General features: G+C 33.8%; 1 protein-coding gene, 1 non-coding gene and 1 pseudogene across 2 annotated transcripts; all 3 read right to left on the minus strand.

The window, feature by feature from the left end:
- Positions 1–236: 236 nt before the first annotated feature.
- Positions 237–5,670, minus strand: LOC149559144 (wall-associated receptor kinase-like 6). The gene is made up of 3 exons (XM_089831264.1): positions 4,836–5,670; positions 1,611–1,772; positions 237–1,477 (listed from the first exon to the last, which is right to left on the minus strand). Exons 1-3 carry the CDS (start codon positions 5,668–5,670, stop codon positions 237–239), a joined length of 2,238 nt encoding a protein of 745 aa, XP_089687390.1.
- Positions 5,671–29,265: 23,595 nt separating this feature from the next.
- LOC149559145 (small nucleolar RNA SNORD36) lies at positions 29,266–29,340 on the minus strand. Its single transcript, XR_016352487.1, has one exon. It is a non-coding gene; the product is annotated as a small nucleolar RNA SNORD36 (small nucleolar RNA).
- Positions 29,341–52,346: 23,006 nt separating this feature from the next.
- Positions 52,347–79,153, minus strand: LOC149559146 (wall-associated receptor kinase 3-like; annotated as a pseudogene).
- Positions 79,154–144,179: the final 65,026 nt, after the last annotated feature.

Here is a 144,179-nt window from a genome sequence, read left to right on the forward strand (position 1 = left end):
GAGAGCGACGAGGAGCCAATGGCATTGTATACTTGAATATTTGTCCTATTTTCCTTTAAAATATATCTTAATTGATCAAATGTAATGCCTTAATATATCATCTAAAAGATTGTTGACTTAGAAAGGGTATTGGATTTATGAATATCCAAATGTAATGTTTAAGCGGTCGTACAAATGATCTGTATAATAATTACTCTGTTACAATTATTTTATTGCCCTTCAGAAATCAGAGTTTCCTATCTTCCATCAACCATAGATGAATTCGTGCTATCTGATACATCGGAGATGATTGACATGTTGATTTCAGGAGATGAATGGAAGACCTTGCCTTTTACATTAAATCTCAATGGTTGTTTTCTCTTGTAACTTGTCCTCTCCTCTTCATTCACAACCTTAAAGTCTTGTATGTTTACCCCAGAATGTGCTCTTCTTACTCCTGTCGTATTCAAGCTTCTAATCAATACAAGCTCTTGAAGAATCTCCTTCATGGAGGGCCGCTTGCTCACATCCTCGTTCAGGCAAGCTTCTGCTAGATTGGCCACATTTGTCATGGACTCCATCTGATCCTTCTCCAGCTGAGCGTCAAACAATTCAGCAATAAGACCCTGGGCTTTCCTGGAAAGGAATAAGTCTGCCAAGATACGTTCCTCTTTTGCTCTTTCTACAGACATGGCCTTCATCCCGGTTAAGATCTCCACCATGACAACACCAAAGCTGTAGACGTCCGTTTTGTTTGTGAGCTGAACAGTCTTGTAGTAGTGCGGATCCACATAACCCAATGTCCCCTTTACACCGGTTGTCAGATGGGTATTTACTGTTGGCATTAGACGGGACAATCCAAAGTCTGATAGTTTCACAGAACATGTCGAGTCTAGTAAAATGTTTGCAGACTTAATGTCTCTATGCACAATTGGAACAGAAACAGAAGAATGTAGATAAGTCACTGCTTCTGCACTCTCTATTGCTATCTCTAATCTCTTATCCCATTTCAACAATTTGGTCCCATCCTTTCCATGGAGATGATCAAACAGTGTTCCATTGGAGACATATTCGTAGACCAGTAATGGAATCCGAGTTTCCAAACAGCAGCCCAAGAGTTTTATAATGTTTCTGTGATTGATCTGACTCAGAATTATGACTTCATTGATAAATTGATCGATTTGTTCCTCGTCAACTTCTTTGCATTTTTTAATGGCCACTAACCTTCCTTCTGCCAGTTTACCCTGGTAAACGTTCCCAAAACCTCCAACTCCCACCTTGAGATGTTCAGAGAAATTGTCGGTTGCCTTTACAAGCTCCGCTTCTGAGAAAATAGTGGCTTTCCTTCGCCCTCTATCTGAGGAGATGTATTCCTGCAGAAGAGGCCCTTTGTTTTGCAGAAAGTACTTTCTTCTCAAGAGCACCTCTTTCCTTTTCTTCACTACCCAAAACGTGGCTCCTGCGACCAGTGGTCCTCCTACCAAGGATGTAAATATTCCTGCTTTACACAATATCAGTATTCATGAGCCAATTTGGTAGAAGATTGCTTTTGAAAAAAAACTATTCATGAGCCAAGTTTTAGAGATTAATAATGATAGCTACATGAAAATTTCTAGCTTTTGCGAAAATACCTATAAGCAGGGGGGCGAGTATGCTGCCGTCAGTGCAACTGGTCTTACCATCTCCTTTTCCCTTTAAGCAAACACAAGTGTAAGAACCATTCATGTTTACACAGCCTCCCACCGGCGGTGGAATGCATTCACTCTTTTGCGAAATGTCACATTCATTTATGTCTGCGAGATTCCATTTCAAACATGAGACTATAATTTGTAAATAAAAACTAAGAAAGAAATAACCCACACCCATTGATTGTAATAGATTTGAAATAAAATCAAAAGCATAAACCCGGCGATTCATAAAATCCCCTTATTTTTAGTGAAAACTGAGAAAGAATAAAGCCACGCCCCTTGATTTTAATAAATTTGTAATCAAATCAGAAATCTGAACATGGTGATTCAATCTTTTATTTGATTTGATAAAGTCTTCCCATTTCTAATCAGTTTCTGTTCTGGTACCCAAATAAACTTTTAGAAGCATTCGTCTATTGGCTCTATTCCAGAAGCAGAAGTATTGTCTGCTAGAATTAAGCTGCACCAAGCATATTGAATTCAATATTTTATCCATTAGGAAGCACAATTTCTCTTACAATTTTAGGTCTCAATTTAAGACATGAATGAATTATTTGTTAATAAAAATTAAGAAAGAACGCATCCATCACCATTGAGTTTAAAAGCTTCGAAATAATATCAAAAGCCCTAACCTTGTGATTCAGCTTTTATTTGATTGGCTAGTCACATTCTATTTAGATGCCCTGATAAGCATTTACGAAGTCCTATTTATTGGCAGTACAGCAGAAGTCTTCTCGGTTGGACATAAGCTGAACCAAGCATATTGGATTCAATATTTTCTCATTCAAAATCATAATTCCTCATACCGTTTTAGGTCTCGTTTCCAAAGATTGATTGATTTTTTTAATAAAAACTACGGAAAAATAAGCATTTACGAAGTCCTATTTATTGGCAGTACAGCAGAAGTCTTCTCGGTTGGACATAAGCTGAACCAAGCATATTGGATTCAATATTTTCTCATTCAAAATCATAATTCCTCATACCGTTTTAGGTCTCGTTTCCAAAGATTGATTGATTTTTTTAATAAAAACTACGGAAAAACCATTGCATAAGCATTGATTTTGATAGCTCTGAAAAAAAATTAAAAGTCTAAACCTGGCTATTCGTCTTTGCAAGAAATAATAAATATTTCAATCACAAAAACAACCTTAGATATTGCTTGCACAACCCTAAAATCAAATTTTACCACTCTGAAATATTGCTTGGTAAACACTATTACCGAGTGACAATTTTGCTTGCTCGGTAACCAAAGGAACCAATTGACAGAAGACCTTACCGAGAGAACTCAGTAACCAAAGAAACCGAATGAGAGAAGACCTTACCAAGAGAACTCGGTAACCAAAAAACAACAACTCGGTAGCCAAAGGATACCGAGTGAGCTCGGTAACCACTGCAGGGTGGAGCTCAGTAGAAGGAAGCACCGAATGAACTCGGTAGAAGGAGGCACTGAGTGAACTCGGTGACCACTGCAGAAATAAAGACTTTAACAAGACTTCACCGAGTGATGATTTATAACGTGAACAACTTCCACCATTAAAACTAGAAATCCAGAACTTGAAGCTTCCAAATAAAACTTTTCAAATGCAATGAATAGAAGAAGACAAATGGATTCAAGCATGTCTGCTTGCTTTCTATTCAACTTGAATTTAGAACATTACAAAATCTGAGAGCATTCAGCTTCAACCAGAAAATCCTAAAATAACTCTAAAATTTTAAACTAGAAAAACTTCAATACTTAAAAACTTTAATCTTGTAGCTTTAATGGCTGCATACAATAATGTCTAAAGCAATCACTGCTTCAACAGGATGAATGAAACAATAAACTATGAACTTACAGAATGACTAGAGACAAAACACGTGCAACTGCAGGCATGAAATGAACTTCCTTTTCTCTACACTCTGACGTCTGAATTTGTTAATCACTTCTCTCTTCTTCCTTCTCTGCAACTTCTAATCTGCTCTTCTTCTCACTATCTACTGGTCGAATGAAATAGATCATTCCTTTTGTCTTATTTTTTTCCCTCATTTCTGAATTTGAAAATTCGCCCACCGCATTTATGTTTCTATCTGTTCTGCTGGTCGTCAGGTGGTAGGTGGGCATTTGGCTCCAAGGAGAAATGACCATTTGCAATTAATATTCCAACAGTCTTTTATTCGATTTGATAGAATCCCCCATTTTCAGTCACATTTTTTCTAGGTCCTCCAACAAGAATTTAGGAGCTCTACAGGGGAAGGCTTGTCGGTTGGAATTAAGCATATTGTATGCTGGATTCAATATTTTAACCGTTAAGAAGTACAATTTCTCGTACCATTTTAGGTTGTTTCAGTTTCAGAGATGAATTAATTAGACTTTAAATGAAAACCAGGAAATAATTAACCCATTGATTTTAATAGCTTCGGAAGAAAATCAAAAGACTTCACCTGGCGATTCACTTTTTATTCGATGTGATAAAATACCCACATTTATTCACATACTATTCAGATACCCAACTAAGAATTTAGGAGCTTCTATTAGGTCGCTCTATTCTACAAGTCTTGTCCGTTGGAATTAAGCTGCACCAACTACAGTAAATTCAATAGTTTACCCATTTCAAAGCGCAATTTCTCTTACCATTTAGAGAGCTCTCAGTTTTGAGAAATGAATAAATTAGTTCTGCTTGTGAGCTGCAACAAATGAAATTATTTAGAATTTCAAATCCATTAAAGCAGCAAGAAGAGTAAACAGAGGGGTTGTTCATAGATATGCATATTAATTAGATTTCAAACTATAATCCATATTGCTAATAATACGAATACTCCAGTTCTAATTTTGCCCGCGTTCATTAACTCTTCAAAATAGTATACACAATTTTCAAGAGGCAGGATATCCCAACTGAGAAGGGATACTCCTAATTATACTAAACCAATAGGAGCTACTTCAGAATGGGCATCAATGTTCTTAGGATACACCTCCTGAAATTTGTGTCTCAGTAAAACTACTTTCAAGTCTCAGTTTTCCCTAGTGCCACAAACTAGGTTAGCTTCTTTGGGTGGATGGAAACAAACTAGTTCCAATTTTCCCCTAGTGGCAAAGTAAAGTAATATATAACAGGTCATAATTATAATCAAATGAATGAAGAAAACAACCCTCAAAAAAAAACATAAAACTCACAGTGTTTAGAACCATACCAGTGCAGTGGACTCCTTCCTGGTAACCGTCACCCTTATACCCCTCATCGCATTTGCAGACCTTGTAACCGGGCATGCCGGTAACCTCAAGGCAATGAGCATTTCTTGAGCATGTGAGATTACCCATTTCTTTCGCAGAGGTATACCCACAAGTGTCAGCTTTAATACCCCAATCGAGCTTGAGAGCATAAGTACCAGCCCCAAGTCTTCCATTTTGAGGAGCCAGTGTCGTGAAGGTCGTGGGGTCGAGTATGGTTGAGAACACACATTCTCCAGATGTCGCCTGCACAGAAATATCAACACTCCTCCAGTTCTCTATCAAGGTGATTTGGCAGCAACCAAACCCATTGCAGTACTCTGGGTGGTATATTTTCAAACAGGAAGCCCCACACATTCCTCCAACTCTTGACTGAAGTGCACTAGGAGAGAAGGATCCGTTGGCATTACACCCAACGGAGGCAAACACATTGGACCCTGAAATTGTGAAGGGGCCATCCTTTGGAACTGAAAAGGTTTGGTGGGCACTCTGTGAGGAGTTGCAACTGATGGCTTTCATATGAGTAACATTGATTAGGAGAGAATCGTATAACAGACTTAAGACCTGATATTCGCCTGTAGGCGTGGAGATAAATGGGATGCTCCCCTCTCCGAAAGTGGTGTTGTTTTTGCATAAGAGAGTGAAGTTGGAGTGGCCACAATTGGAGCCCTGGATGTTGAAGGGGTAATTTATGCTGAGGTACCCGCATTTCTGTGGATAATTTATGCTGCAGAAACTACCTTCCCTGGCCAAAATGAACATACTGAGGGCGGTAGTAATTACCAGAAACCGAATCATTCCTTTCATATTAGAATTTTGTTGGCTTTGAGTAGCTAACAGTTTTGGCCAGGCGCATCATAAATAACTGGCATGTTTTGAATTTTTGATGTAAAACACAAAGTAGCCGAGGCTTTTTTTTAATCTTTCTTTCTTAATTTTCAAATGCAAAGGTACTGTTGGTCGGCGTTGATGAGCGAATAGATACTTTGAACACAAACATATATGTCTAGAAAAATGTAATGTTGACATTTTGTTAAATATAAAGTTGACATTGTGTTAAGTGCCTTGCGACATTGTGTTAAGCGCCTCGCGTGCATGGAACTTACGTCATTCCCAAGGTTTTGGACAGGACACAATGCATGCGTTTAACAACTTGTTTATATTAATATTCAGGTTTAAGGATAAATTAATACTTAGAATATAAAACTAGAAAATAAGAAACTGGATTATTTACATTAAAAAAGTAAGTTTAAATATCTTATATTAATATAATGGGAAAATGGTTCTCAAGTTATTTCTATACTTTCTTTTACATTTTCAAGAGATAAGCTTTTCAAACAATAGACAACATTTACCAATACTATATACGCATTATGTAAACAATCTCTTCAAAGTTCTAATTGCAAAAAAAGGATTGTCCCCATTGGACAGAAGTAAGATCTCATCGAAATTCTATTAATTTTAACCCTCATAGGAAAAAAATTCAATATCATGAGAAAAAAATAGGGGAGAATTCCTCAGCTTCAGGTTAAGGGCTCTAAAGGCAGCCATAACAATTCTAATTGCAAATATAGAAGCACACTTCCTCAATCTAGAACTGGTATGTTATTGATCAGCAAGATTGAGACTCATCCTACAAAGTTTTGTATCAATAGTAGTATTTGTTGACAATTAGCTAATGAAGATATGTAAATGTTGTCATTAATGGAAACAAATGATGTACATGCTTGTACAAAACCTCAGAAATAAAGATACTTAGCTTTTGGTACTTAGAAAATTGTCTAAGTATGAGAATGGTTTATAACAATGTATTATTTTGTGTGTAACTTGTTACTGACATCATATTATGACTAATGATGTTACTTGGAGGAAGAGTCAAGAGAGTTGAACATGTGGTTAACGTTGTGTGCAGGAATACTAAATCTAACATTTGTTATTCAAGTTTTAGACTTTAGTGATTGTAGTTATATGTTTATCAGATAAGAACAGAGAGTGGTATTTTAAGTATAACTTGTTTATACGATTTTATTTCTGAAAGATAGGTTAGATGAAGACATTATACATATTGGTGATGATATGTATAACCTTGGACATCGGTGCGAACTATACAAATAAAAGATATTCAAGATGTACCCAACATCGGAGTGGAAAGTAAAAGAATTATTTTGTTTACAAAATAATTATTTGACCAATTAGAGCTGACATCCTAGATATTTACTCTAAGTTGGAAAAGTGTATTTTGGTCTTAGCCGACCTAGCAACAATTTGTTAAAAGGCATGGTATATATGCAAAGACAACTTGAGAAGTTATTGGGAAGATGTGATGTGAATATGATGTTATATGAATGTGAAATTTTGTATCTTATGAAGTGAAGTTCTTGAGAACCTAATTTTGTGATCCAAGATTGAGTTGAGGTCAAAAACCAGGCTGAAAGGAAGTTATTGCATCTATTCTTCTATGTCCAAAGAACTGAAAGACTAATTACTTGTTTGAGCAATGAGCTCATCTTGTAATTGGAATTGCATGTTTGAGCAATGATCTCTCCTTATATGCTTTGTTCTACAACTCCTAATAGTCTTCAAATAGGGAATTCTATGTACTAGATGTAGTTTATAGACTCCTAATAGGGTCCATCCTCTAATAGGGAACATATATATCAGTATATCTTTGTGGGCATCATTCTCACTAGGGTTCTCCCTTGGCTAGGGTTTCCCTAGTTAACAAAATATGGTGTTATGAGTTCTCTTTGTGCATGGTTACTATTACTGTTCAACGTTACTTGTTTACTTTCTTATACATGGTTTAAAGTACTTAATAATATCTTGTTGGTAGCAAAATTTTGTAGATTACTAATTCACCCCCCCTCTTAGTAATCCATATTTCTAACAATTGGTATCAAAGCACAATTACTCAGAAGAGGCTTAATAGCTTGATTAAGATCCCTATGTATATGGAATAGTTGATGAAGAACCTTGAAGAGACACTTGAACAAATTGATCTCCTTAGTGAAGAAAGAGATAAGTTGAGAGATAGATATGAAAGACTCCAAAGTATACATTGGATAGTTGAAGGACAAGATTGAACATCTCAATACCAAGCCTAAATCTACTAAATCTAAAATTGATGATGATGAATATTCAAAGTTAAAAATAGAGTACAAGATCTTGAAGCATGAATTGAAGATTACCAATCCAAAGTTGAGTTTGAAGAGTGATCCTAGCAAAGTTGGAGATGATTTGAAGATTGAAAATTCAGATCTTAGAGCCAATCTAGAAAAGATGACATCTAAGCTTGAAGCATTAAAAGTAGATCATGAAGAACTTAAAAGTACAACACTATTGTGAAACGTGAATTAACTCAAAGCAAGGTATAGCTTGAAAAGCTTTATTCTAGAAAAGAAAAGCTTGATGATTCAATCTCAATACAAAGACCTACCTATGATAAGACTGGTCTTGGTTAATTATTTAATAAATATGCAAGAAACCTGTAAGTGGATCAGATCTAAAAGAAAAAGATAAATCTTATGATAAGATTGAATCCAGACAATCTTCTAATAAATCTAAAGAAGTCAGACAAGAAAAGGAAGCTAAGATATTGAATGAATCTAATCAAGCTGAATCTCCTAAGGAAACCAAGTATGAATTTAGAGGTAAGTGTTTTTCATGAATGAAATAGGTCACATGAAAATAAACTATACAAATAAGTCAATTAATCATGTTATAGATTTTTATTGTCATAATTGTCATGGTATGGGTCATGAAGAAATTGATTGTAGAAAACATAAATATGATAATGATAGAAGGAATAGTAGAACATTTGGTAATACTAATCCTATAGATAGAAGAAGATCTAATGAGAGGACATCAAGAGAAGGAAGATCTTATGAAGAAAGAAGGAAGATCATGTGTTATAAGTGTAACAACTTTGGACACATAGCCTAGTATTGTCAAGCACCTATTGATCAACAAAATTCTAGAAGCAGAACCCTAATATGTCAGTTATGCAACAACTTTGGATATACAACAAAGTATTGTAGAATGGAGAAAAACTTTGGAGATAGAAGGAACAATGGAAGAAACTTTAGAAATAGAAGGAAAGATGGAAGAAACTTTAGAAATGATAGAAGGAACCATGAAAGGAACTTAGGAACTAGAAAAGTTAATGAAGATCAAAGAAATGTAGTCAGTGAACTTCAAGAAGAACTTAATGAGGCATTTGTAAAAGGATTGAATGTTTTTGAAGAAATGTTAGATGATGTAGATATAGGAAGATTGAAGTTAAAAATTGAATTTGATTCAACCAAGTTGCATAAAGCTTATTCTTAGATCCAGAATTTGAAGCTTCATTTAGATATCAAACTATGAGTAGTGAGGTTGGAAAATGGTGTATCGAGATGAGTTTAGATTGTAGCTAAGCTCACTTGCAATTTGGAGCTTATCTGAATAAGTTACAAAGGAATTAAGAGTTATTGGTATAACAAGGAAAGTTAACTCTATGACAGAAGATGAAATCTATGCTTTCACAAAAAATTCTATGGAGTAAAGTTTTGTGGAGCATTATCATGATAAAAGGAAGCTATGGTAAGCATTTGAAGATTGGACAAACATTTTGAGTAGATATTTGATTTCAGAATGAAATTGATAGCTTTTTTTGTGTTTGCAAAGTATGCAATTAATAAAAGTTTGAATTGGATGAATAAAATGAAGTATAGACTTGATTACCACCACATTACAATCATTTCAGAAGCATATGGCACTCAGAAGCAATTTGTCAAGGCAATTTTGATCAGAACCCTATTTCAAAAGAAGGTATTTTATCATTTCTCCATGTAGAATTTCTTCGATAAGTTTATATTGGAAAAAATCATGGATATGTTAGTAGTTCATAATGTTGAAATTGAGGATAGACCCAAATTGAAGTTTATTTCCTTGAAACCCATAGAAGGAAACCCTAATTCAAACTTAGCTATTACTCGAGATAACATAGTGTATTTGGAAGATGTAGGAAGTTATTTAAATAGTAAGTTTGAAACTATTGTGAGTGAGTTTATGAACAAGGGTATAGAATTGTTTTCAACCATGATATGCCTGTGAAGCCCAGATTTGAACATTTGAGAGAATTAGACCTATTCAAATATCACTTCTATCGAGAATTGAACAACGAAGAATGGACTCAGATCATACTAAGTGGAATTCATGATAGAAATTTTTGGATGGGAGAAAATGTAGTTGATATCTCTTCCAACCTTATTCATGAGGTAATTGGTCTTAGAAAATAAGGTAGTGTACCTATAGATGAGAAACTAGTTAAGAAGAAGGTTGAGAGCTACATTAAGGTAGTTTATAATGGCAAGGCCATGGTGATCAACACCATTAAACAAGATGATGTGAGATTCCTAAGAAGAATCATTGCATATTCTATTTGTGCAAGTTCTAAGATTGATGAATTTTCAGCAAGCTTCATCTATGCAACCTATAAGATTTTCTTTGAGAAGGAACGAGTGAATTTCAGTGAGATTTTGAGATTGAAACTCCTTGAAAACCTAGGAAAGTCAAGAGAACTAAGAATGGTGTATTTAGATTCCAATCATTAATCACTCATATATTCTTTCATGTACTTAAGAGATTTCCATTTTTATCAATTACAGAGATTATGATTAGTGAAAGGTGTACTATGAAAAAGATTATAGATGTATGTCAATGACATCCTATAGATAAACTCTTGGACATGTCACTTGGTTTACAATACTGTATTATTTTATATGTAACTTGATACTGACATCATGTTATGACTAATAAGGTTACAAGGAGGAAGATTCAAGATATTTGAACATGTGGTTAATGTCATGTGTAGGAATACAAACTCTAACACTTGGTATTTATGTTTTAGTGACTGCAGTTATATATTTATTAGATAGGAACAAACAGAAGTATTTGAAGTATAACTTGTTTATATGATGTTATTTCTGAAAGTGAGGTTAGATGAAGATATTATACCTATTGGTTATGATATGTATAACCTTAGACATCAATATAGACTGTACAGATAAAAGATATTCAAGAGTTAATGAATACTGGAATGGAAAATAAAGGAATTTTTTTTTTACAAAATAATTACTTGACCAATTAGAGCCAACATCATAGATGTTTACTCTAAGTTGGAAAAGCATATTTTGGTCTTAGTTGACCTAGCAAAAAGTTTTTAAAATTCATGGTATATATGCAAAGACAACTTGAGAAGTTATTATGAAGATATGATGCAAAATGATGTTATATGAATGCGAACTTTTTTATCTTATGAAGCAAAGTTCTTGAGAACCTAATGTTGTGATCCAAGATTGAAATAAAGTAAGATATCAACCTAAAATGAAGTTACTAAATCTATTCTTTTGTATTCAAAGAACTAAAAGGCTAATTGCTTGTTTGAGCAGAGAAATCATCTTGTAATTGGAATTGCATGTTTGGGTTGTGAGCTCTTCTTGCATACTTTGTTCTATAACTCCTAACAGGGTTAGAATCTCCTAGCAAGGATTGAAAGTCTCATAATAGTGACTTCTATATATGAAATTTTGTTTATAAACTCATAAAAGGGTCCATCTTCTAACAAGGAACATATATATCAGTATATCTTTTTGGGCATCATTCCCACTAGGGTTTTTCCTTGGCTAGGGTTTCCCTAGTTAATAAAATATGGTGTTATGATTTCTCTTTGTGCATGGTTACTATTATTGTTTAGCATTACGTGTTTACTTTTTTATACATGTTTTTAAGTAATTAATAATATCTTGTTGGTAGCAAAAGTTTGTACATTACTGATTCACCCGCCCCACACCCCCCCACCCACCCCATCTTAGTAATCCCTATTTGTAATAGTATTAAAATGAACGATCCTAAAGATTCTCCTTATGAAGTCATTCCTAAATATATTAGGGTCTAAGGAGAATTTGGCAAAAGGGACACACCCAAACCCTAAATTAGAACTTACAAAACTCTAATTACTCTCAAATTTTTTTATAATGGTCTATGGGACTACAACAATCATGGTATCTATGAATTTTGAGGGCATGAGTGACATATGTGATTTCAATTTCTATGAATGATTCCTAATTTATTCTAATAAACTAGTAAGTATTTGGAACCTAAATAATCACTTTATTTTTGTGGATTCCAAAAACCCTTCATTGAAAGCCTTTTTTAGAAAAAGAGACATCCTTTCTCTATAAGGGTTTCTCTTTTTTTAAAAATTAAATGGAGTTCAAATTTTGACACTTCTATTTTTTAATTTCTTTAACCTTGAGCTGGATTAATGTTCCAATTTTTCCAATAAAGTTGCTTCATAAGCATATTCTTACAAGATTAGGTAACATGTTAGGAAAGCTTGAAGGTTTGGAGGCAAAAATTTCAGCATCTAATAATGTATAAATATTGGTAGATTACTACTCTACTAAGGTTTTAAAGTTGATTAAACTAGTCTCTAACAACTCCTTTTACACACTCAAACTAGAATTTTATTTTGGAGTTATCAAATCAAAAGTTGTATGTTGAAATTATAGGGTCTCAAAAGAATTCTATGAATCTCAAATCCTTAAATAGAAAGATAAAAAAACTACAACAAATGACAAGTTATCTACCAAACTAAACAAAAAAAGAGGGGGTTTCATAAATTTAGAACCTTGGCAAATGGAAATTAAGGAAGGGGAACTAGTGGAAGATAAGAAAAGGCTCAACAAATCTTTTTTACATAGTGTGAACCAATGATCTTCTAAAAAAAATTGTTAGGTAAAAGACCTCAAGGCCTAGATATTAATATCAATAATGTAACATATTATATTTTTATGAGGATGACTTTGAAGATTTATGAATTGATTATCTTCAAACTTTTATCCTTATTCCTTTAAGTCTTCACTTACAAATCTTGCAATAAATTGTGACTAATATTAAGTTGCTAGGTTAGTGATGTATACAACATAGGAGAAATAAAAAACATTCCATAACTAAGTAATTCAGAATTAATTATTTTCTTTACATTAATGCTCAAAATTTATTAATTTTACTCTCTTAATATTTAGAATTGAATTGATTTTTATTATTATTAAATTTCTCTTACATAACTGAACAAAAGAAGTAGAGATACTAGTGAGAAAAGGATTTTTAATCTATTAGCTCATCAAATGGGTGAGTCATCTTGATATTTTTGAGGTTGATATTCTTGATTTCTTCCCACAAGCCTACCTGGTCCTCTTCCATGAACTTGTCTATCCAATCAAAGCTAAGGGGAATTTGATATGAAGAAAGTGCACTAAAAAATCCACATTCCTTTTGATAATTTGTTTCTATTTATTTAACCTCTCTTGATCTTTAGTAAAAACTATAGGAAAGAGTGACATTATTTCTTCCTAAAGTATTTGTATCATAATTACATGGTCTGGGAATTGATCGATCTTTGTTAATACTGATCAATACTTTTTCTAGATCTCCTAAATATATGCTCTTAAAGAGTATTGTACATTAGATCTATCTATACCAAAAAATTTAGCCACTATTGTATGTACCATAGCTACAAAAATAGAGGTAATTTTATAAGGAACCCTATAGCTATTGATACTGAAAAATAAACTCTTCATATAGGATACAATAGACCACACTTGTGACAAAGAAATGGAAAGATAAAAGTATGTCCTTGGTAATAGAACATGTAATTGGTCCATCAAAAGTGCTTTGGTTTACTAGACCTTGTAGTTTGATGATGGTATCCATGGTTTCTTTAGTGAATATAGGCTAGCTAAAATCAACAAAATACAACCTCTATATAGGTTATGAAATAGAGAGATGGAATAGTAAATGAACCAAAATACCATGAGGATGGGCATGAAATAATACAAAGAGACAACAACAACAAGAGCTAGATAAATGAAAATTATATTAAAAAAATTAAGGGAATAAAGAAATTGGGCAGAAAAAGAATTCCGCTAAAACTAGTTTAACCTAAACAATAATCCTACAAAGGCAAAGAGAAGAAATGCCAAGAAGGCCCTTCTTTGAAGAAACAAAAAGGCTAACAAAGGAAAATATAGCTAGTGATATTGCTATGTTTCGATAATTTTGAACATACAATGTCCCCTTATATAATTTACTCTAGATGAGGAAGAATGCACTAGGAAAAGAAAAAGGGGACCTGATCAATCCTTAATGACAAAAGAATGACTCAAGAAGGGCAGAAAGAAAAGAAAGACCTAAGGAGAGAAAATAACTAATAACTAAAACTAACAAAAACCTACTAGAGGCAAAGAGAAACTAGAAAAGGGAAGGAGAGAGCTGAAGGACGCAAATGCCTAACAAGGAACAATTATAGGTTAGGATATTAATTACAAGCTAAAGGAAGAAAGACCTATGAAAAACACTAAAAAAACCTAAGAAACAAACCACTAATTCCCAAATAACAAATTAAAAAGAAAACTAACCATTCAAATTTAGAAAGAAGAAAGGATACTAAAAAATATTAGGGGAAACAAAAAGAAAAACCAAAAGAGACGATCGTATTAGATTAACTAAAAAAATATTGAGATGATAAAATGAAATTAGCATTATAATTAATTAATCAAAAAAAATTTGAAACAAGACCATAACTATTTTTTTAAATATAGAACTTAAATTTATTACTATAAACAGGGATGAAAAATTAGAGACCCCTATCACCCTTAGAAGCTTTCATAAGTGGATTTGTCTTAATAGATTAAAATAGTAAGATTTGCCTAATTTTTGGGAACTCACTACTAAGTAACTATTACTAGAGAATAATTTATTTTAAATAATTATGCTATGTGACTAAAATTTAACTAACAAACATAGAAGCAAAACATGATTATAGATTTAAATACTACTATGTTAGAAGGATAGTTATGTTTTAACAAAAATCATAGAAATTAATAACTGTATTGTACCACTTCAGTGACTAAAAGCTAAAACTAGGTAATTTCCTCTTAAACATGATAATAACTTGTTAGCTAATGTGAATGAAACATCAATCAATATTACCAAAAAATTATTTCATACATTAAATTAGAAGAACATTCAAGTTTTCTAGCAATTATAAATGTAAGATTTAGGCAAAATAAGATGTTAATAAGTATTTAAAATAATATATTTATATTATTATAGCTTGAGAATTCAATGTGTGTCTTTAGTTGTAACCTTAAGAAAATAAAAGATTGTGCATATTATATTTCTACAAAAAAGGGTATCAAGTTTTAATAATACTAGAAAATGCCTGAAGCTATAAGAGAAAACCAAAAAGGGAAGACAAACTATGCTTCTAAACAAAAATCCCTTAACTAAAATGGCGAGATGACACATGGCCAATCTCTCATCTATATCTTCATCATCCATCTCTAGTCCCAGGGCCAATAGAGCTTCATTATTGCCCATCTTAGGGTAACTGGACTTTCTTAGTTTTCGTAGGCAAAAAATTAAAAACATTATGGTCATCTTCCAATGACACTAGTAGAGGATCTAATTACACCTTCTTAAATAGAATAAGAAGCCAAAAGTTGTTTCTCTCGTATATGATATTACACCAACATATAAGAAAGTGAATGTTGGTTCTCAAATCTTTCCATATTTTATCAAATAAGCTCTAGCCTCTTATTGTTAAAACAGGTCATTTTGGTACCTTGGCCCACTTAAGACTACCAATGATCTCTTCTATGTATAATTTTGGAAATGGAATTTCCATTTTATGATTTATATTTAAAATTTCTTGATGTAGACCTTTCAACCAGGCTGGGTTGAAAAAAACATCACAAAAATTTATTGTATATGATTGAGTAATGCCTGATTTCAATGTAACAATGATAAAGTATCCTATCATATCCATCTCAGTTCTCTAAGAGAATTTGTAATTCAAATTATTTTCCCCTAGCCCTCTTCCAATAGTGAACTAAACCATGCCATCCTAGCTTTGAAATGTATTATTTCATCTCTTTGGTTTCATGAAACCTTTGAATGCCATTGTTTTTTCTCTCTTGGGTATGGAAAAGAACAATACATGTATCCATGAGAGGGTATAATTATACTTAGGAAAAGAACACCAAAAGCACTGAAAAAAGCCTTGAAATTTTATTCCAAAATACCAGAGAGGCTTTTAAGGAAACTGTACAAACAAGCTTACTGAGAATGAGGAGAAATTAAAGATTTTACTATCAAGAAATGAAAATATTTAGGCTTCATAATTAACCAATATTTGTAATGATGACCTATGTACTTCTTAGATTATCAAAGAAAATAATCCAATTACCAATGCATCTCTCAATTAACTTTTTAATGATAATGGTCTCCAATATTAATGTGAAATAATTTACTTTTAGGAACTTGGATGAATTGAGTATGTGCTATAATGGATTACCTATTCATGATTATGATAACCCACCTCATTATTATGTCTTTATACTCAGAATTTAATGCCAACGGAATGAAGATATACTAGATAATCTAGTAGTATAGAAAGGTGAGAGTATTCAATACATTGACTTAAAAGCATCATTAATTAAAACTTGAAGGTTAAAGGAGGTTTTATACCATATGAAATTTATATTTGGTGACTTATTTTTAAACATTAGGATTTTATAACAATATAGTTTAAGGATATACTTTACTTAGAGTGAAGATAAATAATGAGATAATTCCTTTAGTAGGATTGAATGATGACTATTGGGGAAATTGGAAAAAATATTATTTTTTAAAAAGTATTAATGAGGTGATATCCTATTATTAGTATTATAGGATAATTTGATTGTGTTAACTTCCTAATTTATCTTTATTATGTCTTAATTAGGATTTAGTGTTATTGCTTGTAGAGGCGATTTGTATCATGTGAATTTTATACACCATATTCTTATGATTTAAAATTTAATTGAATAATGAATTAAATTCTTTAGGCCTCTAGAATATTATTAAAATTCCCACACCGACTTAATATATTTTACAAACTAAACATGAAGGATTAGGAGAAGGGTTAGGAGAGTGGAACTCTACTAGCTTAGCCTTCAAGGAAAGGATTCTTAAGAGTTTTAAGAAAATAAATCTTTAATGTCTGAGCCATTTGCCTCTTTATTTTCTAGCTCCTTATCTACTTTATTTCCTTCTCAATATATATGTTTAACAATAGTATCATCAAAATGATCCATTAAGGGCACAAAATATTCTCATTTTGAGTTAAGAGACCAATTTGAGTTCGACCTCTTTCTTAATGCATGGATGATAATAAGAGACCCCCCTTCAATAATCATATTACTAATTCCTAGTTCTAGACTTAGTCTAAGACCCTTAGTTATATCTTCCAAGTAAGCTAAATTATTTGACATAACACCTGAAGGTTTTCCCTTTCTAGGTAAACAAGCTCCTTTACCAGAATATATGATACAACCTAGACCTATTATACCTAGGTTACCTCTTGAGGTCCCATCAAAATTTAACTTAGCCCACCCAATTGGTGGAGGTTCCCATTTATAGTTTAATTTGTTAATTGTTTTTAGAGTGTAACAATGGAGGGTTTATAAAGTTTTTAAAAATTTTGCACATCATTGCATCCCAATTTAAAAATGACCCTTCCTCTTCATATTTATTCCTTAGATTATTATTTTCTACTTCAATTGTTAATGTAATACAAGGTAGGAGAATCCCCAAAGGAGATGTCATTACCCCTAGAAAATAACCATACATAAAAATATATACAATAACACGATGATTTAGATCCATACAATTTGAATTTTCATAATATGACTTTCATCCAACATGCCCAGCTATAAGGCCTTCCAGGTTATGATAAAAATTCTACAAGATCTTGCAAGATCCAAACCCCTAGCTTTCCCAGATCCACAACCTAGTATAAACCTCCAAGGAAGATATAAACTTGTACTCGCAAGCCATCAAGCAACCTTCTTGTTTCCTAGGCTGACACTTAGCTACTAGCTCTTCTCAAAAATTTCTTCTCTTATCTAATCACCTTCTCCATGTTGAATGGAAATGACTCTAAACTCCACAAGACTCTCTACTTATACTAAACCAAGCCATAGGTTGGCCTAGTTAAATTACATAAATTAAATACACCCTTCAAGCCACAAGTCATCTTAGGAACAAACATTAAATACATGACATAAAATTAAATACTTAGGATAGGTCCCCAAGTTTACAATGCACAATTGGCTCATAAGACTACATAAGAATACACAAACTTGGACACAACAATCCAAATCCAAGAGTGCAGACAAGAACTCCCTCAAATTGAAGCTCATAAATACAATCTCAAATGCTCTGCCAATAAATAGAAACACATTACCAAGAACCACTAAAATGGTCCTAACTCCAAGATGATGACTCCAAACATCACACATACTTAAGGAAAGGTTCCCCAATATGCCTTGATTAGATCTCTAATCACATAAATAATAACTCCATAACCTCAAGAATGAATCCCTGTATACAGGATTTTTGACATTTTTGGGATTCTCCTACATTAGACACCCTAGGTGAGAAGAAAAGATATTCAAGATTAATAACTAGAAGAACATATTTCAGGGTTCAATACATAAACCCCAAAGTATTTCTTCACATACATGTCCTGCACCATATCAAATTGTACATTATTGCCTTTGTTCTTCTTTCACGTTTTTTTTTTTGCAACTATCATCTTCACATATGTCTTTGTTGGATAACAAGCTTCCTTTTCACACTAATCTCCAACCATTTCAGAATACCTACATTAAACTTAGCTACAAAAATTAGGTTCCTCCTACCAAGTTTTGCATTCTATAAAGGAATCGGGGAATGCTTCTTTCCACCCTTCTCGATAGTAGACATATTCTAAACACAATCATGTTCAACCCTACAATCATAGTGCTAAAGTCTACCAAGAAATATGTGACAACTACTCATGTCCACAATATCACACAATACTTGATCCTTATAGTGCCTAATCTAGAAATCCATAAGAAATTTCTCCCTCACTTCCAAAGCATGTCCATCATGTAGCTAGCTAATCCTATAAGGACAAGCATGTCTTAACCTCTTCAAACTACGTTCCTAAACCATCTCTTCAGTAACTAGGTTATCAATAATACCACCATCCACAATCAAATTGTAGACCTTACCTCTAGACTAACAACAATTCCTAAGAAAGTTCCTTGTTCGGTAGGGTTCTAGTGTCCTCTTTCCAAGAAACACTCTTCAAATTAAAATACTATCTCCATTAATCTCAAGTTCATTTACCATGTTTTTAGCCTCTTACACCACTGAACTATTAGAAACAATAGTCCACCAAGATAATTGAGAGATGGTGTGGGGGGGAGGGGGGTGAATCATTTATCCAACAATTAATATATTTATCTCCTTTAAACAAACTTAACCATTCAACAAAACTAAATAGAAACCATAATAAGATGCACATAGACAATTACACTAGATATGTTTCTAGGGAAACCCTTGATCATAGGGGAAACTCCAGTGGGGATGATGCTCACAAGATGATGTACTAATATAAATATTCCTGGTTAGAGAATGGACCCCATTAGGAGTCTGTTACAACATTTAGGACATGGAGTCCCTATAAGGAGACTTTGATTCCCTTTGTTAGGAGTTATGCCAACCCTATTAGGAGTTGTAGTATAATGCATGCAAGATGAGCCCACTACTAAAACATGCAATTTCAACTACAAGAAGAGCTCACTACTAAAACATGCAATTTATTATTATGGACTTCTTTCCTTTGTTTTATCAACCAAACCAATCACTGTCAAACCTTCTAGACTAGGTTGTGAACCTTGGATCCAAATATCAAACCTTAGATCACTCAACCTTAGCAATGAAGTTTCTTTCACTTCCACTCTGCTCTACTCAACTTTGCATTCTACACTTGTACTACTTACACTATTACTTTTCATGTCATTTTTCATATATACATGATAAAGGAAAATTTCCTTCCTTTTGATCTGGTGGATAATTTCAGTGAAAATTGAAATGTCTTCAAATCTCCAAATTTTTGCACCATGAAAAAGATCTCAGCATTCTAGATTCAACGCAATTTGAACGAATGAAAAATGAGTTCATATCCAAAAGTTATAGCAAGTCAAAGTTTGGTCAAACTAGGTATAAAGGTCACCTAAAAGGAAAAAAAATAATTATCTTGAAAGTGGTCAACAATGGGTTTCAAATTGAAGATTTCATTGAGAGTTTTCTAGCGGTGTTTGTTTCGTCAAAATTGAAGCCCGTATGTGAAAGATATAATAGTTTGAAATTTAGATAAAAATTTTAATTATGATGATGTTAGCATGACATCACTATTCCAACAAGTCAGCTGGGCAGCAGGCAACAAAAGATTTTAGTGGGATTTGAACCCACAACTTTCTTTTTGCAAGTAACAATCATTGCCACTCCACCATATGTTGGCTTGTGAGATTAATATTTGCCAAGTTTTATTTGAAGTTATCTTCTCGCCTAAATAGCTACAAAAAGCCACCAACAAAGTTCCTTATTTTTGGCTAAAAGCCACCAATAGGGTTGGAACCCCCAACCTATTTGCTGTCAAAACCTTTGTTGCCATCACACCACATGGGTGCCTTTATTTATTTTTGGCGTAGGTTATTTTTAAACATTATCAATCCGCCAACTACCTATGTTAAAATAGGTTTATTTGTTAGGATTTTGACCCCTAAATTTGGTCAAAGCCAAAATTATAAAAGGGAAAAAGGGGTAATACAAAATCCAATTAATTAATAGGCCCTATAATTAAATATTTTTGTTTTGGCCTAATTTAAGTAAATTTGTTGTATAAAAAGAGGGAGAGAGTGAGTGTTTTTCACTCATAATTTTCAAGAGTCTTTTTGGAGGAGAATTTTGGCCAATTATTCTTGGAGGCAAATTTTATTCTCTTCAAGTGATGATTTATTGAAACAGGCATTGTGACAGAGAGGTCTTGTAAGGAGATTTTTGTACCATTCTTGTATCTTAGAGTTTTTTTGCTACCGAAGTGCTCGAAGGAATGAACTTGGTGCATTCGTAATTAATTTCTAGAGATTAATCAGATTGGTCCTACTCTATTGGAGTTGACCTAGAGACATAGTCATGTTTGTGGAAAAATCCAAAATCAAAATTTGTTTGCACTTTCTATCTTCTTATCTCTCTCAATTCTGTTTATTTCACCTCAAGCTTTTGAGTTTGTGATGCTTAATTTCATTTGTGTTAAATGTATTAAGACTTCCACTGAGTTGTGTTTTTAATTAAACATTCAATACTGCAATTAGTCTAGATTCATCCATCAAATCACCTTTATACCTCATCCTCAAAATAATTCCCTAAGTTTGTTGTTAGACTTTATCAATTAATCATTATAGGACCACATTAAGAACATGTTACACTTAGTGATAACATTAATCTTCCACCTTGCAATTTGAACACCTTTTTGTACATGAAATATCATGATGAGATAAATTAGCCACATCATCACCAACATATTCTCTTCATATCCTCAACCTTGATTCTCAAAATAACAACTCTACTAAGAGATATAAGAAGTTTACTGAAACATGCCTCTGTAAACTCTATCTCAAAATAGACATCACCAAAACCTACATAACTTCTTCCAGACTTATCATTTCTTCTTTCTACATTAACTACATATATTAGATACTCAAAAGTATCTCCCATAACCTTGTATAGGTAGAATACTCAACTAGCCATCTATACCAACTTGATCATTCCATTGTTCTTCTATCAGATACCACAGAAAACTGCTATGTTGACATCAATGACAAGCTTAGTCATGAATGTAAGATATCATCATAGTAACATGTCTATGATACTCCCCCATAGGAATATCATCAACATTCATGCTTCTAAGAATCTTGCAACAATTTCCTCCTTTGGCATTCATGGCAACATAGATGAGAAATATCTAGTTCCAAGAATGGAAACAAAAAGATTGTTCATCTTTCTTTTCAAAACCTCTCCATCAATCATTTTTCCTCATTGATATACCTCAATGTGCTTTCTATCAAAGTATCATTCCATGTTGTACTTCTTTTGATCATACTATACTTATGCCAAACTTCTCCAACTATCATGTTGTACATGTTGTTTCTCATTCTTTTTTTATGGAAAACTTCTTGCCCATTAACATCAATGTGAAAATTTTCACCAACTAATTTTACTACATCAAACTCTAAAACAACTAATTCTTACTTTTCTCAAGTATCGAAAGACACTGTTCAAAACAATATCCAACAAGAGTCCTAGATGACTAGATGTCCATTATAGATACCCCCCATACATGAAGCATCAGTAACCAGTCTAGACAATAATGGTGCTCTATTACATTGGATTGATGAATTCTTGCATCTTCTACTCTAATGTAGGAAGAGGCATAACCCCAAGCATACCTCACAAATACTCAAAAGTCTCTTTGGGAAGAGGCTTAGTGAATATATCTACAATTTTCTTTATAGTGCTGACATACTCCAATCTAATTTCCTTTTCTGCAACTTTCTCTCTCAATATGTGACACTTAATATCAATGTGCTTAGTCCTTGAATGCAACACTAGATTCTTAAACATATTAATTGCTCTTGTATTATCACAATGTATGATACTGGGTTTATTGATTTCTATTCTTATATGCTTCAACATCTATTTCATCTAGACAATTTGATTATAATTGTTTGCTACTGCAAGATATTCTACTTCCATTGTACTTTGTGATGTACAATCCTACTTTTTGCTTAACCAAGAAACCAATCTTTTTCCAAGAAAGAAGGCTCCACCACTCATTCTCTTTTTATCATCCATGTTGATTTCCTAATCATCATTAGTATAAGTACTTTGCATAAAATCATTAGATCTATCATACCACAATCTAAACTTAGATTTTCCCTTTAGATATCTAAATATCCTTTGAACTGTTGCATAATGTGCTTCTCTGGGATCATCTTAGAATATTGCAACAATTCTAATTCTAATTTCTATATTTAGCCTTGTGTGAGTCAGATATTGCAATCTTCCAATCATAGATCTATACTTTCTGTACTCAACAGTAGGTGTCTCATCCTTTTTAGATAACTTGTGTCTAGTTAGCATAGGTGTTCCAATGGGTTTGCTTGTTTCCAAACCAAACCTTTTTAGTAAATCCTTTAAGTACTTAGGCTGAGAAATAAAGATTCCTTCTTTATTATGTGTAATCTATAATCCTAGAGAGTATTTCATCTCTCCTATCATACTCATTTCAAATTATTTTTTCATCTCTTCTACAAAATTCTCACTTTCTTCATCATTTTTTTCCAAATACGATATCATTAAAAAATATTACCAAAATCACCAAACCATCATCAATTTCTTTCCAATAGAGATTATTCTCTACCTTTCCTTTGCTATATCCAAGCTTTGTTAAATTCTTCTCCAACCTTGCATACTAGGTTTTGGTTGCTTGCTTCAATCCATACAATGCTTTCCTCAATCTGCATACTATGTCCTTGTCATCTATCAAAGGATAACCTTTAGGTTGCTCAATGTACACTTCTTCTTCAAGTTCTTCATTTGCAAATGCTAACTTGACATCCATCTAATACACTTTGAATTTATTTTGTATTGCATAGGCTAATAATAATCTTACTACTTCTATTCTAGTCAATGGAGCATAGGTCTCGTTATAATCTATTCCTTCTTGTTGTGAGTAACCTTTACATACCAATCTTGCTTTGTTCCTTACAACTTCACCTTGTTCATTCATCTTGTTCCTGAATACCCATCTAGTTCCTATCACATTATTTTGTGTTGGTCTATGAAGCAATTCCCATGTCTCATTCTTTACTATGTGATCCAATTCCTCTTTCATGGATTATTTCCAATAATCATCTTTACATGCTTCATCTATATTTTAAGGTTCAACTTCAAATATCAAACATATTTATTCATTGAATTTGCTTCTTTTCCTCACACATTTATGTTTGCTTCCATTCATCTACTCAGATGGGTGATTCTTTATCATGTTCTTTACTAAAGTTGGAGTTATTATCTCAACTCTTGGCTCTACTGAAGGTTCCAGGCTTTGTTTTTGCGTAGACTCTCTTTCATTTTGTAAATCATTGTTAGTCTTAAGAAATACATCATCATTCCTTGGCTTAGTAGCAACATCATCATCTAAATTGTAATCAACTATTCTCTTGTGTATCTTGAATTTCTCATCAATTCTCTCATTTTCACTTTCCACAATAGTCTTAATTCTTTGATTATAACATCTATAAGCCTTGATTTTCAATGATTAACTAAGAAACATACCTTCATCACTTCTAGCATCAAATTTACTAGTATCATCATCTCTTTTGATATAACACTTACTCCCAATTTTTTTGAAGTAATTCATTATAGGTGAGTGGCCAAACCACAATTCATAAGGGGTCTTGTTTGTGTCTTTCCTGACTTGCACTCTATTGATAGTGTAGACTGTTGTATTCAAAGCTTCTCTCCAAAATATTTTGGGGTACATCATTCTTAGCTTACATAGCTCTTGTTGCTTCTATAACTAACTTATTCATTCTTTGTGCAATGTCATTCTATTCAGGGGTTCTTGGAGCTGATAACTATCTTTTGATTCCATTTTCTTCAAAAAAATGTTAAACTCATTTGAAGTAAATTCTCCTCATCTATATGATATTAAACATTTAATCTTTGCACCAGATTCATTCTCAACTCAATTCTTGAATATCTTAAACTTATCAAATGCCTCAGATTTCTCTTTAGGAAATGCAACCCACATCATTCTAGAAAAGTCATCAACTAGTATCATAAAATACCTTTCTCCATAGAATCTTTTAGATCTATCTGTACAATCTCCAATTTTGTTCTAGTATAAACTTCTTGTACGGAAAAGAAGTTTTTTTATTCTTTACCAATACACATTCCTTGCAAATTATGTTAGTAGGCTTTACAATCTTAGGCAAATCTCTAACTATAAACATGCTACTAGTCTTCACAATACTATCAAATTTTATATGACAAAATATCTTATGCCATAACAACATATCATCTACCTTTGCAACCAAACATGTCATTTCAGTAGGATTCAATTGAAATACATTACCTCTAGATCTAGCTCCTATTCCAATTACCTTTCCATCTTTGTCTCTAATCATGCATGTCTTCTCTATGAATTAAAACTAATAATCTTTATCCACCAATTTTCGAACACTCAAAATATTGTTCTTTAAACCATTAAAAAAATATACATCCTTAGTGTTAGTTTTACCATCAAGAGTTATAGATCCAATACCTTTTACTTGATACGCTGCTTTGTTTCCAACTCTAACTATGCCTCCATCTTGGCTTTTGAAGTCAACAAACTTGTTCATATCACTAGTCATATGATGTGAACAACCACTATCAATTATCGAATTAGATTTCTTCTCATCTTATGATAGCAAAACCACTCCCTAGACTTTCTTCTTTAATTGCCACAAATCCAATTTCACCATTACTAGCACTTAATGCTTTTTCATTAGAATCATTTTCTTCATTTGCATAAAAACACTCTATAATATTTCTCTCTTTTAGGATACTTATATGCATAATGACCATATTTATCAGAGCTCCAAAAAATAAAGACTTTTTTACCTTCTTTTTCTCTTCTTACAAGAAGGGATACTCCTCCTTCAATCTTTCTGTGTTCCTCAGATTTGTTGTTGCTAGAAAAATCTCCTCTAGCACTTGTGCTCCTAGATAAATTAGGTCAAATATTCAGGGCACTAAAAGCTCTCTCTATTCTGGTCAATTCTCCAGACTATCTAAGCTCATTCTTAACTTCTTCAAGTATTCCAAGCAATAACTCTTTTGTAAAATATTTGGTACAAGATTGTTGGAAATCTGATTTAAAAGCTCATTGTTGAAGATCAAAGAGGGAGATTGTTGTTGAAAGAATGTTTTCAACCATTTTTTTGTCATTGATGTCAAGCCTACTATTTATGGGAATGAAATTTTTTTATAAGATCCAAGTACTATCACTTAGAGGATTTGATCAACAAGATGTAACAAGAGCACCTAAGGGAAAGGTTGAGTTATGATGTTGTAATGAAGAGCAAGGATCAGTTAAGGCAATGGTTAAATTATGTATTGATAACATACTTAATGATACAGAGAATGGTCACACTTAGAAACATTGGAGGAAGAAGTTGTAACAAGGTTGATTGCAAAGATTAAACTAAGATCATTAGTGGGTGCCGAGCAAGTTAGTTGAAGCTGAGTAATAGGAAGTTTTTGTGTGTGCTGAGTGATCTTCAGGTGTCAAGCATCAGGAAAAATATAGTTGATGATGAGTAACATACTATGTGTCGAGCACCTATATTTCAATAATACTGAGCTGCTACATTATTTCAAATAACAAAGATCTGCCAAAGTTGACCTGACAAAGTGGTTACCTTGAATTTTGTGAACTAGTTGGAAGATAAGGATGATGAGCTGGTGACATAGAACTATATGTATTTTTAGGAAAATTCAAGAGGATTATTCAAGAAGTTTCTAGAGGAACCAAAATATGGGTTAGATGCAATGAATCCTACCTAATCCATACAAATTGAAATCAAGAGGAAGGAAGAATTGAGCAAGAAAAGAACTCCAAGACTTCTATTAAAGGAGTCATAGACCAAGAAGAAAATGCAATTGATATTACTGCTACCAAAGAGCCAAATTGCAAAGTAGTTAGAAGGGTGTCAAGGAGAAGACATCTAGGTGAAGGAAGAGCACAGAGGCTCTACTTCTACAAGTGATCAAAAGAGATGATTGCACTAGTACGTTGAGCATAGAGACTTAAGGAGACTAAGCTTGAAAGGAGGGCAAGCTATCAGAGTTGTAGAGACTGAAGGCTAGGCAATGGTATGAGTTGAGAAGTGATATGAGATCTGCAAGTTGAGTTGTATATTGTCGTCAGGTGAAAGATTTTCTAATACTCTCTAGAAATTGTATTAGATATGAAGATCCTATGGACTTAGAAGCCATTTGTAAATCCTTTAATAGGGTGGCATTCCAAGTGAATGTTCTAAAGTCTTCTAACTAGGCCCACTTCTGACAGGGTGGTTAAATCCTCTAACAAGGTCACATTTAACAATGTGTTGTAAGTCTTTAATAGGGCAGGCCTTTCATAGTGCATCACTTCAGAAGAGTGAGAATTGAGTAGCATGTTACTGGTGGATTTTCTCAAATTGGGTTTCCACGTAAATCACTATGTTATGTGTTGATTTCTTATGTGTTATGCTTGCATGCTCATTTATAGTAACTTGTTGATTAGAAAAGTTAAAGCTTGGATGAATGAATGAATGAATGGGCTCACTATACTTAGTGAAAGGTTTGAATAGGACATTTGGACCTTGAATAACTAATTCAGCTGATAAGAATGTGATTGGTACAAAATGGGTGTTTAGAAAAAAAACTTGATGAGAATGGTGAGATAACAAAGAAAAAAGCCAGAGTAGTTTGCAAAGGCTATGCACAAGAAGAAGGATTGGACTATGGGGAAACATTTCCCCCTATTGCAAGAATGGAAGGACTAGTAACAGTGCTTGCATATGCTACTTACAAAATTTTCAAAGTCTACCAATGGATGTCAAGTCTACTTCTCTAAATGGTATATTGGAAGAGGAAGTCTATATAAAACAACTAGAGGTATTTTTTGATGATAAGAACAAGGATATGGTCTGCAAACTACATAAGGTACTTTATGGATTGAAGCAAGCACCTAGAGCATGGTATGAGAGACTGGACAAATATCTTATGTAGATAGGATTTGAGAGAAAAAATGACAACAACAACTTGTATATCAAAGCTAAAAAAGGTAAAGACATTTTGATATCAAAAATCTTTGTTGATGATATAATATTTGGAGGAAAAGATGATCTATGCAAAGATTTTGTTGATCAAATGAAGCATGAATTTGAGATGTCAATGTTTGGAGAAATCAAATTCTTTGTTGGATTGAAAGTACATCAATTGAAGCATGGAATATTTGTGACCCAATCCAAATACATCAAGGAGATACTCAAAACATTTGGATTAGAAGAGTCAAAACTAGTTAGCACACCAATGGCAATAGGACATAAGTTATCTAAGAATGATGAGTCCACTGAAGTGAATTAGAGATTGTATAGATCAATGATTGGAAAGTTGGAATATGTTGTATGTAGTAGACAAAACATTACATTAGCTCTTGGAATAGTGGTAAGATCTTCTGCAAATCTAAGAGAAAATCACTTAATGGTAATAAAGAGAATACTAAGGTACCTAAAAGAAACTGATAACTTCAGTTTGTACTACAAGAGGAGTGAAATTTCTAAACTAAAAGCCTATACTAATGTATTTTGGGGAGGTAACATTGATGATAGAAAAAGTACCAGTAGAGGAGCACTTTTCTTGGGAAAAAGGTTGATTACATGGACCAGCAAAAAGAAAAGTTGTACCTCACAGTCCACTGCTAAAGTTGAATATGTTGCAGCTGCTATAAATTGCACCAATATTGTATGGATCAAAAATTTATTGCAAGGTATGAAGGAAGAGGTAAATGAGATTGTGATACTTTATTGTAATAATACACGTGCTATCAACATATCAAACAACCCTGTAATGCATGCTAAAACAAAGCATATTGCAATCAAGTATCACTATGTAAGAGAGTTGGTGGAAGACAAACAAATAAAGATGGAATATGTTAGCTCAAAGGAATAGATTGCTGAAATATTCACAAAAGCACTACCTAAAGATGCTTTTGAATATCTTAGAGGTAAGTTAGGGGTGATACCCCTAGCCAAGGCTACTTGAAGCAAACACAAGAATGCCATGCATCAAATGAGTTGATTGTTGAACGACTTTACACACTAATGCATAGGATGTTTACTTTAGGATCATGCATAAAATAGTAGAAGTGTTGAAGTTCCAAATCAGTCACAAGCAAGGTGATAGAGGGATAAATAAAATGAACTTGCAAAAACTATACTTTCATATTAAGATGCTAATATGTCTTTGGCATTGTTGTCAAAGAGGGAGAAGTTATGAGAAACTGATCAACAACATGTGATCAAAAGTATGAGGGAGATACTAATCAAATAAAGATAGACAGAGAGGTTGATGAAAACAGTAGAAGATGAGCAATACAAAAAAAAAAAAAACAAAGAACAAGGATAGAGTAGCAAAGTGGGAGAAGCAAAAATGAAACAATCAAGATAATAGAAGGAGATATGAAAACTGATAGTAATACAACAATTACTTTTTGGCATCTGACTTATTGTTCTAACCTAGTTAGCATTTGGTAAAATAGTTTAGCCTGATGGTTGATAAGTTTGATTTTCCATCAATATCAAAGAGGGAGAGTGTTGGAAATCTAATTGAAAAGCTCATTTTTGAAGATCAAAGAGGGAGATTCTTGTTGAAAGAATTTTTTCATCATTGATGTCAAACCTTCTATTTTTGGGAATGACATTTTTTTATAAGATCCAAGTACTATCACTTAGTTGATTGATGAAGAGGATTTGATCAACAAGATTTAACAAGAGCACCTAAGGGAAAGGTTGAGTTATGATGTTCTAATGAAGTGCAAGGATTAGTTAAGAAAATGGTTAAATGATGTATTGATAACATACTTAAAGATATAGAGAATGGTCACACTTAGAAACATTGGAGGAAGAAGTTGTAACAAGGTTGACTGCAAAGCTTAAACTAAGATCATTAGTGGGTGCCAAGAAAGTTAGTTGAAGCCGAGAAAATTCTCAGTTAGAGTTGAGTAACATGAAGTTCTAGTGTGTGTCGAGTGATCTTTAGGTGTCAAGCATCAAGAAAAATATAGTAGATGCTAAGTAACATAGTATGTGCTAAGCACCAATATTTCAATAATACTGACCTGCTGCATTATTTCAAATAACGAAGATTCACCAAAATTGAGCCGACAAAGTGGTTACATTGAACTTTTAGAAATATTTGGAAGATAAGGATGATGAGCTAATGGCACATACCTCTATGTATTTTTAGGTGAATTCAAGAGGATTATTCAAGAAGTTTCTAGAGGAAACAAAATATGGGTTAGATGCAATAAATCCTACCTAATCCATACAAATTAAAATCAAGAGGATGGAAGAATCAAGAAAGAAAAGAACTCCAAGACTTCTATTTAAGGAATCATAGACCAAGAAGAAAGTGCTACTAATACTATTTCTACCAAAGAGCCAAATTTTGAAGTAGTTAGAAGGGTGTCAAGGAGAAGACATCTAGGAGAAGGAAGAGCATAGAGGCTCTGCTTCTATAAGTGGTCAAAATAGATGATTGCAATGGTACATTGAGCATATAGACTCAAGGAGATGAAGCTTTAAAGGAGGGTAAGCTATCAAAGTTGCAAGGACTAAAGGCAAGGCAATGGTATGAGCTGAGAAGTGATCTAAGATCTGCTAGTTGAGTTGTATGTTGTAGTCAAGTGAAAGATTTTCTAATACTCTCTAGAAATTGTATTAGATATGAAAATCCTATGGACTTAGGTTTGTTTAATAGCCATTTGTAAATCCTTTAACATAGTGGCATTCCAAGTGAATGTTCTATAGTTCTCTAACTAGGCCCACTTCTAACAGGGTGGTTAAATCCTCTAACAAGGTCACATTTGATAGTATGTTGTAAGCCTTTAATAGGGAAAGCCTTTCATAGGGCATCACTTCAAAAGAATGAGAATTGAGTAGCATGTTACTGTTGGTTTTTTTGAAATTGGGTTTTCATATAAATCACTGTGTTATGTGTTGATTTCTTCTGTGTTATACTTGCATGCTAATTTACATTAACTTGCTAATTAGAAAATTTAAAACTTGGATGAATGAATGAATGAATGGGCTCACTATACTTAGTGAAAAGTTTGAATAGGATATTTTGACCTTGAATAACTGATTCACCCTCCCCCCCTCTCAATTATTTTAAAGCATTTCTAACACAAGATATTAACAACTATATCATTTGAACTACTAACTTAAATGGTGTTGTTAGAGTGTTCAATATCTTTCATATAACCTAATCATCTTCTTTAATTCCTCCTTGAGATTTAATTCCTATAGTAATTTTTGATATCCTATGTAAATATATTCTTACAAATTCATCTTCCATCATTTTACCATCTTAAGTTGTACAAATCCATCTTTGTAGCTCAACTTCTTAGAATGTACAACACCTTCAAAACTAGGTTCTAAAGCTTTCCAAATCAAATGTGAAGTAGCAAGTGATTTTACCTAATTCTATTCAATTTTAGGAAGTGTAGAAAATATTTCTTCTCTAGCTCTCATGTCACAAATAAAAAGATCTCTTTCATCCTTAGTATACTTTTCCAAATCCTTTTCAACAATGATTGTCTTTTTTGATTTTCTTAAAATCCAATATCTTAGACCAATACACAACAAATGTGTCTTCATCTTTTCCTTTCAGCTATCATAATTTGTTCCATCAAACTTTGGACTATCTTTCCTAAACATGCTCACCATGGATCTCCCAAAGTTGTTAAACTTTATCTTCAAGGACCTGATGCTTTGATACCAATTGTTAGAAATAATAGTCCACCAAGATAACTAAGAGGTGAGATGGTGAATTAGTTATCCAAAAATTAATACAATTATCTTCTTTAAAAAAACCTAACCATTCAACCAAAGTAAACATCAACCATAATAAGATGCACATAGACAATTACACCCAATGTGTTAACTAGGGAAACCCTAGATCAAAGGGAAAACCCCAGTTGCGATGATGCCCATAAGATGATGTACAAATATAAATATTCCTTGTTAGAGGATGGAACCTATTAGGAGTCTATTACAACATTTCATGCATAGAGTTTCTATTAGGAGACTTTGAATTCCTATTAGGAGATTCCAATCCTAATGGGAATTGTGCTAACCTAGTTAGGATTTGTAGTTCAATGTATGTAAGATAAGCCCACTGCTCAAACATGCAATTTCAACTACAAGAAGAGCTCACTACTCAAACATGTAATTTATTGTTATGTTCTTCATTCCTCTGTTCTATAAACTAAACCAATCACTATCAGACCTTATAGACTAGGTCACAAATGATGGATCCAAATATCAAACCTCGGGTCACTTAGCAAAACCTTGGAAATGAAGTTTCCTTCACTTTCTCTTTGCTCTGCTCAACTTCACATTCCACACTTGTATTGGTTACACAATTAATTTTAATGTCATTTTTCATATATCTATGATAAAGGAAAATCTCTTTCCTTTATACCATGTCCTCAAAAAAATTCCCTAAGTTAGTTGTTAGACCTTCTAAATTAATCATTATAGGGCCAAATTAAGAAAATGTTACACTTAGCAATAACATTAATCTTTTTCCTTGCAACTTGAACATCTTTTCATGCATGCAATATTATAAAGAGAAAACTTAGCCACATCATCATCAACATGTTCTCTTGATATCCTTAACCTTGATTCTGAGTATAACAATTTTGCTAAGAGACATAACAAGTTTATCAGAACATGCCTCTATAAACTCTATCTCAAAATAGACATCACCAAAACTTACATTCATGCTTTGAATAATCTTGCAACATGCATTTCCTCTACCACTAGCCTTAGGAAATTCATAAGCTCTATGTCCTTCTTCATGACATCTATATAAAGTACCTTATAATGCACCTTTGTCTAGTCTCTTCCTTTGTTCAAAAAGTTTCAGTTCATTTTTAGCAATCTATTTGTTCTTCATCAAGTGATCCTTCTTTTCACTCCCTCAAGGATTACCTTGATGCCTCCTCTTTAGCTTATCTTCTGCTCTTCAAACACATAGATTTACGCATCCTCAACCAAAGCAATATTTAGCATATTAAACTCATCTTGAATATTGAATCTCAAGCCATTAATATATCCAACCATATTTTCTTGATGTATTTCTCTATGTCTAGAGCGAATAATAAACTTATAATAATTCTCTATATAATCTTTCATTGTCATATCTTTTTGGTCCATATTTTATAACTTCTTAAACAACTCAAGTTCATAATCTGCAACTTTAAAAAAATCAACTTTTGATACCACCTAATGCAGTTCAAGGAAGGAGAATCCCCAAAGGAGATGTCTTTGTTGGAAATATTAGATAGATAGGCTCTACTAAGAGGGGAGGGGTGAATGAGTATATAATAAAACTTCATTGTATTTCACCAATTAATCCTTCATTTAATATTCTGATCTAGTTGCATGCATGAGAGAATGAAAGCAATAAAACATTCATAACACTTTGACACAATATATGGTGACCCAAAAACCTTCCAAATAGAAAGTAAAGCTGGGGTGGGGATAATAGCCACAAGCTTTAGTACTATAGTATAAATTTGGTCAATTAAGGCTTACACTTGATCACTTTTGATGATCTGCCCTATTAGGAATAGTAAGGACTACTAGGTCCACCTTGCAAAAGGATTTACAAAACACATAATGAAGTATGTACTTGGTTAAGAGATTTGAAAGATACTATTAAGTCTACCTTGTTAAAGGGTTTAACCAATACACCTGTTAGGATGAACCAGTGGCTGATCTCCAATCTGTAACTTGATTTTTTGGTTGAGATTCCTCTGAATAGTAATGATCACCTTACTGTGATAGATAAATCTTTGCTGCTCCATACACTACTTGTAGCCTTTTCAATTTGCACTTCTGCTCTTCATCTATTCATTCTATACATACATACTTGGATATGGTTTACCTCATTATATGTATACTAATCCAAAACAAAACTCATCAAAATCAGCTATAAGACCCTTTTCATCAAAATTCACAAAGTTGGCCCAATTATTGTAACTCAGGTTCTGAAGATGTTTTGATACTCAACAACCATTGTCAATACTCAACATTGTCATATGCTTGGTAGACATAGAAGCTTAGTTCATATTGATCATTTCCAAGTAGCTTGAACTTGGTCAACATTGTGTGACTCGGTGAACTCTATGGCACTTGATATATAAATTAAATTACTTGGTTGACACTCTGTTGGTGTTTTATAACTACTAAGCAACAAAATGTTCAATACCAAAATGATATCACTCACACAATCTAAGGATTAGCCAATTCCTATTAACAAATATGTGTGCAAACTATTTGGACCCAACTTCAACAAAAGAAAAGGTGGTTTTCTACTCTTTAGGCTTTACAAAACCAGGGTGGGTATACCCAGGGATGATTCAAAATTGGGAAACACTGTATGAGAATTATTTTAGTTTCATTCTGATTCTCATCTCAACTCCTCAAATACATGCATAATTCTTGACAATTTGATAAACACATCCCATGTAACAGATCTGGCCAAAATTATTCTATAGATCTGCACGTGTTCTTAACAATAGTGGCTAACTAAAGCTAAAACATTCCATGTAAACAAGTACTAGCCAACTTTGAAGATTTATAGGAAATAAAAGTAAAATTGATTATAATTCTACATTTGAAAACCATTTATGACATATTTCTCTTCTAGCTGAATCAGTTTGACCAGTGCCTAATCCATTCGGGCTCAAAGTCTACTACAAATCTTTAGATCTAATTTTTTGTCTTACAACAAATATTATAAGCAATTCTTATTAAAATTCATCATTCAAAAATCCTTCTTACTACTGTAGCAACTTTATCAAATTCATCAAAGCTTTTACTTAATCCATTGAACTAATAGCAGTGATGAATAGATATACAACCTAATTGGATTGCATTCAATTGCACAAGCCTTTACTCATACAACATCAAGATAACCAAGTAATCAAAAGGAGACAAAATTTAGAAAGAAATGATATGGGGATAGCTCATAATTTGTATTTATTTTCTTTGAAAATTGTATACATTTATAGTAAACTCAAAATGACCTTAGGAAGAAACACGTAGATCATTCTATATTCATGTATTCTTAGGAACTAACAGAGAAAATACATCATAAACTTGCTCAAAACATTGGACCAAAAATAGACTAAGTATCACTTAAGATTTTTTTTTTTAAAAATTGAGGCTTTCTCTAGCCCTGCAATCTCACTTATATAGTGTGAGATGCAACAAGCTTCAAGCTAAGAAAAAATGACAGGTGTTCTTTACAAGAAATATTTACATACACCTATCACAAAATAAAAAATGGTGAATAACAGAAACATTGGTATACTAAAAATCCTTTTTTGGGTCCATTTCTATTATTCCCTTTGGGGAGACAAAAACACTATGATTGAATTCCTTTAGTGTTCTAGTTCCTCTAGATAGGTGGCCATCAAATGTGACAATGATGGGTCACCTCCTGCCACCTAAGGATCCTCTTTGTCTTTATCATTAGTGGTAGAGATGGCTTCTACTTTTGTGCCCTCTTCTTTATCATCATTCTCCACCTCATCATCTCCTTCTATCCATTCTCTAGACATAAACTCTTCCTTCCACTTATTATAGGTAGTGTCCTTTAGCTAGTCAAAATTTAGAACTTCTCTTTGTACAGTTACTATAGAATTTGCATTTGCCTTTATATCAACAAAATATTTTTTGATGGAGTTATAGAATATCTGTACTTCTACCAACTCCTCATTTGTCATTGCCCATAACAAATGGCCCATTTCATTTATAAGCTTATTCATTATTTCATAGAAGACTTCATCTAGCTCCCTCTTCCATTCTTCCTTTTCCTTTATTTTATCAATTGTTTTTAGAGCACAAGGGAATAAATCAAATTTTTTTGCAAAATACTTGGAAAAAAAAATAGTTAATCTTCTGTAGAAAGAATCTTTCTTATCATCAAAACCCTGTAACTTATTTAGTAAATCAAAAATTCCTTCTATCTAATGATATGTTAGCTGAATAACAAATATACACATAGTAGTGATATCTAAATTTCTCTCTGTCCACTTCTGTACAATGGGTCTGAATATAGCTTCATTTTTCTTCAATTCATCCCTGATAGCTGAAATCCTTGCTAATTGATCAAAAAATGTAGGCCATTCTATCCTGTCTATTAAATACATGATACCTTGCCTCAATTTTTCTTCATATTGATTATTAAGTTCTACATGCATTGCATATAACTTATTTTTCTCCTCTTCAAAATCCTCTGTAGTATAGAACTGAGGCCTTTCTAGAGTATCAGGTATCTCAATAATTGGTGTTGATTTAAAAGGCTCAATAGGTGGCCATGGGGGGTATGCAATCCTGGGTTTACTAGTCTCTCCTATTTTTCTTTCTCCAAGAATCTTCTCCATTTGAGTTACTTTATTTTCTAATGATTGTATTTGCATACCCCTCTCCTCATATGCTTTCAAAACTTCTTTGAACCTAGCATTGAGATGGGAAAATTTATCTTCCTCTTGGCCAGACACCATGCTACCAAATTTTAGCATCTTTAATGCCATCCCAATTATTTGTTTACTAGCTATCTCACCAGCCCTGAACACTATCAATGCACTAGTATACACTGTAGTGGGAATCTCATGGATTCTTTTATTGTCCCTTTTTTCCATAGACCATATAATAAGGACTTGGTGGTCATCACTAAATTTTACTCCTCTATGAGCCTATAGTATTTCTTTAGTAGTCCTCAGTTGAACATCCCTCTGTTTCCTTACTGAATAAAAAACAATGGCATTTTCTATATCCCACTCTGGTAGAAGTAGGACTCTTGACTGTCTAACTATTTTCCTCCTAGCTTCAAGAGTAAATTGAGCAAAATCATTCAAAAAATTAGATTTCACCTCTTCCTTAATATCTAAATTAGGTTTATCTGGCTATTCTGCTTTTATCCTCTCATAGGTTTTCTTAAAATTTCTCATGTTTAATGTCCACAAAAATTGAGCAAAAGCCCTAGACTTTACAAAATTCTCATCATTAATAAACCTTTCAGAAGCTTGGGCAACTATCGGATCAATTTTCTTACCTTGGTAATCAACAATGGTTAAGTCCAAGGAAGGTGTAGGAGGTTCTTGTGGCTCTCCAATCTCCAAGTATGTAGAAGTAACAATTACATCCCCTTCTCCAACCATTTCTCTAAGATGATCCCTTAAATATTCTTCATCATTGATCTGGATTGGGGACTAGGTTGGGGAGTATTGTTCTGCCTAAGAAGAAGAAGACCTCTATTCTAATTTCTACCTTTTTGGAGAGCTGGTTGCAAATGGACTTCCTAGTCTTGGCCTCTGATGAACAGGTGCCTGTTGCACACTTTGAACCATTACATAACTTTCCCTTCTCTACAAAGTATACTAGCCAGGAGCTACCACATTTTTACCATCATCCTTCTTTGTACCTCTACAACCTTTTTTGGATATGTCTCAACATATATGGCTTTCTTCTCATTCATGGTTTGGATTATTATAGAAAAATTATTCATTAATACTTGCAAATAAGCTCCCTAGTATTTCTTATCTTTCAATGGGTCATATTGGGGGTCAAAAGCATCAATGAATTCTAAAGTCTTACTAAATACTATCCATTTTTCTTTCCTCAATTCCTATTCTTGCAAAGTGAAAACATTTCTAATTATATCCTCTAGATAATAAACTTTTTGTACCATGCGAGAAGCTTTCACCATCTCTCTTAAGAGGTCATATAATCCTTCAGGATTAATAAATCTGGCATGAGATTCTACCATGTGTTATATCTATCTAAAAACAAATTAAGGCACTTCTACCCTTTCTTGACAAAAAAAAATTCATGCACTATAGTAACAATTGGAAAGAAGGTACCCTTCTTAGAAAATTCCCTCTCATCTATAGTGCCTATCTACCATAGGAGCTCAACTATCCCTATCTTCAAGGGCACATGGAAAGGTAGAACATGAGGCTTTCCCAAAAAGCCATATACTCTTATTACTATTGAGACATTGTAAGGGATTATATCCCCCCAGTTATGACTAACCAATAGTCCTTGTACATGGTCCTTGGGTTTGACCAATTCTGACAATGCTTGTGGAATTCTAAGGTTGTCCCATTTCAAAAGTAGCTTAAGCTTTGATGCAAAGTATCTATAAAATCTAACATAACTGGCATTTGTAGCTTCTGCAGTCATATCTACACTTCACAGCTGCACTGGATTCCTCTCTCCATCCCTAGTCATTTCTAGCTCCATACCCTTGGAGAAGAAGGTAAATCCCTTGTACAAACATACATGCATGAGCAATGAATACCAATAGAATGGTTTGTCCACTTTTCCCCATGCTATCCCCACTAGGCCATTGTGAATTTCTCGTAAGGAAAGTAACAAAATCTAGGATAGTGCTCATCCCAAATTGAAGAGTTTGAGCCATGATAAGGACAATGGAGCCTGGGATTTGATCAACTTCACCCATCCCAAAAATCTTGCAAAGAGAAAAATATAATGCTTGAGCTCTAAGGTTGAAATGGCTTCTCAGCAATGGCTCTTGGGTACTGGCTATAATCACAGGCAAGGTGCCAATTTTAACACCATGCTCCTATAATGGCCTTGTTCTCAGGTAAATCCTTTGTGCATCATGCCTTGCTTGAAGGTCATCCATATCAATAGTTTCATGCATAGTGTGGTTAGAATTGAGGTTGAAAACCTCACTAATTAATTTAGGGAAAACCCTAAAGAGATTCACTCCAGCATGGTTCTTTACCCACCTTGTAATCAGATCATATTTCTTTGCCAAATCCATCAATAAATCACTATCAAAGAAAAATGTGGGGACTGTTAATTTACCAATGTCAAACTCACATACATTGCTCATAGGAGTGTCTAGTTTTCGCTCAAAAAACCATTTCTTAAACAACTCTAGACCCCCCATGGAAACTTGGACATCTCTTACCCAATTTTCTCTATCATAAAAACCTTTTGCTATAGCTACTCTCGAGTGTTTTGGAATGAGTTCCCTCCCCTTAGTTATTTCATGTACCGATAAGAGGAATTGTTCAAGAAAATTATCATGCACAGAATGTTTCAAATAATCCATTTGTCCGGTGAATTCTTTTTGGGGAGGCATTTTGAATAAAACCCTAGAAATTTTGTAACAGCAGATAGTTGAATTTCTTAAAGAGTCATAGAGTACTTACCCACTAGAATTTGCACTTCTACACTGTGTGATTTCTTCTGCAATTTTAATGGATCGCTAGCCAAAAAAATTTGTGCCCTAGCTTTGAGAATTTTGTATGCCTTGATGTTCTTTTTTCACTCTGGTGATTCATTAATGGTGAGATCATGAATTCTTTTCATACATTGAAATCGCACGAATGAAATTTGAATCATATTTAGTCTCAATAACCGTTACCTCCAAATTGCAACCAAATTTGAATCCTATCAGTAGATTTTCACTAGATTGGATGGCTTTGATTTAAAAGCCAACAAGCTTCATGAATTTAAAAACAAGGTCATGTGTCGCAATACCACTTGCTCACATTTCTTAAATTTCTTGCACCTTAGAATTGCATGGAAGCGTCACTTGTTGATCAAGACAAGATCAACGATCAGATCAATTCACATTTGAACAAAATCTAGTCGTCTATTCTGACCAATAGGAAACCTTTATATGAGTTTGTTCCTTCTAACAACTTCCATGCCAATGGGTCCCATATCTTCTTTTGAGCGAGCAAGTTCTTGATGTTACTCTTTCCACGTGTCAAGTTGGCACATTCCCTCTTTTCTTATCTGATGAGCATCTTCAAATTGTGGGCTTGCATTGGCCTTTGATCTTTTTCAGATCAACGGTTATAGAATCAGGAATTTTAGATACCATGTTGGCTGCAATGATGAATAAAATATATCCATCCATTCTGACTCATCTGACATTTTCCATGGAAGACATCTCATCATCATCTTTGAGAACGATGGGCCCATCTTGTCAGACTATGCCACTTGTCCCATTTTCGCTTCCCCACATTATTTAATTCATGAGCATCTCCTTCTTGTGGGAAAGCACTAGCCCTTGATTCAAATGAAATCAATGGTTGATGCTTCTTGGTGATAAAGACATATCTCTATTAGTAACTCAACCAATGATATCTCAAGAAATCTAGAATATGCATGAAAAGTACTGAAGAACTTGCAAAAGTTCTGATTAGCTCTGATAACCATGAACCTTTTTCAACGCACTGAGGCTGAAATTTCAATAGGGGCTATGTGTCAAAAAAGCTCTTGCCCACAATATTTAAAGACCTCGCAGCTCCATATTGCAAGCAAGCCTCAACCCTTGATCTTAAAAGGATCTAAGATGCTTGAAAGATATCGCAACTTGGACCTTTTTTTTAAATAAAATAATGAAATTTAGGAAAACTTTATAAATTTTATCAAAAGATTAATAAAGACATCTTTGCATAGATAAATCTTTAGGATAAAAAAGTCCCACCAAAATTTATTTGAAACAATACTTTCTAAAGTTCTCAAAGGCTAGGGCCAAACAAGGCAAGGCACAAGGTTATTTGGTGAATATTTTACCTAGGGTTTTTTGAACAAATTTCAAATTACTTGGAGTGCACATTTAGGGCTTTTCACTACTAAATACAAAAAAATAAGGGTGGTGAAAAACTAGGCCAACACACTCCATGGCTTGGTCAACATTAATAATATGAGCTTGTTATAAACTGAATCACTTGGTTGACACTCCTTGGCTTAGTCAATAGTAGATTTACATTACTAATACTTGAAGCTCAATAGACACTAGAGACCATGGTTGATAATTAAAACTATGAAGCTCAATTTGCACTATTACTAATCAATTTGGTTGATACTAGTTGATCTAAACTATATTTTGATTCTGAAACTGGGTAGCAACTATAGAATTCGGTAGTAACTAAATTATTTGGCAATAACTAAATTACTTGGCTGACACTGCCAAGTATAAGATAAGCTTGGTAGCAACTTGGATAATTGACTAAGTACTAATAAAAAAACTTTTACCTTAATGTCAACAATCTCCCCCTTTGGCATTAGTGAAAAAAGTACTTATCAATTCAAAACAATCTAAAATTGAATGCTCAGGATTTTAAAAAAAAAAACATTCTTATCTTTCTTGTGTTTGCAACTCGATAACCATACTTTGTTTTTGAGATTTTTTAAAATTTCTCTTTTAAGAGATGTTTTTTTGATAATCTATACATGTATTATGATACTCTCCCATTCATATACTTCTCTTATACATATTGTTCCAAAACTCTTTAAACCTACAACTTCTCCTTTCTATACTATCTTCTCCCCTTTTATATAATATACATACATATATCTTCTTCTTCTCCCCATTTTTGACATAAATGCCAAAGGTGTGTTCTACATGTTAATACCAAAACATGACAAGAATTTAGAGTGTATGTTTAAAATCAATGCTAATGTCTTGTCCCAATTCTCCTATATTACCTTGCTTGCATGCAGTGCAATTTGAACTTCTTTTGATAATTCCATCATATGGTCAGGTACAGAGAAGTTATTGTCATGGATTGATGCCTTTGCATGTGAAATGTGTTTTTGCAATGAATTCATGTTCAATAGAATAATGGCTTTGATATCTATCAGTGTGGACCTAAATCCTAGCTTCTTTCTTTAGTAGTTCTTCTTGCAAATTTGTCAGATATTTGATCTTTGTGTACTGAGCATAATTGTAGCTCGGGTCAAATGACAACTGGTGTACACTTGCCTCCAAATCTTCATCTATCTTTGACAAATTTTCTTTAATTTCTTGTGTGAAGATAGATGTATCACATAACTTATTGAATAAAGAAATGAAATAAGAATAGTAGATAAATCTACTTGTTGTATAGCAAATTTTTTGAGGTACTTGTTCCAATACTCTATTTTCAAATTTCTTTTCATCTCTTTGTAGAAACTTTTCTTGTCCATTTAGTTCTTCATTCAATTTTTGGACAACTTTTTCTAATTGATTCAAAATAGGTTGTGTGATATCAACCTCAATGCTTAGTGCATCTAGAAGTATACTCTTTGTATCTTCAAGCACTTATGTCTCCTTCTTCTTCTGATCTCTAAGCCTTTTTTGTTTAGCTCTCTTTTGCAACAATTCACCAAGGGTGTTCATTTGATCAAGAATAAGAGTAGAGATATCCCAATTTGGAATAACTATATCCTTATCTAGATCAATTTCATTTTCTTTACCCTTTCCCTTTACTGATACTTTAGTACTTGGTTGAGACTTGATCTCAACTATCACTGTACTACTTGAATGTGGAACTAAAATAGTAGTAGAAATAGAAGGACTAGCAACAAAAGTAGATATATCACTCATAGTAGAAATACCTTGTTGCATTATCAAATCTAATGAAGATGGATGCAACTTAGTAGATGAAGTTTTGGTCACTTTGGTCAATGCAGTAGATAGCTTAACATGTGCAAATATTGGTTAGATGTTTGGAATTTTAGTGGTTACCACAACCAACTTAGAAGAATATTTCTTTGAGCTTCATGGTACTGAAGCTTTTCTCAAAGAGTGAGGAAATAAGGTCATTACTATTACTACAATCTTTTCAAAGTTAGTTTCCTCAATACTCTAAATCTCTAGAAGATTCTTTGCATTAGCTTCATGTTCTCCATAATCTTCATCATCATCATCATTCTTGTCATCCACATTGACATGAAATTTAGTCAAATGATGTAACTTGTAGATGTTATTCCATGTGGTAGTAGTAGATTTTAGTATAGATTTTATGTCTTTCATTAGTGTAAGACATGTGTTGAACTTGAATTAGGATTCAAGTTCAATACATGTCTTGTGCTAATGAAAGACATAGAATCTGTGGTAAAATCTGCCACTACCGCATGGAAGAAAATTTACAAACTACATTAATCGAGTGACTTTGTTGTTCATGTTAGTGACAAAGATGATGAAGATGACAAGGAAGATGATGAAAATGATGATGAAGAAGATGTCAAAATAGAAGATGTAAATTTGGATGACAGAGAAGAAGAATAGGAAGCTACTGAGGAAGATCTCCCTAAGATTTAGAATATTGAGGAAACTGACCCAAAAAAGATTGCAGCAGTAGTGATGGCCTCATTTCCTCACTCTACAAGAAAAGCTTTAATGACATAAAGCTCTGAGAAAGCTTCATCCAAGCTGGTTGTGGCAACCATTGCAACACCATGCAACCATCCAATATTTACACCTATTTAGCTTAGTACTACATTGACTGAAATGACCAACTCTTCACCATGTAGCATGTGCCTCCATCATCATCATCTTTGACAATACAAAAATAAGGTATTTCTATTGTCAATTCCATATATACTTTTTTTGCTAGCCCCTCAATTTCTTCTATTGTTTCTATTCTACATTTAGCTAGTACAAGGATAGTTGAGAACAAGTCTCAACCAAGTACTAAAGTTTCAAATAAGGATAAGGATAAAGAAGAAAATTTTGATCTAGATGAGGATATAGTTATCCTGAATTGGGATATCTCTACTCTAAATCTTGATCAAATGAAAATCATGGATGAATTATTACAAAAGAGAGCTAAGAAACATATGCTTAGAGATCAAAAAAAGAAGGAAACCCAAGTGCTTGAAGATGTAAAGAACATACTTGTAGATGCACTAAGTATTGAGGTTGATAGTACAAAACCTATTTTGAATCACTTAATAGAAGTCATCCATAAATCCAATGAAGATATAAATAAACAAGATAAGTTAATACAAAGAGCAAAAAAGAAATTTGAAAACAAGGTATTGGAACAACTAGCACAGAAAATTACTATACACCAAGTAGAATTGTCTACTATTCTCAGTTCATTGGAAACATCTACAAATAATGTAACTTCATTATTTAGTAAGGTGTGTGATGCATATATCTTCACCCAAGGAATCTGGGAAAATTTGTCAAAGATAGATGAAGACTTGAAGGCAAGTGTACACCAGTTGTCACTTGACCCAAGCTATAGTTCTACTTAGTATTCAAATATCAGATTTCTAACAAATTTGCAAGTAGAATTATTAAGGGAAGAAACCAGAATCAAGGCCACACTTGTAGACATCCAAGGCATGATTCTACCAAACATGGATGCATTGTAGAAACACATTGCACATGCCAAGACACTCATCCATGATAATAACTTCCCCATAGCCAATCACATGATAGAGTTATCAATAGAAGTGTAGATTACATTACATGTAAGAAAGGTATTACAAGAAAATTGGGACAAGACAATGCCATTTATTTTGAAGGTGCATTCTGAATTATTGTCACATTTTGGTATTAACATGTAGTAAACACCTTTGGCATTTATGTCAAAAAGGGGGAGAAGTAATATAGAAAGGAGAAGATGTATATATGAAGAGTATTGGGGACAAGTATGATATAACATGAATGTATACAAGAGAAGTATATGTAGGGGGAGAAGCATAGTATTATACAAATACATGTACATATAATATGAAAACATCTTTTATAAAAGAAACTTTGAAAAATCTCAAAAATAGAGTATGTTACCAAGTTGCATTCATAGGAAGGAAATAAGAGAATGTTTTTTCTAAGCATTCAATTTTGGATTGATAAGTTTTTTTTTCACTAATGCCAAAGGAGGATATTGTTGACATTAATGTCAAAGTTTTTTAGTTAGTGACTCATACTTATTCAATTAGTTAAGCTGCTACCAAGCTTATCTCTTAGTTTGCAGTGTTAACCAAGCACTACTGAATAATATAGTTACTGCCAAGTAATATAGTTACTACCAAGTTCTATAGTTGCTACCAAGTTATAAAATTATTATACAGTTCACAGTAAGCAATATATACTGAGTTGATTAGTGATAGTGATAACCGAGCTGCATAGTATTAATTGAGTTGCATAGTGTCAACCATGATCTCGAGTATGTGTCGAGCTTGTAGTATTAGTGATGAGAATCTAGTTTACACTGAGCCAAGGAGTGTCAACCAAGTGATTTAGTTTATATCAAGCTCGTAGTGTTAGTGTTGAATGAGCCACGGAGTATCAACCAAGTGATTTAGTTTATATGATGAGTTTCATAGTGTTCACTATGTCACATAGTGCTGACAGAGTTCAAGCTACTTGCAAGTGATAAATATGAGCCTAGATTCTACATCTTCCAAGTGCATGATGATGTCAAGTATTGACAATGGTTTCCAAGTATCAGAATATCACTGAGTTTGCCTTCTAAACTTGAGTTATGGCAGTTGGGAAAACTTTGTGAATTATGGTGAAATTGGTATTGTAGCCAACTTTGATGAATTATGTTTTGGATTGGTATATATGTAATAAATTGTGTCATATCAAAAGAAGAATGAAAAGGAAGCATGAAGTAAGTATGACAAGAAGAAGTGAAAATTAAGAAGGGTACAAGTAGTATAAGGGACAACAAAGGTTTATCTATCACATCAAGGTGATCATTACATTTCAAAGGAATCTCAACTAGCAAATCAGAGTTGTAGAGCAGAGATCAGCCACTGGTTCATCCTCATAGATGTATCAGTCAAATCCTTTAACAAGGTAGACTTAATAGTCTTTGGCAGATCTCTTAACTGAGTGCATACTTCATTGTGTGTTTTGTAAATTCTTCCACAAGGTGGACCTAGCAGTCCTTACTGCTCCTAACGAGGCAGATCATTAGAAGTAATCAATTGTAAGTCTTAACTGACCAACCTTATATTGCAGTACTAAAGCTTGTGGGTATCATCCTCACCCCAGTTTTACTTTCTTTTTGGAAGGTTTCTGGGTCACCATATCTTCTATCAAAATGTTATGAATGTTTTACTACTTTCATTCTTTCATGCATGTAATTGGATCATAGCATTATATGAAAGATTAATTGGTGAAATAAGTTAAAGTTTTATTGGTTACTGATTCACCCCTCCCCTCTCAATAACCTTATCTATCTAATATTTCCAACAATATTAAAAGTAACATTAAAATACAAAAATAGAAAATAATAAATATTTAATCTATATATTATCAATAAAAAAATATTTAATATAATATTCTAAATAATTAATAAATAATAAAATTTAAATGAGTAAATAAAGAAATAAAACTAAATACAAGAGACAACATTGTAGAAAGTATGTTAACTTTCTAAATACAATTTAATAACAAATAATAATAAACACACATAAGTAAGTAGATAAATAATATAACATAGAATAATATAAATTAACTAAATCTAATGAGAAATTTAGAGATGCTTAACAAATAGAAATGACTCCTTAAAATTAAGATATAAAAGGGAGGAGAGTTTATTTTAGAGAGAAGAGAAGATAGTAGTTCAAAAAAGAAAGATGGAAGAGGAAAGTAATATAAAGAAAACAAGGAAGTAACTTTTTGAAAAAAGGTATTAATGGTATTGAAAGGATGTGAACCTTCAAAAGGGTCATAATTATGAATAGTTATGACTCTTCAAAAATATTGTGATTATAAATTATTTGGACTTTTTCAAAGGATTTTTGTTATGAAGTATGATGACTTTTCGAAAGGATTATAACTATGAATTATTATGACATTTCAAAGGTTTGTATTATGAAAGGTTGTGAATCTTGGTAAAGAAGGAAAAAAAAACTATACTTTATCCTTTCCTTATAATTAGAAAATGAAGAATTTAAAAAAGAAAATATAGATTTGAGATAATCTAGAAGGAAAAATTCATTGAAGGGTTGACTAAGGATAGAGCCACGTGGACCAAGAAAAGAAGAAGATAAAAAGGTATTTTTGTGGATTATATTTATTTAATTATGTTTATGATTTTATTTATATTAATGAATCATACTTGTGGATAATATTGTGTTAGCTCATGGGGTTAACACCATGGAGATTTATGAGACTCAAAGCATGGGGTATACAAGATATAAAGATCTTCATCTAACCACCATGGCCAGGAATCAATGGATAATCTCCAAGTGCTGAAATATTTTGATGATGTCAATATATGCATATGTGATTGGCCTTTGTTAAATGATGTCTCATCCAAGAAGAATCTTAAGGGGTGCACTCTCAGGAAGATGGTAAGGTAGCTATGAGCTACAAAGCCTAATCTAGAGATGTCCTTCAGATTGGGCTTAAATTAGAGGGTAGAATAATATAGTTAGCTTTCTTTATTTTTATGATTATGGCTATTATTTTGAAGGTATTACTTGTCCTAAACTATCCCTAGTAGTGGGACATTATTGTGGTATCAGAGCATGATCTTGTCATCTTGTAGGGTTAAAGTGGATCTTTAAAAAAATAAAAATAAAAAACTAATGTAGAAAGTTAATGAAAATTAGAAAGGATTAAAATATATCCATGATAGCAACCTAAGAAATTGGATTAAAAGAAATATATATTTCAACTCAACAGAAGAAATTATCTAATTACTTGAGGATAAGCAATTTGAGGAAGGATGGACTATCATATTTACATTTTAAGATAGAATTTTAATAATAATAACTAGATAATACAATTTTATTAAATAAATAATGATACTAAAGTTATATTAAACTTAATACTAAAATAGAAAAATAGAAAATAATAATTATTTAATCTATATTATCAATGAAATAATATTTAGTATATGCAAGAGCCTACAACACAACGGACAACGGTAACTTGTGATCCTCTCATGTGGGAGCTCTTGGGTTCGAATTCACTTAACACATAGAAATATTTAATTATAATAAATATTAATAATTAATTGAGAATTCAGCAGTTTACCAATCAATAAAAAAATAGTATGTTATTTTAAATAATTAATAAATAATAAAGTTTCAATGAGTAAATAAAGAAATAAAATAAAATACAATTGACAATATTTCAGAAAGTATGTTAACTTTCTAAATAGAATTTAAAAAATAATAATAATAAATACAAATAAGTAAGCAAATAAATAAAATAACATAGAATAATATAAATTAATTAAATCTAATGAAAAGTGAAGAGATTCTTAAAACAAATAGACATGACTTGTTAAAATTAAGATTAAAAAAGGAGGAGAGTTTATTTTAGAGAGAGGAAAAAAGAAGAGGAGAATGTAGGAGTTCAAATTTAGAAAAAATGGAAGAGGAAAGTAATGTGAAGAAAATAAGGAAGTGACTTTTTGAAAAGCTATCAATGATATTGAAAGGATGTGAACTTTCGAAAGGGTCATAATCATGAATAATCGTGACTCTTCAAAAATATTATGATTATAAAGTATTGGGAATTTTCTAAAGGATTTTATTGATGTTTAACTTTTTGAAAGGATTATAATAATGAAGTGTTGTAACTTTTCAAAAGATTTGTATTACAAAAGGTTGTGACTCTTGAAAAAGGAAGAAATAAAAGAGTATATTTTATCCTTTCCTTATAATTATAAAAGGAATACTTTTAGAAAGTAAATATAGAGTTGAGATAATCTAGAAGGAATATTTCATTAAAGGACCAACTAAGGATAGAGCCACATGGACCAAGGAAAGAAGAAGGTAAAAAAATATGTTTATGAATTATATTTATTTAATTATCATTATAAATTTATTTATATTAATGAATCATAGTTGTGGATAATATTGTGTTAGCTCATGGGATTAACACCATGGAGATGAATGAGACTCTAAGCATGGGGTATGCAAGATGTTAAGATCTCCATCTAACCACCATAGTCGATAATCAATGGATAATCTCCATGTGCCAAAATATTCTGATCATGTCAACATATGCATATGTGATTGGCCTAATTAGCATTAAATAGATGATGAATTTTTGAAGAAGAATCTTAAGGGGTGTACTTCTAGGAAGACAACAAGGTTGTTATGAGCTAGGAAGCTCAATCTAGAGACGTCCTTAAGATTGAGGTTAAATTAAAGGGTAGAATAATATAGTTATTTTATTATTGTTGTGATTCTAACCATTATTTTTTAGGTATTACTTATCCCAAACTAACCCTAATAGTGGGGACATTACACTCGAAGGACTTGTTATGCTAAAATTGATGAATATTTGCAAACTCAAGGTTTCCATTAAAGTCCTCATAATCCAAATTTGTATGTGAAGGAATTTGATGATGGTGGTACCATAATTGTTATGCTTTTATGTTGATGATCTTAGTATTATAGGATATAGAATGGATGAAATTAGTAATATAAAGTTAAACTTGCAAGATACATTTGAGATGACAGATCTTTTTTTTCTACACTATTTTCTTGGCATACAAGTATGGAGAAAGGATGGTGGTGTTTATCTCTCTCAAACAAAGTATGCTCTAGACTTGTTGAGAAAGTTCACAATGGAAGATTGTAATAGTGTGTCTACTCTAGTTTCTCTAGGATTAAAATCAAGCAAGGAGATGGAAGGTGAAGATGTTGATCCTACCTTATATAGGCAATTGGTTGGTAGTCTTGTGTATTTGACACACACTTACCCATATATTTCTTTTGTAGTTAGTGTGGTTTACATATTTTTGAGTTCCCCTAAGGTCCTACATTGGATAACAGCTAAAATAATACTAATATATGTGAAAGGGGCCTAGGATATCAGTGGTCAAGTTTGTAAGTGTTATGCTATGAATTACATTTTCTCTATTTTTTCATTATGGACTTATCATTTTAGCACTTTTCTTTTGTTCAAATATACCCAATATTAGTAGTCAAAATTAGGTTATCAACCAAATTATTTATTTTTTAAATTTAATATAAATTTTCCTATGAATATATGTATATTTTTAAATAAAAAGTAGCAATATTGATTCAATTTTCTAGAGAGGACAGCTTGAGGTAAAATATTTGGTAGGAAATTTTCAAAATTAGATGGAAAATAAAAGGACAAGCAAAAATAAGACTATATGGAAGTATTCATCTACAAATGAACAAAGATTACATGAAGAAAGAATGGAAAGATGTTATAGACGAAAAGTAGGTATACATCTTTACTTTTCTATCTAATATAACTTCTATAGTGTCCTTAGCATGCTACATTTATATATGTCAATCTTTTTTCCTCTCCCAATGTTTTACCTCTCACAATCTTCATCCCTCCTTTCCCATATGAGTTGATTATAGTATAATTGGATATATTCTTTTTAGTCTCCCTCATTAACGTCACTGCCCCACTACCCTCCCCAGAACCTCTAACCCTCCCCGCTGCCTCATTTAGAAGTTTTGACTTTGGGATGTAATTAGGACGTATTTCAAGGGGGTTATTCTCTCTCTCTCTCTCTCTCTCTCTCTCTCTCTCTCTCTCTCTCTCTCTCTCTCTCGCTCGCTCTCTCTCTCTCTCTCTCTCACTCTCTCTCTCTCTCTCTCTCTCTCTCTCTCTCTCTCTCTCTCTCTCTCTCTCTCTCTCTCTCTCTCTCTCTGCATTTATTTTCTACATATAATTTTACTTGAATAGGGAAATATATATTTTTTACTCTCTTTCTCTCTCCCCCTCACTCCCCCTTACCATTTCTTTTTTCTTTTATAATTTTTTTTAAGTAGTTTAATTATTATGAATCCACCCCATACACAACAAGAAAAATCCCAACAAAATTTAGATATTGGAGCAACCAAGGCCTAGGTTAAAACCATGGAAATTTGATAGAGGTCAAATCAAGCTTAGACTACAAATCCAATTAATATTAATCAGTGAAGCCCTCAAGCATTTTTTAATCATTAGAATGAGTACATAACTGACAAGCAAGATTCATCCCTATTCCCTACATTTAACTCTACATGGAAAAATTGAAAAAAATTGACCACAAAAGAAGCATAGATAGAGATTGTGTGTTTCAAATTCCATGGTATATTAAATTTTGAGCTCACATCAAGTAATGTAACTTAGATTCCTTTAAGAAGATGTGGACAAGCCTATGGAAGATAATGTAACCCAAATTCCTTTAAGAATTAACAAAAAAACACAATAGAAAAAATATGGAAGTTAAATTTTTCCCATTATTATTCCAATGACTATGGCATTACAAAGAAAGAAACCCTCATTTTAACTACATGAACCAAAAATTACCTTTTTTGACATTTTTCAGAAAACAATTTTTTGCCTTTTTGGAAATATTCAAAACCAATGCTATGAAGCCATATTTTCTCCTAAAATTCTTTAAAATCAGAATCATGATTTCAATGTCATATGAAATATAAATTTTCAAAAAAGAAAGTTTAAAAAAATTACTAAAAACTTATTTTGGAGTTTCAAATGAACTTTTTGGCTCTCCAAAACATGTCAAAATAGCCACTTGGGGAACTAAGCTTGATCTACAATCCAAATAATTTACCATAATGAAGTCATTTATCAAAAATAAACAAAAATGGACATTTGAATAAAAAGTAGTGGCCATCAAAAGTTACTGCACAAAGTTTTATGTATTCTTCAATCATAAAACTAAATATCCATAACCCATACAAGTTGTTTTCAAATTTAACTATCACAATTAACTATATTGATATTATTCCATAATAAATACTTTATAAATATCACCTTATAAATGGTATTTATTAATATGATACTTGTTAAATTAGGGTTGACATTTTATATTTATTTTAAAATAGAAATACTTAAATAGCAATCAATGATTTGAAACGAACTATGCCTTAAAATATTTGTTTTTTTACAAATTGAATAATAATAAATTTTTTAGTAATTGGCATAACTTGTATACAGTACAAAGAAATAAACAATGTGTGAACTAGTTTAGTGAGCTATGGGTATAATATTCATTGCTAGAAATATGACATGAGAGTGAAAATAATTTAGACTTCATAGATGTGACAAATTGCATACTTTTTTAATGAATAGTCACTTTTCTATTAATTAAATTACACATGAGTGTAGGGTCAAAGAAACTATAAAATATTCATAAAAATAAGAAAATAAAAGCAAAATTAGCAACCTCTCGCTGCAATAGAAATGCCAGCAGGGAGGATGCAAAGGGGGATACAATATCCTAGCAATCATCATAACATCAGGTTAACGGGCTCGTTAGGTAAAGACCAGCCGTCAACATTATCTTCTTGATCTTTATATTTTTCCTCACCATTCTTAAGAGATGAAATAGCTAGAGTTGGGCGAGGAAACCACCATTTGGAAGAAGTGGCCTGGGGCCACGCAAAAGCACCACCAGCACAAGGAAGAGGACTCGGGACCAGACAGAGCCACATCGTGGCAGAGAAGCCAAGTGGCAACACCAGCCGTCATTCCCACCACAGGAGAGCGACAAGGAGCCAATGGCATTGTATACTTGAATATTTGTCCTATTTTCCTTTAAAATATATTTTAATTGATCAAATGTGATGCCTTAATATATCATCTAAAAGATTGTTGAATTAGAAAGGGTATTGGATTTATGAATATCCAAATGTATGTGATGTTTAAGCGGTCGTACAAATGATCTGTCTAATAATGACTCTGTTACAATTATTTTATTGCCCTTAAGAAATCAGAGCTTCCTATCTTCCATCAACCATAGATGAATTCGTGCTATCTGAGACATCGGAGATGATTGACATGTTGATTTCAGGAGATGAATGGAAGACCTTGCCTTTTACATTAAATCTCAATGGTTGTTTTCTCTTGTAACTTGTCCTCTCCTCTTAATTCACAACCTTAAAGTCTTGTATGTTTACCCCAGAATGTGCTCTTCTTACTCCTGTCGTATTCAAGCTTCTAATCAACGCAAGCTCTTGAAGAATCTCCTTCATGGAGGGCCGCTTGCTCACATCCTCGTTCAGGCAAGCTTCTGCTAGATTGGCCACATTTGTCATGGACTCCATCTGATCCTTCTCCAGCTGAGCGTCAAATAATTCAGCAATAAGACCCTGGGCTTTCCTGGAAAGGAATAAGTCTGCCAAGATACTTTCCTCTTTTGCTCTTTCTACAGACATGGCCCTCATCCCGGTTAAGATCTCCACCATGACAACACCAAAGCTGTAGACGTCCGTTTTGTTTGTGAGCTGAACAGTCTTGTAGTAGTGTGGATCCACATAACCCAATGTCCCCTTCACACCGGTTGTCAGATGGGTATTTCCTGTTGGCACTAGACGGGACAATCCAAAGTCTGATAGTTTCACAGAACATGTAGAGTCTAGTAAAATGTTTGCAGACTTAATGTCTCTATGCACAATTGGAACAGAAACAGAAGAATGTAGATAAGCCACTGCTTCTGCACTCTCTATTGCTATCTCTAATCTCTTATCCCATGTCAACAATTTGGTCCCATCCTTTCCATGGAGATGATCAAAAAGTGTTCCATTGGAGACATATTCGTAGACCAGTAATGGAATCCGAGTTTCCAAACAGCAGCCCAAGAGTTTTATAATGTGTCTGTGATTGATCTGACTCAGAATAATGACTTCATTGATAAATTGATCGATTTGTTCCTCGTCAACTTCTTTGCATTTTTTAATGGCCACTAACCCTGGTAAACGTTCCCAAAACCTCCAACTCCCACCTTGAGATGTTCAGAGAAATTGTCGGTTGCCTTTACAAGCTCCGCTTCTGAGAAAATAGTTGCTTTCCTTCGCCCTCTATCTGAGGAGATGTATTCCTGCAGAAGAGGCCCTTTGTTTTGCAGAAAGTACTTTATTCTCAAGAGCACATCTTTCCTTTTCTTCACTACCCAAAACGTGGCTCCTGCGACCAGTGGTCCTCCTACCAAGGATGTAAATATTCCTGCTTTACACAATATTCATGAGCCAAGTTTTAGAGATTAATAATGATAGCTACATGAAAATTTCTAGCTTTTGCGAAAATACCTATAAGCAGGGGAGCGAGTATGCTGCCGTCAGTGCAACTGGTCTTACCATCTCCTTTTCCCTTTAAGCAAGCACAACTGTAAGAATCATTCATGTTTACACAGCCTCCCACCGGCGGTGGAATGCATTCACTCTTTTGCGAAATGTCACATTCATTTATGTCTGCGAGATTCCATTTCAAACATGAGACTATAATTTGTAAATAAAAACTAAGAAAGAAATAACCCACACCCATTGATTGTAATAACTTTGAAATAAAATCAAAAGCATAAACCCGGCGACTCATAAAATCCCCTTATTTTTAGTGAAAACTGAGAAAGAATAAAGCCACGGCCATTGATTTTAATAAATTTGTAATCAAATCAGAAATCTGAACATGGTGATTCAATCTTTTATTTGATTTGATAAAATCTTCCCATTTCTAATCAGTTTCTGTTCTGGTACCCAATTAAAATTTTAGAAGCATTCGTCTATTGGCTCTATTCCAGAAGCAGAAGTATTGTCTGCTAGAATGAAGCTGCACCAAGCATATTGAATTCAATATTTTATCCATTAGGAAGCACAATTTCTCTTACAATTTTCGGTTTCAATTTAAGACATGAATGAATCATTTGTTAATAAAAATTAAGAAAGAACACATCCATCACCATTGAGTTTAAAAGCTTCGAAATAATATCAAAAGCCCTAACCTTGTGATTCAGCTTTTATTTGATTGGCTAGTCACATTCTATTCAGATGCCCTGATAAGCATTTGTCTTCTAACCAAAGATTTTGATAGCTCTGAAATAAGCACTACCCAGAAGTCTTCTCGGTTGGACATAAGCTGAACCAAACATATTGGATTCAATATTTTCTCATTCAGAATCATAATTCCTCATACCATTTTAGGTCTCATTTCCAAAGATTGATTGATTTTTTTGAATAAAAACTACCGGAAATGTTGGCGGTAGTTGGCGGTATTAATTTCTGCCATTAATAGCAGATAGCCAGCCCATCGTCCAGCCCACAACTCAGCCGTCCATCCACCGTCAAGAGTAAATATCAACAATGAAGCTGTCCACATTTACAACCGTCCCAGCTACAGTATAGAAGCTGCCCATGTTTTTAATACATGAAATATTATAATATAATATAACATGTGTAAAATGTTCTATGTGTATTCTAGAGTATTCTCAGATCTCTATAAATAGAGGTATTATGTAAAGATTTGAGTATCAGATGTTTATCTGATCATGGTGGATCAGTAGATCCCATTTTGGGTTTCTGATGGTGGATCATGAGTGGATGGAATGCTGTAGCATTCTATGGATGTGTAATAGATTTCAGATATGTTAATGAGTATGAAGTGATGTAGCACAACTTGATGTCTTTGTGTTTTGCTTATTGATTTGAATGTTTATCATTGCATTCATGTTTGTCTTTGATCCACTCTATCCACCTCCTTCAAGTGGTATCAGAGCTAATGGAATATGATCCTAGAGATCGTGGAGAGCTTGAGAAGTTTAAAATCGATGAAGAGTGTTGTGGCAATGTAGCCCAACAGGCAATGGCATTTGAAGTTATCTTCTGTAAGAATAAACAGAAGAACAAATCAAGAGACTGCTATGACAAACAGCAAAGCCATGGAAAGAAGGAAGTCAAAATTGAAGTTTGATTGAGTTCGTGTTGTGTGACACTATCATTCATAGATTCAAAGCATGTGGAGCATCTTTATGCAAGCAGGAGTGCCAAAGAATGCATACACGTGGCATGGAAGATATTGATCATAGAAATGTTTATTATGTCTTTGTGTTTTAAGTATGTCTGTTTGATGTTATAGATTAGTTGTTAAAGTTAAGTTGGTTATCTTAGGTGTAACATGTTGAATATAAGGTGAGATGGTGTGCTAAAGCTCGTTGTCATAGTGCAAAGGTCTCTGTGTGTGCTGATTTGGAGTTTAAGTGTTGGAATCTGGATGAGAAAATGTTTAAGGCTTTGTCATATCAAATATGATCATGTAATAGTAGATTGCTGAATTGATATCCCCCAATCAAGTGATGAAGATTGAATGAGAATTGCTTGTTAATAATCTATTGTAAGGGGTGCATTATCAGTTGTACCCAACATCTTAGAGTTTGACTGAATGTATTGATGAACCATGTATCTGAAAAGGATTCCAATAGAACTGGCAAGTACAACGGTTGGGCACCCATGTATCTCAGTAGATGGATTTCTCTTTAGATGGACTCAATAATCAGTTTGATGTAGGTCAAGAAGGAGAAAAGCCAAAGTGATGATAATTTCTCCGTAGTGATGATTCATGGTCAGTAGAACCAATGAATGCTTGGTTTGTAAACCATTGGAGTGCAAATTTTATGGTGATCTTGAAACCATTTGTGTAATGTTTGAGAAGTTCGTGGTGAGCTTGAAACCACTTCAAAATTGCATTGGTTAGGGGTAAGCCATAAAACTCGAAGTAATTATAATGAGGAAAAACAATATAAATGCAGTAGCATTAATGACAAAAATTAAGGGGGAGTGTTGGCGGTAGTTGGCGGTATTAATTTCTGCCATTAATAGCAGATAGCCAGCCCACCATCCAGCCCACAACTCAGTCGTCCATCCACCGTCAAGAGTAAATATCAACAATGAAGCCGTCCACATTAAACAGCTGTCCCAGCTATAGTATAGAAGCCGCCCATGTTTTTAATACATGAAATATTATAATATAATATAACATGTGTGAAATGTTCTATGTGTATTCTAGAGTATTCTCAGATCTCTATAAATAGAGGTATTATGTAAAAATTTGAGTATCAGATGTTTATCTGATCATGGTGGATCAGTAGAGCCCATTTTGGGTTTCTGATGGTGGGTCATGAGTGGATGGAATGCTGTAGCATTCTATGGATGTGTAATAGATTTCAGATATGTTAATGAGTATGAAGTGATGTAGCACAACTTGATGTCTTTGTGTTATGCTTATTGATTTGAATCTTTATCATTGCATTCATGTTTGTCTTTGATCCACTCTATCCACCTCCTTCAGAAAAACTATTCCATAACCATTGATTTTGATAGCTCTGAAATAAAATTAAAAGTCTAAACTTGGCTATTCGTCTTTTATTCGATTTGATAGAATCCCCCATTTTCAGTCACATTTTTTTTGGGTCCTCCAACAAGAATTTAGGAGCTCTACACGGGAAGGCTTGTCGGTTTGAATTAAGCATATTGTATGCTGGATTCAATATTTTAACCATTCAGAAGCACAATTTCTCTTACCATTTTAGGTGGTTTCAGTTTCAGATATGAATTAGTTAGAGTTTAAATGAAAACTAGGAAATAATTAACCCATTGATTTTAATAGCTTTGGAAGAAAATCAAAAGACTGCACCTGGCGATTCACCTTTTATTCGATTTGATAAAATACCCACATTTATGTCACATACTATTTAGATATCTAAATAAGAATTTAGGAGCTTCTATTAGGTCACTCTATTCTACAAGTTTTGTTGGTTCGAATTAAGTTGCACAAAGTATAGTAAATTCAATAGTTTACCCATTTCAAAGCGCAATTTCTCTTACCATTTAAAGAGTTCTTAGTTTTCAGAAATGAATAAATTAGTTCTGCTTGTGAGCTGCAACAAATGAAATTATTTAGAATTTCAAATCCATTAAAGCAGCAAGAAAAGTAAACAGAGGGGTTGCGTATTAATTAGGTTTTAAACCCATGTTGCTTATAATACGAATATCCCAATTTTAATTTTGCCTCCTTCAAAATAGTATACACGATTTCTCAGGAGGCAGGGTATCCCAACTGACCGGGGCCGTACTTCGACTCATTCTAAACCAATAGGAGCTACTTCAGAATGGGCATCAATTTTCTTCGGATATCCCTCCTGAAATTTGTCTCTCAGTAAAACTACTTTCAAGTCTCAGTTTTCCCTAGTGCCACAATCTAGGTTAGCTTCTCTGGGTGGACGGAAACAAACTAGTTTCAAGTTTCCCCTAGTGGCAAACCAAAGTAATATATAACAGGTCCTAATTATAATCAAATGAATGAAGAAAAAAACCCTCAAAACAAAACAAAAAAGCTAGTGTTTAGAACCATACTAGTGCAGTGGACTCCTTCCTGGTAACCATCATCATTATACCCCTCATCGCATTTGCAAACCTTGTAACCGGGCATGCCGGAAACCTCAAGGCAATGAGCATTTCTGGAGCATGTGAGATTACCCATTTCTTTTGCAGAGGTATACCCATGTTGATATGTGTTTTATGACTCACCAAATAGTAGAACAAAATATCAAAATATCTTATCCTCTCTTGACTAAAGTCTTGTGTATGCTAAGATTGCTCGAAGATCATACAATGACTTCAAGGTTCCTTTAATGCTAGGTCTTGACTGTGGATAAGATCAGTGGTTGATGTGTTTTGTTGATGATCACGAGCGGCCTTATGTGTTTATTTAGATTCATTTCAAGCCATACTAGATGTGGGAGCTATCTTAAGGTTTTGCAATGAAGTGCTTTTTGGAATTTTCACAAAATATGCAGAAATTAAATAAGATGGGGTTCAGGAATTCTATTCTAATTCTAAGGGTAGTGATAACAACAAATAGTATTCTAGTGGACAAATTTCTCAATTTACCGAATTCTGCTTCACCAAGTTATACTACAACTAAGCATGAACTGGTGCAATCTTCAAAGGTTATGCCAAAGCTTTTCATATCACCGCATACACCATCATAAAGAACAATGTATACGAATGATAGAAGTTAAGCATATGCATGAAAAGGGTTCAGGCTAATTTTGCACAATGAGTTAGAATCACTAAAACGTCAAAAGTTTGAACCAAAGGAATTCATCAATACACCATCATATTCTTCATTGCAATCACCACACATTAACTGGCTAAACTTAATCTAATTGAAGAAATTTAAGAGAACAAGCAAGCACTAAAATACATCAAGTATTCACCAAACTTCAATGAAAACTTTATTATCTCAATAACTCATAGCAACAATCTCATTAAAATCTTCCTTTACAAATGAGAAATGAGGCCTTTATATAGGTCCTCGATTACAACGGGTGGCCCGGATGATCACAATAACCAATGGCAAAGATTGTGCCACATCAGCCCTAATTAGGGTTAGGGCAAAGGAAAGGAATCTACATTAATGCCACAAGGAATCCACTACTATAGTGGGTAATAAATGCCCACTATGCATGCTTGTTTAGGAAGGAATGGGGTGTAATAAATAATCCCTAAGCACAACCACTATGCATTTAATGCATCTATCCTTGATTTTTTTGCCTGAAGGATTGAAATCAATCTAACATTGTTTCCAACTCCTCTCTACTAATGCTTGGTGCAGATTCTTGCTTGAATTCTAGAACTGCAATTGCTCTTTCTGCTTTTCCCAAGCTTTCATCCCAATCTAGTAGTAAGTCCTTGGTAGTGTGCATTGTATTTGAGAAGATGGAGAAGTTCTCAAAATCATCTCTTCCATATACATATAGTTGAAAGAATTCCTCTAACTTGAAATTTAGATTATTAGTTGTCATTTCTTCTTCCGCCAATCTCTGTGATAACAAGGATGCAACTGCATTTGATATTCCTTGCTTGATGTTATTAGCAATCTTCATCGACTGGATTCCCTGCTAAAGCTCTCAAACATTTCCATAGCTATGATCACTGCACTGCACCATGGAACAAAATCATAGACATCCCCCTTGCTGATAACTCAACCATCAATCAATTCTTGCTTTGGGGTATCCATCAAATTTTGAATGTCGGCAATTACCTCCTCTTGGTAAATATGCTCATCCACCCATGATTCCTCTATGCACCAGATCCTAGAGATTGCAGCCGATGCCCTATTGTGCACTTGCACTAATTCTTCTGCATGTTTGAAGGCTACCTCCTGAATTCCTTCGATCCAAATCTTTGGACCTTGAGCAATCCACTTGATTCTGTCAATGTCACCTACCACTTCACTTGAAACACCTATTGGAGGAACAAATGATGGACCTTCTTCTTGTACTAGATGAGGCAAGTTATTGATGTACTGACATAAGGCCCGAATTTCTCTTTTCTGCTTTTCATACCCTTATTCTAATTTCTTTATCCTATCCTTCAAAGCCTATGTGGAGTCATCAAATTATTCCAATATTTTCTCTCGAGAGGCTAGACCAAGATTTACTTCCGTAACATGATATTCCTCTGGAGCAATCTGATTTTCTTCTTTGTCAATTGTGGGAGTCACAATCTGCAAGAATTTGGATCTTGATTCTCCTTTGATGAATTTAATATATCTTTTTTCTTTCCCTTGTTCTTCTGATCGGTTTGATTGGTCCAAAATTTCCTGTAATTCAATTGCTCGATCAACCTCCCTTTGTTGACGCAATTGAATTTGTTGCCTCAACCATTCTGGAATGGGTATACTTTGGTCCCCTAGAATTACCAATTGTTCTTTCCTTTGGACTGCTCAAACATCAATCTCCTCTTCACCTACTGGACTATCCATTGTAACCTCAAGAGCTATGGCCTCAATACTTGGAAGATATATTGCTACTCTTGGAGTTTCTTCCTCTAGTGGACCATCTCCATTATTAATCATTTCTTGCTCTAAGATTGTAGCAAGAATTTCTTCTGTATTAATATCTTGATCTCTCCCTCTTTCTTGCATGGACTTTTCATAGGCATTTATACTCAACCTATCATGAGTTGGCCTATCCAAATTCTCTTCTTGCTCAAATCTCCTTATACTTGTCCCTACATCCTGCCTTTCAAAAGTTTCTATCTTTTGAACACTTGAATTTTGACTAGGAGAAGAGGGAGCATCTCCATGTTTTTGCTTCTTATTTTCAGGTTCCTGGATGACTTTCGCAATCCTAGGATGCTTTTCTAGAGGTAACTCTTTTCCTTTCTTGGTTCCTACATCTATAGATGGAGTTCCTCTTTCCTCAACAGTCCCTTCAGATATTTGTCTTGATCTTTCATCCCTAAGTGGTCTATGGCCAAGCAACCTATATGTGAATCCAGTACCTACTACAACTAATTTTTCAAGCTTACACTCGATCCACCAGTTTGTAAAATCTAAGACTAGATTTGAAAGAGCTTCGAGATCCATAATTTCTTTCTTCTTCCAATCATATGGTTGAGCTATCATTTCTGGATTGAATCCCTTTAGCATCACATTTGGGTCCTCCTCCATTTGATCAGGAACCTTGAATATGTTGCATGTTCTAATAATGTTCAATGGTAGTCTTGAATGCAACCTTTTTCTAATCTTGTTCTCGTCTATTGCATTTGCCCAAAAGTCTTCAAGGTGAACCTTGTGTTGATACTTTGATCCTCCTACTGATGATATCTTGTTGTAAGGATCAAAATCATTCCTCTGTAGATAAAGAAGAAGGCAGAAGAAGTGGAGCTCATCTGATTATTTCTCTGTAGCTTTTAGACATGGGCATATCTTAGTTTTCCCTTCTCCTATGGAAATTGGAAACTGCAATCCCAACTTCTTCTTCCCTTCCTGAATCTTTTCATAGGCTGTAAGTTGTCAAATAAGCTCTAGAAAGACCATCTTATTTGTTGGATACCTGGGAAGTTTGTATGGCTTCGTGGAAAACCCTTGAACTCGGATGTATGAAAACGTAGGAAAGTGAATGAACAAGGCACCATATTCCTCGACCAACTTCATTGCACCCATTGACATTCTTGTATGTGGCCTCTTTTGTAGTGTTCTTACTATGTGCATGGAAAATATATCATTAACCCTCATGTAATCATCCTTTGAATACAAATGCAACTGTGGGTAACATTCATGGACTTTGAGGTGTTGGGCTCTGCTTCTAATTGGTCCTTTGCATCATAGTCCATCATAATTTGTATTTCGTGCTAGCATGTAGATGACATAGGAGCTCATGTAAAGTTTTCTTGTATGCTCTAGATTCATCAATTGTTCATTTAGATTATCACTTATGATCCCAACCCAATCTATTCTGTCGCCTTCCTCCATTACCTGCTCAACAAAATACCACATCTAAGATTCAAACCTATATGGATAAGGCATGCCAAATATGTAACTCAACATCATGACCATGTCACTATATTCCCTCTGCAAGTCAAGCCATACTATTTCCTTAAGAATCTTGGAATGATGTGATCTATTCTTTTTCAACCATCTTTTTTTGATTAATTCTACACAAAAATTGATTCTAGATGTGTAGATTCTCAGTGCTTGCTCCTATGTCTTTGTGGGTGAGAAGGAATTCCAAACACTTCAGAAATGTATGCCGAAGAAAAATTTGCCAAAACATTTCGTTCAGAATCCTTGATGGTTCTATCTCTAGGACCATAGTGTTTGGTACATTCCACTATCAACTTTGGATGTTGAAAAGGAGGGAAACTAGCTGCAACAAAAATTCCATTTATCACAATTCTAGTGGCTAGGTGCGTTGGGTGATAGTCACTATATCTGAGCATTCTCTGGTTAAAATCTTTCAAATCAAGGTCGCCAAGACTGGTATCTCCGATTTTTGCCCACTTTGATACAATTTTGGATTCAGGATAGAATCCTCTCCTTTCATTCTTCATTAGTTGTCCTCGTGTTTCTCCTATTCCCTTGGGTTCTGCCATTCTCCTTTCCTACAAAATAGAAAATATACACACATAAGACTATGCAAGGAAAGTATAAAAAAAAATAGATACAACTTGTCCATAAGACAAAGATTTTGGATTTTTGCCAAAATTTCCATACTCCTTCAAGATTTACTTTTCAATACTTTCGCAAGAAATATGCAATTTTCACAACTCACTGCAAAAAGAATTCCTTTCTGATAGGATTCAAAATCCTCTGTCGTGAATTCCCAAAAAGTTCCTCAACAATTTTAGAAAATTTCCCAAAAATCTGCTTCCTTGAACTCCTTGAATCTCACTCCTATTCTCGACTTGCTCTTCAAATTTCTATGTGAGCCTGAATGAACGAGAGGGTTTATTATATAAATCATCCTTCAAAAAAGATGCCTTTAAAGCTGTAGACTAAAATTAGGCAGTTGCTTTACTTAGCCATCAAGGTTTCCATCTTTTGTGCCACTTGTGGCTTTTTTGTTGTTTGATTCAAAAAGTTGCTATTTTGATGCTCTTAGCTTCAAGATGAAGCTAAGTATTTATTATCCCATTTTGATTTTTTTTTACTTTTATTAATTAAATATCAATTAAAAAATCCATATTTAATTAATTTCCATATTTAGATGAAAAAATCAAATTTATTTACAACTTTTTCTCCACTTTTATTTTTTGTATTATTATTCAAAAAAATCAAATTAAATATTAGTTTTACCAATATTTAATTTTTAATGTAAATCCAAAAAAAAACTTTTTTTTGAAGGAAAATTGTTTTTTTGCTTTTCTCTAAACTTGGCTTTTTACTTCATAAGGAATTTCATTCTTTTGCCTTAAGTGTCGGATTTTTCTCTAAATTTTCCAATATTTTGGCTTTTCACGATTTTTTAACAAATTCTTGTGCTTCAATCAATTTACGGGAGTGGGCCTTTTCCAGAATGGAGGATTTTTCCTTTGCATAATATTTCTTTCACTATACAAAAATTGTGCTCCATGCTTTACAAGGTTGAGGTTTTCTCAGAACGAAGGATTTTTCCTTTTCATTATCCAAAAATTGTGCTCCAGTCTTTACAAGGTCAAGGTTTTCTCAGAACGAAAGATTTTCCTTTGCATAATATTTCCTTCATTATCTAAAATTTGCGCTCTATGCTTTACAAGGTTGGGGTTTTCTTGGAACAAAGGATTTTTCCTTTGCATAATATTTCCTTCATTATCCAAAAACTGCGCTCCACAATTTCCCGAGCTCTGCCTTCTTAGGATTTTCTTTTCATATCACTGAGATGGGGCTCCACCACAACTATAGCTTTAATTGCGTCTAGTTGTCCATTCACATGCATATTTACACGAGGAATCTTGCCACTCATTTGTTTCCTCTACATTCTTCTTCCCAATTGGACTAGACAGACCACAACCCTCCTACTCTGATTCATTTCTCTCCAATATTCACACAAAAGAAGATTTCTATTCAATCTATATTTCATTTCTCTCCTTGAGATTCACTTGGGTGTTTGGGATTCTCCATTTGTTCATTGTGAAATTCATCATGATTTATACGCAATGGATGCTGCTGCTCAAGCTTTTCTTCTTCATATTTGTTCCCATATAAACTGAACGCCTCACTTTTTTTCTTCTCTATTTTTATAATTTGCACCATTACTCTCCACAAGTGAAGAAACCAATCACACACAGAGAAGAATGTTGTTGAACTAGCACCATGAAAGCACCATCACGAAGGCAAGCAGATGCATGCCTCCGAGAGGTCTTTTCCAAGGCCATATTTTTTCAAAAAACTTTCCTCAGCCGGTGATTTATGGAAAGTGGGCTTTTTGCTAAATGGAAGATTTAGTCCTTTTCAAAATATTTCGTGACTCCTTCAGACTTGTGCTTAACACTTCATGGAATGTGGGATTTTGATGGAATGAAGGATTCTGTCTTTTTGAAACAATCCTCCGCTTTCTCAATTTTGTACTTCCACACTATAGGGAGCGGGTTTTTCATGGAACGAAGGATTTTATCCTTCTCAAACATTCCATGACTATCTAAAAATTGTGCTCCACGCTTTTTGGGGTTGGGCTTTTTCCAGAATGGAGGATTTATATCCATTCTGACCATTCCTTGGGTCCTGTTGACATGCGCTCCATGATTTTTGGGAATCTACGGCTAGCATATGATTTGAAAAGAAAAGAGGGTCCCAAAGTTTGGCGATGGTGACTAGTGGTCACAACATCTGGCGACTCCACGGATGAAATGTTACAAACATTTCAAAGATAAAACTTAATCCAAATTCTGAATCTTTGGTTTCTCAATATTATGTCACCAATGAGAGAAAAAAAGCTTAAAAGGGGAGAATAATCATACATTGGATCAAAAAGAAATTTACCCTGCAACAACCTAAGTGTGTGCAATTGTATTAATTCCAACTCGACAAGACCATTCAGAAATCCTAGGATTGATCATGACAAGTTATTGGTTCCTCTTGACTTCAAAAGCATCCTGGACATTGCCCCGCTGCCAATCAAGTGTCCATAGCCCTGATGGAGTTGTTGTTATAAAACCAATGGAGATTGCTCCACTTCCGATGAATTATTCTTTTGAACACCTATGGAGATTTCCGCATACCCCCAAAGCCAATCTTATTATTTCATCTTTCTTTTTTTATATTTCTTTTGAATTGGTATTTCAATTCTTTCTTTTCTCTTGGCTTGTAAGCAATGAAGCTTACCATGGGTTTAGGAGTTACAGTGGCACTGAAGCAAGATTTTAAAATTTTCACAAGTCATGACCTTTCCCAATGATACATAAATGGACATAGAGCAATAGTTAAGAGTGTGAAATATGTGGCAACCTCAAAGTTTACATGTCAAGACACAATGTATGATTAACCTTCCAAGTCAAGTATGTTTTCTAACCCACTAAAAATATATGAAAGATGGCCAAGATTCTAATGCTCTTCATAACAATTATCCAAGAAATGAAATAAACAAAACTTGGTGAAATCTTCAGATAAAGTAACCAAATCACTATAGTTACAAGCCACCTAACAAAAGCCAAAACCAAAGCCAAAACCAAAAGAAGAGAGAAAACCAAACCACCTAAGGAAAACAACTCAGGAAAAAAGAAAACAAAACAAACAAGGGAAAGAAACCTAAACTACGAAAAGCCAAAAAACTTGACTAGGAGAAGGGCAGACAAACCAAAACCCCCACCTAACTAAAAGGGAGGAAGAAAAACAAAAACACACTACAAAGGAAAACCTAAACCAACTATGTACAAGTTAGGGTTCACAAAGGATACCTAAGGGCATAAATAATGCTTGAGGAATTGCCCATTGATGGGAAATTGGACTTCCTTTCCTGTTAGAGTCTTAAGCTTGAATGCATTATCTCCCAAAATTTTAGAAATTTGACAAGGACCTTTCCACAGATTATCAAACTTTTCATGTCCACCTTTCTTTTCATGTGTATTATCCCAACGAAGTACCAGATCTGAAATTCAAAATTCTTTAACCTTTTCCATTTTGTCAAACCATCTCTTAACAACTTCAATGATATAAATGTTGGCCCATTATCACATACAAATGCATGGGGACATCCAAACCTGGTAATGATATTTTTTTCAAGAAATTTGATAACAACCTTTGTTGTGCAATTTTTTAGCAATTGAGCCTCAGTCCATCTGGTGTAATAGTCTGTAGCAGTCAGGATATACTGGTGGTGTCTTGATGATGGTGGATTGATGGGACCAATGAAATCCAACCCCCATTTTGTGAATGGTTTTACTTCAATAATAGGTTGTAATGGCATAGCAGGTTTTCTTTCACATGTCGTAGCTATCTGACATGTGTGACAAGTCTTCACATGTTCATAAGTGTCTTTAAACAAGGTTGGTCAATAATACCCTGCTCTTGATATTTGATGAGCCATAACCAAACCACTTCCATGACTAGTTCCATATTTACTATGAAAATGCGCGATGATGTGTCCAGCCTCTTCCTTTCCAACACATCTCAAATAAACCCCATCATGATTCTTTCTATATAGCACATATCCTTGAAGCATAAAATTTTGACTCTTTATTCTCAATGAATGCTTTTGAACAGAATTCAAGTGTGATGGAGACTTATGGTTTAGCAAATAATGAACAATATCATCATACCATTCATCTGGGGATACTTCTTCTAGCACATATACTTGTTGTAATAACCCAGGACCAGTTGTAGACAGGGTTTGAGCTAGAGCTTGTCCTCGTACCAACTTCATTAGTTGTATCTCCATGTCATATTCTTGAATAATTGCCATCCACTTTCTTCTTCTTTCTCCCAATTCATTCTGCATTAGCAAAGTCTTTACTACTACATCAGGAACTATTGCATAAACCTTGCTTCTTAAGATATAATGTTGAAATTTCTTTATTTATTTCACTAAAGCATAAGTTTGTTTTTCAACATTCGAATATCTCAATTCTACATCTTTCAAGGGTGAACTCATGAATGCTATAGGATGTTCATCTTGATAATCTTCCTTATGGGTAAGGATAGTTGCACAAGTGTGTTCTGAGGAAAAAGAATATATATAAAAAGGCTTGGTGTAGTCTGGACTCAACAAAATAGGAGCATCTACGATTGCTTTCTTGATTTCTTTGAATGCCTTTCTTGCTATAGGTGTCCAATATATCCTTGCTCCTTTCTTTAACATGTCATTTAATGTCCTTACTATCTCTGCAAATCCAGTTATGAACTTCCTTACAAAGTTACTTTTCCCAAAGAATAACTTTAATATTTTCTAACTAGTTGGCAATCCTATCTTTGATATTGCCTTGATGTGCTCATGATCAATTGAGATTCCTCATTCTGGTATTACATGTCCTAACAATTTCCCTTTAGTGACAGAAAACATGCATTTCTTTGGATTCAAGGAAATCCCATATCTTCTACATCTTTGGAAGATTCTCCTCAAATCACCGATGTGATCTTCCCTGTGTCAAGAGAATACTGTGAGATCATCCATGTAAATGATGATGGACTTCTTTACCAATTCTCTGAAAGCATAATCCATGGCCCTTTGAAAAGTGGCTCCTGCATTGATCAAACCAAAAGGCATTCCTCTATAAGAAAATGTACCCCACTTAGTTGTGAATGTCATCTTTAGTCTATCTTCATCTTCTGCCATCACTTGGTTATATCTAGAATAAAAATCTAAAAATGACATCATTTGAGAACTATTAACAACTTGTATCACTTCATCTAATGATGGCACTGGATAATTATCCTTCTCTAAAGCTCTATTGAGATTTCTAAAATCCACGCACAACCTTATCTCTCCATTCTCCTTCCTGACAGGGACAAGGTTGGCGACCCACGTTGAGTGTCACATTAGGAAATTCCTTCATAAGCTTCAATATTTCTTCCTTTTTTGTGGGAGTACAAACCTTCCCAATAAATAGATTCTTGACATTTTCTCTTGTTCCCAAGTTCACCTTTTCACATTCCCCTCCTTCAGTACTTTGGTACTTGAGGGAACTTAGTCTGTCTACATAAAAAATTCTCTCTAGTTCAATCATTCCTTTTGGAATGGTATTTTTCCTTAAATTCATAATCTCATAAATTTCAAATTGAGCTTGTTGTTGTTATCCTGCATCTATGACTTGTGCTTCAAATACCCTCAAACTTGTCAGAAAATCAAAAATATGCTTATCATCTTCAAACACTTGAAAATTTGTGATGTTGTCAGGGACTGATGGTATTGAAGTTAGCTCAACTGTGAATTTCTTCACACAATCCATGGCTAATGGTTCTAATGAACTTGCAGATTAAGCCAAAGAGTTTTCTACTGGATTGCTTGTTCGACTTATCCTTTTAATATTGAAAGCATCAAAGCTTTCGATTAGGTCCCAAACTCTATTGTGATAATGACCCAATCTTTTATCATGGCATGTATATTTCTTGCATACTTGCCTAATGACTATGTATGAACCTCCATTTACATGTAGGATTTTGGCACCCTTTTGGATAGCAAGGAGCAATCCAATGACCAATGATTCATACTCAGCCACATTATTAGTATAAGGGAATTGCAACCTATGTGTTGCCAAATATGTTTCTCTAGTTGGGCTGATGAGTTCGACACCAGCTCCGCTACCTTTCTTTGATTTGGATTTGTCAAAGGATAGGGTCCACACCGGATCATTTTCATATTCCATGGGTGATTTTACCTTTGAATCCTCATATTCTTTTTTATTTTCTTCTTCTTCTATTTCACCTTCTTGAATTCTTTCCCATTGGGGCTCTAAAATTTTCATACAGGATGAGTTCACTTTGACCACATTTTTTGCTATCCGTGCTTGTGAAACCATTTTGCATACTTGTGCAATTGTTTCTTTGCACATGGTGCATGATATCTTAGAATGAAAGGCATTATGTATTCTACACCAGTTGGGTAAAAACAAATTTTGAATTTAGAAGCATCTTTTCCCAATTCAACTTCCTACTTAATGCTTTTTAGGACAAAATTCCTAAAATTCTCAAACATTCCTTCATTCAGTGATGGTTTTGAATCATCCATAACAGGTACCTTAGTGAAAGTTGGAGTCACATCAGGACACCCCCCTTGATTGTAACCTTGCAACATTAAAACCTCTCTATTTTTGGGAATATATGATCCCAAAGTGGTTTCCATAAATAGGATCTCATTATGTTCGCCATACTCAGTGATCAACATTGGAGCCTTGGAGTGCTCTCTATCCTTATCTGATTGGGAATTCCCTTTCGTTTGAGCCACATGTGTGAAAAGTCCGTTGCAATATAACCATTCAATTTCCTTGCCCAATCTCTACTAAGAAGCATGCTATACCCTTCAGAAATATCCACAACAGATATGTCAATACAACTTTGAACATGTGGATCAGAGGCTAATTGCATGTGAATATTATTCAACTCTCCCATGATTGGGACTTCAATTTTATCCAATTGTGTAACCTTCTTATCAGTCTGAAGTGGAATCAATCCCAACTTTCTACATATGTCCAATGGCATTACATTACTTGATGCACATGAGTCAATTAAACAATTATGTAACATTTTCCCAAAAAATTCTAATAGATAATAAGAAAGGTGCAGGTTCTTCGTTCCCTTGATAAAAAACCACTAGCTTCTGCCCTTTTGAATCAAATGTCTCATTGTTATATATAGAATTTCTCCCATTTTGTGTTTTCATGGAACTTTCCACTATAGGAGAATTATCTCTTATCGTTTCCAGTGGTGGATTTTTTGAAGATATTTGTCCATTTGATGTAACCTTCTGATCATCCTAAGAGTTTTGCACCATTCCAATGAAACTTAAAGGATTCTGATCAAGCTTAGATGCATATGGTGGTACATCATCTACAACATTGGTGTTTTGTGAAAAATTATATTATTGGACATTGGATACCTTTCTTGGCAGATGTGATACATTTTGACAAACAATCTTCGTGGGGGTGCCATTGAAGCTTTCCAATAATGTATCTCTAATTTTTGAAATTTTTGTCAATTCATATAGTGGAAGACTCACTTTAATTTTCTTGAATTCCTCTAATACATAAGAACTGAATCTTTTCAATTCCTCTCTACAAGGATTTCCTTTCTATGTTTGTGTTGGATTTTCACATTTCCTTTGTTCTCCTTGAGAGCTCATCATTTGTTGATATTCAGGGGAGTGTCTTAGAGGCTCAGGATTATTGTTCGCATTTGGATGTGCGGGAGTTGAAAAGTTATTTGGAGGAACTGATGATGTTAATGGCTCATGGTTCCTATAATTCCTTTGATATGTCTTTATTGGAGTATTACTCAATGTTTGTTGAAAGGCTTGCACATCACTTGTCCCTTCCACCATGACACTATTATATAGAGGAGGGAATAAAAATCCATCCTTATGTAGTGATTCATTTGGGGATACTGGTGGAGGTTGATTTTCTATTAGGACTTGATAACATGGCATCTCTATAGGACCATTTGCTGAAGCTGGTGGGAATTTTTGATTAGCTTGTATTGGCATGTAATCCTGAGAATCAGAAGGAGGAAACTTAAAATCGTCAAAAACCAATGCTTGGTCATATCTTGGTGTGGGTAACATCTCATATCTCGTAAGAGAAGAATTCTCAAATGTGGTAGTGTTCCTCACTTCTCCCTTGAAAATATCTATTGCTCTTTGAAATTCATGACACTGTAATTCAGAATGTTGACTAGTCTCGTGTAATCTACACCATCCAGATAGTGTAGTTTCTACTAAGAAAACTTTATCAGCTAGGCGATGCTCAGATGGAGGATTATCCAATGGTGATGGTACACCCCCATTATTTGGATTAGTGTTCCATGATCTTCTTTGATGACCTTGGTTATTATTATGATATCCTTGATTACCTCCATTGAATCCTTGATTGTATCCTTGATTACTATCATGATGTGGAGGGGTATTCCCTTGATAACCTCAGTTGCTACCTTGATATGACTGATAATTCCTCTATGCATTTTGCAACTAATTATTTTGATTTCTAAGGTAAGTGACCTCAGTGGACAAATTTTTCCCTTGTTCAATCAAATCTCTCATCTCATCCTTTTCCTCTTGGGTCCTTGTAGAATTTGTTGTGTTTTGGAGATAAAATGGTTGTGCGGGCATTGCCTGTGACATAGGTGCTCCAGGGTACAACACCAACTGGCTCGGAGAGGTAGGAATTGGATTGATAGTAGGAGCATAATTCAAAGCTCCTTGATTCAATGCATTTGCATTTCCAAAATAGCTAGGTACTCCATTCGTAGTTACCCATGATTGTAAACTAACTTTCTCTGCCTCAACATATGCTTGGATCAAACTTGTAGGAGTTGGATGAGTTTTTTGAACAAACATAGATGTGAAATATTCTAGGGCTACATAGTAGATAGGTCATGCTACATCATCTCCTATGTGATATGAATCACACAATCTTGAATAAGCCCTTTGAAATTGGTTATTGAAAGCACCAATTGATTCATGTTCTTGTCTCCTTATCTTGATAAACTCCCTATACAATTCTGTAGGGGTGATAGGCAATCTGAACTTCCCGAGGAATGCATCCTTGAATTGTTGCCAAGTCTATATTGAATTTGAAGGTAGATTGATATACCATTAAAATGCTTCCTCACTCAATGAATAAGGGAATAGTCTACATGCAACATCCTCATCTTGCACGTTTCTATTCTGGAGGACATCCTCAAAAATTTTAATGTGTTCATCAGCAGTGCGGTTCACATCATTCACAAAGAATTTAGAACAAAAGTTTTTAGGATTCTTTGGCATATTGTTGTATGTGGCAAACATTGCAAGGGGTGATGCATTCTGTGGATGCCATTGCTAGAACTTGTTGTTGGATAGTTGCAGGTGAAACAACTTGTATAGGTATTTGCACAAATAACAATTGAATTTGTGTAGCTCCTAGTGGAACTCATCCTTGGATTGATCCTTGTACTTGATGTTGAGGTGGTGGAGTTCAGAATATCCTTTTGAGATCAGCTACACTTGGTGAATTCTGGCTTGTAGATGCTTCTTTATTTCCTCGCCTAGGATTTGGATCAAAACTCGACTCTTGTAATTCGTGTGCTCCCGGGGTGAATCTCAAGGATCTTCAATGTACCTCAAGTGAGGACGAATTAATGTTCTCCAGTATGTGAAGCTGCTATAAAATATTTTAGTCAAGCCCTCCTTCTAGCGCCAGTTTCTGTTGATGTGTATTTTATGACTCACCAAATAGTAGAACAAAATACTGAAATATATTATCCTCTCTTGAATAAAGTCTTGTGTATGCTAAGATTTCTAGAAAATCATACAATGACTTCAAGGTTCCTTTAATGTGAGGTCTTGACTGTGGATAAGATCAGTGGTTGATGTGATTTAGTGATGATCACAAGGGGCTTGACATGTTTATTTAGATTCATTTCAAGCCATACTGGATTTGGGGGCTATCCTAAGGTTTTGCAATGAAGTGCTTTTTGGAATTTTCACAAAATATGCAGAAATTAAATAAGATGGGATTCAGGAATTCTATTCTAATCCTAAGGGTAGTGATAATAACAAATAGTATTCTACTAGAAAAATTCCTCAATTTACCAAATTTTGCTTTGCCAAGTTATACTACAACTAAGTGTGAACTGGTGCAATCTTCAAGGGTTATGCCAAATATTTTCATATCACTGCATATGCCATCATAAAGAACAATGTATACAAATGATAGAAGTTAAGCATATGCATGAAAGGGGTTTAGGCTAACTTTGCACAATGAGTTAGAATCACTAAAATGTCAAAAGTATGAACCAAGGAATTCATCAATACACCATCATATTCTTCATTGCAATCACCACACATCAATTGGCAAAACTTAATCTAATTGAAGAAATTCAAGAGAAAAAGCAAGCACTAAGACACATCAAGTATTCACCAAACTCCAATGAAACTTTATTATCTCAGTAACTCATAGCAACAATCTCATAAAAATCTCCCTTTACAAATGAGAAATGAGGCCTTTATATAGGTCCTTGATTACAATGGGTGGCCCGGATGATCACAATAACTGATGGCCAAGGTCGTGCCACATCAGCCCTAATTAAGGTTAGGGCAAAGGAAAGGAATCTAAATTAATGCCACAAGGAATCCACTACTGTAGTGGGTAATAAATGCCCACTATGCATGCTCATTTAGGAAGGAATGGGGTGTAATAAATGATCCCTAAGCACACCCACTATGCATTTAATGCATCTATCCTTGATTTTTTTTCCTGAAGGATCAAAATTGATCTAACACTGTTTCCAACTCCTTTGTACTCATGCTTGGTGCAGATTCTTGCTTGAATTCTAGAACTGCAATTGCTCTTTCTACTTTTCCCAAGCTTTCATCTCAATCTAGTAGTAAGTCCTTGGTAGTGTGCATTGTATTTGAGAAGATGGAGAAGTTCTCAAAATCATCTCTTCCATATACATATAGTTGAAATAATTCCTCTAAGTTGACTTTCAGATTATCAGATGTCATTTCTTCTCCACCAATCTCTGTGATAACAAGGATGCAACTGCATTTGATATTCCTTGCTTGATGTTATGAACAATGTTCTTCCATCAACTTGATTCCATGGTAAAGCTCTCAAACATTTGCTTAGCTATGATCACTACACTATACCATCGAAGAAAATCATATGCATCCCCCTCGCTGTTAACTCGACCATCAATCAATTCTTGCTTTGGGGTATCCATCAGATTTTGAATGTCGGAAATTACCTTCTCTTGGTAAATATGCTCATCCACCCATGTTTCCTCCATGCACTGGATCCTAGAGATTGCAGTCGATGCCCTATTGTGCACTTGTACTAGTTCTTTTGCATGTTTCAAGGCTACCTCCTGAATTCCTTTGATCCAGATCTTTGCACCCTGAGAAATCTGGTTGATTCTTTCAATGTCACCTAGCACTTTAGTGGGAAGACCTATTGGAGGAACAAATGATGGACCTTCCTCTCTTACTAGATGAGGCAATTTATTGATGTACTGACATAAGGCCCGAATTTCTCTTTTCTACTTTTCATAGCCTTCTTCTACTTTCTTTAGCCTATCCTTCAAAGCCTGTGTGGAGTCATCAAATTCTTCCAATATTTGCTCTCGGGAGGCCCGACCAAGATTTACTTCCGTAACATGATATTCCTTTGGAGCAATCTGATTTTTTTCTTTGTCAACTGTGGGAGTCACAATTTGCAAGATTCTGGATCCTAATTCTCCTCTAATGAATTTAGTATATGTTTTTGCTTTCCCTTGTTCTTCTGATCGGTTTGATTGGTCCAAAATTTCTTGTAATTCAATTCCTGGATCAACCTCCCTTTGTTGACGCAATTGAATTCATTGCCTCAACCATTCTGGAATGGGTATACTTTGGTCCCTTGGAATTACCAATTGTTCTTTCCTTTGGACTGCTCGAATGTCAATCTCCTTTTCACCACTTGGACTATCCATTATAACCTCAAGAACTATGGCCTCAGTACTTGGAAGATGTATTGCTACTCTTGGAGTTTCTTCCTCTAGCGGACCATCTCCATCATTAATCATTTCTCGCTCTAATACCGTAGAGAGACTTTCTTCTGTAGCAATATCTTGATCTCTCCCTCTTTCTTGCATGGACTTTTCATAGGCATTTATATTAAACCTATCATGAATTGGCCTATCCAAATTCTCTTCTTGCTCAAATCTCCTTATACTTGTCCCTACATCCTACCTTTCAAAAGTTTCTATCTCTTGGACACTTGGAGTTTGACTAGGAGAAGAGGGAGCATCTCCATATTTTTGCTTCTTATTTTGAGGTTCCTGAATGACTTCCTCAATCCTAGGATGCTTTTCTTGAGGTACCTCTTTCTCTTTCTTGGTTCCTACATCTTCAGATGGAGTTCCTCTTTCCTCAATAGTCCCTTCAGATATTTTTCCTAATCTTTCATCCCTAAGTGGTCTGTGGCTAAGCAACCCATATGTGAATCCATTAGCTATTGCAACTAATTTTTCAAGCTTATGCTCGATCCACCACTTTATAAAATCTAAGACTAGTTTTGAAAGAGCTTTGAGATATATAATTTCTTTCTTCTTCCAATCATATGGTTGAGCTATCATTTCTTGATTGAATCCCTTTTGCATCACATTTGGGTTCTCCTCTATTTGATTAGGAACCTTGAGTATGTTGCATGTTTTAATAATGTTCAATGGTAGTCTTGAATGCAACCTTTTTCTGATCTCGTTCTTGTCTGTTGCATTTGTCCAAAAGTCTTCAAGGTGAACCTTGTGTTGATACTTTAATCCTCCTACTAATGAGATCTTGTTGTAAGGATCAAAATCATTCCTCCATGGATAAAGTGGAAGGCAGAAGAAGTGGAGCTGATTTGATGATTTCTCTATAGCTTTTAGACATGGGCATACCTCAATTTTCCTTTCTCCTATGGAAATTGGAAATTGCAATCCCAACTTCTTCTTCCCTTTTTGAATCTTGTCATAGGCTATAAGTTGTTGAGTAAGCTCTACAAAGACCATCTTATCCATTGGATACCTGGGAATTTTGTATGGCTCTGTGGAGAATCCTTGAACTTGGATGAATGAAAAGGTAGGAAACTGAATGAACCAGGCACCATATTCCTCGACCAACTTCATTGCATCCATTGACATTCTTGTATGTGGCTTCTTTTGTAGTGTTCTTACTATGTGCATGGAAAATATATCATTAACCCTCATGCAATCATCCTTTGAATACAAATGCAATTGTGGGTAACATTCATGGACTTTGAGGTGTTGGGTTCCACTTCCAATCGGTCCTTTGCATCGTAGTCCATCATAATTTGTCCTCCATGCTAGCATGTAGATGACATAGGAGCTAATGTAAAATTTCCTTCTATGCTCTAGATTCATCAATTGTTCATTTAGATTATCACTTATGATCCCATCCCAATCTATTCTATCGCCTTCCTCCATTACCTACTCAACAAAATACCACATCCAAGATTCAAACCTATAAGAATAAGACATGCCAAATATGCAACTTAACATCATGACCATGTCACTATATTCCCTCTGCAAGTCAAACCATACTATTTCCTTAGGAATCTTGGAATGATGTGATCTATTCTTTTTCAACCGTCTTTTGTTGATTATTTCTTCACAGTAATTGATTCCAGACGTGTAGATTCTCAATGCTTGCTCCTGTGTCTTTGTGACCATCCTTGGGTGAGAAGGAATTCCAAACACTTTAGAAATGGATGTCAAAGAAAAATCTACCAGAACATTTCATTTAGGATCCCTGATGGTTTTATCTCTAGGATTGTAGTGTTTGGTACATTCCAAAATCAAGTCTGGATGTTGAAAAGAAGGAGGGAAACTAGCTGCAGCGAAAATTCCACTTCTTGCAATTCTGGTAGCTAGGTGTGTCGGGTGATAGTCATTATATCCGAGCATTCTCCAATTAAAATCTTTCAAATCAAGGCCACCAAGACTTGTATTTATGATTTATACCCACTTTGATATAATTTTGGATTAAGGATAGAATCCTCTCCTTTCATTCTTTATTAGTTGTCCTTGCATTTCTCCTGTTCCCCTGGGCTCTGCCATTCTCGTTTCATACAAAATAAAAAATATACGCACATAAGACTATGCAAGGAAAGTATTAAAAACAATAGATACAACTTGTCCATAAGACAAAAATTTTGGATTTTTGCCAAAATTTCCATACTCCTTCAAGATTTACTTTTCAATACTTTTGCGAGAAATATACAATTTTCACGACTCACTGCAAAAAGAATTCCTTTCTGATAGGATTCAAAATCCTCTATCATGAATTCCCAAAAAGTTCCTCAACAATTTCAGAAAATTTCCCAAAAATCCACTTCCTTGAACTCCTTGAATCTCACTCCTATTGTCGACTTTTTTCTTTGAATTTTTGTGTGAGCCTGAATGAATGAGAGGGTTTATTATATAAATCATCCTTCAAAAACGATGTCTTTAAAGCTGTAGACTAAAATTAGGTAGTTGCTTTACTTAGCCATCAAGGTTTCTGTCTTTTGTGCCACTTGTCAATTTTTTGTTGTTTGATTAAAAAAGTTGCCATTTTGATGCTCTTACCTTCAAGATGAAACTATGTATTTCTTATCCCATTTTGATTTTTTTTTTACTTTTATTAATTAAATATCAATTAAAAAATTAATATTTAATTAATTTCCATATTTAGATGAAAAAAAATCAAATTTATTTACAACTTTTTCTCCACTTTTATTTTTTGGATTATTATCCAAAAAAATCAAATTAAATATTAGTTTTACCAATATTTAATTTTTAATGTAAATCCAAAAAAAACTTTTTTTGAAGGAAAATTGGTTTTTTGCTTTTCTCTAAACTTGGCTTTTTACTTCATAAGGAATTTCATTCTTTTGCCTTAAGTTTCAAAAATTTTCCAATATTCCCGCTTTTCATGATTTTTTAACAAATTCTTGTGCTCCAATCAATTTAGGGGAGTGGGCTTTTTCCAGAATGGAGGCTTTTTCCTTTGCATAATATTTCTTTCATTATCCAAAAATTGCACTCCACGCTTTACAAGGTTGGGGTTTTCTTGGAACGAAGGATTTTTCCTTTGCATAATATTTCCTTCATTATCCAAAATTTGTGCTCCATGCTTTACAAGGTCGAGGTTTTCTCGGAAGGAAGGATTTTTCCTTTGCATAATATTTCCTTCATTATCCAAAAACTACTCTCCATGCTTTACAAGGTTGGGGTTTTCTTGGGTTGAAGGATTTTTCCTTTGCATAATATTTCCTTCATTATCCAAAAACTGCGCTCCACGATTTCCCAAGCTTTGCCTTATCAAGATTTTCTTTTCATATCACTGAGATGGGGCTCCACGACAACTATAGCATTAGCTGTGTCTAGTTGTCCATTCACATGCGTATTTGCATGAGGAATCTACTGCTCATTTGTTTCCTCTACATTTTTCTTCCCAATTGGACTAGACAGACCACAACCCTGCTGCTGTGATTCATTTCTCTCCAATATTCATGCAAAAGAAGATTTTTATTCAATCTATATTTCTTTTCTCTCCTTCAGATTCACTTGGGTGTTTAGGATTCTCCATTTGTTCTCTGTGAAATTCATCATGATTTATAGGCAATGGATGCTGTTGCTCAAGCTTTTCTTCTTCATGTTTCTTCCCATATAAACTCAATGCCTCACTTTCTTTCTTCTCTGTTTTTATAATCTGCGCCATTACTCTCCACAAGTGAAGAAACCAATCACACACATAGAAGAATGTTGTTGAATTAGTGCCATGAAAGCACCATCACAAAGGCAAGTAGATGCATGCCTCCGAGAGGTTTTTTCCAAGGCCATATTTTTTCAAAAAACTTTCCTCAGCCGGTGATTTATGGAAATTGGGTTTTTTGCTAAATAGAGGATTTAGTCCTTTTCAAAATATTCCGTGACTCCTTCAGACTTGTGCTTAATGCTTCATGGAAAGCAAGATTTTGATGGAATGAAGGATTTTGTCTTTTTGAAACAATCCTCCGCTTTCCCAATTATGCGCTTCCACACTTTAGGGAGCGGGCTTTTGATGGAACAAAGGATTTTATCCTTCTCAAACATTCCATGACTATTAAAAATTGTGCTCCACGCTTTTCGGGGTCGGGCTTTTTCTAGAATGGAGGATTTTAATCCATTATGACCATTCCTCGGGTCCTGTTGACTTGCGCTCCGTGATTTTTGGAAATCTACGGCTGACATATGATTTGAAAAGAGAAAAGGGGTCCCAAGCTTGGGCGATGGTGACTGGCGGTCACAAGAACCCACAAGTGTCAGCTTTAATACACCAATCGAACTTGAGAGCATAAGTACCAGCCCCAAGTCTTCCATTTTGAGGAGCCCGTGTCGTGAAGGTCGTGGGGTCGAGTATGGTGGAGAACACATATTCTCCAGATGTCGCCTGCACAGAAATATCAACACTCCTCCAGTTCTCTATCAAGGTGATTTGGCAGCAACCAAACCCATTGCAGTACTCTGGGTGGTATATTTTCAAACAGGAAGCCCCACACATTCCTCCAACTCTTGATTGAACTGCACCAGGATAGAAGGATCCGTTGGCGTTACACCCAACGGAGGCAAAAACATTGGACCCCGAAATTGTGAAGCGTCCATCCTTTGAAAGTGAAAAGGTTTGGTGGGCACTCTGAGAGGCGTTGCAACTGATGGTTTTGAGATGAGTAACATTGATGCGGAGAGAATCGTATGACAGACTTAAGACCTGATATTAACCTGTAGGCGTGGAGATAAATGGGATGCTCCCCTCTCCGAATGTGGAGTTGTTTTTGCATAAGAGAGTGAAGTTGGAGTGCCCACAATTGGACCCCTGGATGTTGAAGGGGTAATTTATACTGAGGTACCCGCATTTCTGTGGATAATTTATGCTGCAGAAACTACCTTCCCTGGCCAAAATGAACATACTGAGGGCGGTAGTAATTACCAGAAACCGAATCATTCCTTTCATATTAGAATTTTGTTGGCTTTGAGTAGCTAACAGTTTTGGCCAGGCGCATCATAAATAACTGGCATGTTTTGAATTTTTGATGTAAAACACAAAGTAGCCGAGGCTTTTTTTAATCTTTCTTTCTTAATTTTCAAGTGCAAAGGTACTGTTGGTCGGCGTTGATGAGCGAATAGATAATTTGAACACAAACATATATATCTAGAAAAATATAATGTTGACATTTTGTTAAATATAAAGTTGACATTGTGTCAAGTGCCTTGCGACATTGTGTTAAGCGCCTCGCGTGCATGGAACTTACGTCATTCCCAAGGTTTTGGACAGGACATAATGCATGCGTTTAACAACTTGTTTATATTTATATTCAGGTTTAAGGATAAATTAATACTTAGAATATAAAACTAGAAAATAAGAAACTGGATTATTTACATTCAAAAAGTAAGTTTAAATATCTTATATTAATATAATGGGAAAATGGTTTTCTAGTTATCTCTATACTTTCTTTTACATTTTCAAGAGACAAGCTTTTCAAACAATAGACAACATTTACCAATACTATATATGCATTATGTAAACAACCTCTTCAAAGTTCTAATTGTAAAAAAAAGATTCTCTCCATTGGACATAAGTAACATCTAATCAAAATTCTGTTAATTTTAACCCTCACAGGAAAAGAAAATCAATATCACGAGAAAAAAATTGGGGAGAATTCCTCAGCTTCAGATTAAGGACTCTAAAGGCAGCCATAACAATTCTGATTGTAGATATAGAAGCACACTTCCTCAATCTAGAACTGATATATTATTGATCAGCAAGATTGAGACTCATCCTACAAAGTTTTGTATCAATAGTAGTATTTGTTGACAACTGGCTAATGAAGATATGTAAATGTTGGATTAATGGCAACACATGATGTACATGCTTGTATAAAACCTCAAAAATAAAGATACTTAGCTTTTGGTACTTAGAAAATTGTCTAAGTATGAAAATGGTTTATAACAGTGTATTATTTTGTGTGTAACTTGTTACTAACGTCATATTATGACTAATGAGGTTACATGAAGGAAGAGTCAAGAGAGTTGAACATGTGGTTAACATTGTGCACAGGAATACTAAATCTAACACTTGTTATTCAAGCTATACTGATTACAATTATATGTTTATCAAACAAGAACAGAGAGTAGTATTTGAAGTATAATTTGTTTATACGATGTTATTTCTAAAAGAGAGGTTAGATGGAGACATTATACATATTGGTGATGCTATGTATAACCTTGAACATCGGTACAGACTATATAGATTAAAGATATTCAAGATGTACCCAACATTGGAATGGAAAGTAAAAGAATTATTTTGTTTACAAAATATTTACTTGACCAATTAGAGCCGACATCCTAGATATTTACTCTAAGTTGGAAAAGTGTATTTTGGTCTTAGCCGACCCAACAACAATTTGTAAAAAGGCATGATATATATGCAAAGACAACTTGAGAAGCTATTGGGAAGATGTGATGCAAATATGATATTATATGAATGCGAACTTTTGTATCTTATGAAGCAAAGTTCTTGAGAACCTGATTTTTTGATCCAAGATAGAGCTGAGGTTAGAGATCAAGCTGAAAGGAAGTTATTGCATCTATTCTTCTATGCCCAACAAACTAAACGACTAATTACTTGTTTGAGTAATGAGCTCATCTTCTAATTGGAATTGCATGTTTGGGTAGTGATCTCTTCTTGTATACTTTGTTCTACAACTCCTAACAGGGTTGAAATCTCCTAATAGGGATTCAAAGTCTTCTAATAGGGACTTCTATGTACTGGATGTAGCTTATAGACTCCTAATAGGGTTTGTCCTCTAACAAGGAACATATACATCAGCATATCTTTGGGGGCATCATTCTCATCGAGGTTTTCCCTTGGTGAGGGTTTCCCTAGTTAACAAAATATGGTGTTATTAGTTCTCTTTGTGCAAGGTTACGATTACTATTCAACATGACTTGTTTACTTTCTTATGCATGGTTTAAAGTAATTAATAATATCCAGTTGGTAGTAAAAGTTTGTAGATTATTGATTCACCCCCCCTCTCAGTAATCCATATTTTTAACAATTGGTATCAAAGCACAGTAACTCAGAAGAGGCTTAACAACTTGAGTAAGATCCCTATGGATATGGAACAGTTGATGAAGAACCTTGAAGAGGCACTTGACCAAATTGATCTCCTTACTGAAGAAAGACATAAGTTGAGAAATAGATATGAAAGACTCCAAAGTATACATTGGATATTTGAAGGACAAGATTAAACATCTCAAATCAAAGTCTAAATCTACAGAATTTGAAATTGATGATGATGAATATTTAGAGCTAAAAACAGAGTGCAAGATCTTGAAGCATGAATTGAAGATTACCAATCTAAAGTGGAGTTTGAAGAGTGATCCTAGCAAAGTTGGATATGATTTGAAGATTGAAAATTCAAATCTTAGAGCCAAAAAGGATGACATCTAAGCTTGAAGCATTAAAAGTGGATCATGAAGAACTTCAAAGTACAACACTATTGTGAAAGGTGACTCAAAGCAAGGTATAGCTTGAAAAGCTTTATTCTAGCAGAGAAAAGCTTGACGATTCAATGTCAATACAAAGACGCACCTATGATAACACTAGTCTTGGTTAATTATTTAACAAATCTGGAAAGAAACCTGTAAGTGTATTAGATCTAAAAGAAAAAGATAAATTTGATGATAAGATTGAATCCAGTTAATCTTCTGATAAATCTAAAGAAGTTGGACAAGACAAGGAAGCTAAAATATTGAATGAACTTAATCAAGCTAAATCTTCTAAGGAAACCAAGTATGAATTTAGAGGTAAGTATTTTTCATGTAATGAAATAGATCACATGAAAATAAACTGTACAAGTAAGTCATTTAATCATGTTGCAGAATTTTATTGTCATAATTGTGATCATATGGGTCATAAAGAAATTGATTGTAGAAAACCTAAATATGATAATGATAGAAGGAATACTAGAACATTTGGTAATACTAATCCTATAGATAAAAGAAGATCTAATGAGAGGACATCAAGAGAAGGAAGACCTTATGAAGAAAGAAGGTAGATCATGTGTTTTAAGTGTAACAACTTTGGACACATAGCCTAGAATTGTCAAGCACCTATTGATCAACAAAATCCTAGAAGTAGAACCCAATATGTCAGTTACACAACAACTTCGGATATACAACAAAGTATTGTAGAATGGATAGAAACTTTGGAGATAGAAGGAACAATGGAAGAAACTTTAGAAATAGAAGGAATGGTGGAAGAAACTTTAGAAATGATAGAAGGAACCATGAAAGGAACTCAAGAACTAGCAAAGTTAATGAAGATAAAAGAAATGTAATCGGTGAACTTCAAGAAGAACTTAATGAGGCATTTGTAAAAGGATTGAGTGTTTCTAAAGAAATATTAGATGATGTAGAGATAGGAAGATTGAAGTTAAAAATTGTATTTGATTCAACCAAGTTGCATTAAGCTTATTCTTAGATCTAGAATTTGAAGCTTCATTTAGAGATCAAACTATGAGTAGCAAGGTTGGAAAAAGGTGTATTGAGATGAGTTTCGACTATAGCTCAGCTCACTTGCAATTTGGAGCTTATAAGAACAAGTTACGAGGGAATTAAGAGTTACTGGTAAAACAAGTTAAGTTAACTGTATGATAGAAGATGAAATCTATGCTTTCACAATAAATTTTGTGGAGCAAACTTTATTGGAGCATTGTCATGATGAAAGAAAGCTATGGTAAACCTTGAGTAGCATTTGAAGATTGGACAAATATTTTGAGCAGATATTTGATTTTAGAATGAAATTGATAGCTTATTTGTGTTTGCAAAGTACACAATTAATGAAAGTTTGAATTGGATGAATAAAATGAAGTATAGACTTGATTACCACCACATTACAATCATTTCAGAAGCATAGAGCACTCAGAAGAAAATTGTCAAGGCAATTTTGAGTGGAACACTATTTCAAAAAAAGATATTATATCATTTCTCCATGTAGAATTTCTTCGATAAGTTTATATTGGATAAAATCGTGGATATGTCAGTTGTTCATAATGTTGAGATTAAGGATAGACCCAAACTAAAGTTTATTTCTATGAAGTAGATAGAATGAAACCATAATTCAGACTTATCTATTACTCAGAATAACGTAGTGTATTTGGAAGATGTAGGAAGTTATTTAAATAGCAAGTTTGAAACTATTGGGAGTGAGTTTATGAACAAGGGTATATAATTGTCTTCAACGATGATATGCCTGTAAAGCTTGGATTTGAACATTTGAGAGAATTAGACCCACTTCTACCAAGAATTGGACAACGAAGAATGGAATCAGATCATACTAAGTAGAATTCATGATGGAAATTTTTGGATGGGAAACAATGTAGTTGATATAAGGTAGTGTACCTATAAGTGAGAAACTAGTTAAGAAGAAGGTTGAGAGCTACACTAAGGAAATTTATAATGGCAAGGCCATGGTGATCAACACCATTAAACAAGATGATGTGAGATTCCTAAGAAGAATCATTGCATATTCTATTTGTGCAAGTTCTAAGATTAATGAATTTTTAGCAAGCTTCATCTATGCAACCTATAAGATTTGCATTGAGAAGGAATGAATGAATTTAAGTGAGATTTTGAGATTGAAACTCCTTGAAAACATTGAAAAATTCAAGAGTACTAAGAATGGTGTATTTAGATTCTAGTCATTAATCACTTATATATTCTTTCATGTAGTTAAGAGATTTCCATTTTTATCAACTATAGAGATTATAAGTAGTGAAAGGCATACTATGGAAAGGATTATAGATGGATGTCAACGACATCCTATAGATAAACTCTTAGATAGAGAAAAATTGATTATGAGAACAAATCAGAATGAGATGAAACAAAGATTTAGAATTTCACTTACAATTGTTGACAGATTCAAGGATGACACATGTTTTATGATAGATATAGATCCAACACATATTGAAGCAGTAGAACTTTGAGAAACATTTCTTGACCCCTTAGGTTATGACTTGAGTGATGATGTAGCTATTGGTTACATTGATCTATTATTAAACTACAGAAAGGACCAAGCCATTTATAGATTTGGCACATATGAAGAGACTAGCTAGTCAGTTTACCAAGCATCTTTGGAGAAAGCATCTCACAAGAAGATTGAGACCATAATGAAGAAGGCTTTAACTAAGGTTGGTATGGTAGAAAGTGAATCATAGATAGCTAAGCAATCAATTAAACAAGGTGTAATGTATGTGCAACCTTTATTAGTTGGTCGAGTAACCTAGTGAACGAAATAGAAAGTCTAAAAGGTTACTAGAAACTATGACTACTAAGACAAAGAGAGTCAAGAAATGGGCTACTGGACTAGGGAAAAGGCAAAAAACATTGTTGAAAATTTGTGGAATCTAGTGAGGAGGAAGAAGTAGAACATGAAGCCAAACAACGAAAAAAGGTTGCTATTTCTAAACAATCAGGAGGAAAAGCTAAGCATCCTTGGAAGCCAAAAGTTGAGAAGATCAACACAACCATTGCAAATGAAGGAAAATTTATGCAAATGAACAAGTTTTATGATCTGTACAGTGATATTGATAAAGATTAGATTGATATATCTACTGTGAGATATATATGATTTTTAACAATCTAAAACTTGAAGATATTGAAGAAATTATAAATAAAAAGGTTTATGATAGTATTATAGAAAATAAGGAAACAATTTGAGAAGAAGATATGGAACTTTGAAAATCAATGACAAGGAACATATGTAAAACTGATGATGAGAAATAAGTCAAGAAACTGACGAACAAGCTGGCACCCTACCTTATAAATAAGATGAGGCCATTTCTATTTATGGAAGCTAAGAAGAGTATTATAAGGAGTGAAACTAATGCAACCATCAATTAGATGATGTTAAAATCAAGGCAACACCTAGTCCAGCACATAAAAATTCAGAAGTATTAGTGAGTGGTGATAATATGTAGATTGGTTAGACTAATGTTATTGTTAACATTAATGATACTAATCCTTTTGAAATATTTATTCAGCCTAAGTCTCACTCTAAGGATATTCAAGATTAGTTGATACTAATTGAAGAAGAGAAAAGGAAAGTAGAGGTAGAAAAGAAAAAGATAGAAGAAGCCAAGAAAAATTTCTTGAAAAAGAGAAGAGGAAAAAAGAAGAAAATAAAAGGATAATAGAGGAAGAAGAAAAGAAGAAGAGAGAAGAGGAAAGATAAAATAAGCCAGAACAAGAAAAAAAAGAAAAGGAAAGAAAAGAAAAAGAAGAGAAAGAAAAAGAAGAAAAAGGGCAAAGGAGGCAGTAGAGAAGAAGCAAAAGGAAGATGATACTAAACCATCTAGTTCATCTACTCCACTTTCTCATGAAAACCTAATAGGTAATGATGATAATCAAACTAATTTGAACTCATCCTTGAAAAAGTTGATTGAGAAGAACAGGAAGGTAAAGAGCCTATAAAGAACACTAATGGAGGTAACTAACAAACTGGATAGCACTCTAGCAGTCAAGCACATCAAAGTAGACCCTAAATAGAGATCCCAAGAAATAATAAAGTATTTTAATGAGGAATTTATAGATTTGTTTAATGTTGTAGAATCCAAGGCCCAAATTTCTCATGATGCTAGTCTATTTAGTACTCTTTTTCAGAATATCAAGAATGATTTGTTGAGTCTTGATACTTGTATCAAGAAACTTCAAAGATGTCAACAAGATGGCAAGATATTGTACATTTGGGTGTGTTTTATCTTATAAATTGACCAAGGATATTGATAGTAATATTGAATGGAAGCTGTGTGAGCTAGAAGCTCTAATACGTCAGATACAACAACCTTCTAGCAAAGTTGATGACTTTGAAGAACAAGTTACTAGTGTTCACTCTAACATCAGGAAACTTCAACTTGAAAAAGAGAAAATTTGGAAGAGATTATTAGATTTCAAAGAGTCTATAGCTCTTGACATATGAACCATTGAGAGATAGTTGGAGGAATGTATCAAAGCCAACGACACTTAGTCAAATTTCTTATACTCTGGCCTTAATACAGTTGAGATTGCATCATATGCCTTATGTGCAATTCTTACTTCTATTGAAGTAGTCAAGGATACATAGGAGAAAAGGTATGAATAGTCTTAAGGCAAGTTTTGATGATTACATAAAGATGTTATCAGTTTGACATCAGATAGACATTCTAGCCTTTGTCATTGATGTAAAAGGGGGATAAGATGTATGAGAATATTTTAAATAATATAATTTATGTAATCATATCAAAACGGGGGGCATCTTTAAGATGGATCAGTTGTAATAGATGATTAATGTAGTAATAATGTAATGTTTTGGACAAGATTTTGATACTTAGCCAAATTTCCCTATTTTGTTGCCATCAATGCCAAAGGGGAAGATATTTTCCCTATTTCATTGCCATTGATGCCAAAGGGAGAGATTGTTGACAAATTCCTAATGAAGATATGTAAATTTTTTCATTAATGGCAACACATGATGTACATGCGTACACAGAAAACCTCAGAAATAAAGATACTTAGCTTTTGGTACTCAAAAAAATGTCTAAGTATGAAAATGGTTTACAATAGTGTATTGTTTTATATGTAACTTGTTACTAACATCATATTATGACTAACAAGGTTACATGGAGGAAGAGTCAAGAGATTTGAACATGTGGTTAATGTCATGTGTAGGAATACATACTCTAACACTTGTTATTTAAGTTTTAGTGAATGTAGTTATATGTTTATCAAATAGGAACAGAGAGAAGTATTTGAAGTATAACTTGTTTATATGATGTTATTTCTAAAAGTGAGGTTAGATGGAGATAGTATACCTATTGGTTATGATATGTATAACCTCGGACATTAGTATAGATTATAGGGATAAAAGATATTCAAGATTTTACAAAATAATTACTTGACCAATTAGAGCCATCTTCATGGATGGTTACTCTAAGTTGGAAAAGTGTATTTTGGTCTTAGTCAACCTAGAAACAATTTTTAAAAAGGCATGGTATATATGCAAAGACAACTTGAGAATTTATTATAAAGATGTGATGCAAAATGATGTTATATGAATGCGAACTTTTGTATCTTATGAAGCGAAGTTCTTGAGAAACTAATTTTGTGATCTGAGATTGAACTAAGGTAAGAGATCATCTTGAAAGGAAGTTATTGAATCTATTCTTCTATATTCAAAGAACTAAAGGTTTAATTACTTGTTTGAGCAGTGAGCTCATCTTGTGATTTGAATTGCATGTTTGAGTTGTGAGCTCTTCTTGTATACTTTGTTCTATAACTCCTAACAGGGTTGGAATCTCCTAGCAAGGATTGAAAGTTTCCTAACAGGGACTCCTATTTATGAAATTTTGTTTATAGACTCCTAATAGGGTCCATCCTCTAACAAGGAACATATATATTAGTATATCTTTGTGGGCATCATTCCCATCAAAGTTTTTCCTTTGCTAGGGTCTCCCTAGTAAACAAAATATAGTGTTATGAGTTCTCTTTGTGCATGGTTACTATTATTTTTTAGCATTATTTGTTTACTTTTTTTATACATGTTTTAAAGTAATTAATAATATCTAGTTGGTAGGAAAAGTTTGTAGATTATTGATTCACCCCCCACCCCATCTTAGCAATCCCTATTTCTAATAGTATTAAAATGAATGACCCTAAAGATTCTCCTTCTAAAGTCATTCCTTAAAAAATTTAGGGTCTAAGGAGAATTTGGTGAAAGGGATGCACCCAAACCCTAAAATAGAACTTACAAAACTCTAATTACTCTTAAAAAAATTTCTAATGGTCTATGGGACTACAAAAATCATGGTATTGATGCATTTTGACGGCATGAGTGACATATGTGATTTCAATTTCTATGAATGATTCCTAATTTCTTCTAATAAACTAGTAAGTATTAGGAACCTAAATAATAACTTTATTTTTGTGGATTCCAAAAACCCTTCATTGAAAGCTTTTTTGAGAAAAAGAGACATCCTTTCTCTATAAGGGTTTCTCTTTTACAAAAAATTAAATGGAGTTCAAATTTTGATGCTTCTATTTTTTAATTTCTTTAACCTTGAGATGGATTAATGTTCCAAATTTTCCAATAAAGTTGCTTCATAGGAATATTCTTACAAGAGTAGGTAACATATTAGGAAAGTTTGAAGGTTTGGAGGAAAAACTTTCAGCATCTAATAATGTATAAATATTGGTAGAGTACTACTCTACTAAAGTCTTAAGGTCGATTAAACTAGTCTCTAACAAGTCCATTTACACACTCAAACCAGAATTTTATTTTGGAGTTATCAAATCAAAAGTTATATGTTGAAATTATAGGGTCTCAAAAGAATTCTATGCATCTCAAATCCTTAAATAGAAAGATAAACAAACTACAAAAAATGACAAGTTATTTACCAAGCTAAACAAAAAAATAGGGGGTTTCATAATTTTAGAACCCTCACGATTGGAAATTAAGGAAGGGGAACTAGAGGAAGATAAGAAATGGCTTAACAAATCTTTTTTACATAGCGTGAAACAATCATCTCATAAAAAATAAATTGTTAGGTAAAAGACCTCAAGGCCCATATATTAATATCCACAATGGAACATATTATATTTTTATGAAATCGACTTTGAAAATTTATGAATTGATTATCTTCAAACTTTTATCCTTATTCCTTTAAGTCTTCACTTATAAATCTTGCAATAAATCATGACTAATATCAAGTTGTTAGGTTAGTGATGTATACAACGTAGGAGAAATAAAGAAACATTCCATAACTAAGTAATGTAGAATTAATGATTTCCTTTACATTAATGCTCCAAATTTATTAATTCTACTCTCTTATTATTTAAAATTGAATTAATTTTTTTTATTGAATTTTTCTTACATAACTAAAGAAAAGAAGTAGAGATACTAGTGAGAAAAGGATTTTGAATCTGATAGCTCATCAAATGGGTGAGTTGGCTTGGTATTTTTGAATTTGATATTCTCGATATCTTCCCATAAGCCTACCTGGTCCTCTTCCATGAACTTGTCTATGCAATCAAAGCCAAGGGGAATTTGATATGAATAAAGTGCATTAAAAAATTCACATTCCTTTTGATAATTGGTTTCTATTTATTTAACCTCCTTTGATCTTTAGTAAAAACTATAGGAAAGAGTGTGACATTATTTCTTACTAAAATATTTGTAACATAATTACATGGTCTGGAAATCAATCGATCTTTTTAAATATTGATCAACACTTTTTCTAGATCTCCTAAATATATGCTCTTAAAGAGTATTCTACATCAGTGATCTATACCAAAATTTTCAGCCATTATTGTATGTACCATAGCTACAAACATAGAGGTAATATTATAAGGAACCCTATAGCTATCGATGTTGAAAATGAACTCTTCATCTAGGATACAATAGACCACTCTTGTGAGAAAGAAATTGGTAGATAAAAGTATGTACTTGGTAATAGAACATGTAATTGGTCCATCAAAAGTACTTTATTTTATTGGACCTCGTAGTTTGATGATGGTATGCATGGTTTCTTTACCGAATATAGGCTAGCTAAAATGAGCAAAATACAACCTCTATATAGGTTATGAAATAAAAAGAGGGAATAGTAAATGAACCAAAATACCATAAGGATGGACATGACATAATACAAAGAGACAACAATAAAACAAGATAGATAAATGAAAATTATATTAAAACAATTAAGGGAATAAAGAAACCGCCCTAAAAAAGAATCCCGCTAAAACTAGTTTAACCTAAACAATAATCCTACAAAGGTAAAGAGAAGAAATGCCAAGAAGGTCCTTCTTTGAAGAAACAAAAAGGCCATTAGAGGAAAATATAGCTAGCGATATTGCTATGTTTAGATAATTTTGAACATACTATGTCCCCTTATATAATTTACTCTAGATGAGGAAGAATGCAATAGGAAAAGAAATAGGGGACCTAATCAATCCCTAATGAAAAAAGAATGACTGAAGAAGGGAAGAAAGAAAAGAAAGACCCAAGGAGAGAAAATAACTAATAAATAAAACCAAAAAAAACCTACTAGAGGCAAAGAGAAACTTAAAAAGGGAAGGAGAGAGCTGAAGGAGGCAAATGCCTAACAAGGAACAATTATAGATTAGGCTATTAATTACAAGCTGAAGGAAGAAAGACCTGTGAAAAACACTAAAACAACCTATGAAACAAACCACCAATTCCCAACTAACAAATTAAGAAAAAAAAACTAGCCATTCAAATTTAGAAAGAAGCAAAGATACTAAAAATATTAGGGGAAACAATAAACAAAACCAAAAGAGACGATCCTATTAGATTAACTAAAAAAAAATTGGGATGATAAAATGGAATTACCAATATAATTAATTAACAAAAATATTTAGAAACAAGACCATAACTATTTTTTAAAATATAGAACTTAAATTTATTAACATAAATAGGGATGAAAAATTAGATACCCCTATCACCCTTAGAAGCTTTCATAAGTGGATTTATCTCAATGGATTAAAATAGTAATATTTGCCTAATTTTTGGGAACTTGCTACTAAGTAACTATTACTAGAGAATAATTTATTTTAAATAATTAGCCTATGTGACTAAAATTTAACTAAAAAATATAGAAGCAAAACCCAATTATAGATTTAAATACTACTATGCTAGAAGGATAGTTATGCTTTAACAAAAATCATAGAAATTAATAACTCTATTGTACCACTTAGGGGATTAAAAGCTAAAACTAGGTAATTTTCTCTTAAACATGATAATAACTTGTTAGCTAATATAATTGAAATGTCAATCAATATTACCAAAAAATTATTTCATACATTAAATTAGAAGAAGATTCGGGTTTTTTAGCAATTATAAATGTAAGATTTAGGAAAAATAAGATGTTAATAAGTATTTATAAATATATATTTATATTATCATAACTTGAGAGTTCAAAATGTGTCTTTAGTTGTAACCTTAAGAAAATAAAATATTGTGCATATTATATTTCTACAAAAAAGGGTATCAAGTCCTAATAATACGAGAAAATACATGAAGCTATAAGAGAAAATTAAAAAGGGAAGACACACTATGCTTCTAAACAAAAATCCCTTAATTGACATGGTGAGATGATAGATGGTCAATTTCTCATCTGTATCTTCATCATCCATCTCTAGTCCTAGAGCCAATAGAGCTTCCTTATTGCCCATTTTAGGGTAACTAGACTTTCTTAGTTTTCGTAACCAAAAATTGAAGGCATTATGGTCATCTTCCAATGAAACTGGTAGAGGATCTAAATTTACCTTCTTAAATAGAATAAGCAGCCAAAAATTGTTTCTCTCCTATATGATATTACATGAACATATAAGAAAATTAATGTTGGTTTCCAAATATTTCCATATTTTATCAAATAAGCTTTGGCTTCTTATTGTTAAAATAGGTCATTTTGGTACCTTGGCCAACTTAAGACTACCAATGAGCTAGTCTATGTATAATTTTGGAAATCGAATTTCCATTTTATGATTTATATTTAAAATTGCTAGATGTAGAACTTTCAACCAAGTTGGGTTGAAAGCAACATCACAAAGATTCATTGTATTCAATTGAGTAATGCCCAATTTCAATGTAACAATGATAAAGTAGCCTATTATATCTATGTCAGTTCTCTAAGAGAATTTGTAATTCAAATTATTTTCTCCTAGCCCTCTTCTAATGGCAAACCAAACCATGTCATCTTAGCTTTGAAAGATATTATTTCATCTCTCTAGTTTCACAAGACCTTTGAATGCCATGGTTTTGTTCTCCTAGGTATGGAAAAGAACAATACATGTATCCATGAGAGGGTATAATTATACTTAGGAAAAGAACACCAAAGGCATTGAAAAAAGGCCTGAAATTTTATTCCAGAATATCAGAGAGGCTCTTAAGGAAACTTTACAAACAAGCTTATCGAGAATGAGGAGAAATTAAAGATTGTACTATCAAGAAATTAAAATATTTAGGCTTCATAACTAAGTAATCTTTGTAATGATGACATGTTTACTTCTTAGATTATCAAAGAAAATAATCCAATTACCAATGCATCTCCCAATCAACTTTTTAATGATAATGGTCTCCAATACTAATGTGAAATAATTTACTTTTAGGAATTTGAATGAATTGAGTATGTGTTATAATGGATTTCCTATTGATGATCATGATAACCCATCCCATTATTATGTCTTTATATTTAGAATTCAATGCCAAAGGAATGAAGACATACTAAATAATCTAGTAATATAAGAAGGTGAGAGTATAAAATACATTGAGTTAAAAGCATCATTAATCAAAAATTGAAGGTTAAAGGAGGTTTTATACCATATGCAATTTATATTTGCTAACTTAGTTTTAAACATTAGGGTTTTATAACAATATAGTTTAAGGATATGCTTTACTTAGAGTGAAGATAATAATGAGATAATTCCTTTAGTAGGATTGAATGATGACTATTGGGGAAAGGTTTTGATTTTTTAAAAAGTATTAAGGAGGTGATATCCTATTATTATGATTATAGGATAATTTGATTATGTTAACTTCCTAATATTTTTTTATTATGTCTTGATTAGGATTTAGTGTTATTTCTTGCAGAGGCAATTTGTATTATGTGAATTTTAAATACCATATCCTTACAATCTAAACTTTAATTGAATAATGAATTAAATTCCTTAGGCCTCTAGAATATTATTAAAATTCCTAAACCAACTTAATATATTTTAAAAACTAAACATGAAGGATTAGGAGAAGGGTTAGGAGAGTGGAACTCTACTAGCTCAGCCTTGAAGGAAAGGATCCTTAAGAGTTTTAAGAAAATAAATCTTTAATGTTTGAGCCATTTACCCCATTATCTTCTATCTCCTTATCTACTTTATTTCCTTCTCAATATATATGTTTAACAATAGTATCATCAAAATGATCCATTAAGGGTAGAAAATATTCTCATTTCAAGTTAAGGGACCTATTTGAGTTTGACTTCATTCTTAATGCATTGACGATAATAAGAGACTTCCCTTCAATAATCATATTATTGATTCCTAGTTCTAGACTTAGTCGAAGACCCTTAGTTATATCTTCCAGCTAAGCTAAATTATTTGACATAACACCTGAAGGTTTTCCCTTTTTCGGTAAACAAGCTCCTTTATCAGAATATATGATACAACCTAAACCTGTTATACTTGGGTTACCTCTTAAGGTCCCTTTGAAATTTAACTTAGTTCACCCAATTGGTTGAGGTTCCATTTACAATTTAATATGTTAATTATTTTTAGAGTGTACCAATTGAGGGTTTATATGGTTTAAAAAAATTTTACACATCTTTGCATCCCAATTTGAAAATGACCCTTCCTCTTTATATTTATTCCTTAGATTATTACTTTATACTTCAATTATTAATGCAATACAAGGTAGGAGAATCCCCAAAGGAGATGTCATAACCCCCCAAAAAAACCATACATTAGAATATACATGATAACACAATGATTTAGATCGATACATTGTAAATTTGCATAATATGATTTTCAATCAACATGCCCAACTATAAGGCCTTCCAGGTTATGACCAAATATATTAACAATTACAATAGTAATTCCATAAGATCTTGAAAGATCCAAACCCCTAGCTTTCCTAGATCCACAACCTAGTATAGACCTCCAAGGAAGATCTAAACTTGTACTCACAAGCCATCAAGCAACCTTCTTGTTTCCTAGGCTGACACTTAGCTACTAGCTCTTTTCAAACTTTTCTCCTCTTATCTAATCATCTTCTCAATGTTGGATGGAAATGACTCTAAACTCCAAAAGACCCTCTACTTATACTAAACCAAGCCATAGGTTGGCCTAGTCAAATTACATACATTAAATACACCCTTCAAGCCACCACTCATCTTGGAAACAAACATTAAATACATGACATGAAATTAAATACTTAGGATAAGCCCCCAAGTTTACAATGCACAACTAGCTCATAAGACTATATAAGAATACACACACTTGGAAACAACAATCCAAATCCAAGAGTACACACATGAACTCCGTCAAATTGAAATTCATAAATAAAATCTCCAATGCTCTACCAATAAATAGAAACACATTACCAAGAACCACTAAAATGGTCCTAACTCTGAGACGATGACTCCAAACATCACACATACTTAAGGAAAGGTTCCCCAATATGCCTTCATCAGATCCCTAATCACATAAATAATAACTCCATAAAATCAAGAATGAATCCCTGTATATAGGATTGTTGACTTTTTTGGGATGCTCCTACATTAGACACCCTAGATGAGAAGAAAAGATATTCAAGATTAATAACTAGAAAAATATCTTTTATGGTTCAATACATGAACCCCAAACTATTTCTTCACATATATGTCCTCCACCATATGAAATTGTACATTATTGCCTTTGTTCTTCTTTTGCAACTTCTTTTCTACAACTGTCATCTTCACATGTCTTCACTACATAACAAGTTTCCTTTCCACACTAATCTTCAACCCTTTCAGAATCCCTAAATTAAACTTAGGTTCCTCCTACCAAGTTTTGCATTGTGCAAAGGAATTAGGGAATGCTTCTTTCCACCCTTCTTTATAGTAGACACATTCTTAACATAGTCATGTACAACCCTACAATCATAGTTCCAAAGTCTACCAAGAAATATGTGACAACTACTCATGTCTACAATATCACACAATACTTGATCCTTATAGTGCATAATCTAAAAATCAACAAGACATTGCTCCCTCACTTCCAAAGCATGTTCATCTTGTAGCTAGTCAATCCTATAAGGAAAAAGATGTCTTAACCTCTTCAAACTAAGTTTCTAAACCATCTCTTCAATAACTAGGTTATCAATAATACCACCATCCACAATCAAATTGTAGACCTTACCTCTAGACTGAAAATGAGTCCTGAGAAAATTCCTTCTTTGATAGGGTTCTAGTGTCCTCTTTCCAAGAAACACTCTTCAAATCAAAAAACTATCTCCATTAATCTCAAGTTCATTCACCAACATTTCAGCCTCTTGCAACAGTGAACTATTAGAAACAATAGTCCACCAAGATAATTGAGAGATTGTTGGGGGGGGTGGGGGGGGGGGGGGGGGGGTTGGGGGGTGAATAATTTATCCAATAATTAATATATTTATCTTCTTTAAACAAACTTAACCATTCAACAAAAGTAAATAGAAACCATAATAAGATGCACATAGACAATTACACTAGATATGTTAACTAGGGAAACCCTTGATCAAAGGGAAAACTCCAGTGGGGATGATGCCCACAAGATGATGTACTAATATAAATATTCCTTGTTAGAGGATGGACCCCGTTAGGAGTCTGTTACAACATTTAGTACATAGAGTCCCTATTAGGAGATTCCAACCCTGTTAGGAGTTGTGCCAACCCTATTAGGAGTTGTCGTATATTGCATGCAAGATGAGTCCACTGCTGAAACATGCAATTTCAACTACAATAAGAGCTCACTACTCAAACATGCACTTTAATATTATGGACTTCTTTCCTTTGTTCTATCAACTAAAGCAATCATTTTTAGAACTTGTATACTAGGCCACAAACCTTGGATCCAAATATTAAACCTTAGATCACTTAGCAAAACCTTAGCAATGAGGTTTCCTTCCACTTTTCTCTGGTCAACTTCACATTTTGCACTTGTACTACTTACACAACTAATTTTCATGTAATTTTTCCAATATACATGATAAAAGAAAATGTCCTTCCTTTATGCCTCATCCTCAAAAAAATTCCCTAAGTTAGTTGTTAGACTTTCTTGATTAATCATCATAGGACCACATTAAGAACATGTTACACTTAGTGGAAACATTAATATTCCACCTTGCAACTTGAACATCTTTTATATACATGAAATATTATGATGAGATAAATTAGCCACATCATCACCAACAGGTTCTCTTCATATCCTCAACTTCAATTCTCAAAATAACAATTCTGCTATGAGATATAATAAGTTTACCAAAACATGTCTCTGTAAGCTCTATCTTAGAACAGACATCACCAAAACTTACATAAATTCTTCTAGACTTATCATTTCTTCTTCCTACATTAACTACATATACTAGATACTCAAAAGTATCCACCATAACCTTATATAGTTAGAATACTCAACTAGCCATCTATACCAACTTGATCTTTCCACTATTCTTCTATCAAATACCATAGAAAAATGCTATGTTGACATCAATGAAAAACTTAGTCATGAATGTAACATATCATCATAGTAACATATCTATGATACTCCCCCATAGGAATATCATAAAAATTCATGCTTCCAACAATCTTGCAACATTTATGCTTCCAACAATCTTGCAAAAATCTCCCCCTTTGGCATTAATGGTAACATAGATGAAAAAACATCTAGTTCCAAGAATGGAAACAAAAATATTATTTATCTTTCTTTTCAAATCCTCTCCATCAATCATTTTCACTCATTGATATACCTCAATGTGCTTTTTGTCAAACTATCATTCCATGATGTACTTTTTTTTATCATACTATACTTATGCCAAACTTCTCCAACTATCATGTTGTACATGTTGTTTTTCATTCTTTTTTTATGGAAAACTTCTCCCCCATTAACATCAATGTCAAAGTTTTCACCAACTAACTTTACTACATCAAACTCTACAAAAAATAATTCTTACTTAGCTTAAGTGTCCAAAGACACTGTTCAAAACAATATCCAACAATAGTCCTAGATGACTCTATCCATCATAGATACCCCCCATACATGAAGCATTATTATCCAGTCCAAACAACTATAACAATAGATTGATGCATTCTTGCATCTTCTACTTTGATATAGGAAGGGGAATAATCCCAAGCATGCCTTGCAAATACTCAAAATCTATTTGGGAAGAGGCTTAGTGAATATATCTATAATATGCTTTTTAGTGCTCACATACTCCAATCTAATTTCATTTTTTGCAACTTACTCTCTCAACATGTGATACTTAATATCAATATACTTAGTCCTAGAATGCAACACTAGATTTTTAGACATATTTATCATGCTTTTATTGTCACAATGTATGACACTAGGTTCATTGATTTCTATTCTTATATCCTTCAACATTTATTTCATCTAGAAAATTTGATTATAATTGTTTGCTACTGTAAGATATTCTTCTTCTGCTATACTTTGTGATGTACAATACTTCTTCTTGCTTAACCAAGAAACCAATCTTTCTCCAAGAAAGAAGGCTCCACCACTGGTGCTTTTTTTGTCATCCATATTGATTGCCTAATCAACATTAGTATAAGCACTTAGAGTAAAATCATTAGATTTTTCATACCACAATCTAAACTTAGATGTTCCCTTCAAATATCTAAATATCCTTTTAACTATTGCATAATGTGCATCTTTGGGATCATCTTGGAATATTGCAACAATTCCAACTGTAATTTCTATATCCAGCCTTGTGTGAGTCAAATATTGTAATCCTCCAATTATAGATCTATACTTTTTGTGCTCAACAATAGATGTCTCATCCTTTGTAGATAACTTATGCCTAGTTACCATAAGTGTTCCAATGGGTTTTCTTGTTTCCAAACCAAACCTTTTATGTTAATTTTTTAAGTACTTAGTCAGAGAAATAAAGATTCCTTCTTTATTATGTATAATCTATAATCCTAGAAAGTATTTCATCTCTCATATCATACTCATTTCAAATTCTTTCTTCATCTCTTCTACAAACTTCTCACTTTCTTCATCATTTTTTCCAAATATGATATCATTAACAAATATTACCGAAATCATCAAGCCATCATCAATTTCTTTCCAATAGAGATTACTCTCTTCCATACTTTTGCTATATCTAAGCTTTGTCAAATTCTTCTCCAACCTTGCATACAAAGTTTTGGTTGCTTGCTTTAATCCATACGATGCTTTCATCAATCTGCATACTATGTCCTTGTCATCTGTCAAAGGATAACCTTTAGCTTGCTCAATGTACACTTCTTCTTGAAGTTCTTCATTTGGAAATGCTAACTTGACATCCATGTGATACACTTTGAATTTCTTTTGTGCTACATAGGCTAAGAATAATCTTATTACTTCTATTCTAGCCACTGGAGCATACATCTCCTTATAATCTATTCCTTCTTGCTATGAGTAATCTTTACTACTATAGGAGCATCCAGAGGTATAAGGGCAATCCTGTGTCACCCAAAAAAATATATCTAGATATATTTTCTATTTCATGCGTTTTCATTTATGGATACCCATTTGGGTCAAATAAAGGTTCCAACTCTCATAGTTCCACTATTAGTGTCCTAGGTTAGAGATTTTAAGCACCTTGGGATACATGTAAATGCCATAAAAATAGGACAATGTAATTGATCCATAATTATGGTGAGTTAGAAGGTGTAAATTGGAGGGATGATTATAATTGTAATTTATAACATTATAGGAAAAGAATCAAGTCAAAAGGTTGCACGGTTAGAAAGTTATTGTAGTTTTTCAATTTTTGGGGACCTCCTAAGAATGCTTCAAAGTCAAGTTTGAGGCAATAAATGACCTTGTACTAGTCTAAAAAATGGGGGAAAAGTGATGCTGGTCCATGGGGCTATATAGCACTCTGAGAGAATTCTAGAAATGTAAATGGTTCGTCAATCAGAGCTATGGTTCAAAAGTTATGCCTCCTAGAAGTTTGGCTACCGTTTCTGGATTCTTGTAATTTTGCATCGACTTCTAATCTGACTTCTAGAGCCTTCCATTTTTGCGGCAGATGCCAACTAGAACTTTCTAGAATGTATTCCTAATCCTTAACCCTTTGGGGTCTATTTAAGAACATTTCTAGCATTGTAAAAGGCAGTTTAGAGTGGAGTTTGAGAGGAGGTATTGGGAGAAGAAATTATCTCCAAATTTATACTATTGTAAGCCCATAGGGCATGTTTTGGAGTCTATTTTCTCTATACTAAGTGTATTGGAAGATTTTCATAGTTAATACAGTTTTCCCTTACCTATTGTGTCCATTGTATTCTTGGTTCTTCACCCCATCATTTACATACCAATCTTGCTTTTTTCCTTACAACTTCACCTTGTTCTTTCATCTTCTTCCTGAATACCCATTTAGTTCCTATCACATTCTTATCTGTTGGTCTATGAACCAATTCCCATGTCTCATTCTTTATAATCTAATCGAATTCTTCTTTCATGGATTGTTTCCAATAATCATCTTTACATGCTTCATCTACATTTTAAGTTTCAACTTCAGCTATCAAACATATTTCTTCACTAACTCTACTTATTTTTATCACACCTTTATGTTTGCTTCCAATCATTTTCTCAAATGGGTGATTCTTTATCATGTTCTTTTCTAAAGTAGGAGGTGTTATCTCAACTCTTGGCTGTATTAAAGGTTATGAGCTTTGTTCTTGCCTAGGCTCTCCTTTATTTTATAAATCAATGTTAGTCTTAAGAAATACCTCATCATTCCTTGGCTTAGTAGCAACATCATCATCTAAATTGTAATCAACTATTCTCTCTTGTATCTTGAATTTGTCATCAATTCTCACATTTGCACTTTCCACAATAGTCTTAATTCTTTGATTATAATAATTATAAGCCTTGATTTTCAATGAATAACCAAGAAACATACCTTCATCACTTCTAGCATCAAACCTACCAATATCATCATCTCTTTTGATATAACTCTTGCTCCCAAATTTTTTGAAATACTTCACTATAGGTGAGTGAGAAACCACAGTTCATAAGGGGTCTTGTTTGTGTCTTTTTTGACTTGCACTCTATTGATAGTGTAGACTATTTTATTCAAAGCTTCTCTCCAAAATGTTTTGGATACATCATTCTTATCTTACATAGCTCTTGCTACTTTTGTAATTGACATGCTCATGCTTTCTACAATGTCATTCTATTTAGGGGTTCTTGGGGCCGATAACTATCTTTTGATTCCATTTTTTTCACAAAATATGTTAAACTCATTTGAAGTAAATTATCCTCCTCTATATGATCTTAAAAATTTAATCTTCACACCAAATTCATTCTCAACTCTATTTTTGAATATCTTAAACTTATCAAATGCCTTAGATTTCTCTTTAAGAAATGCAACCCACATCATTCTAGAAGTCATCAACTAGAATCATAAAATACCTTTCAGAAAAAAATCCTTTAGATCTATGTGTACAATCTCCAATTTTGTGGTAGTATTAAACTTCTTGTAGGGTAAAGAAGTTTTGTTATGCTTTACCAACACACATTCCTTGCAAATTATGTTAGTAGGCTTTACAATCTAAGGAAAATCTCTAACTGCAAATATGTTACTAGTCTTCGCAATACTGTTAAAGTTTATATGAAAAAGTCTCTTATGCCATAACCAGCTGTCATCTACCTTTGGAACCAAACATGTCATTTCAGTAGGATTCAATTGAAATACATTACTTCTATATCTATCTCCTGTTCCAATTACCTTTCCATTATTGTCTCTGATCATGCATTTTTTATCTATGAATTACAACTGATAATCTTTGTCCACTAGTTGTCCAACACTCAAAATGTTGTTCTTTAAACCATCAATAAAATATACATCCTTAGTGCTAGATTTACTATTAAGAGTTATAGATCTAATATCTTTTACTTGGAATGCTGCTTTGTTTAGAACTTTGACAATGCCTCCATCTTGGCTTTTGAAGTCAACAAACTTGTTCATACCACTAGTCATATGATGTGAACAACCACTATTAATCATCTAATTAGATTTCTTCTCAACCTATGACCACAAAGCTACTTTATTTGGACTTTCTTCTTTAATTGCCACAAATCCAATTTCATCATCACTAGCACTTAATGCTTGTTCATTAGAATCATTTTCTTCATTTTCATAGAAACACTCTATAATTTTTCCCTCTTTTAGGATACTTAGATGCACAATGACCATATTCATCAGAGCTCCAATATTTAAAGATTTTTTTACATTCTTTTTCTCTTCTTACAAGAAGGGATACTCCTTCAATCTTTCTGTCCTCCTCAGATCTATTGCTACTAGAAAAATCTCCTCTAAAACTTGTGCTCCTAGATAAATTAGGTGAAATATTCAAGGCACTAAAAGCTATCTCTATTATAGTCAATTCTCCTTACTATCTAAGCTCATTCTCAACTTCTTCAAGTATTCAAAGCAATAACTCCTTTGTAAAATATTTGGTACAAGATATCAACAACTGTATCATTTAAACTATTGAATTAAATAGTGTCGTTAGAGTCCTCAATATCTTCCATATAACCTCATCATCTTCTTTTATTCCTCCTTGAGATTTAATTCCTACAGTAATTTATGATATCCTACCTACATATGTTCTTACAGATTCATCTTCCATCAATTTACCATATTAAATTGTATAAATCCAACTTTGTAGGCTCAACTTCTTAGAATGTGTAACACCTTCAAAACTAGTTTTGAAAGCTTTCCAAATCAAATGTGAAGTAGCAAGTGATTTTACCTAATTTTATTCAATTTTAGGAAGTGTAGACAATATTTCTTCTCTAGCTCTCATGTCACACATAAAAAGATCTCTTTCATCCTCAATATAATTTTCCAAATCCTTTTCAACAATGATTGTCTTTGTTGATTTTTTTAAGATCCAATATCTTGTACCCATAAAAGAAAAATGTGTCTTCATCTTTTCCTTCTAGCTATCATAATTTGTTCCATCAAACTTTGGACTATCTTTCCTAAACATGATGGCCATGGATCTCTTAAACTTGTTAAACTTTATAAATTGATACATTTATCTTCTTTAAACAAACCTAACCATTCAACTGAAGTAAACATCAACCATAATAAGATGCACATAGACAATAATACCAGATGCATTAATTTGGAAAACCCTTGATCAGAGGGAAAACCCCAATTGGGATGATGCCCACAAGGTGATGTACAAATATAAATATTCCTTGTTAGAAGATGGACCCTATTAGGAGTCTATTACACCATTTCCTATATATAGCCTCTGTTAGGAGACTTTGAGTCCCTGTTAGGAGATTCCTATCCTATTAAGAATTTTGATAACCTTGTTAGAATTTGTAGTTCAATGTATGCAAGATGAGTCCACTGCTTAAACATGGAATTTCAACTACAAGAAGAGCTCACTGCTCAAACATGTAATTTACTGTTATCTTATTCTTTCCTTTGTTCTATAAACTAAACCAATCACTATCAAACCTTGTAGACTAGGTCATGAACCTTGGATCCAAATTTCAAATCTTGGGTCACTTAGCAAAACCTTGGAAATGAAGTTTTCTTCACTTCCTCTTTCCTTTGCTCTACTTCACATTCCACACTTGTATTGGTTACACAATTAATTTTCATGTCATTTTTCATATATCTATGATAAAAGAAAATCTCTTTTCTTTATACCATGTCCTCAAAACAATTCCCTAAGTTAGCTATTAGAACTTCTAAATTAATCATTATAGGACCAAATTAAGAACATGTTACACTTAGCAATAACATTAATCTTCTACCTTGCAACTTGAACATCTTTTCATGCATGCAATATTACAAAGAGAAAACTTAGCCACATCATCATTAACATGTTCTCTTGATATCCTCAACCTCGATCCTCAATATAACAATTTTACTAAGAGATATAATAAGTTTACCAGAACATGCCTTTGTAAACTCTATCTCAAAACAAACATCACCAAAACTTACATTCATGCTTTGAATAATCTTACAACATGCATTTCCTTTGTTACTAGCCTTAGGAAATTCATAAACTCTATGTCCTTCTTTATGACATCTATATAAAGTACCTTATAATGCACTTATATCTCTTCTCTTCCTTTTTTCAACAAGTTTCATTTCATTTTTAGCAATCTATTTGTTCTTCATCAAGTGATCCTTCTTTTCATTCCCTCAAGGATTGCCTTGATGTCTCCTCTTTAGCTTCTGTTTTGCTCTTAAAGCACATTGATTTAGGTATCCTCAACCAAATCAATATTTAGCATATCAACCTCATCTTGAATATTGAATTTCAAGCCATTAATATATCCAACCTCATTTTCTTGATGTATTTCTCTATGTCTAGAGTGAATAATCAACTTATAAAACTTCTCTATATAATCTTTCATAGTCATGTCTTTTTTCTTCATATTTTACAACTTAAACAACTCAAGTTCATAATTTACAACCTTAAACAACTCAACTTTTGATACCACTTAATTTAGTGCAAGGAAGGAGAATCCCCAAAGGAGATGTCCTTTTTGGAAATATTAGATAGATAGGCTATACTAAAAGGGGAGGGATGAATCAATATACAATAAAAAATTATCTCATTTCACCAATTAATCCTTTAGTTAATATTCTAATCTAATTGCATGCATGAGAGAATGAAAGAAATAAAACATTCATAACACTTTGACATAGTATATGGTGACCCAAAAACCTTCCAAAGAGAAAGTAATGCTAGGGTGGGAATGATACCCACAAGCTTTAGTACTAGAGTATAAATTTGGTCGATAAAGGCTTAAAATACTCTCACATTAATATACTTCTCTTATGCATATTGTTCCAAAACACTTCACATCTACAAGTTCTCCTTTCTATACTATCTTCTCCCCTTTTATATAATATACATATATATCTTCTTCTTCTCCCCCTTTTTGACATAAATGCCAAAAGTGTATACTACATGTTAATACCAAAATGTGACAAGAATTTAGAGTGTATCTTTAAAATAAATGCTAATGTCTTGTCCCAATTATCCTATATTACCTTGCTTGCATGCAATGCAATCTGAACTTCTGATGATAATTCCATCATATGGTCAAGTATGGAGAAGTTATTGTCATGGATTGATGTTGTTGCATGTGTAATGTGTTTCTATAATGAATTCATGTTTGGTAGAATCATATCTTGGATATCTATTAGTGTGGCCCTAATCTTAGCTTCTTCCTTTAGTAGTTCTTCTTGCAAATTTGTCAAATATTTGATCTTTTTGTAGTGAGTAGAACTATAGCTTGGGTCAAGTGACAACTGGTGTACACTTGCCTCCAAATCTTTATCTATCTTTGATAACTTTTCTTTAATTTCTTGTGTGAAAATAGATGTATCACATAACTTATTGAATAAAGAAATAAAATTGTTAGCTGATGCATCTAATGAAATAAGAATAATAGATAAATCTACTTGTTGTATAGAAATTTTTTTGAGGTACTTGTTCCAATACTCTTTTTTTCAAATTTCTTTTCATCTCTTTGTAGAAACTTTTCTTGTCCATTCAGATCTTTATTCAATTTTTGGACAACTTTTGCTAATTGATTCAAAATAGGTTGTGCAATATCAACCTCAATGATTAGTGCATTTGCAAGTATATTCTTTGTATCTTCAAGTATTTATGTCTCCTTCTTCTAATCTCTAAGCCTCTATTGCTTAGCTCTCTTTTGCAACAATTCATGAAAGGTGTTCATTTGATCAAGAATAAGAGTAGAGGTATCCCAATTTGGAATAACTATATCCTTATCTAGATCAATTTCATTTTCTTTACCCTTTCCCTTGACTGATACTTTAGTACTTGGTTGAGACTTGATCTCAATTATCATTGTACTACCTAAATTTGGAACTAAAACAGTAGTAGAAATACAAGGACTAGCAACACAAGTAAATATAGCACTCGTAGTAGAAATACATTGTTGCATTATCAAATCTAATGAAGATGGATGTAACTTAGTAGATGAAGTGTTGGTCACTTTGGTCAATGTAGTAGATAGTTAAACATGTGCAAATATTGGTTAAATGTTTGGAATTGTAGTGGTTACCACAACCAACTCAGAAGAATATTTTTTTGAGCTTCATGGCATTGAAGCTATTGATCTAATTTTTGGCATGATAAAATTGCCCCTAGCTAGGTACAAAAAATCAGAATTGAATCCATTAGCGGTGAATAGGGTTTTTGGTCTTTGGTCCTCTAGACTTGTTAGCCTTTGAAAACATTTGTTAAACCCTATGTCTCGTTGCTTTTAAATTTTTTGGGCACGAAATCTTTTAAAAATTTTTTTGTGCGAATATTCCATATTGATTTCAATTTTTTGTGTGCCCCCAAGTGTCCTTTTTCTCTCATGTTTCTCACCATCCAATTCTTCTAAGATCTACGAAAGTTGCTATATCGCTATGAAAAGATGCAAGTGTTTTACATTATGTGACATAGCGTCTATTGCAAAATTAAAGGACGAGGCCATGTTGGCTTCTAATTTAACAATTTTACAAATGACCAAGAAACTAGAAAAATGCATCTAAGGCTAGCAAATTCTTATGATGGATACACCTAGCTACATCCTTGGGCCAACTATAAGGCATAACTCCTTTACTTCAGGCTTTGCAAGACCTAGGCAGTTTAACCTTGGGGTTCTGAGATATGGTACCAGTGCATTTTAAACATAAATCTAAACCTATTAATGTAGATTAAAACCCCTTATATCTCCTAATAAATCATGCATTAACATAGATCTACATTAGCTATATGCATATCTATAAAATTCACAAGCTGAGTGAGGTTTAATTCTTTTCAACCCACTACATGAAATACTGAACTGATTTTGGATAAAATATTTTGAATTCAACAAAACCCCTAATATGCAGTAGCATGAACAAGTGATCCTGTAAATGATAAGTTCCTTATCTATTGCAAAATTCCATGAATTAATCACATACATATAGATATCTGAGATATATTTGTATCTTCACATATACAATCTATCCATTCACCTTGTAAATAGATATCTGTGTTCAATCTAAATCTCATTCTTACATGATATCCTTCTTAATAAACTTGCAACCCTGTTGATTCTCAGAAGCATTTACATAACTCCTTGAGTCATAAGCAACAATAAAACAACATACAACCTTAAGGGATTGCAACTATGACCTAAGATATTTTTTCAAAGATCATAAAACATTGAAAATTCACTGGGACTAGAGATGAGAATCAAAATGAAACTAATGAAATTCTTTTGCTCTTTGTATTATTTCCTTGAAATTATACAGTCATATGCATGAAATGGAAAACATGAAACAACCTAACAGATCTGAACTATTTGTATTAACCTCCTTAATGCTGTTCATACAAGAGAGAATGTGCTGAAAGAATGGTTTAATAGTAAAACACTGGAACCTTACTGGTATTACTTAGAGAAAACTGCCAACAACCTTGCAAAAGAGAAGAAGAAAGAAAGATATAGGAAGGAAGCAATTCTCGGATTGAATCTACAACTAACATGTGTACCCTCAGAATTCCTTCCCAAGAAGATGGAAAACCTCTTTCTACCCTCTCTTTGTAACTGCCTATCAAATCTCCATCAATTTGGCTCTTAAAAGCATAAAGAATCTCAAACATTTGGTAGAAAAGATAATTGATTTCTGATATCAAATTGAACTCAAAGTAAAAAGTAAAAATTAGTTAACTGGCCTTCAAAATGAAATATAATCTTTTCTAGCTTATTTTTACCACATTCAGGCTTCAATAAGTCTTCACATTTTCCCTTTAACAAACTCTGATGCTTAGTGATCAAATTTTCTTATTTTGTTGCCAATGCCCCAGATTTTAAAAATTGGCCTACAATGGGAACTAGCGAATACCTGTGCACAAACTAACTTTAGAAATGGAAAATTCAGCTTGTTCTAGTTTCAATGGTATATTGGAGTGACCATTTTCGATAAAAATAGCCCTTGCTATGCTCCTCTAAAGTTTATACCTCTGTCTCATGGCTTTGCATTTTAAAATTGCAAAAATTTAATCTTATCTTATAGTTTAAACTTTATGAAGTTTCAGACATTTATTTAGAATGTCATGACTGCATGTGAAACCAACCCTTGAGAGTACAAAAATGAATTTTACATTTGAAATCATTCATTTTTCTCTGCCTTTTCAATTTGGGTCAAACTTGGTTGATCGACCTTGACACATGGTGTATTATGATTTGTTCTTGTCAGTATATAACTGGGCACCACATGTCACCCCATTATCTATCATGATCATCACCACATCAGCATGCCACCTCATACTTGCTATGTTTCTATACTAACAAGTGAGAAACTTCCCTTTGGTGATATAGTGACATCCGTTGGATCTACCACATGGCGTGATTCAGTGCATTCTTGAGACTTGCCCACCATGTGGCACCTTGTGATTGGTCCAAATTTTTTCACATCATTGCCTAGTCATCCAACCAGTTGCCACTTGTCACATGTTGGTTTGTCAAAGGATCTTTAGGTAGGATCCATGACAACACCTACTAGATTCCAAGGTTTTCTAATGGGTCACTATGTTGCTAGCCAAAAAACCTAAGATTTTTTGGCTAGCGAAGTAGTGACTAGCTGAATTTTTTGAATTTTTTGGGAAGTTTGATTGTGCTAACATCATAAATTATCTAGCACACTCTTGGTCAAAATTTTCTTGGTCTCTATGCCAGCTATCCCTCCATGGCGAGCCCCTCTTGCACACCATCACTTCCAAAAGCCTTTTTTCTTTCGACATTTACCAATATGCAACGAGAAGTATTTAAAATACTTCAAATGCACCTCCATAAAGAATGTGGGATAAATCCCCTTTGCTATTCTTCACCCCTGTTGCTTCTCTCCCTGGTTTAGCCTTGTTTGTGCTAAATATACAATGAAAAGAAAAATATATATCCTACCCACCTTTAAAATGTGGATGTCTAGGGCCTCAAAAGTGTAGATGCCTCATTTGTCTGGCTACCATGAGAGCATTTTTGTTGGAATAGTATTCTACCTAGAAGTATAAATCTCCATGACACCAACTGTTTACTCCTTTTGGACCTGGGTAAAATGTATTCCAAACATTAACACACACAAAGGAATGGATACCCATGTGATACAAAGCCCATCATTTCCTTGGTGTTCTACTCCATGAGATTTTCCTACTTGATGAGAGATCAATTCTCTACCTTTGAAGATTGCTACAAAAAAATATGTTGCTCCTTATGTGTGGAGATCTTCCATTGCATTAATCTTTCTCACACTAATTTGAAAAATCCTTATAAACAACTCATTATTTTTTCAGCCCAGTTTTCAAGAGCTTGGGAAGATGGAGTGATCAAAGCCACAAATTAATAGTGAAATGGATCAGCATGAACCACGATATTGTTCCCATAATTACTTGTGGATAGAATTGCCTCCACTTTGCCCATGGATACATATTCTCCATGTTGTAGTTTAACTATGTCCCTTTTCCAATCAATAATCTCAAGGCAGCCATTAGGATGAAATTTCCCAACGTCTACAGTTTTAGAAGTTGCACTTTGAATCAACTCTAGACGTGTATTCAACTTTCTCTATTGGTGATGGGTTCCACTTCCATTTATAAATGCTTCAATTCCATTCAATGCAAGACCAATATGAAGGGAGTCTGGCGTGAAAATTTCTTCACAAGTTGTAGCAGCAATTTTCACATCAAAAAAGAAATTAGAAGTATTATTATTTTTTGACTTAGAAAAAGACCTAACAATTATGCCAAACATCATTCCTAATATATCTTTTAATATAGATATAATATCACTTGAAAAGGCTTTATATATTGTCATGTGACCATTATATATATATATATATATATATATATATATATATATATATATATATATATATATATATATATATATATATATATATATATACTATTTTATCACCTACAGGTATTATGCATAATGTAGCTTCATTGATAAAACTAATCTTGAAGTGTAAAATGCAATAAGTTTACTATTTGGTATATTAGAAATCTTGGATCCATTGATAAAACTCAGCCCTAATTTGGAAACTCTCTTGTAGATTTTCAACCTTCAATGCATTTTATGAACATGATTATCCATTTTTAGTATAAGCTCTCTTGTACTCAATATAACTTCCAATTCTTGCCTTTTTAATCAATTCTAAAAATTGTGAATTTGTGTATGGAGGCCTCCCAGGTGGCCTTAAAAACTGATTCAATCAAGTAACTAGGCCACGAAAATTGGCATGAGTGTTCAATCCTACATACTCTATCATACTAAAAATTCCTAGCCCTTGAAAAATTCTCAGTCAAAAGATTTTAATTGCCAAACATCCATACTTCAAATATCCTGCAGGCAAACAATGTTAAAAAAACATAAACTGGGCTCGGGTTCGGCACTAAAAATTGGGTTATTGATCACTTGGGATTCTGCAAACCAAGATGTAGGTTCTCTACCACAAATAGAATATAATTCTATGGTTTGGGCTCATGATGAATCATAGGACACATTTGGCAAATTTTCAAAAATAGGCACTTGGAAATTTTAACTGGGAAACATGTCAAAAAGTAATTTTTGGCAAACAGATGGACATAAGAAAGTATGCAAATGGATTTTTCGTGACTTCGGAATTGGCATACTTTAAGGACTTTTAGGAGACAACACAATGATACAATCCATTTAGGCTAGCTAATCATAGGATCAAAGTTATAATATTCTAAATAGGAGTACAGATCAATCAGGATACCTTAGTTGTAACAAAACAATGTAAACTGAGTTTTTAATCATGTTAGCAAACTAACCAAATGGATTCATCATGATCTCAAAATTGGAACATATGAAGTGTGTAACCCCTAGAATTGATAGAGGTACGACTTTGATACCACTTGATGAAGGTACGCTCTGATACCACTGACAAAGGGCCACACCACCCTTACCCACTCACAATCAAGAAAGCAACAATATGGAGACCAATAAAAAAAAATGCTTCACAAGAAATTTTATTATACTTGAAGATCCTTACAACACCCACAAGATGATCTCAATCTTCTCCTTGAGCTTCCACTCCTGGAGCTTCTCCTTGAGCTTCTACTCCTCAAGCTTCCCCCTTGAGCTTCTACTCCTCAAGCTTCTACTTCTCAAGCTTCACCTTGAGCTTCCACTCCTCAAGCTTCTCCTTGAGCTTGATTACAAATGATAATAAGCCTTGCTTAAATAGGCACTTCTAACCCAAGACATTACAAACACAACCAATGTGGGATAAAAGGTAAATACAACTATCTTTAAATAAATATTAAATTCCCACCCAAATACAACTAAGCACCCAACAAATATTAAATACATGATTTATCCAAAACCTTCTAGAATTTCCACCTACACACCTCGATTAATGGAATGACAACTATTTTTATTATTTTCTATTTACGCCACCGATGCACCTTGAAAATAGAAATTCCTCTTTTCTCATTTTTCCCTTATTTTATTTTTAAATTATTTTTCCTTCTATTTTTGTCACTTTCTCTCTCCTCCACAATTTTTATTTTTATTTATTTATTTATTTTTTTGCCTTTTTTTCTGTTTCAATTTTTTTTTTTGTTTCCAATAATTTTCCAATGCAAGATGCTCCTGCATCAAGAACACATTGCAAAAATAATTTCCTCATTTGGGTCAACTGGGTCAAAGATATCATTGGTCGAACAAGGCTTCCCAGAATTGTGAACAACTATACAAATGCACAAAACAATAAATTACCAATTTTAAGGGGTTCAAAACCTAATGAAATGGATTTGAAATGACTTGAAACTTGGAAAATAGATTCTTTGATATGAATACTAAACATCTCCAAAGCGGCAAGTCATGAAACATTCTTGGGTAAAAGATATTCATATGCAAATTGGGCCTCTGATCATTATTTGACACTTGGACAGAATTGCAAATTTTGACACTAGCTCAAAATGGGACTTCACAGAATGATTTGAGATGGAAAAATAACATTGTGGATCACATGAACATAGCAAATGAAAGGTGTTAAGCCACTCAAACACCATCTAGGCATCAAACTGACAACCAACTACATATATACAAAAGCCACTTTAGGGCATTGATTCTTCAAAATTTTCAAAATATGACTAAAAATTGACCATGCAATTTTCAGTCCCAACAGGCCGTAAAGTGGAGGTGTGGTGATCAGAGACTATATTGCATCCAATTTTTTAGTCATGTGCACTTTTTCAGTGATGTTAGAGCCAGAAAGAGAACCAAGTAAAACAAAAAGGGGCAAATAAAGTCATTGGAACATAGTTTCTCCAATCAGTCACTATGTTGCTGTAAGAAAAACTAAGCACCCATAGCAACCAGCCGAGAAGTACATGACATGATGGCTTCCAAACTTCTCAGTCATCATAAAGAATTCCAAGTGGTATGGTGAGTAATGATTTTACTTTTATGTTAGAAGCATTAATGAGGGCTATTATGACTTGACTTGCTTTTATTTTTCTAGTGTTGAGTTTTGGTAAGACACTGGAGGTTGCTATGTCGCTATCGTGAAAATTATGCATCTCACCGTTAGCAACATAGTGACTTGCCAGGAAATGAACACATGGTGGGACCCAAGGAACATGGCAATTTGACTAGGATTAGAATATGGTTTTATATGCCATCCGTACAGGATTTTCTCACATCATCAATAACCTGGACCCACACCCCATTAATAAAACATATAAAGGATTCTAATCATCATGTCAAGCTCAAATCAATAATTGTCTCTACCTTGCTATGGAAAGATGTGCAATTTTTACTCTATGCAACATAGCATCCAAGGGACCCACCACATCCTAAGTAATTCATGCAGTTTACAAGCCCTTAGATCAATTTCAAAATCTACAGCCATTGCTATCTTGCTATAAAGAGTTGCTCAAAGGTTATGTATAGAGATATAGTGACTAAGGGCCCACCATATTTCTCTTAAGTAATGCATCAATTGTCCTCCACATGATCAAAGTAGAATCAATGATCATTGCTACCTCACTATAGCAAGATGCTCACTTTTTATAAATAGTGAGGTAGCAACTCAATGACACATGTCCTCAGTCATCAATGGGTCCAAAATAAAATGCCAACAATGAAGGAACTATACACATGAAAAAATCTCATTGGGTTAACTCCCAACATGTCTAGTGGAACATGAGTCATCTTTGCCTACATCCCTGTATTGTAGGATTTTTCAAAAATTAACGGTTTAAATTTGAACATAGAAGATGCTGCAACTTTGTGCATTTATGAGGAATGAAAGCTTTGCATGTGAAAGAAAAAAAAAAGTATAATATAGAAGATTTTCTTAGTTCCATCCCATGCAAACAAATAGTTCAAGCCTTTTCCTGAGTAAAAGCCATTATTGAGAAGACTGTGTTGAGCTTGACAAGAGTGTAAAGTAGAATTCCATTGTTCACAAAGATATTGTAGAGTTATAGAAAGGAACGAGAAAAGATTCAAGTAAGTAATTATATCATAATCTCTATAGTGTCTCAATTCTACAAGTTATAATCCAAAATGCCTCCAAAGAAGGTATTTTCTGGTCAGGAGAATTATTTGGATAGGAATGTCTATGATGATTTACTTGAGCTGCTTCTTAACTCCACTATTGAAACTGTACAAGTTAAAAAGCTTACGTCATTAAACCCTAGATTGAAAATAGAAGATGGATTGTATGACAAGGGGAATTGGATTAGAGATGCTAGTACTTCTCAAACTGGTCTAGATTTGTTAAAAAATGGTTTTTAGAGAGGAACCTTTTTTCCCCACACACCAATGTATAGAATTTTGATTTAGGGAAACTGGTGGTTACTAGTGTCTTTATGGATTATGATCTTGAAGTTGTGGAAAAGAACTATGACTAGGCCATTAGAGTAGTAAGAGGAATTGATGGTTAGGTCCTAATTATAGTCAGCTCAGATGAAATTAAGAAAGTTTTTGGTTTAGGGCCTCTCATTGATTATCATGTTCCCATTGATTTGAAAGGGGTAGAAAAGGAATACATGTCCAAGAAGGATAGCATTAGGCAAGGTGCACTAAAGGCACATATAGGTAAAATTGGAACTCTTCCAGCAATAATAGTAGCTTCCAAGGAACCTTTCAAAATGGCATACTTCAACACCAGGGTTGTAGAGATATATAGGACCCTGTGTAGAGTTTTTAGGAGAGATGAAGAGGAGTTTATGCCTATGGATTTCATGTATATGGTTAATCAGATTTCATCTTTTGGTGTGCATATAATTTTTGAGTTTTCTTCTTATTTAGCTAAGGAAATTTACAATGGGCTAATTGGGATTGTAAGGGCAAGGTTAAAAATCTTTTTTCCATTATTCTTTGTTGATGCACATGTTTTTGTTTAAGGGAGCTACATATTTTGGTAAAGAAATGGAATTAAAAAGAGAAGAAAATGGAGAAGCACTACCGGTCGAATTATGGAGTGTATAAATGACTTGGGATGCAAAGAATGCTAGCTTTGTTAGGTTTGATAGGTATTTTGCTTCCAAGTTGAGATGCCTCTTATTGAGTGACAATCCCAGAATCCCTAAGGCACTAATGGGTCTCATTAGGTCTATGGATAATCCCAGTGGTTTGAAAGTTTCACATAATTGGGGAGATATCATCCCATACTTTGTTTCTACTATGTTTAGAATTTATTTTTTTAAAGGAAGCCCTAATGTACTACCTTACCAAGTGCCCTTGAAGGTAGGAGTAGCTAAATTTTTGTGGTAGTTGGGAGGAGTAGAGGAAAAAATTTTGTTCAAAAGATCAATAGGGTCAATCATTTTGTAATCAAAAAATGGGGTTGGCTTTCTATAAACAAAATTTTGGATCCTTACAAGATGGCTATTTCTCACCTTCACTTTTGTGATTCTGAGGGATTTTATCATTTGGCTCTAAGAAGTAGAATTAAGCTTGGAAAAGTTGAGCATGAATTCTATTTTCTTGAAGACATAATAAGGAATGAGTGCTCCTTGCAAGAGCATGAGACTAGAAAGGAAAAATAGAGAGTCTTCTCTAAAGTTTTAGATTTTATTCATTGTTTTGATGTAGATTATAGTCCTTTGGACAATTTAGTTACAAATGCACATAAGATAAATAAACTTATGAATAATTTTCCTAAAATAATGGAAATAATGAATGAAAAGAAGCAATTATTTATTTGATTTTACCTAGATCAGGCCATGGAAGTAATGAGAAGATTGAGCTTTACTCCCAATATAGGGGCAAGTCAATTAACTGTCCAAAAAAGGCCAGGGTATACTATTATTCAAAATAAAAGGACCACTATGGACAAAGGTAAACAAATAATTGAGTCCACCAGTGATGTCTTGGAAGAAAGGCCTTTTGAACCTCCCCTAAAAAGGTAAAAAATAATAAGGGAAGAGGATCCTCATGTTGAGGAATACTCACCCTCATAGGCCCCTACGAGAATTGAAGAGGACCAACACACTAAAGAGCAAATTGAACAATTGGGATCACAAGGGGGAGTTTTTGTTACACAATCAGAGATAGATGAAGGAGATCCCCAAGAGCCTCCATTGCCAAGTTTTGAGTTGACAGCTGTGGATTATAGAGGAAGGGAATTAGACCCTATGTTGGAACAAGAAAGTCAATAGTTTTTATCAGATGATAATTTTGTTAAATCTAGGACTTTCTACTGATTTGCATGGAGAGCTAACATGAGAAAATTTGAAGAGAGATGCAACAAGCTAAGGATAGAGCATCTTGAGCTAGAAGAGGCAGCCCTACAAAATCAAATAAAGGAACAAATGATTTAAGAGTTCCTAAACATAACCCCCAAAGAGGGGAGGCAGATGGTCAAGGCCTCAAACATTTTATTGTTACCCAATTGAGATATCACAGATGCATTAGTTTTTAATTCTATTTCAAATAAGTTGGATTTCCAAGATCCAAATAAGAAGGAATTTACAAGTACTACATTCAATGAAAACCAGGTTGCTCTGGTTATATGGTCTTTAAGGAAGGGGTCAAGAGCTAGCTCATCAAAACTAGATGATTCTAGTTTGATGGAAAATATAGTTGTAAGAAGAGTGGCTGACACCTCTCATGTTCAAGCTGTACACTAGAATGTAGATTCATCTCAATTTCCTTTGGCGACTACTAAAAAGGAAGAAAGGGCTATGTTTGAATTGCAGAGTAAATACAAAAGTGTCCCAGAAGATTACAATAAGGAATTTCAAAAGAGGATTGAACTTGTAAAAAAATTAATGGGGAGGTCTACAAGACTCAAAATAACATATCCCTACCCCCCAGTGAAGCCTTTTAAATCCACTCCTCTTATAGAGATGCCAGACATCCCATAGAGGCCACAATATTACATTGTTGAAGACTTTGAAGAAGAAAGGAGCAAGTTGTGGGCCTTACATGTGGAGATGAATATAAAATATGAAGATAAATTGAGAAAGGCTCTAACATATTTGGGGGATATAATTCAATGGCCATTAGTGTATGATTAGTTGGCTAGAGTGATAAGCATTTGGGAAGAATTGAAAGCAAGTGATGAGGCTTTGAAGCCTATTGTGAATAAGTGGGTAAGAAGGAGGAAAGAAATAACATTTTTGTGTTATTCTATCATAAAAATTTCATATGATCAAATTGAAAAGACTTATGATATTGTTTCTAAGATTCTTGATTTTTATAATAAGAGAATTTATTTGTAGAGAATAATAGTTGGCTATTTGAACAAATATAAGAGCCAAAAGTTTAGTTTGTTTCCTCATGCCCTAGACTAGAGAAATAATTTGAAAAACAAAAATGAATGGGCTAAGGAACTTGATGATTTATTTTGTCTAAGGATGAATAAAATTATCAATGAAATAGGGCATGCATGATGGGCTACCACAATCAAGGAGATAGTGAAATCCCAAATATTCTTTGATTCTCTGAAACAAGAATTTGTTGATATTGATAGGGAAGCAAAGTATGTTATCAAGAAACAACAGGATATTCTCCATTTTGATTGGCCAGATGATGCACTTTATGACAAGTGGATGGTGGATCTTTCTTCTGGTAAGCAACTAGAAGAAGTTGAAAGTGATGATAATGAAATGCACTAAGATAAATTATAAATCATCAATCTACTTCCATCAACACTTGGAAAATAAGAAGGGTAGTCATCTCATGCTAAAGATATAATTAATCAGTTAGATGACATAGCAAACACAAAATCAAGAGTAACTATCACCTTCATAACACATGATGATATGAGTGAAAATGCTAGAGCAGAGGTGAAGCTGCATGAATCAGAACCTGACACATCACTAGAAAGTTTGGCAGCTACATATGTTGAGGATTTAGAATAGCAGCCAATCAAAAAATCAACAATATAAAATGATGTAATAAAAAGGGACCCACAAAAGGAATGTTTGATGTATAAATCTTTATGTTAATCACAATTTTGTCTTTTTGTGATAGGTGTATGTAAATATCTCTTGTAACACACACCTGTCAATTCTCTATGCCTGAAGCTTATTGCATCTCACATTATATAACTGAGATTCCAAGGCTTGAGAAGGGTGCAATTTCTAATGCATTTTTAGTATTAAACATAGGATGTTTTTGGTCCAGCCCTTGAGTAAAAACTTTATAATGTATCTTCTTTGTAAATTTTAGGAAAATACATCAATATGGAATAATTTTTGTGTCTCTCTCTAAGGTCATTCTAAGTTTACTATAATTGTATACAATTTTCAAAGAAAATTAATACAAGTTTTGAGCTATCCCCATATCAATTTTTATTGAATTTTTTCTCCTTTTCTATTACCTGGTTATTCTGAGATTGTGTGAGTAAGGCTTGCTAAATTGAATGCAATTCATTTAGGTTGTATATCAATTCATTACTGCTATTAATTCAATAAATTAAGTAAATGCTTTTTGATGAATTTGATGGGATTGTCATGGTGATAGAAAGGATGTCTGTAAGAATGAACTTTAGTAAGAATTGTTGATAATATTTTTTGTAAGGCAACAGATTAGATCTACAAATTGGAGTAGACTATGAATCCCAATGGAATAGGCACTAATCAAAATTTATTTAGTCTATAGAATAGGTATACTATGAAGAAGCATCAAATTTCAAATCAAAATAAACTTCAATTTACTTTTCTTGAAGATTGTCAAAGATGGCCAACACTTGTTTGCATGGAATGTTTTAGCCTTAGTTAGCCACTGTTGCTCAGAACACTTGCAAATCTATAGAAGAATTTTGACCAAATCTTTTATATGGGATGTGTTTATTCAAAATGTTAGAATTATGCATGTATTTTAGGATATAAGATGAAAATTAGAATGAAACTAAAATAATTCTCATATAGTAGCTTCCAGCCTTGAATCATCCCCTAGGTATACCCACCCTAGTTTTGTAGAGCCTAAAGAGTAAAAAACCACCCTTGGTTTTGTTGAAGTTAGGTCCAAGTGGTTTGCACATGTAACTGTTGATAGGAATTGGCTAATCCTTAGGTTGTGTGAGTAATATCAATTTTGTATTGAACCTTGTGTTGTTTAGTAGTTTTAAAATACCAACAAAATGGTGACTCTATTGGGGAGTTGTCCAACACATCTATGAAAAGTACTATAGTTTCTTTGGTCCTATTCTGAATGTGTGGGTTAGATCTTCTAGTATTGTTCATGGTTATAAAGGGTGTTTTAGTGACAAACCTTGAGAATTTAAAAAGAAAGAAAGAAAAACCCAAATACCATAGAGATACATTGATGTATCTGACCTTTCCAAGTGTCTTATCTAACAAGCAAGTATTGCAGTCTTATAGTCTCAGTGATAGGTCAATCTATGTCAGATATTTGCATTTTAATTTGTATATTTTCTTTGAAGTCAAGAATAATTGTAATTGTGTATTTTCCCAAGAAAGGGTGGCGACTCAATCAAGGTTTTGAAGCTAGTGCTTATTTGATATATAGTAAAATGGCTAACAATAGAAAAAACACAAGAGCTTACACAAGAGCCAATCCTGATGTACCAATGTATATTGATTTACCTAAAGGTGGTAGGAAGAACCTAAATAAGAAAAGGGTAGATCCAAATCCCACCTAGAAACCTAGAGGTAGTGTATTAGTTAGCTCCCAATATAAACCAGTGATATGGAGAGAGTCTTCTTCACTCAACTCTGAATAGGAACTACAAAACTCTTAGGAGGCATATTCAATACCCCAGTACTAGATGAAAGAAAATATCAAGATAAGGATATGTCACTAGTAGGGAATATATCCCCTAGACTAGATCTCGTAGCTGAAATGGATTGTAGGTTAGCACTATTGGTCTGATTTTTCATAGTATAGAGAAAATTTTGAAAAAAAAAAGTGAAAACTCATTTGTGGGCATTATATTATGAAATTTAGGGTTTTCTCATTGTATTTCTCAATTTTCTTAGATTTCCCTAGTTCATGTCCTATTAGTTGTGTTGTTGGAATTTTATCAATTTGTCAAGGTTTGTCATCAGAGCAATCAGTTGAAAAACCCTAAATGTGAAAACTGTAATGCCTTATTAAATTTTACCTTAGTCTTGGAAACCCTCAAAAATAATATTTAAATTTTTTTTCTCTTAAGCCATATTACTTTTACCCTAAGGAGAGGTTTTCACAAGCATGACTTCATAAAAATCTTGTTTAAACCTTACGTGGCCTTGCTTTTCCTGCAAATTTCTTGATCATTTTATTTAGAAATACATCTGATGATACAAAGTTTTTATGATTGTTGATCTTGTTTAGATCAATGGGTATTGCATTCCCACAATTTTGAGATGCAAGGTTATTAAATAACGTGGGCATGCACTTTGGTGACATGTAGCCCTTGTGATTTTCAAGTTTTAGTGAGCCAAAAAATTTGTGATGAGTCATAAGTTGTTAGAACCTTTTGCAAATTTGTCAATACTTTTCATGCATGCTCTAGATTTCCTGCAATATCATTGGTTGAGTTACTAAAAAAGATATGCCTTTATCACCAAGAAGTGTCAACCTTTGATTTCATCTTAATCAAGGGCTAGCACTTTCCTACAAGAAGGAGATGCTCATGAATTAAATAATGCAGGGAAACATCAATAGGACAAGTGGCACAGTCTGACGACATGGGCCCATTGTTTCCAAAGGTGATGTTGAGATGTCTTCTGTGGCAAGTGTCAGATGATTTGGAATGGATAGAAGTATTTTATTCATCACTTCAGTTGACATGGTATTTAAGACACTTGATTCTATGACCGTTGATCTGTCAAAGATCAAAGGCCAATGCATGCCCACATTTTCAAGCTACATAAGAGATAAATAATGCGGGCAAGCAATTTTTTGACACATAACAAGGTGGGGTCGAGAATCTCTAGTGTATGTTGTAGTGTGCCATGCTGTAAAATGATCACTGATATGTACTGCTAAATGTGCCACTGAAGGAGTTTGTCTGCCAGATGGCAGTGAAGCTTTATCAACCATAGATCTTTTAAAGATCAAGGGTTAGCGCAAGCCCACAATTTGAAGATGCTCATTCAATAAGGAAAGTGGGAATGAACCTTTGCATCATGTGTCATGGTGGGGCCAAATTATGGAAGAATTCTGAGTCACACCATGTGGTTTGTCACTTGCTCTTAGTTGGGAGTAATTATGCTATGGGTAGAGAAACCTCAGAAATTAATGTAGTAGTTAGATGGATCAGAGCATGAGGGTTAAGAAGAGTCATCTCATTGGTCCACATGGATGCTTTGATCACAAAGTGCAAAGTTTTTTCACACCATGGATCTTATCTTGATCAACAATGAGCACAGGCCCACATTTTGAACATGAAATAAATTTAAGGAATGAGGGTATATGCCATGTGGGCATGTGTCCATGATGATGTCACTATCCCTATCTTAGAAAGCTTATAGGATCCGAGCTGTCTCACCACTAATCTTTAAAAAATTGATGACTAGTGCAAGCCCACAATTTGAAGGTGCTCTTTCAATTATGAAAGTGGGAATGTGCTAGCTTGACCTATGGAAGGAATGATGTCAAGTACCTGCTCCCTTAGAAGAAGATGTGGGACCTGTTGGTATGGAAGTTGTTAGGAGGCACAAACTAATATAAAGGCTTCCTATTAGTCAGTATAGCTGACTAGACTTTATTCAATTGTCAACTAGTCTGATCATTGATCTTATCTTGATCAATGAGTGGTGCTTCCCCATAATTCTAAGGTGTAAGAAATTTAAGGAATGTGAGTAAGCAGTATTGCAACATGTGGCCTTATGTTTAAATCCATAAAGCTCATTTCCTTTTAAATCAAAGCTGTTTAATCTAGTGAAAATCTATGTATAGGATTCAAATCTAGTTGCAATTTGGAGGTAACAGTTACTAAGAGTAAATATGGTGTAGAGTTCATTCATGTGATTTCAATGCATGAAAAGAACTCACAATCTCACCATTAATGAATCACCAAAGTGTAGAAAGAACATTAGAGCATACAAAATTTTTAGAGCCAGGGCACAAAATTTTTATCTAGCAATCTAGTAAGCTACAGAGGAAACCACATAGTGTAGAAGTGCAAATTTTTAGGAGGCACAAACTAATATAAAGGCTTCCTATTGGTCAGTATAGCTGACTGGACTTTATTCAATTGTAAACAGGTCTGATCATTGATCTTATCTTGATCAATGAGTGGTTCTTTCCCACAATTCTAAGGTGTAAGAAATTTAAGGATTCTAAGTAAGAATTCTGAGACTCTTTGAAAATCAAGTATGTGTTGTTGTAAAATTTCTAGGGTTTATTCAAAATGCCTCCCCGAAAAGAGTTCACTAGACAAACAGATTGTCTAAAGTGTTCTATGCACAATGATTTTGTTGAACAATTCCCTTTATTCGTACATGAAATAACTAAGGGGAGGGAACTCATTCCAAAACAACCTAGGGTAGTTGTAGAAGAAGGTTTTTATGACAAGGAAAATTGGGTAAGAGATGCCCAGGTTTCCATGGGGGTTTGGAGTTGTTTAAGAAATGGTTTTCAGAGTGCAAACTAGATACCCCTATGAGCAATGTCTAGGAGTTTGATATTGGGAAATTAATAGTCCCCATAGTTTTCTCTAATAGTGATTTATTGATGGATTTAGCCAAAAAATATGATCCAATTATAGGGTGGGTAAAGAACCATGTTGGAGTAAATATTTTTAGAGTTCGCCCTGAATTAATTAATGAAGTTTTCAATCTCAACCCTAACCATGCTATGCATGAAACTATTGATATGGATGACCTTCAAGCAAGGTATGATGCATAAAGGATTTACTTAAGGATAGGGCCACTACAAGAACATGCTATTAAAATTGGTACTTTGCCTGTGATTACTGCCAGCACCCTAGAGCCATTATTGAGAAGACATTTTAACATTAGGACTTAAGAAATATATTTTTCTCTTTTCAAAATTTTTGGGATAGATGAAGCTAATTAAATCCCAGGCTCAATTGTCCTTGTTATGGCTCAAACTCTTCAATTCAGAATGAGCACCATTCTAGATTTTGCTACTTTTCTTACAAAGGAAATTCACAATGGTTTGGTGGGGGTAGCACAAGGAAAAGTGGACAAACCGTTCTGTTGGTATTCATTACTTATGTATATATGCTTGTACAAATGATTTACCTTTTTCTCCAAGGATATGGAGCTAGAAACAACCAGAGATGGAGAGGAATCCAGTGTAGTTCTGGAGGGTGGATTTGACTTTAGAGGCTATAGATGCTAGTTACGTGAGGTTTGATAGATACTTTGCATCAAAGCTTAGATTAATTTCAAAAGGGGACAACCCTAGAATTCCACAAGAACTGTTAGAATTCATTAGACCTAAGGACCATGCACAAGGGCTATTGGTTAGTCATAATTGGGGGGATATAATCCCTTATAATGTTTCAACTATAATAAGAGTATATGGTTTTTTGGGGAAGCCACATGTGCTTCTATTTCATGTGCCCTTGAAGATATGAATATCTGAGCTATTATGGCAAATAGCCACTATAGATGAGAAGGAGTTGCCTAAGAAGGGTACTTTTTTTCCAATTATTACTAGAACATGATTTTGTCTTTGTGAGAAAAGGGTGGAAGCAACTAGATTTGTTTCTAGGTAGATATAACATGGCAGAGCCTCATGCCAAATTTATTGATCCTGAAGGATTCTATTGCCTCTTAAGAGAGAGGGTGAAAGCTTCTCACATGGTGCAACAAGTTTACTATCCAGAGGATGTGATCAGAAATGTTTTTACTTTCCAAGAACAAGAACTAAGAAAGGACAAATGGATATTATTCAACAAGACCCTAGAATTTATTAATGCTTTTGACACCCAGTATGACACATTGAAAGATAAAAAATATTGGGGAGCCAAGATGCAAGCATTAATGAATAATTTTTCTATGATTATCCAAACTATGAATGAGAAGAAGGCTATGTTTGTTGAGACATATCTAGACAAGGCTGCAAAGGTGTAAAGTAGGATCAACAATAGAAATGTAGTGGCCCCTGGCCAATATACCCTACAGAAAAGGGTAGGATATGTGATGACCTAGAATGTGCAACAAGTTCCTCTTTAGCAAAGACCAGACCTAGGAAGCCCATCTGTACCCAGTTCTCCAAAAAGGAAAAGATTAGAGCAAGGGTCTTCTTCCCAAGTGGAGCAATATTCCCCAAGCTATTCCCTAATTAGAATTGATGATGAAACATCTCTAAGGGAGCAACTTAGACAAATTGGGGGAGAGGGAGATGTAAGTGTTCCTTCCATAGATTTGGAGATTGGAGAGCCTCAAGAATTGCCTACACCTTCATTAGATCTCACTGTGGTTGATTATCAAGGTAAAGAGATTGATCCCATAGTTACCCAAGCTTTAGAGAAATTTATTAATGATGAGAATTTTGTGAAATCTAGGGCTTTTGCTCAATTTTTGTGGAGATTAAACATGGGAAATTTTGATTAAACTTGTGAGAAGATAAAGGTGGAATAGCCAGACAAACTTGACTCTGATATTAAGGAAGAGGTAAAGTCTAAACTTTTTAATGACTTTTCTCAATTTACACCTGAAGCTGGGAGGCAAATAGTTAAACAATCAGGAGTCCTTGTTCTACCAAAATGGGATATAGTAAATACCATTTTTTTTAATTCAATAAGAAAATAGAGGGATGTTCAATTAAGGATTGAGGAACAGATATTACAGGCTCATAAAGGAGTCAAGTTTAGTGATGACCTCCAAGCCCTTATTATTTCGTCTATGGAAAAAAAGAACAATACTAGAATGCATGAGATTTCTACTATGAAGCATACTGGTGGATTGATAGTATTCAAGGTTGGTGAGGTAGGTAGTAAACAAATAATGGGAATGACATCAAAAATGCTAAAATTTAGTAGTGTGGTGTCTGGCCAAGAGGAAGATAGATTTGTGCAACTCAATGCTAGGTTTGAAGAAGTTTTGAAAGCATATGAGGAGAGGAGTATGTAAATACAATCTTTAGAAAATAAAGTGATTCAAATGGAGAAGAATCTCAGGAAAAGAAAATTAGTTGAATCTAGTAAACCTAGGATTGCATACCCCCGATAGCCACCTGTTGAGCCTTTTAAATCAAGAACAATTATTAAGATACTAGATACCCTAGAAAGGAGCTAGTTCTATATTGCGGAGGATTTTGAAGAGGAGAAAAATATATTATATGCATTGCATGTAGAACTTAACAATCAATATGAAGAAAAATTGAGGTAGGGTATCATGTATTTAGGAGATAGAATTGAATGGCCATCATTTTTTGACTTAATAACGAGGATTGTAGCTATTAGAGATGCATTAAAAGGAAATGAAGCTATATTTAGACTCATTGTATGATGCAGAAGCATCCTAGGTTCCCTTGTTATCTTGCTCATTTTGTTCACCTAGTAGTTCCTTCATGTGCCTAGCAATTCCTTCATGTGCCTAGCAGTCCCTTGATATACCTAGTAGTCCTTCATCTGCCTAGCAGTTCTTTCATGTGCCTAGTAGTTCCTTCATGTGCCTAGTAGTCATTCTTGTGCCTAGTAGTTCATTCACGTGCGTAGCAGTCCTTCATGTGCCTAGCAATTCCTTCATGTGCCCAATAGTTCTTCATGTGCCTAGAAATTCCTTCATGTGCCCAGCAATCCTATTTTCTTCATGTTCCTAGTAATGTTGTTTTCTTCATGTGCCTAGTAACCCTATTTTCTTCATGTGCCTAGTAACCCTATTTTCCTTCATGTGCCAAGTTACCCAATGTATGCTGAGTGATTCTTCATGTGCCAAGTTACTCAATGTATGTCGAGTGTTTCTTCATGTGCCGAGTTACTCAACATATGTCGAGTGTTTCTTCATGTGCCGAGTTACCTAGTGTATGTTGAGTGTTTCTTCATGTGCCAAGTTACTCAGTGCATGCCAAGTGTTTCTTCATGTGTCAAGTTACCCAGTATATGCCAAGTTTCAATATTTGGATGTGATTTTGCAAGCTAACTTGTGGGATTTATTTCATTCACAACGTTTATGTTAAGATATTTTCTTGAGATGTGTCTAGACCATTGTTGGGTCAGCCTTCCTCTTATGTAATGATTCTAGAATGATCTGTAAGCCATTCTGGAAAGTATAAATAGAATGTTCAAGTTTAGCATTAGGCAAGTTTCAGAGACAACAAATTAGAGAGCATAATTGAAAGTGCAAATTTGCAGTTGGATCTTTGAATGTGAATGTATTTGTATTGGTCATAACCCAAAAGGCCTTACAGCTAGGCATGTATGAAGATATTCTTGATGAATCAATAAGAGTAATTCACTCTTCTTAATCCTTTAGTTTCTATTCTTTCTATTCATTTCTATTGTGTTAACTCTTGGAGGGTGGTTTAGATAGCTGGGTGAGCCTTTGGCCCTAGTTATTCATCCTATTTCTCGTGTTAGTTGGTATCAGAGCTTGAGGTTCATCCTTATGGAGATTAGATCATGTAGAACCCTAATTTGGATTTGATTTTAGGGTGGCAGATCTACAAATTTGACCTATAACTTGTAGAGGGTTATGATCTTGTAGGAACCTCATTTGTAAAGATGGTTTGTGGTAGAGGAAATAATGTTTATAATGTTATATTGGATTAGTTGAGACAAATTGCAACTATATTAGATGCTATGGAGATAGCCTAGAGGAGAGGAGCACATCTTGATGATGTAAGTGATTATAAAGTAGCAACACCAAACCATAATCTAGAACTTGAAGATGATCAAGATGAGGAAAGATTGTTGAGAGTGTTGTCTAGAGAAAATTTAAAGCCTGCTATAGAAGTTTTTCCTTATGATGGAAAATTGGACACCAATGCTATGTTGGATTGGATCTCTAATATGGAGAAGTTCTTTGAGTATGAAAACACTCTTGATAATAGAAAGGTGAAGATTGTAGTCACTAGACTGAAAGGTCATGCATCTCTATGGTGGGAGCACTTGCAAACTGATAAACAAAGGAGAGGAAAGGAGAAGATTAGAACTTGGCCAAAGATGGTGAACAAGGTAAAGAACAAATTCCTTCTTGTTGATTACCACGTTAGCTTGTTGAGAAAGATGCAAAATTTGAAACAAAAGGACATGACTATAAAGGAATATACTAAGGAATTCCATAGATTAAACATTAGATCTGGACATGTGGATGATGATGTTGAGAAAATTGCAAGGTACATTAATGGATTGAGATCTTGAATACAAGATGAAATAAGTTTAGTGAAGCTGGAAAGTATAGAAGAAGCATATTAATATGCCTTGAAAGCTGAGGAGATCTTGACAAAGAAGCATGAACAAAGAAAGAGAGGTAGAGGTGGTAGATTCCAAAGAGGCAAAGGTAGATCTTATGGAGAAAGTGGAAGATCTAATAGTTCTATGCAGGATAGAGGCAAATCTAAATGGAAGAATGATGACAAAGGCAAGACTGAATGGAAAAGTGGTAATTCTTATCAAGGAGGCACTAATTCTTACCAAAAAAGAGGTAAGTCCTATTCTAGAGGTGGATTTCATGCTAATTGTTTTAGATGTGGCAAAGAAGGGCGTAGATCCTTTGAATGTAGATCTTCTAAAGGTGGGAAAAATAATAGAAATTCTATGATTCAAGAAGAAATTGAGAGTTCACCAAGTGGACCTGAGGCTAGAGAAAATTTGATGGTGAGAAGAACCTTATATAATAAGGGAGGGGATGAGGAACCTATTTTAAGGAGAAGTCTTTTCAAGAAAAGATGTAAGATGGCTGGAAAATGCTGTAAAGTGATCATTGATAGTGGAAGTTCTACAAATTTGGCATCAGAAGAGCTAATTACAAAGTTGTAGTTGCAGAGGCTGAAAAATACCAAACCTTATCATGTTTCATGGATCAAAGATGAGCATAAGATATTGGTAAGTGAGCAATGCTTTGTGAAGTTCAAAATTTGACATTACTTTGATGAAGTTTTGAGTGATATTATGCCCATGGATTGTTGTCATATTTTCTTGGGTAGACCTTGGCAATATGATAGATATGATGTACATGATGGAAGATTGAATCAATATACTCTTTGGGTAAATGGGAAGAAACAAACATTGTTTCCTTTGATCAAAAGTCTAGATGAGGTTAATTGTACTGCTGTAAAAATTTGCATGGTTAATGGGAAATAATTTGAAAAGGAAGTGGAGAAGAATCATGTCTATTTTTCTATAATTCCAAGAAAATTGAGTTTTGTTAATGGAGACTGAGTGCAAGAAAATAGTCTTAAATGAGTATTAGTCAGTGGTGACTGAATGATAGATGGTAGTATTGACCGAGTACTAGAAGAAATTGCAGAGTTGTTGAATGAGTATAAAGAAATTATTGCTGATGATATTGCTGATGGTTTACCTCTTGTGAGAAGTATAAGTCATTGTATGGATCTAATTCTTGGAGCTAGTTTTCCAAACAAAGCACCATATATATTGACACCCATACAGAATGAAGAACTAAATAGGCAAGTGCATGACTTGTTGCAAAAAGGTTTAATCATAGAAAGCTTGAGTCCATGTGTTGTACCTATTGTATTAGCACCTAAAAAGAATGAAGAATAGAGAATGTGCACTGATTCCAGAGCCATTAACAAGATAACAGTGAAATATAGGTTTCCTATGTTGAGGATGGATGACATAATGGATTGTTTGAGTGGAGAAAAGTATTTTATCAAGATTGATTTGAATTGTGGCTATCATGAGATTAGAATTAGAGAAGGTGATGAATGAAAGATTGCTTTCAAGACAAAAGATGGTTTGTATGAATGGTTGGTTATGCCTTTTGGTTTCACTAATGCACCTAGTACTTTCATGAGGTTGATTAATGAAGTTCTAAAAAGATTCTTGGGTAAATTTGTGATTGTTTATTTGGATGATATTTTGATATTCAATGTGACTAAGGAAGAACATCTTGAGCATATTAGACAAGTATTGTAGAGGTTGAAAGAGGAAAAGTTGTTGATCAATTTGAAAAAGTGTTCTTTTATGCAAGAGGAGATTATGTATCTAGGATTTGTGATCTTAGCTGATGGTTTGAAGATGGATCGTGAGAAGGTTAAAGTAATTTTGGAATGGCCTACACCTAAGAATTTGAGTTAAGTAAGATCATTTCATAGGTTGGCTAGTTTTTACAGAAAGTTTATAAAGAATTTCAGTGATGTTTGCAATGCTATGACTGAGACAATGAGGAGAGATAAAAAGGAATTCAAGTGGACACATGGAGCTGATAAGAGTTTTGAAACTTTGAAACAAAAGGTTGCTGAATTACCTATATTGGATTTGCCTGACTTCAACAAAGTATTTCAAGTTGAATGTGATACAAGTGGTAATGCAATAGGAGCTGTATTAAGTCAAGAAGGTAAGCCTATTGCTTTCTTTAGTGAAAAGTTGAATGATGCTAAAAAGAAATATTTTGTGTATGATCAAGAGTTTTATGGTATTGTTCAAGCATTGAAGAAGTGGAGACATTATTTGATGCCTAAGGAGTTCGTGTTGTATACTGATCATAAAGCTTTACAATACTTGGGAAGTCAACATAAATTGAATCAAAGACATATGAAGTGGGTTGAGTATTTGCAAAGTTTTACATTTTTGTTCAAGCACAAGAGTGGAGTTACTAACAAAGTTGCTGATGCATTGAGTAGAAGATGTTCTTTGTTGACTTAAATGAAGGTTGAAGTTCATGGTTTTGATGAGATGAAAGAGTTATACAATGCTGATCCTAACTTTTTTGAGGCATGGAGAGAGTGTAGAGCACCAAATTTGATAGATCACATAAGTAAGTATGATGAGTATTTCATTCAAGAAGGTACACTATTCAAAGGCATCCGGTTGTGTATTCCTAGAAGTCCTACGAGGTTAAATTTGATTATGGAAAAGCATAGTGGTGGATTAGCTGGACATTTCAGAATCGATAAGACATTGAGTTTTCTGAAAGAGAAATATTATTGGCCACAAATCTATAAGGACATTTAGAAATTTGTAGAGAGTTGTGGAGTTTGTCAAGTTGCAAAAGGAGTGAGTCAAAATAATGGTTTGTATACACCTATTACTATTCCTGAGAAACCTTGGACTTACATCAATATGGATTTTGTTCTTGGATTGCCTAAAACAGTGAAAGGGTATGATTCCATATTTTTTGTAGTGGAAAAATTTTCTAAGATGGCTCATTTTATACCATGTAACAAGACATCAGATGCTAAGCATGTTGCTGAACTTTCCTTTAAAGAGATTTTGAGATTGCATGGATTACCAAGAAGCATTATTTTAGATAGAGATAGTAAGTTTGCTAGTTATTTTTGGAAGACTTTGTGGAAGAAGATGGGTACTGAATTGAAGTTTAGTTCTAAATTCCATCCACAAATAGATGGACAGACAGAGGTTGTGAATAGAAGCTTTCGTAATTTGCTGAGATGTTTAGTTGGGAATAAGTTGAGTAATTGGGAGATGGTATTGGCACAAGCTAAATTTGCATATAATAATTTTGTGAATAGGAGTACAAGGAAGACACCTTTTGAGATTGTTACTAGAATGCATCCTAGAGGTATATCAGATTTTAGAGATGTTGCTGGTGAAGAAAAGAAAAGTGCTATAGGAGAAGAATTTGTTGATTTTATGGAGTCCTTGCATAAGGAAGTGAAATTGAGGTTGGAATAAAGCAATCAGAAGTATAAGGAGAATGTTGATAAGTCTAGAAGACACCATGATTTTCAAGTTGGTGATGAGATGATGGTTCATTTGAAGAAAGGAAGATTCCCAGTTGGAATATATAACATGTTGAAGATGAAGAAATTTGGACCTTGTAAGATCCTAAAGAAGTTTGACAGTGGTAATGCTTATGAAGTTGAGTTACCTAATGACATGGATATATCTCCTATATTTAATATTGCTGATTTGTATAAGTATCAGGAGTCAGAAAATGAAGTTGTTATACCAAATGATTATCCTAGGAAATAGATTGAGGAAGTTGAATAGATATTGGATTAGAGAGTTGGCAAGAGTACAAGAGGGAAATATTACTATGAATATTTGGTGAAGTGGAAGAACAGACCTATTGAAGATGCTTCATGGATTTCTCAATTTGAGTTGGATTCAACTTAGGTTGGGACATCTTAATGATTTAGGAGAATCATTTCTTTCAACCTGGATTGTCTAATGTAGGAGCATCCTGGGTTGCTTTGTTATCCTACTCATTTTGTTCACGTAGTATTTCCTTCATGTGCCTAGCAGTCCTTCATGTGCCTAGAAATTCCTTCATGTGCCTAGCAGTCCTTCATGTGCCTAGTAGTTCCTTAATGTGCCTAGCAGTTCCTTCATGTGCCTAGTAGTTCCTTAATGTGCCTAGCAGTCCTTCATATGCCTAGCAGTTCCTTCATGTGCCTAGTAGTCCTTCAGGTGCCTAGCAATTCCTTTATGTGCCTAGTAGTTCTTCATGTGCCTAGCAATTCCTTAATGTGCCTAGCAATCCTATTTTCTTCATGTGCCTAGTAACCCTATTTTCTTCATGTGCCTAGAAACCCTTTTTTCTTCATGTGCCTAGTAACCCTGTTTTCCTTCATGTGCTGAGTTATTGTAGCATTCCTTCATGTACCAAGTTACCTAGTGTATGCTGAGTGATTCTTCATGTACTAAATTACTCAATGTATGCTGAGTGTTTCTTCATGTTCTGAGTTACTCAGTGTATGTCGAGTGTTTCTTCATATGCCAAATTACGCTTTGTATGTCGAGTGTGCTGAGTTACTCAGTGCATGCCAATTGTTTCTCCATGTGCCAAGTTACCTAGTGTATGTTGAGTGTCAGTATTTGGATGTGATTTTGCGAGCCAAATTGTAGGATTTATTTCATTCGCGACATTTATGTTAAGATCTTTTCTTGGGATGAGTCCAGACTGTTTTTGGGTTGGCCTTCCTCTTATGTAATGATTCTAGAATGATCTATAAGCTATTTTGGCAAGTATAAATAGAATGTTCAGGCTTAGAATTAGGCAAGTTTCAAAGAGATTAGATTAGAGAGTAGAACTAAAAGTGCAAATTTGCAGTTGGATCTTTTAATGTGAATGTATTTGTATTGGCTGTAACCTAGAAGGCCTTACAACTGTGCATGTATGAAGATATTCTTGATGAATATATAAAATTAATTCACTCTTCTTCCTCCTTTGGTTGATGTTCTTTGTTTTTTTTTTCATTGTGTTAACTCGTGTAGGGTGGTTTGGATAGTTGGGTGAGACTTTGGCCCTAGTTATTCATCCTCTTGCCTATGTCATTGTATAGAAATGGGTAGAAAGAAATCAAGATATCACTACTATGTATATCTTTTATTCTTCTGACATGTCATTAGATAGAAAAGATTTTTAATTTGTTAAATAAATTGCAAGGTTTTGATGATAGACAAGATTCCTTTGAAAGAAGACTAACTATTTGTTTTTCCAAGTATTTTACATAGAAATTTGATTTATTCCCTTGTGCTTCAAAGACAATCAAAATAGTGAAGGAAAGGGAAGAATGGAAGAAGGGAAGAAGGATCTAGATGAAATATTTTGTGAAAGAATGAATAAAGTTATAAATGAACCAGGTGATATATTATGGGCCATGAAAAATGAAGAGCTGGTAAAAGTGTAGTTGTTCTACAACACTGTCTAAAAAGATCTTTTGGATATGGAGGCAATTGCAAATTCCTTGATAACTATACAAAGAGAGGTCTTGACTTTTGACTAGCCAAATCACACTGCTTACAATGAGTGGAAAGAAAAATTTATGTCTATAGAATAAAGGGTAGGAGATGATGAGGTGGAGGATGATAATGAAGAAGAAGGTACAAAAATAGAAGTTACCTCTACTATTGATGATAAAGAAAAGAGAATCTCTGGGTAGTAGGAGATGACTCATCACTATCACATTTGATGGCCACCTACCCTAAGAAACTAGAATGATAAAAGAATCTGATCATATTATTTTTGTCTTTCCAAGTGCAATAACAGAAAGGGACCCACAAAAGGATTTTCAATGTACCAATCTTTTTGTTATTCACAAACTTGTCTTCTTGTGATAGGTGTATGTAAGAATCTTTTGAAGGACACCTATCAATCACATTTTCCCTTTTCCTATTGCAACTCATGCCCATATAAATGAGTTTTCAAGGCAATATGATGGTCTAATTTCTAATGCTTTAGGTGATATACTTAGTTTATTTTTGTTCTAGTATTTAGAGAAATTTTTATGATGTATTTTCTTTGTTAGTTTCTAAGAATACATTAATATAGAGTGATATTTGTGTTTCCTCCTAAGGTCATTTTGATTTTTACTGCAAGTGTATACAATTTTCAAAGAAAATGAATACAAATTATGAGCTATCCCCATATCAATTCTTTCTAAATTTTGTCTCCTTTTTGATTACTTAGTCATCTTGATGTTGTGTAAGTAAAGGCTTGTACAATTGAATGCAATCCACTTAGGTTGTATATCTTTTCATCATTGCAATTAGTTCAATGAATTAAGTAAAAAGCTTTGATGAAATTGATAAGATTTTTGTAGTAATAGGAAGGATGTTTTGAATGATAAAGTCTAGTAATAATTGCTTGTGATATTTTTTGTAAGGTAACAGATTAGATCCATGGAATTGTAATAGACTCTGAACCCCAATGGACTGGGCACTGGTAAAATTAATTCAATTGGAAGTGAAATAGATCATAGATGGGTATCAAAATCAAAATTACAATCAATTTTACTTTTATTTCCTAAAGATCTTCAAAGTTGGTCCATACTTGTTTGTATGAAATATTCTAGCCTTAGTTAGCCACGGTTGCAAAGAATACTTGCAGATGTACAGAAGACTTTATGACCAAATCTATTAAATGGGATGCATTTTGTTTAAAATGTCAGAATTAGCTACGTGTTTATGGATGGATGATGAGAAGAAAAATGAAACTAATATAGTTGCATACAAAAATAGTTAGATTGAGTCATCCCTTAGGTACACCCACCTTGGTTCTGCAAAGTCTAAAGAGAAGAAAACCATTCTTGGTTTTGTTGAAGTTGGATCCAAATGGTTTGAACATATAATTATTAACAAGAATTAACTAATCCTTTGGTTGTGTGAGTGATATCATTATGGTATTGATTATTTTGTTTCTTAGTAGTTTTAAAACTCCAACAAAATGGTGACTCTACTAGGGAGTTGTCCGACCCATTTGTGAAACATACAATAGTTTCTTCAGTCCCGTTGTGTACGTGTGTGTCAAGTTATCTAAGTTGTGCCTATGGTTATAAGGGGATTTTTTAATGACAAACCTTGAGAATTTAAAAAGAAAGAAAGAATAGCCAAAACATCACATTGACACACTAATGTATCCAGCTTCTCTAGGTGTCTTATCTAACAAGCAAGAGTTGTAGTCATACAATATCAATAATTGGTCTATGTGTATTAGATATTTCTACCTCTACTTGTGTTTTTCCTCAAAGTTAGGAGTAATTGTAATTGCATATTTTCCCAAGAGAAGGGTGGTGACACAGTCAAGGTTTTGAAGCAAGTGCTTATTTAAGTATATAGTGAAATGGCTGACAAAAGAAAAACCACAAGAGCTTATGCAAGAGCTCATCCTGATAAACCAATGTATACTAATTTACCAAAAGGTTGTAGGAAGAACCTAAATAATAAAAGGACAGATCCAAATCCGACCTAGAAACTTAGAGGTAGTGTTTCCATCAATTCCCAATATCAACTAGTGATAGGGAGAGAGTCTTCTTCACTTAGCTTTGAATCAGAAACTACAAGACTCTTAGGAGGGATATTTACTACCCCAATACTAGATGAAAGAGCATATCAAGACAAAGATATGTCACCAATAGAGAATATATCTCCTAGACCAGATCTCATAGATAAAATGCATCATAGGTTAGGATTCAGGAATTCTTTTGGGGATCCATCTAATCTTGAAACAATCCCATACTTTGAACCAAATCTTATAGATCTAGATGACCCTGTTGATTTAGAAGCTACTTCTATAGATCCCACAAAAGTACAATTAGAGATAGGATTTCTGAAGAAATGGGTTGCTGAGGAAGAAGCTAAGCATATTCATCTTGAAAAAGAGAAGGAGAAAGCCACCTTGGATGCCATAATAGAAAAAGATTCTTTACTAAGAAGGATGGCTGCCTTGAAAGAGAAGAATAAAAAGTTCGAAGAGAAAACTATGAGTCTCCTTACTATTTTTTTTGGAGATGTAGACAGTCTAAAAGCTAAAGTTCAAGAACAAGAACAACACCTGAATCAAAAGCAAGAACCAATTATTACTAAAGTCAAAGACTATAAACCTCTACAAGTAAATCTTGTAGAACCCATTATGAAAGTTGCATACAAAGGAAAGGGTAAAGCTATAGGAGTCTAGATAAATGAACCTCAAGCTTAACCCAAAAAATCCTTAAAACCTTTCATGTCCAAATTAGATTTAGATCTAGAGAAGGCTAGAAAAGAGAAAGAAGATCTTTCAAAAGAGCTTGAAAAGGTGGAAAATGAAGCTCAAGCCACAGAAACTAGGAGAAAACTTCAATTCATTAAAACTAATCTTGCATTAGCCTCATGGGCAAATTTATTTGTCCATGCTTCAGTTTTTGTAGCTCCTTGTGGACCAGTGGTTACAATTCAAGGAATATCTTAATCTACTCCTGCCTCATCATCCATCACCTATACTTAGGCCCTTGTTATCCAACCTCAACAATCCCAAAGTGTTCCTCTAAACCAAGCTAACATAGCAAGTACCTCAAATGTTCTTGGTTTCTAGAAGAAACTTGTATACCTAGAAAAGTATAGACAAATATAATTTGCTAGTATTCCTGGTGCTCCACATCCTATATCATTCGATTTAAGAGATATAGTGGTTAAGTTTTCTGGAAATAATATTGTTACTGGTGAAGAACATTTGAGAATCTTCAAAGACATGTTAAATTATTATGAAGTTGTTTGTTCATTTACTAATTGAGGATGAAAGGGATTGGTTAAAAAGGCTACCTAATGATAGTATTAGCTCATGGAGTGATTTGGAGAAGTTATTCAAAGAATAATATGGAGACAACACTAATGCTAGATTCATGTTATATGAATTCAACAATATCAAGAAGAATCCTAATGATTTTGCATTCAACTTCAATGTGAGATTCCAGAAAGGTATGTACAAATTTTTTCAGGTTATGAGGTTGAATGAAGATGTTTGTCTCACAATGTATTTTAATGCTTTTGATAACAAAATGGCTTACCAATTGAGGAATAAGGATCCTAAAACTTTAAGGGATGCCTATAAGGTTACAATAAATATAGAGAATAATAGTAAGGCATATGGAAAACTAGGTAGGAGGGATGTTCGAAAGGTTTTTAATCCCAAGAATACTAACAAAAGGGATGTTGATAAAACTCTTGTAGGAAAGAAGATAGAAGAACCTACAATAGGCCATGTGTTGGAATTTCTTAAAAAGATGAATCCCACTAGTTTCAATAAGCCAAATGTTTCTGAGAAAATCCCTGTGAATAATAGCAACTTCAATATACAACCTAGAATGTAGAATTAGCCTTATACTACCCAATGGAAGGATGGCAAGCCAATCCCTAACCAGACTCAAAATGTAAAGGATAAGGGTGCACCATACCCTCTACAAAAAATTTCAATAAATATGAATGATAATGTACCATGGTGTATTATTTGTCAATCACCCCACTCAATAGAATATTGTGTAGTTGCTCAGTCATTTGTTTCTGATCACAATTGACAAACTAAGGAAGAGGAAGAAGAAAAGAGTCATGATGATGTAAGTTGTAATATGGTAAGCATGTGTAGTGACTATGCTGATTCTGATTTAGAAGAAACAGAAAGTGATTTGAAAAATAAGAAAATTGCTTATCAATTACATCATCAACAAGTTTTCTTAGACAATGAAGGTTGTGACAAAGATTAGATATGTGTTACTTCTTCTAAAGTGGGTCATGTAGGTTTAAGAATTCCTTCCAAAGAAGAAATTGATAGGATCACTACATAAAAAATTTCCCAAGTGCATAGCAACTATAATTTGAGAAATAGAACAATTAACAATGAAGCTAGAAAGCCTTTTGCTATATTCATAAAAGACATCACTCACAAGGTGAAATATGAAGACAAGAAGACTAATACATAAACTGTCAAGGCTAAAGATGTTAAAACTAAGAAGTGGGAACCTAAGAAGAAAGTGCAATTCCAAGCCAATGAGACATCAAAAGAAATTGTGCAAGAGAAAGGATTCGGGTCTGATAGTTCCAAGCAAATAATAATCCCTACTACTCAAAAGGCTCCTACTCCAAGTATGATTGTTAAACCCACTATCTCTGAGCCAATTGATAAACCAACAATATAGCTGAGTATGAAGCCTTGTTGTTAGGATTGAAAGTGGCCACCCATCATGGGATCAAGAAGTTACATGTTATAGGTGATTCAAAATTGATTATCTCACAAGTAAGGGGAACATATGCTTCTAAGAACAAAAGGTTGAAATAGTATAAAAATGTTGTGTGGGATCAGATTGAATTCTTTGAAGCATTTGGTATATCATAGAGGGATAGAACTCAAAATAAGATGGTCAACTTATTAGCAAATGTAGCCATTAAACCCTAGGATGTATGATTTGCAGAGATATCATAAATTGATGTGAAAAATACGCCCTCAATACCTGACAATGTTGAACATTAGCAAGTCTTTCAAGATGGCAAAGACATTGTGAATTTCTCACTAAATGAAGATAAGTATCATGTCAGGAGATGGATTGCAGTGATTTGGTTGAGACCATAGATGGGAAGAAAACAATTGTTGGCCAAGAAGTTATACAACAAAAGACTAAGAAAGTACCTAAAGGTTTGGTCATCTTAGAGAATATGTTTGATAACTAGGATAGGGTAAGACATGGAACTAAGGATTGTAAACCTTTGGAGTTAGAAGAGATAAATTTGGGTACTAGTGAGGCCCCAAAGAAGGTCTATATTGGTCAGAATCTATCAACTAAAATTAGGAAGCCTTTTATTGACCTATTAAGAAAGTACAAACATGTTTTTGCTTAGTCATATGATGACTTAAAAGCCTACAAAGAATATCTCTTTCAACATGTTATAACATTGAAAGACAATGTAAAAACCTTTAGGCAAAAGTAAAGGCCAGTCAACCCCACCCTATCCCCCAAAATGCAAAAGGAAGTAATAAAGTTAAGGGATGGTGGAATAATCAAGCCTATTAGACATTCTACCTAGGTTTCAAGCTTAGTTCCTGTTAGAAAAAAGAATGGAGATATTAGACTTTGTGTAAATTTTAGAAATCTAAACATTTTTTCCTTAAAAGATAATTATGGGCTACCAAATATGGAAGCCATGTTACAACAAGTAACTAGTTCTAAGCTAATGTCCATGATGGATGGTTTCTCAGGGTACAATCAAGTCATGGTAAAGGAAATTGAATAATTTAAGACAACCTTCACAACCCCATGGGGGACTTATGTGTATGTAAGGATGCCATTTGGCTTGATTAATGCAGGGGCTACTTTCCAAAGAGCTATGGACATGGCATTTCATGATTATATCAACAAATTTATGGATGTATACCAAGATGACCTCACATCTTATTCTAATAAGGTTGAAGACCACTATAAGCATTTGGAGAATTTTTTTATCAAAGCCTTGGAATATGGAGTATCATTGAACCCAAAGAAATGTACATTTGGGGTGACAAAAGGTAGGTTACTAGGGCATATACTATCTAAGAACGGGGTGAAGATAGATCCTGAGAGAGTAGTAGCTATTGATAAAGTCCCCAAGTCAAAGAATGTAAAAGGAATTCAATCTTTCTTTGGCCAAGTTAATTTTTTGAGAAGGTTTGTCACTAACTTTGCTGAAATTAGTAGACCTATCTCAAAGATGCTCAAGTAAGGAGTTACTATAGATTAGAATGGTGAGCCTTCACAAGCATTCTAGGATATTAAAACTACAATAAAAAATGCTCTAGTACTGAGAACTCCTGACTACATAAAGCCCATGTACATATTTTCTTTTCCTTCCTTTCACACTGTAGCTATGGTCTTGTTGCAAAAAAATAATGAAGGATATGAGCAACCAATTGCATTCTTTAGTAAGTCATTTCAGCTAGCTGAATTGAAATATGAAATAAATGAAAAGAAAGCATATGCCCTAGTAAAAACTATAAAGTCTTTTAGATGCTACTTGGTGGGTGCTATTGTTATTGCATTTGTGCCTAGTGCTCTGTGAAAGGTATATTTTCTCAACAGGAAGTGTTTGGAAGAAGATGTAGATGGATCAATAGGATCTAAGAATTTAACATTGAGATACTGATAAAAAAGTTGGTAAGAGGTCAAGGTTTAGCTAAACTCATGGCTCAATTAAATTTGGATGCCAACCAAATTAATATGGTAATAGATGACCTTAGATCTATTTCATGTGATATGAGCCATTGTGAGTGGTATACTAATGTTACTCAGTATCTGCAACACATAGAGGTTCCATCTCATTTAACTAAAAATGAGAAAAGAAGAACAAAATTTGAAGCCATTAGGTACAGAATTGTCAAAGGAAATTTATGGTGGAGAAATTTTGAAGGGATACTATTGAAACATGTTAATCAAGAAAGAGCCCAAGAAATTTTGAATGAGATGCGTATTGGAGTGTGTGGGGGACATTATATGGCTAAAACCACTGCACACAAGGAAATGAGAGCTCAATTTTGGTGGCCATCCCTATTAAATGATGCTCAAATAATGGTTAAGAAATGCAACTCTTGTCAAAAGTTTGCTAGAAAACTCAAATTCTCAGGTAATACTCCTTTAAAGCTAGTTGAGGTGCAAGCACCATTTTAGCAATAGGGTATGGATTTCATAGGTGAAATTTCTCCCAAATCTAGTACTAGTTATTCATGGATTTTAGTTGCTACTGACTACTTTACAAAATGGGTGGAAGTTATTTCTACAAGGAATGCAACAAGTAAAGTTGTCAATAATTTCTTGCTAAGTAATGTTATTTCTAGATTTGGTTGCCCATAGAGAATTGTGACATATAATGCCATGTGCTCTAGATCTGAAGAATTTATAAAGTTCTATAACAAGTATGGAATAGTGAAATTGCTATCAGGATTTAACTGTGTGATTTTGAGTCAAACTCATTGACCCATTTTTCATGAGTAGTGATTCAACATGAATCCATCTCTCATTAGAATAAATGGAACACTTAGCACTCATTAGATCTAGGTGATGCTCATAGGGGTGAAGCATCGAGACTTCCCTGGAGGTTACCCAAAGGCAAATGGGGTTGCAAGCTTTGGGTTTAACCATAGAGGAAACTCTATAGTTAAGCACACTCAGGCTGGAGTAGTACTAGGATGGGTGACCTCCAAGGAAGTCCTGATGCTTCACCCTTGTGAGTATCACCTAGATCCAATGAGTGCTAAGCATTCCATTTATTCTCATGAGAGGTGGATTCATGTTGAATCACTACTCATGAAAAGTGGGTCGAAGAGTTTGACTCAAAATCACATAGTTAAATCCTGATAGCAATATCACAATTTGACTTACTATGGAAATTATCTCCTACTTATCAAGTATGGAATAACCAATTCAACATCTTCCCCATATCATCCATAAGGAAATGGACAGGCTAAGTCTACAAAAAAAGATTTTTACAAATTATTAAAAGGACATTGGATGATAATAAGAAGACATGGGACTCTAAGTTGTAATTTGCAATGTGGGCTGATAGAGTGACTATCAAGAAAACCATTAGAGTAGCTGCTTTTGATCTTGTATATGGAATTTAGGAAAGGATGTCTTAGAATAATTTAATGGGACTTTACAATCATATCCAATTATATGATGAGGATATTATAGATGATATGCAAGAAAAACTAGATGAACTTGTAGGGCTAGCAGAAATAAGAAAGGAGGCATCAGTTAGAAACCAAAAGTTACAATTAAAAATAAAGACATTGCATGAAAAAAGGACAATAAGAAAAAAATTTCAAGATGTAGATTTAGTCCTAATGTGGAATGCTAGAATAGAGGATAAAGGAAAACATGGTAAGTTCAATCCTATCTGGTTAGGTCCCTATTTAATTGAAAGTTCATGGGGAGAAGATTCTTATATCATCAAGGATTTATCAGATAATATTATGGAACTACCAATTCATGGGCAGTTCTTGAAGATATACTTTTCTTAAGGTATCTGTTTTTCCATGAACATTAGTTTTAGGCTTCCTTGTGTTCTTGTACATTATATATTTTTTGTATATCCATGTAGATATCCTTGTACAGTGTAGTTTCTTGTTTCTGTGTGTTGTCTATGCTCTCTAAAGAAGCTTTCATTCAAGGCTAGATATGTGGTCTACTCTCCCAAACATTCTAAACTCTTATATAGACTCAAGTAGTCTATCATCCCCAAATAGAGCAACTGTTGGTCTAATTTTTCACAACACGGAGATATTTTTTTATAAAATCAATGAAAACTCATTTGTGGGCATTATATTATGAAATTTAAGGTTTTCTTGTTGTATTTCTCAGTTTTCTTAGATTTCCCTAGTTCATGTCCTGGTCATTTTGTTGTTGGAATTTTATCAATTTCTCAAGGTTTGTCATCAGAGCAATTAGTTGAAAAACCCTAAATGTGAAAACCCTAATGCCTTATTACATTTTACCTTAGTCTTGGAAACCCTCAAAAATAATATTTAAAAAATTTTACTCTTAAGGCTTATTACTTTTACCCTAAAGAGAGGCTTGCGCAAGCATAAGTTCATAAAAATCTTGTTTAAACCTTACATGGCCATGCTTTGCCTACAAATTTCTCAATCATTTTATTTAGAAATACCTATGAAGATACAAATTTTTTATGAATTTTGATCTTGTTCATATAAATGGGTATTGCATTCTTGCAATTTTGAGATGCAAGGTTTTTAAATAATGTAGGCATGCACTTTGGTGGCATGTAGCCCTTGCCCTTTTAAAGTTTTAGTGAGCCATATAGTTTTTGATGAGTCATAAGTTGTCAGAACCTTTTGCAAATTTGTTACTACTTTTTGTGCATGTTCTGGATTTCCTACAATATCATTGGTTGAGTTACTAATAGAGATATGCCTTTATCAACAAGAAGTGTAAATCTTTGATTTCATTTTATTCAAGGGCTAACACTTTCTTACAAGAAGGAGATGTTTGTGAATTAAATAATGTGGGGAAGTTTCACTAGGACAAGTGGCATAGTCTAACAACATGGGCCCACTATTCTGAAGGGCAATGTTGAGATGTCTTCTATGGCAAGTGTTAGATGAGTTGGAATGGATGGAAGTATTTTATTCATCACTTTAGCTGACATGGTATTTAAGACACCTAATTCTATGACTGTTGACCTCTCAAAGATCAAAAGCCAACACATGCCTACATTTTCAAGATGCATGAGATAAATAATGCAAGCAAGCAATTTTTTGACATGTAACAAGGTGGGGTCTAGAATCTCTAGTGTATGTTGCAGTGTGCCATGTTATAAAACAATCACTGATATGTACTGCCAGATGTGCCACTGAAGAAGTTTTTCTACTAGATGGGAGGGAAGCTTTATTAACCATAGATCTTTTAAAGATTGAGGGTTAGTGAAAGCCTGCAATTTGAAGATGCTCATTCAATAAGGAAATTTGGAATGCACCTTTGTGCCACGTGTCATAGTGGGGCCAAATTATGGAAGAATGTTGAGTCATGCCATGTGGTCTGTCACTTGCACTTAGCCAGGAGTACTTATGCTATGGGTGTGGAAACCTCAGAAACTAATGCAGTAGTTAGATGGGTTAGAGCATGAGGGTTTAAAAGAGTCATCCCATTGGTCCATGTGGATGCTTTGATCATAAACTGTAGAGTTTATTCAAACCATGGACCTTATCTTGATCAACGATGAGTGTAGGTCCACATTTTGAACATGAAAGAAATTTAAGGAATGTGGGTATGTTCCATGTGAGCATGTGTCCATGATGGTATCACTATCCTTATCTTAGAAAAGAACTCACGATCTCACCATTAATGAATCACCAAAGCACAAAAAGAACATCATAGCATACAAAATTTTTAGAGCCAAGGTACAAAATTTTTATCTAGTGATCTAGTAAGCTGTATAGAAAACCACATAGTGTAGAAGTAAAAATTTTAGTAGGAAAGAATTATAAGACTCTTTGAAAATCAAGTATCTATTGTTATAAAATTTCTAGGGTTTATTCAAAATGCCTCCTCGAAAAGAGTTCACTAGATAAATAGATTATCTTAAACATTCTGTGCACGATAATTTTGTTGAACAATTCCCTTTATCAGTACATGAAATAACTAAGGGGAGGAAACTCATTCCAAAACACCCTAGGGTTGTTGTAGCAAAAGGTTTTTATGAAAAAGAAAATTGGGTAAGAGATGCCCAGGTTTTCATGGGGGGTTTGGAGTTGTTCAAGAAATGGTTTTCAGAATGCAAATTGGATACCCCTATGAGAAATGTTTGGGAGTTTGATATTGGGAAATTAATAGTCCCCATAGTTTTCTTTAATAGTTATTTACTGATAGATTGAGCCAAAAAATATGATCCAATTATAGGGTGGGTAAAGAACCATGCTGGAGTAAATCTTTTTAGGGTTTTCCCTAAATTAATTAGTGAAGTTTTCAATCTCAACCCTAACCATGTTGTGCATGAAACTATCGATATGGATGACCTTCAAGAAAGTTATGATGCATAAAGGATTTACTTAAGGATAGGGCCACACGCAAGAACATGCTGCTAAAATTGGTACTTTGTTTGTGATTACAACCAGGACCCCAGAGCCATTACTGAGAAGACATTTTAACATTAGGGCTCAAGCATTATATTTTTTCTTTGCAAAATTTTTGGGATAGATGAAGCTAACCAAATCCCAGGCTCAATTGTCCTTGTTATGGCTCAAACTCTTCAATTTAGGATGAGCACCAATTTAGATTTTTCTACTTTTCTTGCAAAGGAAATTTACAATGGTTTGGTGGGGATAGCACAAGGAAAAGTGGACAAACCATTTTATTGGTATTCATTACTTATGTATATATGCTTGTAAAAGGGATTTACTTTCTTCTCCAAGGGTATGGAGCTAGAAACAACCAGGGTTGGAGAGAGGAATCTAGTGCAGTTATGAAGTGTGGATATGACTTCAGAGGCTACATATGCCAGTTATCTGAGGTTTGACAGATACTTTGCATCAAAGCTTAGATTATTTTTGAAAGGGGATAGCCCCCAAATTCCACAAGCACTGTTAGAATTAGTCAGACCTAAGGACCATGCACAAGGACTATTGGTTAGTCATAATTGGGGGGATATAATCCCTTATAATGTTTACACTATAATAAGAGTATATGGGTTTTTTGGGAAACTACATGTGCTACCATTTCATGTGCCCTTGAATATAGGAATAGCTGAGCTATTATGGAAAATAGGTACTATAGATGAGAGGGAGTTGCATAAGAAGGGTACTTTTTTTCCAATTGTTATTGTGGCACATGATTTTATCTTTGTAAGAAAAGAGTGGAAGCACCTAAACTGGTTTCTAGATAGATATAACATGACAAAATCTCATGCCAAATTTATTGATCTTGAAGGATTCTATGACTTCTTAAGAGAGAGGGTGAAAGCTTCTTGCATGGTGCAACAAGTTTACTATCTAGAGGATGTGATCAAAAATGGTTTTACTTTTCAAGAACAAGAACTGAGAAAGGAGAAATGGATAGTATTCAGCAAGACCCTAGAATTTATTAATTCTTTTGACCCCTAGTATGACCCATTGAAAGATAGAAGATATTCGGGAGCCAAGATGCAAGCATTAATGAATAATTTTGCTATGATTATCCAAACTATGAATGTGAAGAAGGCCATGTATGTTGAGACATATCCAGACAAGGTTGCAGAGGTGCAAAGGAGGATTAATAGTAGAAATATAGTGGCTCCTGGTAAATATACCCTATAGAAAAGGGCAAGATATGTGATGCTCTAGAACGTGCAACAAGTTTCTCTTCAGCAGAGACCAAACCCAAGAAGCCCATCTATACCCAGTGCTCCAAAAAGACAAAAATTAGAGCAAGGGTCTTCTACCCAAGTGGAGAAATATTCCCCAAGCCAATACCTAATCAAAATTGATGATGAAACATCACTAAGGGAGAAACTTAGACAAATTGGTGAAGAGAGAGATGTAATTGTTACTTCCATAGATTTGGAGTTTTGAGAGCCTCAAGAACCCCCTGTACCTTCATTAGATCTCACTGTGGCTAATTATCAAGGTAAAGAGATTGATCCCATAGTTGCCTAGGCTTTAGAGAAATTTATTAGTGATGAGAATTTTGTGAAATCTAGGACTTTTGCTCATTTTTGGTGGAGATTAAACATGGAAAATTTTGAAAAAGCTTGTGAGAAGATAAAGGCAAAACAACCAAACAAACCGGACTATGATATTAAGGAAGAGGTAAAGTCTAAATTTTTCAATGACTTTTCTCAATTTACACCTAAAGCTAGAAGGTAGATAGTTAAATAATTAGGTGTCCCCCTTCTACCAGAATGGGATATAGTAGATGCCATTATTTCTTATTCAATAAGAAAA

This window comes from Cupressus sempervirens, chromosome 5 (genome assembly GCF_028749045.1).
Source record: "Cupressus sempervirens isolate cs-2001-9-10 chromosome 5, ASM2874904v1, whole genome shotgun sequence".
Classification (NCBI taxonomy): Eukaryota; Viridiplantae; Streptophyta; class Pinopsida; order Cupressales; family Cupressaceae; genus Cupressus; species Cupressus sempervirens.

Bases quoted from the DNA above. Each gene is read 5' to 3' on its own strand.
- LOC149559144 (XM_089831264.1), bottom strand. From the start codon at position 5,670: ATGATTCGGTTTCTGGTAATTACTACCGCCCTCAGTATGTTCATTTTG. The intron at 1,773-4,835 runs GTATGGTTCTAA...GGAATCTCGCAG, and splicing joins GGAAGGAGTCCACTGCACTG to ACATAAATGAATGTGACATT. The intron at 1,478-1,610 runs GTATTTTCGCAA...TGTGTAAAGCAG, and splicing joins ACTCGCCCCCCTGCTTATAG to GAATATTTACATCCTTGGTA.